Source organism: Sceloporus occidentalis, unplaced genomic scaffold (assembly GCF_023333645.1).
Source record: "Sceloporus occidentalis isolate IW3139 unplaced genomic scaffold, rSceOcc1.0.p SCAF_46, whole genome shotgun sequence".
Lineage (NCBI taxonomy): Eukaryota > Metazoa > Chordata > Lepidosauria > Squamata > Phrynosomatidae > Sceloporus > Sceloporus occidentalis.
In genome coordinates, this window is record NW_028317026.1 from 108,933 (window position 1) to 253,111 (window position 144,179).

Sequence of the window (144,179 nt, forward strand, 5' to 3'; positions counted from 1 at the left end):
AGTGGAACAAAACAGAGATCACATTATAACAATACCGTATTTGCTTGATTATAAGACGAGGTTTTTTTCAGAGCAAATGCTCTGAAAAATACCCCTCGTCTTGTAATCGGGGTCGTCTTCTAATCAGACCTCAAATGAGGCCTGACTATTAGACTAAGATCCAGATCCCCCGCATCGCTGCAGGGGACCTGGATCCTCCTGTATGGTAACCTCAGCTGCTGCTGGCGTCTATCACCGAGCGCCGGCGAAAGTGCCGGCAGCAGCCAAGGTTGCATACGCGCGTACCTTCCTGCTCCCGGGATAGCCCGCCCACTGCGGGGAAGCAGAGCCGGTTGGGGAGATTGCTGCAGGACCGGGACCCGGCGGCACTGTGCCGTCCCAAAGCAGATCGGGTAGACCTCTTCAATTTTCTGGAGGAGGCGGGGCCTAGCGGGGTCACACAGCGTCATGCTGAAATCCCGTGGGAGCTGCAGCAAGCGCCTGCTGAGGCATCGCGGTGAGTGAAGTGCCTGAGTATATTAGTGTCTGGGTAGGTAGGTAAGTGTCAGAGTGGGTAGGTAAGTGTAAGTGTCTGGGTGGGTATATTAGTGTCTGGGTATGTAAGTGTCCCCCTATATGCCACTCTGTCCCATGATATGCCTTTTAACCCCCTATATGCCAGAGTGGCATATAGGGGGTTAAAAGGCATAACATGGGGCAGAGTGGCATATAGGAGGGTATAAGGCATGCCTGGGGCAGATGTGCATAACTGGCGGCAGATGAGCATAACTGGGGCAGATGAGCATAACTGGGGGCAGGTTGGTAAATAAAAGGAAATTATAAAAAAAAAAAAAATAGACATGAATTATTATTTACTAATAAAACTTTTTTCCTATAGGGTCGTCTTATAATCAGACTTTTTCTTTTTTTCCTAAATTAATATTCAGATTTTGGGGGGTCGTCTTATAATCAGGGTCGTCTTATAATCGAGCAAATACGGTAATATACACTCACTGGCCACTTAATTAGGTACACCTTGCTAGTACCGGGTTGAACCCCCTTTTGCCTTCAGAACTGCCTTCATTCTCCGTGGCACGCTTTCTACAAGGTGCTGGAAACATTCCTCAGAGATTTTGGTCTATATGGACATGATGGCATCACGCAGTTGCTGCAGATTTGTCGGATGCACATCCTTGATGAGAATCTCCTGTTTCACCACATCCTGTTGGACTACAGAGAACTCATTGTCATGTTCAAGAAACAAGTTTGAGATGATGTGAGCTTTGTGATATGGTGCATTATCCTGCTGGAAGTAGCCATCAGAAGATGGATACCATGTGGTCATAAAGGGATGGACATGGTCAGCAACAATATTCGCGTTTAAATGATGCTCAAATGGTTCTAAGGGGCCCAGAAAATGTCCCCCACACCATTATACCACCACCACCAGCCTGAACCATTGATGCTTTCATGTTCCTTACTTCAATGTTTGACCCTGCCATCTGACTATCACAACTCATCAGACCAGGCAATGTTCTTTGAGTCTTCCATTGTCCAATTTTAGTGAGCCTGTGGGAATTGTAGCCTCAGTTTCCTGTTCTTAATTGACAGGAGTGGTACCCGGTGTGGTCTCCTGCCGCTTTAGCCCATCTGCTTTAAGGTTTGACCTGCTGTGTGTTCATATATTGTATCCTGCGTACCTTGGTTATAACGAGTGGTTATTTGAGTTACTGTTGCGTTTCTGTCATGTTGAATCAGTCTGCCAATTCTCATCTGACCTCTGACATCAACAAGGCATTTTCATCCACACAACTGCCTCTCACTGGATATTTTCCCTTTTTGGGACCATTCTCTGTAAACCCTAGGGAGGGTTGTGCGTGAAAATCCCAGTAGATCAGCAGTTTCTGAACTACTCAGACTAGCCCATCTGGCACCAACAACTATGCCATGTTCAAAGTCACTCAAATCCCCTTTCTTCCCCTTCTTCTGATGCTCTGTTTAACCCCTTGATGACAATTGCTGGTCCGGGCACGTCACGGAAATTCAAGTCGATAACGACAAATGACGTGCCAGGACCGGCACGTCATTAAACGGGTCCAGAAAGCGATCCATTTTCGCTTTCTGCACCGAAACGGCGTTGCTGTAATGCCTCGACCTCGAGGCATTCAGCAACACCATTATCGGCACAAAGGGGCCATCAACATCTGCCATACTTTGTATGGCGGCGGACGCCCGTTTTAAAAGCGTTTAGGAGGCGATCAACGATTGCCTCCTAAACTTAAATGGTGTCGCTGGAATGCCTCGATCAGGAGGCATCCAGCGATACCAAACACTTACCTGGGGATGGACTGTGACCGCTCCAGAGAGTGGCCGCAGCCGCAGCTGCCGGTGATCTTCGCCATCTGCAAGATGGCGGCAGTCCGGGAAAATTCAATTAAGAAAAACAATAAAGTCTAAAAAGTTCGCTAGACGGTCTCCAGACCCTCTAGAGAACTCTGGCTCCAATTGCAGGTTGAATATAGGTACTGCATTCAACCATGCAAGTCAATGGAGCTCAGCTTTCTAATCACAGTGTGATTAGAAAAAAGAAATTAAAAATAAAATAAAATTAATAATAATTAGAAAAAAAATAGTAAAAAAACAGTAAAATGTAAAAATAATTTCCCACTGATGTCACTATCAGGGGAACCTTCAAGTTGAAAAAAAATGTAAAAAAAATAAAAAAAAGGCAAAAAAAATAAAATATATATAAAAAATATATTTTTGTGAGCAAGTCCTAAAATTAGCATATTAGCTTAAAACAATTCTCGCATGGAAAGAGTTAAAATACTGGCATATTAAATGCCCATGGGGTGTCTACTTTTAAAAAATGTATGATTTGATGGGGTAAATTGAATTGGCCGGGTTCAACAAGGTCCCAATTAACACGGGGGGAAGGATGGCCACACATCTAATTTCCAATTAGAAAAATGCACACGTACCAAATGTGGCCTTTTAGTTCCTCCCAAAAATGACAAACCCATGCATGTGGGGTATCACTGTACTCAGGAGATGTTGCTGAACACATATTGGGGTGTCGTGTGACAGCGGCATATACCAGGAGCTGTAAATTCATACATAAAGTAGGTGTGTGTGGGAAAAATACACACACAAAAATACTACTGCAAACTTTGAAAAAATGCTGGTGGTAAAATGTGTGCATGCAAAAAGTTAAAATACCAGCATTTAAAATACCCTGGGGTGCCTAGTTTTCAAAAATATATGGTTTTGTTGGGCACACTGAAATGGCCCAGCTCAAAGATGTACCAAATAGGGCACGGGCAGTGGATCCCAAAATGCCAAAGTTCAACATTGAAAAATGTGCATGCCCCAAATGTGGCCCTTTTGCCCCCGAACAGCCAGGCAAAATCATTCATGTGAGGTATCGCTGTACTCAGGAGATGTTGCTAAACACATATTGGGGTGTTTTTTGATAGTGACATATACCAGAACCTGCTTATTTATACCTAAAGTAAAATTTGTGTGAAAAAACAAATGCAAAAAAATTACTACCATAAAGTTTGACAAAGGCTGATGGTAGAATAAGTGCTTGGAAAGGGTTAAAATACCAGCATTTGGAATACCCTGGGCTGTCTAGTTTTCAAAAATATATGACTTGATGAGGTAAATTGCATTGGCCGGCTTCAAAGATACCCGAAATGGCACATGGGGGGAAGAATTACCAGATTTGGAAAAAATGGCTTTGAAATAGCAAAACGCTACCTGTACTTATTGCTCCATAACGTGCAGAAAAAAGCAAAAAAACATAAAAACATTGGGTATTTCTAAACTCAGGACAAATAGAATCTATTTAGCAGGTTTTTTTATTACCTTTTATAGATGAGTAAAAGATTTTTCAACTAAAAGTTAGAAAGTCATTTTTTTCTAAATTTTTCACCATATTTTATACTTTTTTTAATAGTAAATAATATGATACAATCAAAACAATGTCATCTAAAGAAAGCCCTTCTTGTCCTGAAAAAAACAATATCTAATGTGTGTGGGTTCAGTAAACGGGAAAGAAGAAAATTACAACTAAACACGAGCAGCGCAGAAATGTTAAAACGGCCATTGTCACGAAGGGTACAAAAAGTAAAATCAGCCTTTGTCACGAAGGGGTTAAACTTCAGCAAGTTGTCTTTACCATGTCTATATGCCTAAATGCATTGAGTTGTTGCCATGTTATTGGCTGATTAGCTATTTGTGTTAGAAAGCAAGTGTACCTAATAAAGTGGCCAGTGAGTGTAGACTGATGTCATCACTTGTATGTATTTTTATGTATTTTGTTTGTGCACGTTTACCTCATATCCCCAATACTTGGCCTATTGGCCAAAGATGGATGTTTATTTTAGGCGGTATGGGGTTTTTCAAGACTTCTTGACCTACATATTGTATTGTTAGTAGCAGAGTGGAGGATTCAGAACACAAATAACTTTTCATTTACACAATTACATTCTCTGCTGTTTCTATAGAAAACTTTGATGCTTGTCTACAGGAGATACATCCTGGGAGGAAAAAAGGAACCAGATCAGGCCTAAGCAAATGTGTCCATACCTGGCCACAGGGTCGGTGACAAGGCTTGTGGAAGTCATTATTGCTTATAGGAGATTTAGTCAAAAATGTCTTTCACTAAGAATGTTGCTGCCAATCAATTACCCAGACCCAATCAGCCAGACCAAGGTAGCTAGAGTGTCTTCACATGGCCAAGAGTGTTAATGTCCATTGAGTAACATGTTCCCTAACATAGAGAGGGACTGTCCCATAGTGAGAAAAGAGGGGGAACAAAATATATATATATGTTTATCTCTCTCTCTATATATATATGTGTGTGTGTGTGTATGTGTGTGTGGTCTGTATAATAGAAAGTCTTCCCTTGGTCAGTAGTTTCTATTATAACACGTCCTTGCCTGGTACAGTATTACACCGCCAGCATTCCTCCTCACGGCCGCAGGGTGCTGCTCGCTCTTACCCAGCAAGCAATGGGTACCGTCGCTTGGAATGGGAGAGAAGGAGGAGCAGCGCTGTCAGGAGGAGGTCCGAAGAGGTCACTGGAGCGCTTGGCGCCTCCAGGAAGAAGAGTCCTTTCCATACTGCTCTTCTATTGAAGCTCGCGTCGCTACGAAGAAGCCATGGTGTTGGAGCAAGTAGCCCGTGTTATAAAAGTGCAGCTACCGGCTTACCTGAAGCGGCTGCCCATACCGGACAGCATCGCTGGCTTCATCAGACTGACAGGTAGGAAGCAGGCGTGTGGGTGGCACTGCCCAGGCCTGCAATATACTGCTTTACTGCTTTATTGCTTCTTTGCGTGTTCTCATGTTGTTCCGTGTGTAGTTTTCTGCGGCCGTGCAAGGAGGTATGTCCGGTGCCGTGTTACACAGACCGGGTTACATGTAGATATCTCCACCAGACATGTAACGGAAACATGGTAGCGATTGCCCTGGAAGACCTACATATTATCTCCATACGGTGGTGAGGGCCACAGGCTTCCTTCTTGGAACGTCAGCCCCTCTTTGGACACAGGTGGCCAATTCTCCTCCCGCCAGAACTGAAAATCTCACAGGTTCTGTAGCATTATATTAATATTCCCCTGTCCTGTCTCATCCCCCCTCAACAACCCAATAGATTGTAAATTTATATGATTAGGGCCTTATAGGATTAGTCTTTCTCTATCTATATGTCTCAATGGGTCTTGTTGCACATTATTTTTGTTACTTATTGTAACAGCGCTTCATAATCTGCAGGGGGCCATATAAATTAATGTAATTCGTTGGGTTTTAGTTTGTCAGTTAAACATTTTTGATAACAATAGGGACAGTTTACTGCCCTAATAATATTTATTAATTTAAATATGCAACATTGACATAATTTAATCTTTGGTAGGTACACTAAAACACAAAAAGAGGGATAACGGTTAAATGTTCGAGCTGGAGTCTTTATGGTGTAAAATGCCACATGTCATGAAGGGGTTAACTGCGATACCGTACAAAGTGGCACAGCAATAAATTGTGTGTTTTAGGTCGTATCGGCCCAATAAGCATCCTTTAACTGCAGGCTGCTGGAGTAAAATATCAGAATAAAAACATGACTGGGGAATAATAAAAAAAAAAAAAAAAAAAGCTCGCTCCTAAATCCAAAGCAAATTAGTCAACAGCATCTGTGTAGGACAGCAGTGACAGAATGTAAAATCTGCCTAAAGTGTGACTCTTCAAGTAAATGTCTGTGGAGATTTGATTTATGTACTGTTGTGTGTTTGCAGATTCCCTTATTATTAGGAAGCAGAGGACTTTTTGTAAATTGTGCATTTTCTAATTTCACGGGGAGGAATAATCATGCAGATCCTGAGAATGGGAAATTAGAACGGCAGCTCCCATGGTATACGCATAAGGTAGTTTGTAATCCGTATATAAGCGGACTGTCAAATGGAGAATTCGGGAAAGTGACAGATTCATATTTTCTCAAGCTTCAAATCTGTTAGGGCAAGGATGTCTTGTAGAAGGAAGTCACTTTTTGTGTCTAAATGTGACCCTACTCTGTGCAGCTGTATAGAGGGATGCGACCCCCTACTCTGTGCAGCTGTATAGAGGGATGCGACCCCCTACTCTGTGCAGCTGTATAGAGGGATGGGACCCCCTGCTCTGTGCAGCTGTTTGGAGGGATGCGACCCCCTGCTCTGTGCAGCTGTTTGGAGGGATGCGACCCCCTGCTCTGTGCAGCTGTATGGAGGGATGCGACCCCCTGCTCTGTGCAGCTGTATGGAGGGATGCGACCCCCTGCTCTGTGCAGCTGTTTGGAGGGATGCGACCCCCTGCTCTGTGCAGCTGTTTGGAGGGATGCGACCCCCTGCTCTGTGCAGCTGTTTGGAGGGATGCGACCCCCTGCTCTGTGCAGCTGTATAGAGGGATGCGACCCCCTGCTCTGTGCAGCTGTATGGAGGGATGCGACCCCCCTGCTCTGTGCAGCTGTTTGGAGGGATGCGACTCCCCCCTACTCTGTGCAGCTGTATAGAGCGACCTGCAATCCCCAGATGTGTGCATAAGGTCCCCTGCAGGTCAGTATTCTTCCTCTACTGACCCCTTGCCATGTCTCTTAACATTAAGAAAGTCATTACTCCAGAGGCTGGAGTCCTGAAAGTGTGGGGGGCCGTGTTATACCCAAGTTTAAAAAAAAAAAAAAAAAACGGAAATTTTTTACTTACCGTAAATTCCTTTTTCCTTAGTCCAGTGGCAGTACAAGTGGGTAGTAATCTTACTCGGGACAAGTAGAACCTAAAAGTGAATAAACAGTTAAAATATCCGAAGCCCCTCCTCCTTACCCATAAAAACCGGCACCTCTCCAAAGATGGCAGTTAGTAACAAGACACACAGAAATGGATGCAAAGTAAAGTTTATTCTCAACAAAGGGAGGGAAATCTGTACTGCCACTGGACTAAGGAAAAAGGAATTTACGGTAAGTAAAAAATTTCCGTTTTTCCTGTCATCCAGTGGCAGTACAAGTGGGATGTAACAAGATCCCGGAGAAGGGGGGGAAAAATGCCTAGGAGACAACAGCTCGAAGCACCTTGCGCCCGAAATCCGCCGCAGAGGAGGAAAAGACGTCTAGCCGGTAATGTTGTATAAACGTATTGAACGAGGACCAGGAAGCCGCCTTGCAGATCTCTTCAGGAGAAGCCGAAGCCTTTTCAGCCCAAGAAACAGACATGGCTCTAGTGGAGTGAGCCCTAACGGGACATTGAAGCAACTCGCCCTTGGCCTGGTAGGCCATACGAATGGTGTCAACAAGCCATCGAGAAATGGTAGCCTTTGAAGCCGCCTTACCAGCAGAATGACCAAAAAAATTGACAAAAAGGTGGTCGGTGGTGCGGAAGGATGAAGTACGCTTGAGATATATGTCCAAAGCCCTTTTAACATCCAAGGAGTGCCATTTACATTCTTCCGGGGAGGAAGGAGACGGAAAAAACGAGGGAAGAACCAACGGTTGATTGATACTCGCCCTGGAGATGACCTTTGGAAGAAACGAGGGTTTCAAATGCAACACGACCTTGTCCTGATGGAAAACAGTGAAATCCGCCTAAGACGAGAGGGCTTGAAGTTCCCCCACTCTCTTGGCTGAAGTAATTGCCACCAAAAAAATCGTCTTGAGGGAAAGGATCTTCAATGAAACTTCCTCCAATGGTTTGAAAGGAGCCGAACAAAGAGCCTGCAGGACGAGAGTAAGGTCCCAGGTAGGAAAAGGAGACCTTGACGGGGGACGCCGAATGGTCGCGGCTTTAAAGAAACGTCTTACTAGAAGGTGAGAGGCCAAGTCTGAAAGAAAAAAATGATTAAGTGCCGAGACCTGACCCTTTAAGGTAGAAACACTGAGACCTGAATCCAAACCATCTTGCAAGAACTGCAGAATAGAGCTGATATTCTGAGGGAAGACAGTCAAACCTCGAGCAGAGCACCACAGAAGAAATTTTTTCCAAATACGAAAATATATCCTGGATGTAGAGCGTCTCACAGAATTCAACAGAAGATCAGAAAGGTCACCGTCAACACCTTGGTTCCGCAGAATCATCCTTGCAAAAGCCAGGCCGTCAACCGAAACATCCGAAGGAGGTCTGGACGAAGCTCCCTGTTGTCCAACAAAGGTTCTGACGTCGGAAGTTCCCAGGATGCCAAGGTAAGTTGTATGAGAAGGGCAAACCAACTTCGACTTGGCCAGTAAGGTATGATGGCCAAGACCCTGGCCCTGTCTGAGCAAATCTTTTGGAGAATTCTCGGGATCAAGGCTACCGGAGGAAATATGTAGGCCAAACGGAAATTCCATTGAATTGAAAGGCCGTCCAGAACCTGAGGAGAATCCAGCCTGTTGAGGGACGCAAAAACCGGCACTTTCCTGTTTTTTCTGGTAGCCATCAAGTCTATCTCTGGGAGGCCGAATCTTGCCACCAAGATGGAGAAGGTCTGCGCGTTCAGGGACCACTCCGCCTGAGACCACTTTGCTCGGCTGAGGTCGTCCGCAATAAGATTGTAGCAGCCTCTGATGTGGGTTGCCGAGATGTCCTGCAGATGTTGTTGGGACCACTTCCTTAAAACAGAGCACAGAATCTGAAGCTTTCGTGTTCGCGTTCCTCCTTGCTTGTTTATGTAAGCCACTGTCGTAGCGTTGTCCGACTGGATTCTTACAAAACGACCCTCTACATGGGGCCTGAAAGCCATGAGGGCCAGAAGGACTGCCTTCAATTCCCTGTAATTTGAAGACTGATGAGAATCTTCCGGAGACCAAATTCCCTGCCTGAAGAGGCAACCTAAATGCGCCCCCCAGCCGATTCTGGAGGCATCCGTGGTTAGTTATCCAATGTCGGGGTTGGAACGAGAGACCCCCGGAAAGATGGGTTGATTTCTTCCACCAGTTCAGCTGAGATAGGACTTGGCGTGATATTGTGAAGATTGCGTCTAAGTCTTCTTCCCTTCTTGACCATTTGGAAAGGATCTGCCACTGTAAGGGACGCAGCTGAGACTTTGCCCAACGGACCGCAGGGATGGACGCTGTAAGAACACCCAGGACACTCATAGCCCTTCTGACAGAGCAGGTAGGATTCCTTTGAAGAAAGGAAATTTCCTGTCTTATCTTCCTGATCTTTGATTGCGGGAGGAAGATGCACTGGGAAACTGAGTCCACCATCAACCCCAGGAACTGGATCCTGGTGGAGGGAAGGAGATTGGATTTCTCCTTGTTGATGATCCAGCCATGTTGTTCTAGAAAATGAACCATGGTGTCCAAGTCTGCCAGAAGTTTTTTTGTAGAGTTGGCCTTGATGAGCCAGTCGTCCAAGTATGGTTTGATAGCGACACCCCGGAGTCTTAGGCTTGCCGTCAATGGGCACAGGATCTTGGTAAAAACTATTGGAGCCGACGAAAGACCGAATGGGAGGGCTGTGAATTGAAAGTGATAAATTATCTTGTTTACTCGAACCGAGAACCTGAGGAACTTTCTGGACGAGTCGGCCATAGGCACATGAAGATAGGCGTCTTTTAAATCCAGTGTAACCATAAAATCTCCTCTTTGCAGAATATGAGTGACAGATTGGAGGTTCTCCATACGGAAATGTTGATAGCGTACACAACTGTTGACCCTCTTAGATCCAAAACCGGACGGAATGAACCGTCCGGCTTTGGAACCAGAAAGAGACGAGAGTAGACACCCTGGAATCTGTGACGAACTGGGACCTTCTCTATGACTCCTTTCTGTAGCAGCGTGAGGCATGCTGAAAACAGGGCTTCATTTTTGCTTTCCGCAGGATATGAGGAGATGAGAAAGCGGCTCAAAGGAGGTCGAAAAAACTTGATTTTGTATCCCTCCGCAATGATCTTCCGAATCCAAATATTTTGAGTGGTCTGCTCCCAGGCGTCTCTGAACCATAGCAATCTTCCTCCTACTTTGTCAGAACTTCCTCTTTTCTTGCTTACCAGGACGTTCTTGGAATTTCCTATCTCCCGGTGCCACTGAGGACAATCCCATAGTTCTGGCCGATAATTTAAGAGATTCATGAGATGAATCCAACAAAAAACTATTGGAGAGCTTTAACCTGTTAAGGAGTCTGGAAATCTCAGAATCTGAGTCATCGGAGAGACATTCTCCCAAGGCGTGAATCCAAATATTCTGGGCTCTAGCCACCGCTGCGCTGGCCACCGTTGCCTTACACTGCGAACCTGCAGCTTGAAATATGCGCCTGCACGAAGTTTCTGCCCTTCTATCCATGGGGTCTTTAAGACCTGACACCCCTCCAATTGGAATGGTCGTCTTTTTGGAAAGTTGTGCAATTTGGAAGTCCACTTTAGGGGGATCATCCCATGTGTCTTCCCCTTGAAGTTTAAACAGTTGTCTGAACTGTTTTGAAATAAAGGCTCTTTTACCTGGGTGCTTCCATTCTCTTTCCATAAGTTCTGTTAATTTCGGAAGAACCGGAAAACCTTTAACCTTCTCTGAATCCTCCTCTAGTAACAGACGCGAAACCTCCTTAAAAAGCTTACGAAGCTCCTGAGGAGGGAAAAAAACCTCATCTTCTGAACTATTACTTGAAGTAGAAAGAGATGAGTGAGAGATTTCACTGGAGGAAAGGTCTGATCTAGATGGTGATCTGGACCTCTTGCGTTTATGCGAACTTTCCTTCCTTTTCTCCTGGGAATGAGCAGCAGAAAGTTGAAAAGCTTCAAAGGTCTGGGCCAAATTCTCCTGGAACCAACCCAGGAAGGAATGCAAATCTTTTTGCTTTTCAGTAGCAAGTTGTTCCACCGAGCATGATTACACATTTTCTTACGACAACTATCCGGGAGAGGAGTAGCACACTCTGAACAAGCCACATGCTTGGATTTAGAAGTAGCTTTTCTGGGAGCCGGTGGCCTTTTATCTTTCTCCGGAATTTCTATAGGAACCGGACTAGACATCTGCTAAAAGAAAACAGAGGTTAAAAAAAAAAAAAATTTTTTTTTTTTTTTTTATATATGAGGGCAGAGAAAGTATAGAGCCAAGATAAATAAAATCTTACCCTAAACTCCTCTGAACCGTGTGGGGGGGCTGGTGACACGGTAATCCTGTACTGGCAATGCTCCTGCAGTCAGACAGGAAAAAGCGCCTTTTATAGCATTCAAAAATGCCGCCCTCCGGAAGATCCGATTCGCGCATGCTCAGTAGCGCGATCGGATCTTCAGTGGAACGCAACGACACCCGGGCGTGCGTTCCACCGTAATGCGCATGCTCCCGCATCACAAATACAAAAGGATGCATAACAGTCATCTTCCGTAACGCGAACCGCTACGGAAGGAAAAGCCTCTCTCTGCTCACCACCCGGGGAGCAATCGGAGGAAGAGGAACCCCCAGGCAGCAACCCGTGCGCCTCACCAGCATCGTCCGGAACTGAAGATTCTACCGTCCGTCCCTGAAAGGGACAAGAAAAAAACTGCCATCTTTGGAGAGGTGCCGGTTTTTATGGGTAAGGAGGAGGGGCTTCGGATATTTTAACTGTTTATTCACTTTTAGGTTCTACTTGTCCCGAGTAAGATTACTACCCACTTGTACTGCCACTGGATGACAGGAAAAAAATGTACCCGACTGCAACACTTTCAGTGCTTCATTCCTCACGTCTGAGATTTTATGGTACGATATTCTATCTTTCACAAGACTCACCGAAAATACAAAAAAAAAAGTAATCATCGAGTCTTGGGGAGAAGTATTTTAAATTAATTAATCTGGAGGACCTCTACTGTTCTATGCATTTCTCCATTATGACAACCTGCCGGCGACGTTCTACTTTTCACTCGGACAAAACATTAATTGTTCTCTCTAGCATGCTAAGCTGATAGATATTAGCAGCTCCGGCTTTCACACATAGAAACAACACAAACGCTTTTTAAAAAGCTTTTTTTCCTGTTTCTGTGGCAACAACTTCTCCAATCTGTGACCATGTGACAAGCGTTCCTTGAAAGATTACAAATGAGGCAAACTTCGATGTGATCAGAGTATTCTTTACGGGGAGGGTTGGGCATTCAGCAGAACTAAGAACTATGTTTCTGGCGCTGTAGTTACACAATTTTTTTTATTATACAGCGCAAGGCCCAGACGTCTGCTCCAGAAGTTGCCCAACGCCTTTCTCGCATCTCCCATTTCTCCATTAGGTTGAGTCATCTACTGATAAACTTGGTCTGCCCTCGGAGTTCTGTCATCCTAGTCCGAGCAATCCCCCCACCTGCCATGGGCCCCCAAATAGATTGTATGTGTTTGTTTATTTTTGTCATTGCAATGTGTGTTGTGCCACAGAACTCACTAAAAATAATACGATTCTAGAAAATGTCTGTACATACTGATTGCATACTTTTGAACAATGTTTAGATGTTGATAAGAGAAGTGAAATTGGCATTGCTGATACACTGAATCCTAATTAAATCTTTTTCTTTTTTAAGTTTCAGAATGGTTGCGACTTTTGCCGTTCCTTGGTGTCATGGCACTGCTTGGATACCTTGCAATTCGACCGTTCCTGACAAAAAAGAAGAAACAAAAAGACAGCTTGATTAACCTGAAAATTCAAAAAGAGAACCCAAAGGTGGTGAATGAGATAAATATAGAGGATCTGCATCTTGCTAAAGCTGCCTACTGTCGATGCTGGCGATCTAAAACTGTAAGTAGTTTATAACCTTTGAAGCCAACATTCCCAGACACCAGCCAGCAATTAGTCGTTCAAAAGATCGACTGTCATTTGCAGTTAGGAGCTTGAGGGGAATGGAACAGATGACTAGTGACTGCCTGGCATGCATGGACTGACTTTGTAAATAACATTGACTTTGCTCTCAACCCCTTGACTTTGCTATACATTATGAAGGCACATGTTCAATAAGCCGTGGCTTTTGGGAAGAGCTTGGCTGACCCTGCACATGTATTATGAAGTTTTCAGTTATTCCCTTATGTCATGAATCTAAAATCATACAAATTTTTTCTTCTTCTTAAGTTCCCAGTTTGTGATGGCTCTCATAACAAGCACAACGAGGTTGTGGGGGACAACGTGGGACCATTGATTTTAAAGAAGAAAGAAGTCTAATACATCTCAAGTGGATTCATCTTAGAACCAGTTTTCCTGGCCATTGTGCAACACCAGGCTTGAATCAGTAGTGGTAGCACGTGTCCGGGCTTGGATGTTAATCACGAATACAGGTCCTTGGTACATGTAAATGGCCTATTGGTACAATGAAAATACATTGTTGCGAAAGTTTTTGTTTATCTCCAGTGTGACTCTATACCTGTGCCTTGATATGAGATGGTGGATCCCATCTTTGTTTGAATATTGCTGTCCCAGACCCCTAGTGTTATATGTTTTTGAATTTGTATTGCTAGACCCTCACAGCTTTTGCCATAGTAGTAATTCATCTTGAACTAAAAGATGCCTCCTTTTCTCGACTCTGTGATATATTGTTCCATACGATTGGAACTAAGAACTAGAGACTTTATCTTTTTTAACACCTGTGTGTATTTTATGTATGTTTGCCAGGATTTCATTGTCACAAAGACTTGCATATAAAGTGTGTTCATATTCTTGGTAAGAGATACAGGAACCAAATGATAAATGGACCAAGGACATTGGGGAACTTCTATATGGCAATGCTTTATAGGTTACTGTTTAAAAAGAATATAGTATACAAATTTGGAAATACTAAATAAAGCTTTTTGATCTAATTCCCAATTTCGTTTTTATTTTTATAAACATACACAGATTTAGCGATTACATATCAGCAAAACTGCTCTTTATACAAAAATACATACAAATAAAACTGTTCCCCGCAGGCTTCATAAAGTTTATAAAGAGAATGTACATTAAAGGTTTTACCTTTCCTTTTTGTTTACCAGCACATTTTATTCATAATTGCAAGTAATGTTAAGTAAACATGCCCACCTTCTGCATCATTAAGTCACCATAGGTTAGTGTTCCTGTGGATTTTGCATTTTTGATTTTTTTATGGGCCAGTATATAGTCCACTTTTATGTAGTATGATCAACCTGGAATAATTACACTATTGCTTATGTAAATAAAGTGTTTATAAAAAGTGTGTCTCACTTTATTGTTACCTTTTTATAATGCTGCTTTTTAATAAGTAAAATTAAAAATGGTGATTAAAATGATTAACTGGCTTAATTGGCTTTTTTCACATGGGGTTGTATTGGTGAAAAAAAATAAAAAAATATTTTGTCATTTTAGACAAAAAAACCCCACCAAGTAGACTTTGGAAGTGAGAGCTTCAAATTAGACAATGTTGCTGCCTGAATTATATATCAGGAATGAAATATAATGTCACCCCCTTCTCATGTCACGAAGTTTAAGCACTTAGATATTTTTGGATAGAGATTAGTGGTATTCGTAAGTAGACAGGAGGAAACTAAAACGGGTCTGTGTTTAAAGTTAATATTTTGTACTATGTAACAGAATGCCAGTTACCTAAATAAATATGCTGGAATCCCATAAAAGTTTGCCCTTTTATAAATAAAGCAAAAATGATCAATATACTGTACTAGCTAAATTGCTACAATTTGCAATCTGCTTGGCCATACTGTACAGCAGGGGCGTCCAACGTGCGGCCGGTCCTGCTCAGTCACGCGGTGGTCTGCCGCCCGGCTGCGAAGTTCAAAGCCGCCGTTGTGCGACTCAACTAATTGATAATGAAAATCGTTGACAGTCGTCTGGTCATAGGAGATCATGCTGTGGATTCAGGATTTCCTTTCTTCTACATTGCTTTCATTTTTAAAGCTTGTGTCACTAAAAGCCAAGGGTTAATAATGAATATTGCAATTCTCCCCTCCCCAGTAGTTGGTAGTGACATTCAGCAAGTATCCTGCCTTTGGGCAACTGTAAATTCTTAGCCTGTTAAATTTTTTTTAAATGATCTTATTGAAATTGTGGGACATGACATAACACATGGCAATAGAATCAAGTGAGCATGTTCAATGGTCAGTCGTGTTTTCTGTTTTTGTTTTGTTTTTTAGAACATGAATTTTTAGCCTTTGTTACAAAATGAAGTATAAAACTACAAACTTCTGATCCCACAAGCATATTTATCAACATGGAAGATATAACGGAGAGAATGATCAATGTGGGGTCTGTCCTACACATTAGTCAAATCGACCCCTTGAAAAGCTTGTTTTTCTCTGATTAAAGGTTGTTGGCAACACAATGTTTGGAAAAATACATTTTATATTTTAAAATCATAACTAGTCAAACTTATCTGTAAACATAAAAAAGCTCAAATGTAACTTACGCTTACATCAGGTGCCTGTGAAGAGTATAATTTATATAATCAGTAGAAGCTGTATTTTATGTTCTAGCAGAATGGGATAGAAAAAAGCCCAAATTGCTCCACTGCTTTACCAGAAAAAAAAAGATCTTCCCCTTCCACAAGGAATTTGTAGCCAGAGTAAAAATAAAATATGGTTTGGTTTTGTTAAAGACACTACATGCTGGGTAATAGGATCAAACAAGCAGAACATTGACTCAAATGCCATTTCTATTAAACTTATTTGTTTTGGTGAATACATAAGTTTGTGGGACTTACTAAAAATAACACAGAAACCATTTAGTTGTCAAAAATATTTAACCATATCACCACAGATAGGGAAAAGGGGCTGGATGTCATATAATATTACAGGTTTATGTGGTTTTATAACCTGCTTAATATTTCAAATGTTTTATAAATTTCAGTGTCTTTACTTGAAGTTGAAAAGGTTACATAAGCTTGCGGGACCTCGTTTAACTGGCCGACCAGCCCCCCAGACCTGCCACCCTAGGACTGGATACGTCACTTGTTGGCATTATATAAATAAGAGATAAATTATTTTTTTCTTTGTCGGATCAATAAATGTGCCAATACAATAAGGATCAATTAAATTATTGTAAATTGTAACACCATTACGTAGATTTATTTAGTTACGGTAAATGTTTGCTCTCATCCCAGTTCACAAATATAAAGTCAGTACTGCCTTCTAAACAATTAAATGCTTTAGTCTTTATCACCTAGGACTGTCTGTGCCATAAAGTGCTCAATGTCACATGGCTGCCTACAACAGCAGCCTCAAGACCTGCAGATAAAAGGAAGATCTATATAACTAAACAAAACAAAAGCACATTTTCTTCTGTGTTATTGTCATTCTACATCACTCAGTATTTTATATATATATATATATATATATATATATATATATATATATATATATATATATATTCGCATGGGAAATCCCCATTCAAAGTAAATCATTGTTCTATTTTGGCGCAGCAGACACAGAACTGGATTTTTCAATCACTAATCATTTCAGATTTAGGCGCAGAGACTTTTACGACATAGAACATTTTATCGTATTAACGGTTTAAACAGGCTGTGGGCCATAAGTATAAAGAGGGCTACATGTACCAGGAACACTTAATTGTAAAGTGACACAAATGCAGGCACTGATGGGTTGTCGCCAAAGAAACTAAAAAAAGCTTCTTAAGAATTATTGTTCTATTTTTATGTAATTAAACCCTTGCATTGTGTGTGTGTGTACATTAATTAGTGTTAGATCCATGACAAATGCTTCTTTAAATGGAAATATGATATCTCCCTTTGTCTAAAACCTTGTGGTGTCTACAAACAAACTTGTTACAATTGAATATAACTTTGTATTTTGTGGCCACGGATGATCTCTGTCGTTTAAACCAAATTCTTTCGTAAATATTCCTCAAAAGAGAAATTACAATATAGAAATGCATCTTTACAATGAAAATGTCTCTCTTCTATTAATATCCGTAATCTCCAATAACAGTGTATTATGAATATTATAAGAGAAACCCTCCACAGCCAGCATGGATAGACACTCTCACACTATGCCAGATTCTCCTTCTCTGGCTGCCTCTTCTCTGCTGCTCTCATTAGGTTTCTGGAGCATCTTGGGTCCTGTAAGGCCAATTATAACTGCGCCTATCGGAGCAGTGATTAGAATCGAGAGAAATGCTACGGTAAGCACGTCCATCCCATAGCCTTCATATTGTACATTTTGTTTGCTCCGTGCTGTGTCCAGGGCCACAGATCCTATAGCAGCCTGTTTAAAACAAAAAGACATTGATCACATACTCTTCTTAACTTGTTTTTAAAATCTTATATAGAAAATAATGTTTCCTTATTTAAACATATAAAGACGTGCCCTCATTTGGTCAGTGGGTAGCATGATGTGGTAGACAAGAAGAGGATGTACAGTCAGGAAATTCCTTACCATTAAAGAAAAGTAGGCAGCTGGAAACATAGTTTGCACAGAAAAAACAGTATGGCCGGCCATGAATACAGTAGTAAATCAAACTGATATCCATATCTGACCAGCGGGTCATTCCATGATTTCAAGTTTTGAGTAATGCTAATGGGAACTGCGTTTTCTCTCAGAGCGGTCTTAAAGGATTTAAGTGCTAGCTCATAACCGGCTACTTTAAAGAAAGTGAGATGGCATCACAGAATTATGCCAAGAAGGACTTGATGAATAGTAAATGCCATCATTCCTGCAGCCAAAGAACATTGGGATTGAGCACAGACATAACATGTCCCTGTTTTTATCAAGGAGAGTATGCACTTTTTTAACTTCTAAAGCCATGGTAGCCATGAACCTCTTTTAAAGCTCAAAGCTTTTTGGAAAAAGGTACATATATACACACTTACATTGGCGTGCTGATAATGTGTTCCAAAATGTTCAAAAGTTTTTTCATTCTCATTTCAAATCTAGCAAGCTTTATTACAGGTTTTTAAAGTACCTGGACAGTAGCTTTAGGGATCCAAGCCAGAGAGATAAATATTTTTTCTTTGAAATTAAAGCCAGCGCAGGACACCATCACGTACGTAGACAATATTCGAATTACTAAGGCAACTGCAAGCGTAGCGACACAGAGCCCTGGGACAAAAATAATTTGAATATGAAACGGAATCAGCATTTATTGAAACTAAACATAACAATTGAGTAAGGCTCCAGACCAATGACACCTTTTGCTAGTATTCGCCAAGTACACACTACTGAGATGTGGCAGACATGATACAAAATACACTAATGCAGTTACAGATAATTATTCACATTTCTGGGTTTCACAGCTCTACTAAAATCCCCAGTCTCTAAGAATAAAAATACATGAATATAATAAACATATAATAAATATATAGTGCATGGAGCAGTGCCCTACCTGTCTCCAAGCTAGGGATCAGCCTAACATGCCTGCTTTTCATACCTTCCCTAAAATAGCTGATGCTCCATACAGCAGCTTAGTGTAAATTATGGAAACTGAGTAAGGGAGATGTTAATGCCTCTGATCCACAGGCACCAAAAGAACACAGACTAAAATATAATTTGTAATATATATGAGTTTAACACTGGGGAGGGGGTTGTGTTGACAAAAGAGACAAAGCATGGTTTGCTCAGATTTAAAGGTTTTGGGCCACTTTTGATGTTTTCCTTGCAATTACTCATTATAGCCACAAGGGGTCTAGTATAATATGGCTTTTGAAACAGCATTACAATTATGACTGGATCCTTTCTCAGCATCTTCTCTATCCAGTTCCTTTTGGTGAATGAATGTCAGACAGTATTTCATAATGTATACTGTGTGTTGCCTGACAAATGTATTTTGGCCATACTGTTATTGTGCCTTCTGGCCAGGGGATGCACTCCCCATACAATGATGTGTTCACCAATGTTTGCCAGTACCCATGTAGATATGGGTATATGTATGTATGTATGAAATATATGTTTTGTAATGTATGTGGGTCCTTTAGGTACTAAACACATCTTTGTAAATATATATGATGTCTGTCTGAAAACACACACAGACAATTAGTATTTCACTGCTCAACACTTTGTTTTAGAATTATAATATAAATATATGTTATCATCCAATTTGTGGGGGGATGTGTTTACTAGATGTCGATCTATTTACCAGTAAAAAAAAGAAAAATGGGTCTGGTTTCTGACATGTGCATCCTGTTGCTGCTTAAGGTCTTGAATATGCCCATAGGAAATACAAACAATGGTAATCCCAGACACACCCCTGCCACAACTTACCAACTGTCTGCGGGTTTAGAGACGCAACATATATTTCAGAGCCAATCAAACCAAATAGTAGAGGCTGAAAGATATACCAGCCGACTGCAACTATACGTTCAACAGCTTCCTGTAAACAAAAGTAAATTATTAATGGGGCTACAAAGCCAAGTCTGATTAGTCAATCAAATCAGAAACATTTATTTTAATAAAACTGAAAAGACATTGAAATTAATTCATTGACTATTACTGTACTTTTGTGGTTTGAACTGAAGGTTTCAGATTGTCCAATTCCCCCTATGTTCTATATAATAGAAACAAACCACCAGTGAGATTTTACAATCACCTTCTCAGTAGACCATGCGATGCCCGCGAGAAACGCCGTAACCAATGTGCACAGGCCTCCTGACCCTGGGAAGCCAAAGGCCAGACTGCTGAAAACTGCAAATATGGACAGGGCTAAAAGCAGGTAGGATCTCTTCCAATTCACATATTTCTAGAGGAAGGAAAGAGAAAACATTAATGCAAAGTTACTCTAGAGGGAACAGAAAACTATGGGGTACTGGCACTCCCAATGCAACATATTGACTAGTGTAAACTTTATTCCATGTCAGGTGAAGAATCAAGCAGCAAAACATTACAGCGTAATGATGCAAAACACATTAGGCTTCAAGACCCTTTTAAGGAAACCTAAGGTCAAAATACTTTGCTTATGCTTTTATGGCAGAATCAATTGACTATTTTTTATGCTATTGTGTGGGACAATACAGGGATAATTAGGGGAACTGTATATGTGTCATGTGGTGAAGAGTCTCCCCCCCCCAAAGAATTACAATGCCTATAACGTTTGTCCCTTCTTCATTTCCAGGTTATTTAATAGGTTTTTTTAATTCATAAGTTACACTTTACCAGAATTGCCAGATTGCTTATAGTTTGATATTATTAAGCCCCTTCAGGACACAGGATACAATATCATACCTCCCAACAGTCCCGGACAGTCACATTTTTTTGGGCAATTCCCTGGGTAATCAAAGCATTGACCAGTCTCTGACTGGTCCAGGGAGATGCAAAAAGCAATATTTTGCCGCTCCCACATGCTCCACTGTGACACTAGTGCTGCACATAAGGCCTATTTTTGGGACCAGTCGTGCCCACTTGAGGGGCCAGTCCCACCCTCTTCCTCCCGATTTGATAATACTACATTGCGAAAGAACTTACCTTAAGAAAGTAGTGGCGCAGGGAGATATCCCTGCAGATACAAGAAAGATCCGGCTGCCTGATATTCTGGCATTCCTGCGAATGTTGTCAGCTGTGACAACATTAAACAGCAAAATAGAGACATTTTTAGAGTCTGTGCAAACCCTGCTGGAGTCTCTGATGATCCCTCTGCTACTGATCACACATGCTGTTATCAGGAAAGCAGGGCTGCAAAGCACACCATGAGATCACAGTAAGAAGAGGAAGATGATGCCGATCATAAACTAAATGTCACCGCCAACAAAAATACTTTTAGTGCCAACTATTTTTTCATTTTAGGTAGCATAATGTTCACAGAATTCATTTATCAACACCTATTTGTTCTTTGCCTTCTTGTTTTATCTAAACATTATTGTGACTCTTACTCCTGTAGAACACTGTGATACATTCATACCCAGAAAGCATTCCTAGAGGGACAACAGGGAAAGAAAATAAGGGCACTGGGATTTTGGTCCCAACAGCGCTCAAGGGCTTCCACCACTTTTGACCTATCACCTTAGGAAGAATATGACAGTGCCCTGCACCCACATAGTTAAAAATAAATAAATTTATTTATTTTTAAAGGGACCCAGTAATGACATCACCAGGAGGTACCCTTTAGTTGCAAGAGAGATTCAATGGATCTACAAAGACACAGTGGGGTCGACATATTTCCCTGAAAGAAAAAAGTAAAAGAAAGCAAACAAAAAAAAACCTGCTGCAGAAATGATAAAGAAACATGAAACACTAGAGGACACTATACTACACAATACAGCAATTACTATATAGTGCACAAAGTAAAGGACACATACTGTACTTATTAAATTACACTAAGAAGTCATCATTTTGAGAGAAAAAAAAAAATAGGGCCACTTTAAGGCGTGATGAAGGATGCACAGCACCCAGGCACCACAATGGCAGGTAATAGTATCAGGCTTCCCAAGCAGCTGCCTGGGGTGCCATAACCAGGGCCTCATGGATCTCCTTCTAACTGGCTCAAAATGAAAGCAGTACGAGGTCTGTGCCTTCAGACCTCTGCATCAGCGTTCCCTAGCACTGTGTGCACGCGATTAATGCCGAGCGCCAGGGTATGACATCATATTCCAGCACTCAGAACTGAAGCTGCACACAACGCAAGGGAGCACTGAAACAGACTGGCGGAAAAGAAGATGGATAAAGAAATAGGTGAGGGCCAATAATAAAGGGGAGAGAAAGTGTGTTTGTGTTTTGAAAGTGTGTGTATAAGTCCAAGCATGAATGTGCCTGTGTAAGTATATGTGTATACGCAGGCATTTGTAAGGACAATGTGTGTATTTTCTACTGTTATTTGGGCTTAAAGGGGTTAGAATGATTCACATGCTTTTTTTAATAACAAAAAACCCCAATAGTGTCCTTCAAGATGCTGTGCTGCCAGTGTATTTACCACATACCAATGATCTATGGTAGTATTGATGGGAATTGTTGATATAATCTGCACCATAACATGCTAATTATGTGGGTTAGGCAGAGTTTTTAAATGTTGGTACCTATGCATAAATTAATACTTTGGAGTTACTATTGCCATCTGAATCTCAAATGCAAACTCCCAACAGTAATTCTTTGCCACAAGTTCCTTTTATTACTAAAGTATCTAGGATTCACAATTGTAATAAAAAGCTTAATCTTCAACAAACTCATATTATATTACAAATGGAAGCAAATTGTGAAGAACATTGGAAAGTAAACCAAAATAATGGAGAGAAAAGTAGATTAAACTCTAGTAAATTATCGCTACTGGACATGTATGCAGAAAATATTTCCCCAAACGTATTAGTTTAAAATGTCTACTTGGTCCTATTTACAAACACATTTTTTAAATTCCAAATAGATGGGATCATCATGTGCCTTGGATTACTTTTAACATGTGAATAAAACGCTTAATGTTCAAAAGAATGTATAATTAAATATTTCAAGCTTTCCCACGTATGGGGAGGGGGTTTCAGTAAGGTGTTTAAAGGGACAAGCACGGCTAAAAGTGTTGATTACAACACACATTAAATATTCTGTATTCTCAGAACGTCAGAATATAATATTTGCGTTTGTTATGGCTTTTTTTGACAATAACAAGAAACCATATATTCTATCCAGGGGAAATAGCCACCCGGCTGGTATTTTACCAGCACAGCCAGTAATCAACGTTTTGGAGCCGCTGCTGGCATATGTAAAATACCAGCAGTGCACAGCCAGTATTTCTTTGCGGCAGAGGGTGGGGGCCCAGGGTGCACCAAACCAAGGTGCTCTGAAAAGTAAGGGGCGCATTGAGCACGGAGAACCGCACGATAGGTGAAGTCTGTTCTGGCTAAGTCTCCCTACCTTCTCCACCGACCACTTCCACATTCCCTTTCTCCATTCCCGCACGTCTGTTTCTTCTCTTGTCTCTTCTTGTTCTTCTGTCTTTTTTCTTTGTCCACTTCTTCCTGGTACCTGAATCACTTCCTCAAAAGGGCAAAGCGTCCATGTGGTGGATTGGGCTCAGCCCTTATATGGAAGCGCTACAGAAGGCCTGGTCAACGTAGGTGATATCAGGGAGAAGTGAACAAATAAAAAAGAAAGAAGAACAAGAAGAGGCAAGAGAAGAAGCAGAGCTGTGAGAATGGAGACAGAGATACGGAGGCAGTTGGCAGAGGAGGTAGGGAGACTACGTAGGGTCTGCTCAGTCCTTCTTGCAATAGAAACTTGACAAACTTCACCATGCCCCCCAACTGTCCCGATTTGGGTGGGACAGTCCCGATTTTGGGACTCTGTCCCACCTATCCCTACCTCTGTCCCACTTTACAGGGGCGGAGGAAGGGTGAGGAGAGAACAGCACTCACCTCGGGTGCAGCTGCGAGGGGGCGCACAGCTGCCTGATCAGCAGCTGCAGCCTGCAAGACTAGTTGGGAGATCACAGTCTCCATCTAGTTGGCTCAACATAATCACTATGCGCCGGCAATGACAGAGCCCGCGATCCCACCACAGGATGGAGGAAGAAGGATGAAAAAAGAAGGATGGAGGAAGAGGTAAGAGATGGGGAGAAAGGGGTGTAAGGGCAGTGCATGTGTATATGTGTGTGTAAAGGCAGGTGTGTGTAAGGGCAGTGTATGTGTATATGTGTGTGTAAAGGCAGGTGAGTGTAAGGGCAGTGTATATGTATTTGTGTGTGTAAAGGCAGGTGAGTGTAAGGACAGTGTACGTGTATATGTGTGTGTGTAAGGGCAGTGTACGTGTATATGTGTCTGTAAGGGCAGTGTATGTGTATATGTGTGTTTATGGGCAGGTGTGTGTAAAGGCATTGTGTATGGACAGGCGTGTGTAAGGGCAGCGTACGTGTATATGCACGTGTGTGTAAGGACAGTACACGTGTATATGAGTGTGTGTAAGGGCAGTGTATGTGTATGTGTGTGTAAGGGCAGTGTATATGTGTGTTTATGGACAGGTGTGTGTAAAGGCAGTGTGTAAGTGTCCTGGGAAGGAGGCTAACATTAGCCTTTTTTTAATTAAAGAAAAAGATCTCTGCTGCTGTTGACTACTCTTCCAATGATACTCAGCCAGCATTTTGGTGGACACCTGGCTGGCTGAGAATCATGGGACTTGTAGTTCACAGCTAGCATCTGCAGCTTTAATGTTGACTGCACTTCCCATGATACTCATCCAGAATCATAGGAGCAGTATGTCTGGCTGAGCCTCATGTGAACTGTAGTTACCAGCAGATGATGTGACAGGTGTTAGTTGTGAATTACAACTCCCACAATGCCTAGTCATTATGGACACCTGGCTGGTTGAGCATCATGGGAATTGTAATTCAGAGCTAACACCTGCAGCTTTATCTACTGTTAACTGCACTTCCCATGATGCTAAGTTCAATGTACTGGTTATTTTTAATATGCATGACGTTGCTGACAAAAATGAAGCGTGTTTTAAGTGGCGATGCAAGCGCAACATTGTAAAGTGCAATTTCTTGTATTGGTAAGTTCCGCAAGAGTGATTTAAAAAATAAAAGATGTGTCCCTCTTTCACATTTTGAAATGTTGGGAGGTATGCTTCACCTTTTTGTATGATCAAGTATGTCAGTTAAAAATACCAATTTCCAGCAAAATCTGTCTTAAGTGAACTGGTCCAGACTGGGGACGACAAGACAGCCCTGGTACTTTTACACCAGCAACCGACAATGACATAAGCATAGCCAACTGGTGTATGCGAGAAGCCCACACACTACATTTTTATGCTCACATAGTATCAGGCAAGGCATTTGCCTAGTGTGAAAGATCCAGGCTTGTTATTGCATTTCATATATTGATTTTTAGTACCATCATATTAAACACTAATATAATTTTCTTTCTGCTCCAAATAACATAATGATACAAGGCGATAACAAATTTTAAGGCCGAAAAGACCAATCGCTTTGGCCTTTAGTGATGTGACTCCTAAATGAATATTTAATATTGTTCCTTTTACATTCTGCTATCTCCTTTGGTGTCAACACATATAATTTAGTGCTAATGCCCACAGAATACTGGAGCAAAAACCCTGTTTTTTGCTTTCATTTTTGTTCTAAATAATTTTTGGCAATTTTGCAAAACACGATTTTGGATCCTGGTGTCACAAAACAAAGATAAACAAACAACTACAGTTAATAAAAAAAAGTAGAACAGGTTTTATTTCAACAGTTCAGTAATTATTGCTGTGGACAAATGTATTCATGACTGATTATCGATTTCCTTTGGGCTAAGGGAATTTGTAGTCCATAACAAACGGAACATCATTGAGTTTTCTCTGACTGATTGCTTTGGATGTCACATCAAATATATTATACCAATTCTCCCAAAAAAAATTGTGAACAAGCTTAATCTTCTTATTATAAATGTCGTTGTCTCAATAGGTTTGTAGTTTAGTTGTTTTTTTAAATCAAATCCAATAATATTTTGTGTCCTTTTTACAATTCCATTAGGGAAGGTAGCAATCTTTTCGTTATCTACAATGTGTTGATATATCTTAGAACTGTCTAAAGAGATAATTTTATTGTCTAAAGTACATAAAAAATTTATCTCTCCAGTGTCACAGGGAGCCCACCAAACAATGTAAATGTGCAGGGACTACTGATGTGTGTGTGTGTATGTGTATAAGGGTGCGATCAGAATATGAGACAAAAGGAAATTTACCTGATCTTTGCTCGGGAAATACCGAAGAAAAAATCCAAAAGCAAGCCCAGCTGCAATACCAACCACCACTTCCAACACTCCCCTGACAATACTGTTAATGGTGGAGCCTATAAAAAACATATTTACATTTAAGCTATGCAAACTTATGAAAATACATACACGTGCATTTTCACTCACAAATAATTACATTTAACTCGTATATACACTCATCTGCAGAAGAGTAAGGCTCATGGATTCATTAATCTATGAGTTGCCTGCAAATCGAAAATAAGTTCCAACATACATTTTTCACCTTGCATCCCCAGGGGTATATACTATGCATTACGCAGGGCAAGCTCAGCATGCAATCCCCCTACCCAAGTAGCATTAATAATGAAAACTTCAGAAATAAGAAAAAAAATACACTTAACAGTCCACAGTGGATTATTAGACACTGAACACAAGTGACGTCCCTTTTCAGTAGTTGCTCTCAAGATTGTATTCTATATGCCTAAATTTGCTTAGAGCAGTCAATTAGTGGTAGAAAGGAGCACCCATTGAACAGACCCCAGCCCACATCATTTGCTTAGCTGGTGCTGAAGCTGACTGGAGGCAAGTATATCATGTGCAAGGAACTGTGTTCAACCCAACACATCTTCTGAATTGGAAATAGCTATGGGTGGGCGAGGAAAGGCAAATGCATATGCAGAAGCCCCCTTGTATTTACATGGGAGTCACCATTAAAATGCATTGGGGCTATGCTGCTATCATGTGTATTAAAATGCCTATGATGGCTGGAGTGTCCTTTTAAATCATCCTGATTAAATATGTAATGTCTGTTGTCATTGGTATTTTTATAAACATGCAATTTGGAGGGAAATAGGAATTACATAAGCATAATAACAGTAATGTAAGATGCCTTCTCATAGCAGAATATGAACATTAATTTTAATACAACTCTTAGAGAACTATACCAGATCTATCCCACTGAAGAATTACCTGGCAAGGGGACTCTCTACCTCCACATTGCATATTTCTCCTATACTAGTTGTTGACCAACTCGGGTTGGCTTTTTTTCATGGGTAAATGGGAAAAGCCTTACAGATCAATCTAAGTGAGACACAGTGGGAATTTTTTTTTCCTCACACATAAATGCTCATGCAATAATAAAGCACAGGAGATATCATACAAGTTGCTCTCCCTTACGTCTTCACAGGATCTTTCCAGACCACCTAGAGACTTGCTGGAGATGTGGCGCCTCTCTAGGTTCCACACTTCATATCTGGTGGGACTGCCCTCTTGTAACCCTTTTTTGGTCTAAAACCCACTCCACGTTCCATATGTTTACAGATAATCCACTTGCTTTTCTTCCGACCCCCCCCCCGATATTCCTGCACCATACCACAATGCCAGTATCACAACAACATAAAAAGTCAGTTATTAACCCCTTAAGGACCGGGCTCATTTTTCGTTTTGTACCCTGTGGGACCGAGGCTGTTTTGACACTTTTGTGGTGCTTGTGTTCAGCTGTAATTTTCTCCTCACCCATTTAGTGTACCCACATAAGTTATATATTGTTCTTTTCAGGACAAGATGGGCATCATCTTATCATCTTATTTACTATAAAAAAAATAAAAAAAACATGGTGCAAAATTGAAAAAAAAACATTTTATGACTTTTATTTGAAAAATCTTTTACTCACCTAAAAAAGCAAGTAAAAAAACTAGCTAAATAGATTCTACTACTTGTCCTGAGTTTACAAATACCCAATGTTTTTATGTTTTTTTGCTGTTTTTTGTAAGTTATAGGGCAATAAGTACAAGCAGCGTTTTATGATTTCCAAATCTTTTTTAACAAATCTGGTCAGTCTGCCTCCATCTCCTCTTTGGAACATCTTTGAAGCCGGTTAACTCAATTTAACCCATTCAAACCATATATTTTTGAAAACTAGACACCCCAGGGTATTCCAAATGCTGTTATTTTAACCCTTTCCATGCACCAATTATACAACTACACTTTGTCAAACTTTGTAATAGTAATTTTTTTTATTTTTTTTTCCACACAAATTGTACTTTAGTTATAGATATACAGGTGCTGTTATATGTCACTGTCAAACAACACCCCAATATGTGTTCAGCAACATCTCCTGAGTACAGCGATACCCCGCATGCATGGGTTTGTCAGATTGTTTGGCTGGTAAAAGGCTACTTTTGGGGCATGCGTAATTCAGGTGGTCATTTGGTCATTGTGCCTCCCTCTCCTCTTTGGAATATCTTTGAAGCCGGTTAACTCAATTTAACCCATTCAAACCATATATTTTTGAAAACTAGACACCCCAGGGTATTCCAAATGCTGTTATTTTAACCCTTTCCATGCACCAATTATAGAACTACACTTTGTCAAACTTTGTAATAGTCATTTTTTTTTCACACAAATTGTACTTTAGTTAAAGATATACAGGTTCTGGTATATGCCACTGTCAAACAACACGCCAATGTGTGTTCAGGGACATCTCCTGAGTGCAGTGATACCCGACATGCATGGGTTTGTCGGGTTGTTTCAGATTTAAAATGCCACATTTGGGAAGTGCGCTTTTTTTCTCCATTTTGGTCAGTCTGTACCTATGCCCTATCTTTGAGCTAGGCCACTCCAATTTACCCCATCAGCCATTTTTTTTATATATTAGACACCCCTTGGGTATTTGAAGTGCTTTTATTTTAACTCTTTGTTGAGATTTTTGAGAAATTTTAGCACTTGCTCAAAATAATAAACTTTATTTTTTAATTTTATTTTATTTTTTTAATACTTTTTTTATATTTTTTTTTACACATTTTGCTGGTACTGGATGGTTCATCTAGTGACATCACTGCATAATTATTTTTAAATGTTAGCACATTTTTTTTACATTTTTTTTTCCATTTTTTATTTATTTTTATTTTTTTTGAATATTTTACTAATCACATAGTGATTAGAAAGCTGGGCTCCATTGACTTGCATGGTTGAATGCAGTACCTGTATTCAACCAGCAAGTGGAGCCAGTTCTCTAGAGGGTCTGGAGACCCTCTAGCGAACTTTTTCGTCTTTATTGTTTTATTTCCCGGGCCGCCGCCATCTTGCTTGATGGCGAAGATCACCGGCAGCGGCGGCTGTGACCGCTCTCCGGAGCGGTCACAGCCCACCCAGAGGTAAGTGTTTGATGTCGCTGGATGCCTCCTGATCGAGGCATTCCAGCGACACCATTTAAGTTTAGGAGGCGATCGTTGATCGCCTCCTAAACGCTTTTAAAACGGGCGTCCGCCGCCATACAATGTATGGCGGCTGTTGACGCCCCGGGGAGGGGCCAGACATGGCCCCCGATGCCGATCTCGGCCTTGCTGAATGCCTCGACATCGAGGCATTGCAGCAAGGCCGTTTAAGCGAAGAAAGTGATCCTTGATCACTTTCTAAGCTTATTTAATTTTTTGACGGTTCAGGACCGTCAAAGGTCATTTAGTGACCTTCTTGTTATGACGGTCCTGAACCGGCAAAGGTCGTGAAGGGGTTAAACACCAAAGCTATGGTAGTGATCCCCTTCATTGGGGAGACACATCGCCTCCATCCTTTTGAGAATTATTGCTGAGGGAGGAATCCACTCAAGTAATAGAAAAATTGTCTCTGAAAACAGAGGACCACATGGAGAGGTACAATAGAACCTGGTTCCACTGGCCTTAGTTTATTGCTTACCCCCAAATGCAATCTTTATTGACCGCTTAGTGAATGGAGCTATTCTGTTTCACAATACCTTCTTCTGGGATCATAACTCCTTGATTTCCTCTCAACCCATCCCTCCTCCCCTCCCACTTATAATCCCCCTCACTCCATACATACCTTTTGATGATCAGATAGTGATCTATTATGCTTAATTAGTTATATCTTGTTTTATTTGATTCATCTAAATGCTTATTGGGGGTTTTGATACATCATATACTGCTTAACCTATGCTGACAGTCTGTTGCATCAGACTTGACCCTATTTTGCCTTCTGTATCTTCACCCTCAATTTACTACTTTCACAAAAATCAATAAGTCTGTGTAAATAAAAAAATACTTAAAGAACTTACCTGTTGAAAAAGCCATTGCTAGACATGTATTGAATCCTGTTATTGCCAAGATATCATCGAAACTTCCAGCAGCCATTAGTAATGTGGGGATACCCTTCTCTACCCCAAATCCTTCCTTCTGCAAGATTAACATAGAAGGGACCACAACAGCAGGAGATACAGCACCTAAGACAAAACTGATCAAAGGCAACATAAGGATGTTTTTTTAACAGTGTACAAAACTCTCTTTTGCTCGTAATCTCAGGGTCATTGAGTGAAGTAGAGCGCTAAAATATGATGTCATATCCCAACATTCCACTTCTACAAGCAATACACAGAGGGCACAAATATGATGGACAGGGCCACCATCAGAAATTTTGTTTTTATAGAACAAAAGGTCTGCACCCCCCTCCCCAGATCAACACCACCAGGATTTTCTCTTCTACTTATCTTTTTGGGGGCAAAGATGCCACAGCCAGGCTGTTTGGGGGCACTGACAAGCTGTGAGGTGGCAAAGATGGCACAGGCAATCTGGGGGTATTGATAAACTGTTTGGGGACAAATATGGCACAGACAAAATGTGTGGGGCACAGATGGTATAGAGCTGTTTCTCAAATACTAGATTGTAGTTCCACAGGCTATGTAATGTTTAATAATATTCAATATGCTGGTGTCAAGTTGTAGCAAAGTATGTGACATTGTTTATGTTTGACTATTAATAGGAGGGAATTAAAAATGTGTTGCATTGAAAGGGTTAAATGGTTGTAACAAGAAATCATTAAAGAGATGTAAAGAATACAAAAAGGGTTAAACTTTCCATTGTTTTTGTAACAAGTAATGTTTTAAGCCACTTAAGGCACAGATAAACAGTTTGGGGGCACAGACAAGCTGTTTGGGGGTAAATATGGCACACAAACTTACATCATCAGGAGGACGCTGGCTTTAGAGTGCCATGGGTGCCCTATGATTGCCAGTCCGGCCATGCTGTATATATAGAATAAAGCTGGCCAACAGAGGCTGTGCCACAAATATTTCTTAATGTGGTGCCAGTTTAAGAAGAAAAGTAAGGTACACACAAAAAATGTAAATTACTGTTACAATTATTTTTATTTGAAGCAATCTTAAGTATACAGCAAATTGCTGCCACCTATGACAAAGAAGCTTGTCAAAGAACCTTTTCATGGCCCAACATTCACAAAGAAAGTAAGCTGCTTGAACCCAAAGGCAGTATGCGTATTCAACTTCCGGTGCCGGCACTTCCGCCGTGGGATGTCATATTCTGGCGCTCAGCATGAATTGCCGGCACCATGACCAAGGCAGAGGCCTCGCGGAGAAGAGTGAGAGGCGCCGAACGGTTGCTGAAAACTTATTCCTCAGCGACCACTCGGCGCCTCTCCTCCGAGTCTATTAGAAAAAAAAAAAAAGAGACGACGGCGTTTTAATTGGGGGGGCACACTGCTTACTAATTAATTAACTTCCACATGTCAATTCAGACAATACTGTAAACCTATGAATGGCCTTAGAGCAGCTCTCTAAATAAATAACAATTGTATCTATCAGGTTTGTTTCAGAGGAGGTCAATTACGGCCCATTTTGGGCTCAGAGGACAGAGTGTTATACTGTAACAGTTTTGATTTTAGAAGGGCTCACCGGGATACACAGCGTTTTAATACTTTATGACAGGGGTGTCCAAGTTTTTTCTGCAGTGGACCACTTGATCAGAATTGTATACGTGCGAGGGCCGCACTCATTTTTCACTGTGAGAAAATATAGCCTTTAATAAAATATGCAGATTAAAATAAACGAAACAAAACCTGGTTGGCTGGGCATGATAGGAGTGTGATTGCTGTCAACAATCATATAGAAATTAATGGTTATTGTATTTTTTTGGCCAATTTTAGTCCGTTAACCACACTTTTGTTAAAAGTAACACCACAATTGGACAAAAAACAAACAAACAATATGACTTGGCATGATAGGAGTGTGATTGCTAACAGCAAACACACTCTTTTTATACCAGGCGACCAGTAAATGCTGGAACCTAGGCATGATGGGACTGTGACTGCTGTTAGCAGATTGCTGTTAGCAATCACACTCCTATCATCCCAAATCAGCCAGTACATGGTGGCTGTAAGTGCAGACCCCATACTGCTGGCAGCATCAATACACAAGCAGCTAGCCAGGTTTCAGCATGTACTGGCTGACCTGGCATGATAGGAGTGTGATTGCTAACAGCAAACACACTCTTTTTATACCCAGACAACCAGTAAATGCTGGAACCAAGGCATGATGGGACTGTGACTGCAGTTAGCAGGTTCCTGTTAGCAATCACACTCCTATCATCCCAAGTCAGCCAGTACATGCTGGTACAGGGTGGCTGTAAGTGATGTGCAGACCCCATACTGCTGGCAGCATCAATAAACAAGGGGCCAGCTAGCCAGGTTTCAGCATGTACTGGCTGACTTGGCATGATAGGAGTGTGATTGCTAACAGCAATCACAGTCCCATCATGCCTAGATTCCAGCACTTACACATCCATGCTATCACACACACAAATTCATTCATTCACAGATTCATTCCCTCAATCAGGCATACTCATTCAAACAACCACCCCCACCCCCTTACCTGCACTACAGCTCTCGATGCCGCTCACAGACTTCAGCAGGGGGCGTGGCCTCCCGCTTCCTCTGTGCAGGACAATAAGACCTCCCACAAATAAGCAGCAGCAGGGCTCTTGTGATCCTGGCTGCCGATCTCACGCGGGCCGCATGTTGGACGCCCCTGCTTTATGATATGCATTGGTTACTTAAATGAACCAAATAAATAATAGCAAGTTCACGTACAGCAATGAGGTAGACCTATTACCTGAATCATCTCACATAGTACAAAAGTAAAGTAACTGGATAACAGTGAGCAATCTACAAAGACTTTCTAAACTATATTCTTGTTTTCAGATAGTTCGTCTGTTTTGTTTAATTGAGTGTACACTAGGTTTATGTCACATATTTTCCTCTTCCAAAATGCTAACAGAATGTATGTTCAAAAAAAAATTGAAAACTAAGGAAATATATATTACCCCAACATAAATCCCCATGTCAAGGGGAGTCCCATGAGGAAGTGAGAGAGAGCAGCAGCAGAACAACTCTCCATAGCACATGGTCCAAGGGACAGGCGTAGACACACAGCCTTCAGCTTCTTCAAAGCCTGAAATACAACATGGAAACACTGTATTGTTCCTTTGTATCAACATATTTTCAGCCCACTAAGGTCTGGACCTACAATAAAGAAAAACTATGTTCTATTTTTGTATGAAAAATATACTTTTATATTTTAGGATTTGAGATTTTATTCTAACAAGAGTAGGTAAGGTTAGAATACATTTACCGCATATGCACAGAAATGTAACACAACCTGGAGAAGCCCCTTATCATTTCTAAACAAATCTACCCAGAACATACTAAATTCATTCTATCCCTGATACAGTTCCAAAAAAATTACTTCTTACCGTAGGATCCAGGCCAAGCCCAGCTCGTGCCAAGATGATGGCTAAAGCAATATTCCTTAAAGAAGCAGACCACTTATGATCAATCCGAACTAGGTCGGTGACCCAAGGGATATTTCTTATCATAAAGCCAGCAATCAGCATGCCTGGAAAACATAAATATATTACCATAGTACATTAGAGTGTTAAAATCTGTTTACAACCAATGCAAATCAACAGTTTCTGGGTACACCTGACTTATATTAAATAAATTAAATAAGTAGTAAAACTAATAGGAGCAGAATCTAGCGCCACAGCAGTTTGATATATAACCGGGGAACTTGCAGCTCAAACAAATCAACATTTATGTTTTCTAACATAGAAGTCTAGAATCAATCAAGGTGGAAAAATACATTGGGGACTATATATCAAAAGTTATTTGAAAAACATTCATATCATAACAGTAACCATAATACTTATCATTTAACCATAATCACTTATCATTTCCCGTCTTGACTACTGCAACACTCTTCTGGTTGGCATTCCACTGTCTCGACTCTCTCCTCTGCAGTCTGCTCTAAATACCGCTGCTAGGCTTATCTTCCTTGCACGCCGCTTCTCTTCTGCTTCCCCCATCTGTGAAAACCTCCACTGGCTCCCAATTACCTTTAGAATTAAATTCAAAATCCTGGTACTAACATATAAGGCCCTCCATAACACTGCTCCTCCATACATTTCTGCCCTCATAGGCAAATACTCTCCTACTCGATCCTTACATTCTTCCCACGCGCTAAGGCTCTCCTCCTCACTTATCACCTTTTCCTTTTCCAATCTACAAGATTTCACGCGGGCTGCCCCATATCTCTGAAATCTACTTCCACCGAACCTTCAGCATTCACCCTCGCAACATTCAAGAAACATCTCAAAACCCACTTCTTCAGAGAAGCATACCATCTTAGCTGCTAGAACTTCCCTGTCACTGATACAACCACCATACTACCTCTCACCTTTTCTCTGTGCCTTATGTTTGTCCTCACCCCATTCCCTCAAGATTGTAAGCTTGTGAGCAGGGCTCTTTTCACCTAATGTACCGGTTTGTCTTATTGTCGTATTGCATTAAGCGCTGTGTAAACTGTTGGCGCTATATAAATAAAAGATAATTATAATAATATTCCATCTGATTCAACCCTTGTATCGGTTACTATGTTAATAAGATAACTTTTCGAAGGTATGCACCATAACCACTTTTTTTGTACGTAACCCCTAATGGGTAGTAATGTACAAGTAAAGGCACACACATTGCAATTCACTTAATGTTTCAGATGCTTGGATATTAAGAGTTTATACAGCATCACAGAATTATCAATTTATCAAACATGAGGCTAGATTAAAAGAGCCCTCTAAAACCAAAAACTTTGCTGAAAATGAAGATCACATTCTAAAATCTTAGTCCCAAGTAATTCAATGCCCAGGATAAAAGATCAAAAACATGATCACAGTAGTGGGTGCTGATCTGCATCACTGTGCATCTGATAACTTCCAGGTAAACGGAACCGATGACAGCGCAGGTTGTTGCCAGTTTACTTTTATTGTAGCCAATGTGGTACAGCCAGTAGCACGAGCACTTTTAGGTCTGCTGATGTGTCTCTTGATGACTCTGTACTGCTGTGTTAAATGATTGTATTTGTATTGCTTTTGCAGCTAATATTTATCAGACGATATAGTTAAGGTTTAAAATAAATTATATTTATGTGACAAATATTGGGATGGAAGTGAACAATTAAAATGTCAAAAAGCCACTCCTAATGAATATAGTGTGGCTCCGTATGTGTTTGTTAAAATATTAAATTGTCACTATTATTCTTTATGTTTCATAACTCCACTTGTCCAAGGTGTCCATTTCAGCTTCCTGTATTCATTTTTTTAGATGTGTCTAAACATTTTTGGTCTGGAATGTATTTTTGCCTGGAATTTATTGTGTCAAACCCTATTCCAATAAGTCATGCTAACACTTTGCACACCCACTGAACGCCATGGAGGCATGTTTTTTTATTGATTTAATTTTTGTGGTTCCAATCTGGATTCTGCAATAACATATTTCAATTTAGACAGAGAGTTGAATATCATACAACGCATTTGCAACCACCTTTAAAACGAATTAGGGATTAAAGGGATCACTGAATCACTTGAAACCATGCTTCAACTTTTTAGGTATTATTACAACCAATGGAAGGAATGAACAGATTGTGACGGAGCAATGCAATGTGTTTTACAGCATTACCGTTTTTAAAGCTGTCATTGTCTGATGTTGTCTATCTAGGTTGTTTGGAGTATTTTCTCTCACTCTTCTGTCTCTGTGTGGGTAATGAGCTTTGTCTTCATCTCTCACAATATCTATATATATATATATATATCGTATTTTCTGGATTATAAGACAAGATTTTTTTTCAGAGCAAATGCTCTGAAAAATACCCCTTGTTTTATATTCGAGGTCATCTTATAATCAGACCTCAAATAGAAGTCTGACTACAAGACTGAGATCCAGATCCCCCGCAACGCTGCAGGGAGCCTGGATCCTCCTCTTTGGCAGCCGGTGGACGTCTGAACGATGTGCACAGACAACCTCTACTGCTGCCGGCACTTCTGCCGGGGGCTTCTATGACGGAGCGCCGGCGTGACATAACCTTCCGGTGCTCCACCATAGAGCCCCCGGCGGAAGTACCGGCTGGCAGCAGCAGAGGCTGTCTGACGTTCAGCGGCTACCAGAGAGGAGGATCCCCCGCAGCGCTGCAGGAGACTTGGATCCTTCTCTCTGGCAGCCACTGAAGTCTGCCTGATGCATACTTCCGCTGCTGCCGGCACTTCCGCCGGGGCATTTAGTATTTGGTCCATTGCTTTCCTTTCTTGCCCTTTCGGTTCAGACAAAAGCCAGAGGTAATTTTCCATTCCGAAATGACATTCGTTGTCACTCATTCTCTCTCTTACACTCTTGTCCACTCTCATCCAATGTCTCTCTGCCCGGTCTCCTTTTCCACAGCTTCACTTCCTGTCCTGCCTCTTCTTGTTCTTCTGATTTCTTTCTTCTTTCGTTGTCCACTTCACCCCAGTATAAGCTCCGTTAAGCAGGCCTCCTGGGGCACTTTTGCAAAAGAGCTTCCGCGAACCTTGGGGAGAGGCTGTCTCCATGGGGCGTGCCGTGGCTTGCCCTTTTGCAGAAGTATTCCAAAAAGCCTGGTTAACAGAGCTGATACCAAGGTGAGGCGGACAAAGAGAAAAGGCAGAAGAACAAAGACAGAATAACAAGAAGAGGTAAGAGAAGAAACAAATCCGAGGAAAAGGAGACAGGGACACGGAGGCGGCTGGCGGAAAGATTGAGAGAGAGTGGGACAGAGAGCGAGAGTCTGTGACAGACTGTAAGTAAGAGTGGAAAAGCAATGAAATGCAAACGAAAATTCAATTCTCTCTGCTTTCTATTCGTTTATTTTGTTGGGGGTCCCTGCTTGTTTTAGGACCTTTAATTGGGAAAGTGAGAATTCTTACCTGGGAATTCCTTTTCCTTGTCCATTTCCAAGGTGGCACAGGAGAAGAGAAGGCTCTGCCTACCAGGTAGGGCAGGAAATACTATAAAAAAAGGAGACCTCCCCCTTCCTCCCCAGTGTGGTTAAAAAGAAAGACTCAGGCAAATAATAGACAAGCAAAAGTAAATTTAATGGGCGGGAGTAAAAGTGTGCCACCTTGGAAATGGACAAGGAAAAGGAATTCCCAGGTAAGAATTCTCACTTTCCTTGCCATTCCAGGTGGCACAGGAGAAGAATTAGCGAGATAGGGAGGGAAGGATTCCAGTCTGCAGGACACGACGACCAAATTGAGACTCGTCAGAGAGATGAAGATTCAACCTGTAGTGCCTTACGAACGTATGAATCGACCTCCAGGTCGCTGCCTTGCAAATGAGAGACGGATTCACCCCGGAAAGTTCAGCCCAGGAAGTCGAGACGGATTTGGTCGAGTGTGCCTTCAGGCCGGAGGGAGGTACTCTTCCCGTGGAGATGTAACATAAGGTGATTGCGTCCTTCAGCCAGCGGCTTATGGAAGCCCTGGATACTGCTCTGCCCTTGCGGGTCCCCGCAAAGGACAGGAAGAGAGTGTTGGATTTCTTCCAGGCAGACGTACGCGAGAGATAAGACAGGATACACCTCCGCAGGTCTAGCGAGTCGAGTTCCAGCTCTATGGGATTCTTGGGATCCGGAGATAAAGTAGGTAAGACAATCTCCTGATCCGAATGGAAAGGTGAGACTACTTTAGGGAGAAACTCTGGTGGTAAACGGAGGATAATGCAGAATCCTGAGAATCCTGAGAAAAGGTTCCACTCTGGAGAGAGCCTGGAGCTCACTCACCCTCCTAGCGGAAGTGAGGGCTACTAGAAGGACCACCTTGTAGGTGAGTAGCTTTAGAGAGGTATCCTGTAGAGGCTCAAAAGGAGACGTGGTGAGTTGGTGCAACATGAGGTTAAGGTCCCAAGGTGGAACCGACGGACGGAGCCTAGGGCGAAGTCTGCACATCCCCTTAGAAAATCTGGAGATCCAGGGATGGGAAGCCAGATTGGAGTCCAAGAAGTTGCTGAGAGCTGAGATCTGGACCTTGATAATAGCAGGTTGTAACCCCTTATCAAAGCGGACCTGTAAAAAGCGCAGCACCTTACGGATGGATGGAGAGGATACTTCGTGCCCATTACACCACGAGATGAACGTTTCCCAAACCTTCTGGTATTTAGCAGCCGTAGTCTTCTTGCGGCTGGAGAGAATCCCTGAAGTTAATCCCTTTGAGGTCAGGATCTCCCTTTCAGAAGCCATGCTGAGAGGTTGAACCGGGAGGAATCTGGGTGGAGAACAGGGCCTTGAACGAGAATATCCTTCACCTGAGGAAGAAGCATGGGCTCGTCTATGGCAAGGTTGGTAAGGTGCGAAAACCAGATTCTTCGAGGCCAGAAACGCACAACCAGGATGACTCTTTGAGGGTTTTCCCGAATCTTCCGGAGCACTCTGGAGATAAGGGGAAGCGGAGGAAAAACATATGCGAGATCGAAGTCCCAGGTCTGTGAGAGTGCTTCCAGGGCTCGGGGACGGCCGACTGGTGAGAGAGAAAAACTCCTTTACCTGTTTGTTTAGGTGTGTGGCCATCAGGTCTATCCGAGGAGTACCCCATTTCTGTGAGATGAAGGCGAAGACCCCTCTGTTTAAGGACCATTCTCCCGGAAGTACTGAGTTCCTGCTGAGGTAATCCGCCTCCTGATTCAGTGAACCCCTGAGATGAACCGCGGAGAGAGTGCAGTGACTGAACTCCGCCCATCAGCAGATCTGAGCGGTCAGGGTTTGCAGGCGCCTGCTTCTGGTGCCACCTTGTTTGGAAAGATAGGCCACAACGGTGACGTTGTCTGAAAGGATGCTGATGGACGCAGGATTGGAGACCAGAACCTTAGAGCCCTCCAGACCGCTAACATTTCTAGAAAATTGATGTGCCGGTCTGATTCCTGAGGAGGCCAAGTTCCCTGGGTAATATTGCTTCCCATAACAGCCCCCCAGCCTCTCAAACTGGCGTCGGTGGAAATTACCACCCAGTCTCTCGTCTGCCAAGAAAGTCCCTGTGAAAGATTCTTGGCTGTCAGCCACCATCAGAGTGACTCCCGAACGAAGGGAAAAAGTCAGACCTTCTTGCGAAAGGACATCCTGGAGCGATCCCAGTGATCCAGTAGGAACTGTTGAAGAGGTCTTGCGTGAGCAAGTGCCCAGGGAACCGCTGAGATGGAGGAGGTCATTAGACCGAGCAATGACATGATGGCTCTGATGGACACTGACTTGTTCTTTAGGACCGCGTGCGTGAATTCCCTCAATCTTAGGATCTTGTCCCGAGGGAGAAACGTCTTCTGTACGTGTGAGTCGAGGATCATTCCCAGAAAGGTACGACGTCTGTTTGGAAGCAACTGTGACTTCAGTATGTTTACTAGCCATCCTAGGTTGTGGAGGGTCCTGAGAGAAACCTCCAGCTGGGACTGGAGCAAAGTTGCTGAGGCCGCTACGAGGAGCCAATCCTCCAGATATGGGACCACCTTTATGCCTTTTTGCCTCAGGAAGGCCACGACCACCGTCATGAGCTCCGTGAAGATCCGAGGTGCTGAAGCAATTCCAAAAGGAAGAGCCCGAAACTGAAAATGTCGAATACCTTGAGGTAATGGAACGGCCAGACGGAGGAATCTTTGGTAGTCTCTTCTGATGGGAACATGTAAATAGGCATCCCGCAGGTCTATGGTGACCATGAAGTCCCCCAAAGAAATGATCTCTGTGGCGGACTTCAGGGATTCCATCCGGAACCTGTTGTATCTTATACAGGTGTTCACCTGATTATTTGATTTACTGATTTACTTGATTATTAGCCTGAATTTCCCGAATGGTTTTGGCACGACAAAGACGTGGGAGTAGGTTCCCTCTCCTATCTCCTGATGAGGGACCGGGACCAGAGCCCTTTCGTGAATTAGGTTGTTGAGAGTGGAGAAGAAGCCCGATCTTTTCCAAGTATCTGCGGGGGCATGGACAGCAGGAATTTCTGGGCAGGTAGGTGAGTAAGTTCCAGAGCATAGCCTTGCTCGATTATGCGAAGGACCCAGGGGTCTGAGGTGATCTCTTCCCAGGCATGAATGAAACTGGTCAACCTGCTCCCTACCCGAAGCCTGCTGGCGTCAGAACCTTCCTGCTTTACCGTCCCTGCCTCTTCCTCTCTGGAATTTTCCTCTTGCGTAGGGTTTACCCCGAAAGGACTGGTAGTCTTGATTGGAGGTTGAGGGCCTGTAGGATTCTCTGTCTCTTGGAGCTCTGTAATAATAACCAGTGCTTGTCCCCCGTGGTGGATTCTAGAATCGCGTCTAGATCGCTGCCGAAGAGGTGGCTCCCCTGGCACGGAATGCTGCACAGCTTGTGTTTAGAGGCATTATCTGCAGACCACGACTTAAGCCAGAGAGCTCGCCTAGAATCCGCTGAAAGCGCAGTGGCTTTAGCAGACGTACGGACTGATTCAATGGAGGCGTCGGAGATGAAATCAACTGCTAGGCAGGTGTCGGACAGGTTTCTTGCGACCTTCTCAGTCCCTGGAATAGCTGCAAGGTCTTCCACCACCTGTTGGAGCCAGATTTTAATGGCTCTAGAAGTTGACGCCATAGCAATAGCTGGACGAAAGGTCGCCGCTGCTGCTTCAAAAGACCTTTTGGCGGCATTCTCAGCCCTCCGGTCCATGGGGTCTTTGAAATGGGGCGTGTCCTCCAACGGAATGGCTGATTTTTTCGTGGCCTTGGCTACTGCAGTGTCGACTTTCGGGACCTCCCATGCCTCAGAATTCTTATTATCGAAGGGAAAAAGCTCCTGTCAGGATATTTCCACTGCTCCGTGATAATGGCAGAAAGTGAATCGTGGACTGGAAAGGTCTGCGGTTTTCTAGAGTGACCCTGAAAAGGATCTGGTTTTGCAACTGGTATGTCATCCTGTAGATTCAACGTAGATCTGACTGCAGAGATGAGTTTCCCTGTTTCTTCGACTGGAAAGAAAAAGGTTTCTTCTTTAATCTCCCCGTCCTCATCTGAAGACTGGTAGTCATATTCAGAAAAAGGAGCCGAATAATCTTCCGGGTTATCAGGGAGATAATTTGGTGGACCCTGCTGGTAAGGCTGTTGCTGGGGTACAGGCGCCTGAGAGGAGCTAGCCATGGCTCGAAAACAGTCAAAGGTAGACTGAAGTTCCCCCTTCAACCAGGAGGTAAATTCTGTCGTAGAAACTTCTTCAGGCTGAGAGCAGGAGCTGCACGTTTTGGCCGAAGGGTCATGCAGGGTCTTTTTGCAGGATGAGCAGGCTTTGTGTTTCGTCTTTCCCACAGATTTTCTATGTGGGGAGGCCTCAGGAGGGATATCCGGATTTTTGTCTGACATGACTGAGGAGAAAAAACACAAGATATAACCGCAGAAAAACAATGGCATTGGCAACGGAAACTCCTTCCAAGCCGAGAGGGAAACACCTACTTTAAATGGCAGTAAACAATCCTCAGGCACAGGCAGGCACAATAGTAGAGAAGTAGATACTACAGCACAGAAACGAGGAGCAAGGAAAGATCTTACCGATTCTGGCGTTTTATACAGAGGCATTTAGGTGCCCAGGACTGGAAACCTCACATCCGGAAATTCCCAGCCAATTGACCTCTCGTGACCCCGGGTCGCTACACCGGAAGTGATGCCGAATTTGAGAGTGAACAAACGAGTGCCGAGAAACCGGTTAGAGATCTCCTCCTGCCGTGCGGCACTCTGAGGATTCCCCGGGACGGAGTGAACTGGAGCCCGAGGATACACATCCCAGTGAGCCCCCTGGGCTGTGGGCAGAGCCGAACGAGGACTGAGCCTCGTGTGCGTGCCGCGATGAACGTGGAGTTACAGCCTCCGAGGCTGCCGCACGAACCCTGGATCCACACGGGACCGCTGCCGGGTATGAGAAAAGGACGCCCCCCCGGGGCTCCGAGAAAACAAAAAAAAAGGAAGGAAAGGTAAGCTTAAGCCTAACCGCTACCTGAGTAGGGCAGGAAACAACACTGGGGAGGAAGGGGGAGGTCTCCTTTTTTTATAGTATTTCCTGCCCTACCTGGTAGGCGGAGCCTTCTCTTCTCCTGTGCCACCTGGAATGGCAAGGAAATTTTGTTAAAATTAAAATTCATACAAGTCCAAGTCTAGAAAAAAGCTCTGTGGGTAACTAATAGTATCTGTGAGAATAGTAACTAATTGTGGACCATAGCAACCAATGGAATATCCATGAACATTTAGAAATTTGCCACAATGAATACGGAGCCAAAAAACATAGGGTACTGAAAATATAAATATGCTTCAGGGTAATTTAATAAGACTTGTCATTAACAGGGAATACAAACGCAAACCATGGTAAAACAATGTTTATCTCTACAAGGAAATTTACAAACCTTAAAGTATGGATTTCATATAACATATATTTTCCTATTCCACAGGATGTTTGTAATATGAATCATATGGTGTTATGGAGATTCCGTCCTGATGGTTTCAACTAGCTGTGACAGTGAGGGAATACCCAGTCATAAACAAAACACAAAGCAGCGAAAAGGAAAATATATGAAGAAGAAGAAAATAAACCGTTTGTTTGTTTGTTGGTTCGGCTGGGATTTTTAAAACTGTGAAAGGATACTACAGAATAAATACCTAACACCTTAACATTTATATTAAGTAATAATTTTTGCCCTCATAAACATTAGTACACATTAATTATTGCAACTATTACTATTAATATTACGAAGTATTTGCTACATGTAGAGAAACATATAAATCAGTTTTAGCAAAATATTCCATGTATATTGGCAAAGTTTCAACTTACCAAGGAGTGGAGGCAATGGAGGTAGAGTTGGTATCTTAATGAGACCTACAAGTTTGCCTCCGAAGATCGCACAGGAAAACAGGGCAATTATTCCAAACAGGTTTCCACCAGGAAGACACTCTGGACCAGTTATAGACCAGACAACTCCAAAAACTAGAACCCCCATGATGGCTGGTGAGAAAATAACATGACACGGAGGGTCAGTTCAGTGACAGAATTGTATAATGTGGACCATGACAGCTCATTACAGAGGGAGCACTGTCTTTCATTAAGGAGTACCCTGTAGCTAAAAGAGTAATGTTACACTGCTCTTAAAGTACTTTAAGGAAAGTAGGGATTCAAACTAATGAAAAGATGTTCTCTCCACCAAATTCCAGATAAAAGCATGAATGGTATAATGTCAGAATTAATAATACAACTTAGGTTTACCAAATCAAAGTTAAAGTTTTGCACTGTGGCATATAGTCATAATTACACAAGTGGAACTGTACCATGTGTGACAATCCGAGAGAGGAGTCCATTGGGAGGACAGGCACATAGGTTCTCCAGTTTCATGCAAGTAGTCGGTGAGGTACTAGCCTCTGTCAGCTGTGGTCCATTGCTTAACAGTGCACTTTCCTCTGTAGGGAAGCTTCCATCTTGCACTTTGGGAGCTGCTAAAGGACCCTCCTAAAGAATAAACTATATATTAATTTAATCATTAACAAAACTTGTCTATAATGAAGCAAGACTGAATTAATGGATCATATTAGCAAACTAGGTATGCAGGTCCAGGGCTCTATTTTTCAATAATATTCACAGGGCTCAGTCCAAAAACATTTCCTCCAATAGGGTATTATCTGATTCTGACTAACTCGTTCTTGCATGGTTATCATTTTAGCTAGAAAGGCACACCCTATAAAACAATTATACCAGTTCAGTGCATGGGTGGAAATATGCTTGGCTCCAATTCCTAGATATTGCTCTATATACCGTATTGGCTCGAATATAGGCCGCACTTTTTCCCCCCACTTTAAGTCTTTAAAGTGGGGGTGCGGCCTATATTCGGGGTCTAGCGCCCGACGCCCAGGACATGCAGTCCCGGGCGCCGGGCAGGCAGCGGGGTTAGGATACAGATCCCCTGCAGCGGTGCAGGGGACCTGCATTCTACTCCCCGATACCCTCAGACAGCCTCCCCTGCCAGCACTTCCCACGGGGGGGGGGGTGCCGGCACGGGAGGTTGTCTAAGCGCATCGTGCGGACCGTCCGCACGATGCGTTTTACCTCTGCCCCCCCCCCGACTTACCGGAGCAGACTCCCGGGTGTCTTGCGGGGCCAGCGGGGGACATCTACGCAATACGCGTATACAACTTCCGGTGCCGGCACATCCAGTGCCGGCACCGGAAGTTGTATATGCGTATTGCGTAGATGTCCCCCGCCGGCCCCGCAAGACACCCGGGAGTCTGCTCCGGTAAGTCGGGGGGGGGGAGGCAGAGGTGGACAGTGGCAGCATATTCCGGGGGGGGAGGAGGACAGTGGCAGCATATCTCGGGGAGGGAGGAGGACAGTGGCAGCATATCTCGGGGAGGGAGGAGGACAGTGGCAGCATACCTCGGGGGGGGGACAGTGGCAGCATATCTGGGGGGGGGACAGTGGCAGCATATCTCGGGGGGGGGCAGTGGCATCATATCTCGGGGGGGGAGGACAGTGGTAGCATATCTCGGGGAGGGAGGACAGTGGCAGCATATCTCGGGGGGGGGACAGAGTGGCAGCATGTTTTTTTGGTGCTTTTTGAAAGAAAAAAACTTTTTCTTTAAAAAAGCACCAAACTTTTAGGGTGCGGCCTATATACGGGGGCGGCCTATATCCGAGCCAATACGGTATATATACTATCAGTAAAGATAGTCTAAAGTAGTTAGCAGTACTATACCTTTTTAAGGGACCAAAATTCATACACAGAGATGTAGTCACTTAGTTTTCAAGACTTCAGATGTGTCTTCATACATGTGACTCTCCGTCTTACTCTATGAACATTGGTCCGCTAAAAAGGATCACAAATAGCATTTCACAATAAAGAGACAGCACAATGTTATCTTATTCCACTTAAATAAGTTGCTAGGTCTGTATATTGGCAAAAATGAGTTTTGCAGTTTATGGTAATACATTTTATTTGCTTTAACACCACTGGACTAAGTTCCTACACTCTTCTTTATCTCCTCAAGCCTAAATGTCCCCTTTTGAGCGTGGTAAGTTAATGCTTGTATGCTGGCTAATAATTTTTTATTCTTAGCTAAACAATACTAAAAGTGAGCTTTGCACAGTTGTTATCTTAAAAGATTCAATTTGGAAAACAAATCAAATTAACTTGCAGTATGCCTTCTCTCTGTCCATGGTGCCATGTGGACTAATTACAGGAACCAGCAAGGTTCTCAAAGAAATGTGGGAGCCTCACTGCTAGGAGTAAGGCTTAAAGACTATTCCATGGACCCTATTTACGGTATACAAGAAGGAAACAGAATGCTTGCAGATAAATGCTTTATTGTAGTGCTCCTCAACCCTCTCCTCAAGGCAAACTTTGACACCTTAGACAGACCTGAGTAATACCTAAATCCTGGACTGTTAGGTGTGCTTTGAGGAGGGGGTTGAGGAGCACAACAAAACTACAATTACCTTAACAATGTGTCCCGTGACATCTGCATCAGCCTGCATATGATCAGACTGCTGGCTTTCAGAGATATTGTCTTTGTCCTGCCCTGAATCATCTTTTCCATTACCTATTTCTTTGGTCTCCATTGTTGTTTATCTAAGAAAATAGGAAAAACAGTAAGTAGAAATATATATCCAGTGTAAACCTTAACTTCCAGTTACTTGAAAATTATCCAAATGTTAAAGATTAAGGGCAAATTTTTGAAAACAACTATATTAAGAAAATATACATATAACTTTGAAGGGGACAGTCAGTGGCAGGAAAGTGCTGATTGGAGGTGATTGTATAAGAAAGAGAGATGTGTTCAGCTGAATACATCTCTTGGAGAGCATATAGCAGGGATTTGGGGAAAAGAGCAAATTGCATTTGGGGGAACCTGCAGAATCCTCCCATGCATTTGCAAAATGGACCACATGAAAAAAGGGACCCAACATCATATGCATTCAAGTCCCTTTAAACATTGGACTCTTCAGATATGATTACGTGAAAGAATGGACTATACAAACTTAAAATAAATCATTAGGTACGCATCATAACTAAAGCGAAGCATATTTTAAATTATATATATACATATTTATTATTTTTTAAAACAAATTGTGATTTTTTCTTTTATCCAGAAGACCAACCAAAAAAAAAACCAGATCAATGCAATAAAATGACGGTATTATTCCCTTACTAAACTAGATGCTTGATCTGGTTGTTATCAGACCCATATACTGAGAAGTTTTTAAAGTCTTCAGGCAATTCATTTACCTCCCATATTGTTTCCCCCCTATATGGTGTATAAACAAGTTGCTTCGTCTAGATTTTCTGGGTAGGTTTGTACAGACATGTGGGGTTGTGTTACACCGCTCACTTATCCAATCAGTTTCGGTAAACATTACATGCAAATCCTTATCGGGTGTGAAAATACCACACCCTGGTTGCAGCACCTATACAGGGTAGTGTTTCTGTTGTATGCCTTTTTCTGAAATATAACCATGAATATGGGGAGAAAGAGAGAGGGCATTGCGCAGGACCACTAGGCCCTGGAACTAATATTCAGCATTCATTCCTCAACATGGAAGCTAAAACTTAAAAACAGCTTGAGAACGTAATATTTGCTACCTCTGGCTTCTCTGTTTGCTTATATATATATTATGGCCACAACTCATCTGATAAATACGTTGCTCAATCATCATGCGTTCATTATAGAAAAAAAATAAAATCATCAAAATTATTTTATTCTCCAAATGTGAAGCCTTTGGAGTTGTCATCAAACGCTGTGCTCCTACTCTCCTCGGATGAGTTGAAAATCACAGCAACTTGGAAGTTGGCCTCTGACTAAACTAACGCAGCTAAAGTTGGAGTAATGGAGGTATCAGAATTTGGTAAATGCTTCACATGGCAAAGATTCATTAGTGGGTTCTTGTCAAGTACCTGCTGACTTCTACCAATGGTTTGATTGAGCATTGCTCAATTTAACGTAGTAAATTAATACATTTGTAGATATGTACTGGTTTGTTAAAGGCAATGGTGCAATTGGCCTGTCATTTCCGTTCCATGTTGATTTACCCTCACAGTTTTTATACTGCTTATAATATAACAATCTATTATTCAATGCTAACAGCCATGGCTGCCAAAAAGTTTTAAGAATATTTGCCTGTACTTTGGTCGGTTGCTATCGTAGAATGTTATGATTTCATAACGTGCCTTTTTAACAAAAAACATATGCTGGGAACTTTCCAGATTGCATCATAAGTGACCACAACCAAATATGAAATGTCGTGAGCATATAATAACACATGTAACTATTAAATAAACTTGGAGGAGGTAGGAAGATTTGGGGTCTGCACTTCCTTTAAAGAGGAAGATCAGAGGAGGAAAGATGAATAAAGACATTCAAATTTCTGAAGAATACATGGATAACTGGATTTCTATTTAATCAAACAAAGAATGATGGCCATTTAAATACCGGACCTCAAGGCCCCATAAAATAAAAGCAAAACAAGTAACAATTTTGATGATTTGTGGCCAGCTCCAAGCATGCATGGATCATTCTCCTGAATGTGTGTTCTGTAATTGTAACAATGTTATATCACCTTACATCAGAATTATACAACTAAATCAGAAACTTGTTTTCTTTATCAAAGTGTAGCAAACATTTACACACACACAATGCGGTCTTTGTGAATAATATGATATATAATATATATATCTATCTGTATATAATATATACACACAATGCACAGTCTTTGTGAAAAATATATATAACTATATATATTTATAGATATTGTGACAGTGTAAACCCCTGGGAGATGCTTAGTGTGGCATTTGGGTATAGGTGCTATCCAGATCATAAATATGGGTCCCTGGGGTGGAGCAATTGGAGAGCAGGGTGGGCCAATGCTCGGTTTCCCCATGCTGTGGAAATTCCATGCCGGGTTTTCCAGGAGGCAAGAAATCTGCAGGATCCGGTCCGGGATTCCTATGGGGCCGGCATCAGGCACAGGTGCTGGACATTAAAAACCCCTGGAGCTTGATACTCAGAGAGACTGTTGTGGGAAGAGGAAGTTCCCTGTGCTCCCAGGGCAAGGAGAGGCCCTGAAGAAGACAATCCCTGAGCCAAGTGAGGCAATACCTGCCTGGACATTTTGTGTGCTGTCTGGGGGAGGTTTTCCAGAGCCTGGCATAGCTGGGTCTGGCTGGGAGGTTGAGTTAGTGGGTGATTAGGCTGGTCAGTCTGGACCAGCATAGTTCAGTTAGAGAGGGCTCCAATTGGGAGCTAGGTTTTCTTTTTATGATTTGTTTTTTTTGGGTTTCAGCAATTAAAAATAAAGATCTGTTTTGTTACAAGCTGGTGTTTCCGAGACTGATTGCCCTAGAGGACTGTGCTTAGGACCCCTAAAAGTGACATGTAGGGCCCTCCTGCTATAGGGTTTATCACAATATATATATACACCCAATGCACAGTCTTTGTGAATAATATATATAACTATATATATTTACACATATATATATACACACACAATGCACAGTCTTATTATAAATAATAATATAATAGATATAATATAATAATATAATAGAAAAAATAATGATATAATAGAAATAATATAAATATTATTGTGAATAACATGATGTAATATATATACCGGTATATAATATACACACAGAATGCTTCCGTCGTTTGTTTTAGTAAAACGAATATTGTTTCTTGTTTCTGCGTACATTACTGTAACGCCAGCAGATTAACAGTAATTTGCCAGACGCTGCCGTGGAAACGAAAGCATCTTAACTAAACACAAGAGCTACGGGCCCCACGGGCTATTCAATGTGCTCGCACCCCTTCCAGCCCGCTAGGTAATTTAGGAAGCGTCCGGCAGCTCACATGCGCTTACATGAGGTGACGAGATGAACCCCATCCGCGGCCTTAAATAGACGGGAGGCTGCCACCGTCGCACAGCACTGCTCCGTGACACACTTACCGTGCACACAACACCCGCTCGGGTTCGCGGCGGACGCTCAGAGCCTGAAATCCTCTCTCTGATATTTGCGGGAGATGTCTAGAGCTGCGCGTGTCCTCGGGAGGGTGACTCACACTCGGAGTGGCTGTCAATAATAGCCCGATGGAGAGCGAACATCATATTATTTGCATAGGGGGAGGGAGGGACCTACACCAGAATGTATGCTTCCATATGAGACAACCCCCCGCTTCTTGTGTGAAATAATGAGAACGGTGCCCCTTCTGTTTTTTTATGGCCGAGCATGAAGGAGGAGATGATCTAAGATGAAGGATGTTTCCAGTGTCCTGTGTGTGACTGGAAAGGGGTAGTTGCTACCGTCTGGCCTGCTGGGTAAATATAGCAACAGTGCTTTTGGCTAACCAATGTAATCCGAATTAACATAATGGATTTAGGTGGCAGGGAATAAAATGTTTGTATTTAGTAAAAAAAAGAAATATATATAGGAAAATACATAGTCTTTAGTTCCATCCTATACATTGCGTAGAGGTGCACATAAAGGTTACAGTCCTGGAGCCCTTATTATTGTAAACACCCAGTTGCTATATGTATATATATATATGTGGAAATGCATACCTTGAACGTGTCACTGGTCAGAAGTCCCTCTTTAGGAGCCAAATCCCTCTCTGTCTCTCTTTCCATCACTTATGTCCCTTTTTTTCTAGGAGCTGAAAGTGTTGGCGGGATATGAGGGTATCGCGGCATTCTACATCCACTAAAGTCACAGTAATGTTTCAACAAAGAAAATATAGCAGACGCAACCAGCTACCAACAGAAAATGTCTTGGTGGAGCCATGACCCCTGGCTAATTGAACAAACACCCATTGGGGCCGTAAACCCCATATCCTTGCATTATTACATATGATTCAGACAGAGGTCATCTCTGATTTACGAGCATGTACAATGTTGGTACCCTTACACTTGGCCTGTTGAGATACTATTAGGGCTTCCTTGACAAGTGCTGTAATTTTCATAGTTTAACTTTGGATAGTCAATTGGGTTCTCCACGTTGTTGCTGTATACTATTGCCTATAATCTAATTATAGATTATTGAATCTATAATTCAATAATCTTGAATTGAAGTTGACAGGTCACCTGCATATATGGCAGCTGTAAACATCACACCTAGGGTCCGTTCACTAAAGGGAGAGTTGCCATGAAAGTTGAGGTTTCAGTTTCTTCAATTTACTATTCATTAGTGCCATCCCTAGCAAATTTCTAAATAATTGATAATTCAGTGGGTGAGGGGACAAAGAATTCTCAGTGATTTAAGTACGTATTATACAGGTCACCCAAGTTATTTTTGCAGCAAATGTTTAGCTTTCATAATGCATAGTGAAGTAAATGAACTGAACCCACAACTCTCCCTTTAGCGAATAAACCCATCTAGTCCCAAGAATCTGGTTTCCTAAAGACAGCTGGTATCTAATGTGTAGTTGACACTCAGATGTTTAAAAATGGAGACGATGTGAAAAGCCTGCATGGGCAAAATCTATCCATGGCAGCCCCTCTGCAGCATAACATGGAGCCTCAGGCTCCCCGCAATCGCCACTACTCAAGTGGCCCAACTGGCCCATTAACACTATGGAGAGCTGTGCCGAGTCAACACAGTCCTCCATAATCGCTTCTGCTCTTTGCTTCAATTTAAAAGTGGAGCGGCGATGCCTAGTAGTAAGGACAGTGGCACGCAGGGGACGCGGACCAGGGTTAGGCCTAGAGCAGCACCAACGGTAAATGCACCTTTGTCTCACATCCCTTTCACCCACAGCCTACAGTCCTAATATTTATTTAACGCTTTGTTCCATTCAATTGATAAGGTTTCACACTCAGCTTGGCCTTTGGCGAGTACTAAACAATTTAAAGTTTAAAAATTAAAATTCTTCTAATGTGCTTGTCAGCTTTTGTATAACCAATCATATTTAACAAAAGCAAATATATTTATTTTACAGAAACTATTTAATCTATAGATCTGTAAATAAATATACCTTGTTGCTCTACTGGCACAATTAGCATTTTTTGTGCTTATGTAAAAACACACATGGTCACTTTAAATAGGATGTCCCATGGAAAAAGTTTTCTTTGTGTATTTCATTGACACAGTAATGTAGTTTAGTCCAATCTTTACTAGACACAATATTTTTGTTGACTTGTTAATGTGATATTTGTTATGGTAACATGTTCTCTCTCTGGATTTAACCCTTTAAGAGAAGCCATCACAATTTTCATATTTTTCGGAACACATTAAGCAATTCATAGATACCTAGTTTAGGACAAACTGGGTCTCATAAAATAATATGTTGTGATAACCTCCCCTCCCCAAATAGGTATGGAAATGTAAGTTCGAGCACATATCACTAATTACTAGGACATGCTGGCAGATTCCACTCTTCTGGGAAGGCTTTCTACAAGATGTTGGGAGTGTTTCTGTGGGAATTTGCCCATTCATCCAGTAGAGCATTTGTAAGGTCAGGCACTGATCTCCGTTCAGTTCATCCCAAAGGTGTTCGATGGGGTTGACGTCAGGCCTCTGTGTGGGCCAGTCAAGTTCTTCCACACCAAACTCATCCAGCCATGTCTTTATGGACCCTGCTTTGTGCACTGGGGCACGGTTGTGCTGGAATAGAAAAGGGCCTTCCCCAAACTGTTCCTACAAAGTTGGAAGCATAGCATTGTTCAAAATGTCTCCGTATGCTGAAGGGTGTAATGGCCAGGTGTCCTAATACTTTTGTCCATATGGTTGAAGCAAATATATATATTCAAAAGGGATATTTGTTCATACAATATGGTCTATGCACTAGTAACGTGCCCTTATCAATTGTAATGATCATTGTAAATTGGGTTATTTTGCCCATAACTTTTGATTGCAGCAGCAAAACTGGATGACATTTTGGAATTAAGTATAGATTCACAATGTCTTTCACTCCCCAGTACTGCATGTAGATCAGAGAACAGCCACAGTATTGCCATTAGCCAAACTCATGAGTTACATTCAAAATATTGAATACCTATTGATGGCAGCCATCCCCCTGCAGCATATATACAGTCATACTTGACACAATCTGCCAGGTTGGATCCCCAGAGATAGACAGAGGCATGCTCCGGGAGTAGGGATAAAGAGGTAAGTCCCAACACCTGGACTTACTTATCTCCCAATCTTCCAGGAGGAGGTGGTGTCATGCAGCGTTGTGTTGCATGACCCCGCAGGTCAAGCTGCATCAAACACATGCCAAGGCTTTGCAAGGTCTCTGCCTACATGTCATTTCTGACATCCTAAGATTTGAATTCACTTTTGGGTACCCACAGAAGATTTAAAGTGATCAGTATCTCACACAGTATCATCATAACACAGTTTATTTGCCTATATTCCATATGACCCTGAGAAATCGACTTTTATTATTTTCTGTTAGTATCCTATTAAAAGTTGGTACAGATTAAAAATCAAGTGGAAATCATTAACATACAGCCTTCCAAATTTAAGAAAACTGTTGGGAATGAATAAAGATGTTCTTTATTGATGTTTATGTGTTTTGTTGGCAGGAATCCATCACAGGTTGAACAGTACAGCACGATCTCTGCAAAGACATATTTGGTTCCAGTGCTTCAGCTCATCTGGAGGTCTATGCTGGGTCAGAAATCAGCATCAATTCTAGGTGTAATTTATAGACTCCAGCCTCCATCAATGATGTGTTCATTACCTGTGATATATGCTGACTGGAGAAAAAAAAAAGATGCATTCACTGTACACTTCATCCAATACATTTTAATTATTTTTTTTCTGTTAGTCCATTACTTTTTAACACTTCTAATCTTACATTGTTTCTATGCAGAAAAAGTTTCACTAGTAGAAACTATAATGTGTACACGGACATATGCAGTTATCTCACTGGCACAAACAAAAATTGCATATATGTTTACCTTTTCTCTATAAATTTATCAGAAACGTAACCAGCACAATATAAAGGTAACATTTTCACACTGAACTAAAACAGACCATGTCACCCACTCTAAAACGTAGCGGTAGATCAAAATCTCCCTAACATGTCACTTTAAGTCCAAATTTGTGACTGTGAAAGCAACCTCACTTATCCTGTTTTCCAATTCCAGTGCTTACACATTATATGTTGCAGTGGGGAAGGGAAGAGGAAGAGACAAGCCAGCCCAGAGTCTCTCCCTCCCAACAAATTTGCCCTTTTAAGTGAGCACGTTGGGGAGGCAGACTCAGAGGTAGGCTTTCCGGAAAAAGCTGTTCTCTCTAACAGCCGGGAGAGCAGCTCATCCAATGTGCAGGGGATCCGAAAGGAAGGAAAGCCCTGGCAGGTTGTGGTGGTAGGGGATTCAATAATCAGGAAAACAGACAGGGTAATCTGTAGCTCTGATCGCAGCAACCGAATGGTTTGCTGTCTCCCGGGTTCGGCATGTTGCGGACAGAGTGGATAGATTATTGGGAGGGGCTGGTGAGGATCCAGCTGTCTTGGTGCACATTGGCACCAATGACATAGTAAGAGGAAGATGGAGTGTCCTAAAAGGTAATTTTAGGGACTTAGGTAGTAAGATTAAGAAAAGGACCTCCAAGGTAGTATTCTCAGAGATACTACCTGTGCCATGCGCTACACCAGAAAGGCAGCGGGAGATTAGGCAGCTAAATGCATGGCTGAAGTCTTGGTGTAAGAAGGAGGGCTTTGGGTTTTTAGAGCACTGGGCTGATTTTGCTTTGGGGTACAATCTCTATAGTCGTGATGGATTGCACCTAAATGCAAGAGGGTCCAATGTGCTTGGGGAGAGAATGGCTAGACGGTTGGAGGAGATTTTAAACTAGTAATGGGTGGGGGGATAAATACTGGGCTAGACAGTATAGAAAGGGAAGGCGATTTACTTAGTAACCAGGTGGATCTGGGGGCTTGGTCTATACAGATAATAGGGAGAAGCATATATTTTGCCCCCCAAAGCAAGGACAGAAAGCGAATTGCAGCATCGGTGTTAAATGACAAGCTAAAGGTCATGTCTACAAATGCTCACAGTTTAGGGAATAAGATCCATGAACTTGTAACAGTTGTGGCAACTGAGAATGTTGATATAGTGGCTGTTACTGAGACATGGTATAATGAGAAAAATGACTGGGACATATCAATACCGGGGTACTCTTTATATAGAAAAGACAGAAAGGGCAAGAAAGGGGGAGAGGTGGCCCTATATGTGAAAAATAACATAAAATCTAACTTAATACAAGTTGGTGAGGAGAATTTAGAGTCGGTTTGGGTTACAGTACAATTTGGCAAAAGTAAAGTAACTCGCATAGGTGTGATTTATAGACCCCCATGACAAGTAGAAAAACTAGATAATCTACTATTGGAGGAAATAGCTAGAATGACAGTGAAAGGGGATGTTATAATCATGGGTGACTTTAATCTCCCTGATGTAAACTGGAAAACGAAAGTAGCTGGTTGTACCCGGAGTGCGGATATTCTAAACTCCTTACTGGGATTATCTTTAAAACAGGTAGTTGAGGAACCAACTCGTAAGGAGGCCATATTGGATTTAGTGTTCACAAATGGAGATTTGTTAACAGATATTTCTGTAGGTGAAAGTTTGGGATCTAGTGATCATCAGTCTGTGTGGTTTAAAATACGAACCGTGACACACCACACAAAAACAAAAGTTTTAGCTTTTAGAAAAGCTGACTTTTCTAAAATGAGAAAATGTATAGAGGAGTCATTATCAGACTGGCACAATTTAAATTGCGTTCAGGAGAAATAGGATTTTGTAAAAGCTGTTTTATTGAAGATAACAGAAAATTGTATTAGGCTGGTCAGTAAGAGTAAAAAATTAAGGAAACCGCTGTGGTACTCTGCAGAAGTGGCCAAAATCGTGAAAGACAAGAAGTTAGCCTTTAGTAGATACAAAAATACCCAAAGTGAGGAAGATAGACAGATCTATAAAATTAGGCAGAAAGAGGCAAAGAAAGTTATAAGATCTGCCAAATCACATGCAGAAGAACAAATTGCCCTCTCAGTAACAAATGGAGATAAAACATTTTTTAGATATATAAATGAGAAAAGGAAAGTTAAACAAGGATTAGTTAGACTAAAAACAAAAGGAATATATGTAGAAGAGGATAAAGGTTTAGCTGACTGCCTCAATGAATATTTCTGTTCAGTTTTTACAGATGAAAATGATGGAATGGGACCTTTGCTCGGAAAAAAGACTGAATCATTTGAAATATGTGAGTTTATCGAGGCGGAGGTTCTACTTCAGTTGCCTAAGGTAAAGACAAATAAGTCGATGGGGCCTGATGGGATACACCCCAAGTTATTAAAAGAGCTTGGGGATGTACTAGCAAAACCGTTAACTGATATATATAACGAATCATTGGTAACGGGAGTTGTCACTGGCGATTGGAAAGTAGCGAATGTTGTGCCCATTCACAAAAAAGGCAGTAGGGAGGAGTCGGGCAACTACAGGCCAGTTAGTCTTACATCTGTAGTGGGGAAATTAATGGAAACAATGTTAAAGGAAAGGATTGTTGAACATCTGAAGTTACATGGGTTTCAAGATCAAAAACAACATGGGTTTTCCTCAGGAAGATCTTGCCAAACAAATCTTATTGATTTTTTTGATTAGGTGACTAAAGTAATTGATCAAGGTGGTGCAGTAGACATTGCGTATCTGGATTTCAGTAAGGCCTTTGACACTGTCCCACATAGAAGACTTATAAATAAACTGCAATCTCTGGGTTTAGATCCCAATGTTGTTGACTGGATTAAGGAGTGGCTGAGTGACAGACAACAGAGGGTTGTAGTGAATGGCGTATATTCAGAACAAGGTCTTGTTACCAGTGGAATACCTCAGGGATCTGTACTTGGACCCATTCTATCTAATATTTTTATTAGTGATATTGCAGATGGACTTGATGGAAAGGTATGTTTATTTACTGACGACACAAAAATTTGCAACAGGGTTGATGTTCCTGGAGGAAGAAGCAAAATGGCAAACGATCTAGGAAAACTGGAAAAATGGTCAGAGCTGTGGCAATTGGCATTTAATGTAGATAAATGCAAAGTAATGCACCTGGGGCATAAAAACCCAAGGGCAGAGTATAGAATATTTGGTACTGTCCTAACCTCAACGTGTGATGAAAGGGATTTAGAGGTAATTATTTCTGAGGATTTAAAGGTAGGCAGACAATGCAGTAGAGCAGCAGGTAATGCTAGAAGAATGCTTGGTTGTATAGCGAGAGGTATTATCAGTAGAAAGAGGGAAGTGCTCATGCCGTTGTACAGATCACTGGTGAGACCTCACTTGGAGTATTGTGTACAGTACTGGAGACCATATCTCCAGAAGGATATAGAAATGTTGGAGAAGGTGCAGAGAAGGGCTACTAAAATGGTATATGGATTACAAGATAAACCTTACCAGGACAGGTTAAAGGATCTTAACCTATATAGCCTGGAAAAAAGACGGGACAGGGGGGATATGATAGAAACATTTAAATACTTAAAGGGAATCAACAAGGTAAAGGAAGAGAGTTTATTTAAAAGGAGAAATACTACCACAACAAGAGGACACAAGCATAAACTAGAGGGCCAAAGGTTTAATTGTAACATCAGAAAATATTACTTTACGTAAAGGGTAGTGGACGCATGGAATAGCCTCCCAGCAGAAGTGGTAGATGTTAATACAGTAAAGTCATTTAAGCAAGCATGGGATAGGTATAAGGCCAAGCTAGATATAGGATAAGGGCAAGTACTAAAGGAAAGTACTCAGAGGTTGGGCAGACTGGATGGGCCTACTGGTTCTTATCTGCCGTCACTTTCTATGTTTCTATATCCGATCACAAGTTATGCAAATTAAACAAATTAAGGAACTAATCTTGTAATTGGAATCATATAATAACTTCCATGACCGTAATTCCATAGCTGTGTATTCCCAACTTTTCCCATGAACTCCATAAAATACATATCTAACTTTACTAAAGTAAGATAACATACTCATTGGAAGAAACATGTCAGGATTCCTCTCTTAACCCCTTAAGGACAATACTGTTTCTTACTCGTAGTAAGTATTGTGGGACAATGGCTCTTTTAACATTTTTCAGTGTTGCTGTTTAGCTGTGATTTTCTTCTCTCATTTCGTGCTCCCACACATATAATATATTGTTTTTTTCAGGAGAAACAGGGCTTTCTTTAGATACCATTAATTTTATCATATCATCTAATTTACTAATAAAAAAAATGATAAAATATGGGGAGTTTTTGTAAAAAAATAACTTTTTCTCACTTTTTAAACAAAAAACTTTTACTCATCTGCAAAAACTAATGAAAAAACCTGCTAAATAGATTCTACTATTTGTCCTGAGTTTAGAAATCAAAAGATCGCGGCGGCGGCAATTTTTCTTCCGTGGAGGACTTTCCTCCCCGGATCCACGGTCAGTCTCACTTGTGAGGCTTCCGTGGATGCTGAGAAGCCGCCGATCGCGGCCAATGAAATTTTTAAAAACTAGACACCCCAAGGTATTTCAAATTCTGGTATTTTAACCATTTCCATGCACTAGTTCTACCATCAGAGAGGTGTGCATTTGAGAGGTGTGCATTTTTCAAATTGGAATTTTGACATGTCAAAAAGTCTGCCCACATATCCTATTTCGGGTATCTTTAAAGCCGGCCAATACAATTTACCCCATCAAACCAAATATTTTTGAAAACTAGACACCCCAAGGTATTTGAAATGCTGATATTTTAACCCTTTCCATGCACTAATTTTACTACCAGCCTTTGTCAAACTTTATGGTAGTAAATTTTTTTGTATTTTTTTCACACATGTTGTACTTCAGGTATAAATTTACCGCTCCTGCTATATGTCCGTGTCAAACAACACCCCAATATGTGTTCAGTAACATCTCCTGAGGGCAGTGATACCCCACATGCATGGGTTTGTTGGGTTATTTGGAAGGTAAAAGGCCACCTTTGTGAGGTGTGTATTTTTTTGCAATTTAGATATCTGATCCTACTGCCCCCATGTCCCATATTTGGGACATCTTTGAACCCGGCCAATTCAATTTACCCTATCAAATCATACATTTTTTTAAAACTAGACGCCCTATGGGCATTTATAATGCCAATATTTTAACTCTTTCCATGCGGGAATTTTTGTGAAGATAAAGAATTGTAGAACTTGCTCATTAAAAACTTTTTTTTTTTTGGTGACAGTGGGGATTTTTACATGTTACCATATTTTTTTTGAACATTTTTGAACATTCATTTTTTATTTTTTTTATTGTTTAAAGTTTTTTTTTTAATTATTATTTTTTTACTACTCACACTGATTAGTGAGCTGGGCTCCATTGACCTTGCATGGTTGGATGCAGTACCTGCATTCAACCTGCAGGAGGAGCTCGAGAGTTCTCAAGAGGATCTGGATAGACCCTCTGTCAACTCATTCAGTTTTTTATTGTTAATGCCATCTTGTGAATGACGGCAACGTAATTTACATGATGGCACTTGTGGTTGCTCTTCAGAGCAATCAGAAGGCTATCGGGGTTGTGTTGCTACATGCCATTTTCTTCCGGGGAGGGCTTTCCTCCCCGGATCCACGGTCAGCCTCACTTGTGAGGCTTCTGTGGATGCTGCAAAGCCGCTGATCGCGGCGAAAATGCAGCTGTTTAACGGCAGCCCGTACATGTAACAGAGTTTAATACATACATCACATAAACTACTTACTTCATCAGATGCCAGGTAGACACAGAGGTAGGCTACTTCTTCTGCTGTAGCCATTCTACCAGTCTTTTGTCTTGCCAAAAAGTCCTTTATAGCCTATTGATATCACAGGTTAAAGACACAATGCAAACATCTATATACAGAAAGACAACAAATGAACACATTTATTTTATTCTTCCTTTCCTACCTGTTCTGGGTTTGGCCTGGCTTGGATCCTTTCTCTTAACGATGGTGTATCCACAGTGCCTGCACAGAAGTTTTATTTCAATGTCCATATATAAATGCCATTTATACAGTGTTAATACACAAACAAGCTGCGACTTGATAGGAAGGCCAAATAAAAATCTCTAAATTTTATCCTTTCTGCTCCTTTGTGATTCACCAAGGGCTGATTATCATTCCAAGATATGTGTGCTCAGGTAACCCAGGATGTATTCATGATGAGCGCTGCCTTAGCCCTGACCAAGTGCAGTGTTCCCAATCGTGCCCTCCACAGCTGCCATTATTATTGCCTTATTATTGCCTAGTGCTGGAAACTTAAGTCATATTTTGGCACTCTGACTTTTGAAGGCACCAGGTAAAGGTCTAAGGAGGTTGTGCTCGATCAGCACAGTCCTACATGGTCCAAATGGGCTGGTAGGGAAGATCAGAGATCTCCCCTGTAACCAGTCCACTGAGTTTTCGCAGAAGGGCTGCCGCTTTTGCTCCAAGACCTGTTGCCCGTGGAGAGAACACAACCACCCCTAGTCTCTGTAATATAAATATTACAAAATATAGCACTTTTGCATTTATGAATGTATCTAACTGGTGCCCACAATCAACGAAACTAAGTGCAGGCATACTCTATCCCAGGGGTGTCCAAGTTTTTTCTGCAGTGGGCCACATCAGAATTGTATACGTGCGCGGGCCGCACTCATTTTTCACTGTGACAAAAAATATGGCCTTTTATAAAATATGCAGATTAAAATGAAGTAAAATGACACAAAACCTTTACTCTTCCTCTCACTGATTTCTGGGCCTTGAAAGTTTTGCGACTACAAATTCAGGATTCCCTAGATTTATTCTAGGGATGAACTAAAATGAAAATTCTGGACCAAAACATTCAGGGTTCACTTAGCCAAAACCGAAAATGACCCCCACCTTTAAAAATAATAATAAAAACTCATGTTTAATAAAAGTAGGTAACACACAATTGGACAAAATTAGCAATATGACTTGGCATGATAGGAGTGTGATTGCTAACAGCAATCACACTCCTATCATACCCAGGCAACCAGTAAATGCTGGTACCCAGGCATGATGGGACTGTGCTCGCTGTGATTGCTGTTAGCAATCACACTCCTATCATGCCAAGTCAGCCAGTACATGCTGGTACAGGGTGGCTGTAAGTGATGTGCAGACCCCTTACTGCTGGCAGCATCACTACACAAGGGGGGCAGCTAGCTAGGTTTCAGCATGTACTGGCTGACTTGTCATGATAGGAGTGTGATTGCTAACAGCAATCACAGTCCCATCATGCCTAGGTTCCAGCACTTACACATCCATGCTATCACACACACACACACACACACTCATTTATTCATATAATCATTCATCCCTCTAGATTGTAAGCTTGCGAGCAGGGCTCTCTCCACCAAATGTATCGGTTTGTCTTAGTCTGTCAATTCTTGTCTTGTCATATCCCTTGAATTTATGTATTGTATTAAGCGCTGCGTAAACTGTTGGCGCTATATAAATAAAAGATAATAATAATAATAATTCACAGATTCATTCCCTCAATCACACACACTCATTCAAACACCCTCCCCACCCCAGGGCACTGCAGCTCCTCGATGCCGCTCAGACTTCAGCAGGGGGCGTGGCCTCCCTCTGCTAAAGCACAGAGGAAGTAGGATGTCACGTGAACTCCGCTTCCTCTGTGCAGTCCAGAAGACCCTCCCACAAGTAAGTAGCAGGGCTTGAGGTGCGGCTCGCGTAAGATCGGTTGCCCTGGCTGCATTTGGCCCGCGGGCCGCATGTTGGACGCCCCTGCTCTATCCTATAGCTAACAAAGGGGGGCAATTACAGAATACAGAATTACAGAATAGATTCATCTAGAGCTGCAGTGTTTCAAATGGAGGAGCAAAATCGTAGAGAAACGAACAAACTCCAAGTGGTTTCCATCACATTCTAAATTTCTTAAAGCAGTTCAGCTATCGAGTTAGTAATCTGGTCCTTATACATACTCACCAGGACATATACAGTTGCAGCGTATACCTTGTTCAATAAAGTCTGCAGCAACAGATTTGGTCAAACCAATCACTGCAGCCTTGGATGTGCTGTACACACATCTGTTCACAACTCCTGCAATGAAACACATACTTTTAAAGATAAGGGGAAAATTGCATACTTTGACAAGGTTGACAAATGACAAGGTTTGCTAATCTAATCACAAATGACATCATATATTACAATTGTCACATGCAGTGCAGGCACCCGCTTCTCTGTAATTAACAATCACTCCAGGAAATAATAGAAGTTATCAGAGAGACCAAGACATATTTCTTAACGACACTGTTACATACATTTACTTTTTCTTATTGAAGCGCAAATACATTGATCGGTCCATGCCGACTTTCTGCTTATTTAGATGAAGTTGTTTGAAAGCACCTTTAGAAACTGTAACTGAGTCTGTACATCTGTTTGCTCCACAGAGGTATATGGTGGGTACACATTTTAAAGACTTGCAACTTCATGTTGTATTCCAACACTTATACACTATAATGCCTTTTTTATTTAAAGCCATAAAAAACTAAAAAGGGTACTCCGTTGTTTTATGGATGAGGCAAAGTATCCGTGGTATCCATATGGCTTGAAGATGTCACTGGGACCATTGGGACATTTACTAAAATGTTTACATTAAAGCTTGTTGCTGAGCATAATGCTGTAGGCTGATTTCCTGATTACAAAGTTTTTCTTGTGTCTGATTGACATTGATGCCAGTCTGCCTATACCATTTAATAAATGTGTTTTGCCTACCTAAGACTATAATTCTAGATTTACTGATGGTCTGGAGACCAATACATTCCCTTAGTACTGGAGTCTGTACCTAAATCTTCAATATCACACTATAACAAAATATGTTTTTGACTAGAGCAGGAGGAGTCAAAAAGAAACTCAGTTTATATCCATCATGTTTATGTATGCTTTATCAGTTCCTTCCATCAACAAAAAGATAACTATGTTGTCACTTCACTTAGCAGTTCTACCTTTAATGCTAGACGCCACAGAAGACATATTGATGATGTTTCCAGATTTTTGGGCAAGCATCTGTAAAACATAAGAACCAAAAGTGATTAATAGTGTATTAGGCAAACCTGCTTTTCTTCATGGCAAGAACATCTTCCGTACCTGAAAGCTTTCAAACTGTGCACAAGCATGTCACCCGCAGCATCCATACATGGCGTTAAATCCCCCACTTATGGAGGCTGCCACCAGACCCTTAGAAAATGAGACTTTATTATTTTTTCACTCACCAAATAATCAAAGCACTACCTTTTTATAATACAGGGCAATCATGTGTATAAAATATAGCATTGTATACTAAAATTTACTGGTTCTACGACTTCACACTACAGGCCGTTTGTTTGATATATTGACTGTGAACCTATGTCTTGTAAAGTCGCATCCATATCAGGCAGACTTGTTTAAAAGAGACGCTTATAAATCCCACAGACACCCTCCAAAATCTTGTGGAAAGTCTTCCCAGAAGTGTGGAATCTGTTATAGCTGCAAAGGGGGAACCAAATAAATACTAATGCCCATGTGTTTAGAATGTGATCTCTGAATCATAGCACCTGTTGGTGTAATGGTCAGGTGTCCCAATACTTTTGTCCATATAACGTAAGTCAAAATTATCTGTATAGGGAAAATGTGAGGTACTGCAGAAATACTGTTGCAATAAAGCCAAATAAATTCCGTAACCATGAATTTCAATAAAAATTACCTTAGGCAGGAAAGTTTTGATCATGAGATACATGCTACGAACATTAAGATTCATGGTGAAGTCCCAATCTTTTTCTTCACAATCCAAGATAGTCCCGTGATGGACAAATCTACAATATTAAATATATTGTATTAAGTATTTGCATTTTCCTTACCGTTATGTCCCGAATTTAAACCAAGTCAAAATAATTTGTATAAGATATATATTTTCACATATATTTTAAGTTTAGCTCATCAAGCTTTGTGAACAAGATGCTCAACAGATAAGTAAATATAAGTGCAGAATTCTAAATCTCCAAATCTGTTCTACACCGAGGTCATAGTTTGCTAAAACAAATATAAAACAAAGCTTTGGTGAACGAAGACAGGAATTCAAGTTATAAGATTTTTTGTATGTTTTCTATCATACAGAAAACAAACACACACCTGTAGTGGGAAACCTGGTATTAAGCCCTGTAGTACTGGATGCTATAATAAACAAAAACAAGATCATAACTGTGTGCTTTGGAGATTTTGTAGAAAAGAGTATGTGATGGTCAGTCTAATATTGTATAGACAGTCTACTCACCCAGCTACATTAAATAAGACATCAATTCGATCAATCTCTTGGCACAACTTTTCAATCTGTTCTTTCTTGGTGACATCCAACACCCTTGTCCGTATACCTAGACCACATAAACAAAAGTGTAGGTGGCACGGAGATACTCTTCTGTTCCCTGGACAGAGACACTATATTCTGCCTGTGTCCCACCCTTAGACAAATCTTGCCGCCACGTATGGCGCTCATGAAATGTGGGTGGTAAAACTGATATTCTGGTGTGTAGCCAGTTTCATATATTGAGATACCAAGTCAATGCATGAGTAGATCATGGATAATCCTTTGCAGCCTAGGATTTAGTAAGCGATAGTAAATGTATTTGTTTGTCCTGGCGGTTAATAAAAAAATGTGATAGAGAGAGTAAGGGAACTATTCAGTTGTTTCCCAGTTGAAAAGAACTAAAATTGCCTTCCAGAACTACAATGTAGAATCAATATAGAGAGACAATTAAGATACACAAACCTGTTGTACCAGTAACATTTCTTTATACAACCTGAAAGAGTACTGGATGTAGTAAAAACAATTGGGTGTGTTAAAAGAAAGTGACAGTAGATGGCATCAAAGATCCATTAAAAATAAAAGCAGAACCAACTATTGGTTTGACCACTAATAGTGAGTATAGTAGGAAGGTTACTAGAAACTCGCTGCATAGACTGTACCACCTGAGAAGATGCTCACCATGCTAAAGTGGTTAACCAGCGTCTTATCAGACTTTCTCCTTCGTAGACCACTTTCAAAAACTACCCTCAAATCGGGGAAGAGTACAACCTTTCTTCCTAACGCTCAGCCAACATCCTAATCAAGCTATCTGAATGACCAACAACCTCTACAGATCATCCTGACTCGACCAACTCATCCCCATCCAAGCAGTCCTCTCTGTTTCAACTCCCCTCAACCACAGACTAGACTGTAAACTCGCAAGAATTTCAATGTATTTCTTTGATTGTAACAGTGCTACATAATCTGCTGGTGCTATATAAATAAATGTATAGCAGTGATAAAACAAAAACGTTAACAAATTAAGAAAAATAAAAAAAAACAATGTATGCAAGAGGTGTGTTGGGGCATGAAAAGGATATATCTGTACAGATAGGGAAACCAGAAAGGTGACGCAGGATATAACCCAATAGTCTTGCTGATGGAACTCACGATGGAAAGTACCTTGGTATGATTCCAGTTCCTTCAGTTTCACGTCATTGGTATCTGTTGCAATGACCTGCGCTCCTTCCTTAGCAAAGGCCTGAAGAAGCAAAACATATTTATCAGCCATTTACAGTGTTATATACCGAATGCTTTCCATTATAACCATATATGCAGAGCAAAAGGAGTGGCTGCTCTGGGTAGAGACAGCTGTGGGAGGATCTTTGCTCCTCCCACAGCTGTCTCTACTGAAAGTAGACAGCATACCCCCAAATGCTTCTTGCACATGCTCAGTAACACTCCAGTTCTAATCAGTTGGATCTGAGCTCCCGATTAAAGCGGAAACAGCCAGTCACACTATCTGAACACTGATGTTTTGCTAGCATACATGCAATTGGCTGCTGCTTTGATGACCTCAGTGGGAGCGCTACTGAGCATGTGCAGAAAACATAGCTCTAAAATGGTTTCATTGTAGTTTGTAGGTAATAAATATGGCATTCACATGTCACATTAATGAAATTAATTGAACATATGGATATTACAAAAGTCTGATGGTTTTCAAGGCAACTTCAAGTATTACTGCAGATGTGGAGATTCCTTCACGGGTATTCCAAAAGCTCAAACAATCTTGCATGATGCTCAGCCCACCTAGTTCCATGTAAATTATATATATGAGATAGTATGTGTTATCCAAGCTTGCTTATAACTGGTTCTTACTCTTTACGAGAGGCATAAAAGTAGTTTTAGAAATATATAATAAAACAGTAAACTATTTTTCATTCATACAATAGCAGCAGCTCGTCCGATTCCCTGAGCAGCAGCAGACAGCAAAATGACTTTTCCATCTAGTCGCCCCATGTTAAACCTATAAAAAAACATTAAGAATATGTTAATTTGTATCTAACGGGTACCATGCTCCATTTGTCAAATCCACTTCATAAGGTTACCTGCTATAGTAAGAAAGATTACCGAGCCTTATGGAACTCCCAGCAACCAGATAAATCTCTGATACTACATTAATAAAATGACATTTCTCATTAGGTCTCGCATGAGTCATATCAGGGGATTATAATTATATATATATAAAATGTAGCTCTGATGCCAAGTTTCAACCAATAAAATGTTCCAATCAGAATGGTTTATTAAAGTGATCACATTTTATCCATACCCCCCCCCCCCCCACTGACAATGCTTCTATATTCTATATTGAAACAATGGGAGAGCTGGAGCATGCAGCCAAATTCTAAACATTGCTTATTAATGCCTAACATTTTGTTTTATGGATGGCATAAAAACGACATGCTTTACAAATCTGAGCTAGCGGAACTTCAGTTAATGCTGCGATGTGCAAAGGTTAACAGGATTAAGCATTTTCGTAGCAAGTCCTCTGGTTTTTATACCCACTCAGGACTGTGTTTAAGGCGAGCCAAAACGGCAGCTGTCTTGGACTCGGGTTTATTGTAGGGGCCCACTTGACAGCTTTAGTGAATCCTTTAGTGAATCCTTCTCCTTTAGTGAATAAATCTCTCTGTGTTGCAGTTTGCACATTGTTCCTGACTGTGATTAACCGCAATATCCTTCAGGCTGTCAGCTTCTTACAGCCAAAAAAAGGCCAAGGAGGTTTATTTATTAAACCAGGGGTTTTCAGAGATTAAGAATGTTCTCTCACGCATTTATCGATGCACTATGAGACCCACTCTGCTAAGTATCCACTGTAAAGTTTTTTTGCTTGCTTAAAATTAACTCTTTTGATAACTTTAGGAGTAGAACAAGTCCGTAGCAACATCAACAACACAAAAATGACATTTGCACCTCAGAAGTACCCCAAAAAGTAGCAATTTATCTCAATCATACCGATAGTACAACCTGGACCTTATGTTTTACTCCCCAAAACTTTAACGCACTTGTCAGAAAATATTCAGAATTAATCAATTCCACGAACATTTTAGAATCAATCTAATTATGGCATTATGACAGCTGAGTAATCATTTAGGGATGGCGAATAAAGTGTGCATACAATACTCCCTGCGGAGTTGTCCAGAAAGCAAAACCTGTTTTCAGCCTCTGTTTGCAGTCTATAAGATGTAAAGCTTTTCTCTTAGGTCCCTTCATTCCCATGAAAGTTATGTGCAGCTTTGGTAATTTTGTAGATTTTGCAAGCGAGAACCCATACATACCTACAGCAGATTGTAGCAACTCAAGATACGCTTCTACTTGCTGATCTTTGTGCAATCAGGAGTCATGTGACCAAAATCAAGGAAGTGTGAGCTCTGGTAGAGCTAGAAGCCTCACCAGTTCAGTTAGGGAACTTCATACTGCCACCTAGCGCCTGACTGATCCCTGCAAGCCAATACTCAAAGAAGAGCTTTTAGCGTCACTGAACATCCCACAGAGGTATCTTTCGTACTTTAAGACAAACTTGTGGAGGCATCTCCTAAAACCTGCTAACTTGTGCACAGGGCTGTGTACACGTAAAATATTCATCCATGAGTACGTCCTATGCAAAAATGGTTTACAGCGGCCAATTATTAAATACATATATATATGTTATGGTGGGTAAAGGTGATGAAAAACCCTTCCACTAAAATTAAGGGGGTAGTAGAAGCATTATTAAACACTCATCTACAGACAGACAAGCCAGGCTGCTTGGTTTTCCCCTAGAAATCTCATGGTGCTACCGCAACCACAAGGGATTCTGGGTAGGCACATGGAAATAAGGTTAACAGTTATCAAAGGTGATGTCTGGTGTCTGTAGATGAGCATAGAATGCTTCTACTACCGTATATATACATACACACAGTTTTTATGAAAAGGTATATAATATTGGTATTAGTAGAAGCTCATCCAGACTTACCCCACATCATCTGGGGGCCAAAAGCAGAGGGTTTTTTATCACCCCCACTGTGTCAATGTAGGGAAAAATAAACCAAGTCTCAACCTTAATGTTCCTTCCCCTGAGATCATCATGAAGTACCCCATCTTTTGTTTACACCTGGCAGAGACGCTTCTCTGCCTTTTGGCTAAGATCAAGTGTAGTACCCTATGGGAAGAGGGGTAAACACTTGATCCTCTGGCCTCGGAGCTGGGATAGCAAGGAGCCCGAGGTGCTGATTTGCCCCTGGCTAAATGCTGGAGTCACGAAATGCACAGCCTGCGTGCCACTGTGCAACGTGAGCGCCTGATCTCACTTAAGGTTTTTCTTTGCAATGCACCCCGAGCCCATAAGGGGGTTAAGCAAATTTTTTTTGATTCGGGCAGGCCAGGAATGGCTTGCCCTTATTTATTACCCACTCACCTTTTGCACGAGTGTCTATTAATTTGGACTGATGCACCTTTATCGAACCTTTGGATTATGATTTTGGCACTATGTTTTTTGGTCACTGTTTTCATAGTGAAGCTTGCTTCAGTTGGAGGAGGTGTAGGGAGCCTTATGGCCCTTCCCTCCATCCAAAAAAGGGGTCATTCCTCTCGGGGATTGACCCGAAGTACAAAGGAGTCTTACCCTTCAGGGTGTGACTTGAAGATCCGCCCCTCCCATGGGGGAGGGAAGGAAATTTGTCTGGGTTTTCCCTTCGGGGAAGCCCAGAATAGTTTTCAGGCAGAGACGCTTGCTAGAAAAGGGAAGGCTCTGGGGCATTGTTATTAATTTAATGAACACGTCTATTACCACAGTTTCATTATTTTAAACATGAAAATATTGTGCTCTGGAAAATGTATGTAGAAAGCTGGGTATAGGTAAAGTGCTCCGTGTATACCACCAAGCCCTTTGGCTGCAAAAGCTGCTACAGTAAACTTTGGGGAAAAGTCGACTTGCAGGTGAAGAATTTGCAAAAATCAATATTCATAAAATAACCATTACTGTAATTTATACAAATATGCCAGAAGCGGAGACCAACACATCAATGAAACAAAATCCAAAATGACCTTGTGATGGATCTGAATGTTACTGCTAATTTTTCAGAGATATTTAACCAAAATTATCCTCTCAAGAAATCAGAATGTACATAAAGCTAAAATGTGTATTTTTTGTTTTTGTTTTTTTTTTAGATAGGAGAATAATTATTTTTTTTGCGTCATCACAACCCTTATTCACCTAACACTACAGTGGTGAATATGGTGTTGGATTCAGCAAACAGAGCCCCGTAGTCATAGAGTTAAGTAAAAGGCAGTGAGTGGGCACATGGTTAATGGTGATCGTCTGTATGAGGACAAAATGTTATAAAATAGAAAAAAAAGGATTTACAGAAGCAGACATTTCAATACACAGCACAGAAATCCAATAACAAATTGCAAAAACCATTAATATTTATGAAAATGGCCTATTACAGTAATTGATACAAATATACTAAAAGTCAATACATATTACCAAAAATACCAATAAAATAACTCCCAATTACCTTGGAATGGAATCAAATGTTACCAATTTCTCTGAACTAAAACTATTAAACTGAAATTATCCCCTCAAAGACATCTCAGTAACATTTAAAATACAAATCAAACAACCCCGAAAGAACAATGATATAGCGTCATTCCCCTGTATTGTTTAGCTCCAGGAATGCAGAGCTAAATTGATGTGAGGATGTGTTAATCAGGAATAAGACATAAAATTAGCTTTAAAACCAAGATCTGGCTAAATTACTTTGTAATTAGCAAATCCTTAACCTAACTAAAAAGATGCTAGACTTTCAGCAGTGGGTGGCTAATCCCCCTGTACTACATTTTATTCTATGGAACCACGAAAGGTCTTGATGTGTGTTGTTGGATCACTTTTTGAACTGACCGCGTAAGCAGCCGGTTTCAAAAATCGATAATAATCGATAATGAAAATCGTTGCCAACGAATTTCATTATCGATTAGTTGAATCGATTTTTTCTGAAAAATCCCCCTCATTATATAATCCGTTTCAGTGACTCACAGCAGCACTTCCTACTTACCAGTCCCTCCCAGGGGAGGGCTGGCAGCCTAAGGCCTGGGGGGCAAGTCTAGTCAAGTGGCCCATTGCGCCACCAAAGCGGCTGCGAGCGACATTGAAAGCAACCGTCGTGCTCCACCGGCGCTTAATGAAATTAAAGCGGCCGGCGTGCACGAACCGCGCCGCCCAATAGCCGTGCCTCAGCTCTTTATCCCACCCCTTTTAAGACGTGGGACGAAGAGCTGAGGAATGGCCATTGGGCCTGACTGCCGCACGACGCAAGGGCGTACCTAGAGTATTTGGCACCTGTGGCAGATCCTGTATGTGGCCCCCCGACCCACACACACACACACACACACACACACACACACTTTAAAACTGCATAGTTTCTATGGTTAGGCAAACAATGACAGGGGTACAGCAAAATTGTTATTATATACTGAGACACACATTGACGGTGGTACAGCATAACTGTTATCATTATATACTTAGGGATTACGCTGTACCACCGTCAATGTGTGCCTATACTTTGAGCCAGACACTGACAGTACTGCAGTACAACCCCTATCACTATATACTAAGCCAAACATTGATGTGGTGTAGGCCTAACACCTCAGTGACTGGCTTAGTACATAGTAGGGATGCGCCGAAATGAAAATTCTGGACCGAAACTGAAAATTCTGCATTCATTTGGCCAAAAACACTTTATTAAAAGTAACACACCAAAATTAGAAAACAAAAAAAAATCAATAACAATATATATATACATATATATATATACATATACATATATATACATAATGTAAAAGGGTGAAGCCGTATTAGTCCAGTAGACACGATGTCAAAAAATAGAGTATTGCAGAGTATGCGGTGATACCTTTTTTATTGGACTAACATAATATTAAAAAGACAAGCTTTCGAGAGTTATCCTCCCTTCATCAGGTCTGAAGCAATACTAATCAACGTGATAGAGGTTACAACTTAAAACAAGTGATGGTATAAGAGGGGGGGTTGAGTGGGGTGTCGTAAATAATAGGTCTGGAGGTGAGAAATGCAGAGAGGTAGAGAGATAACCCAGGGACAGAACAAATAAACTTAGGGAACCAATAACCACAGTAAAACATCAAAGATAACAGCAATTAGACATTGGATGACTAGATGAAGTTCATATGAAGTTCTGGTAGTGTGTAAGGAAACCAGAATCTACATTAAGTCCGTTGATTAGTATTGCTTCAGACCTGATGAAGGGAGGATAACTCTCGAAACCTTGTCTTTTTAATATTATGTTAGTCCAATAAAAAAGGTATCACCGCATACTCTGCAATACTCTATTTTTTGACATCGTATATATATATATACCGTATTGGCTCGGACAAAGGCCGCACCCTAAAAGTTTGGTGCTTTTTTCTTTAAAAAAGCACCAAAAAAACATGCTGCCACTCTGTCTCCCCCCCCCCCCCCGAGATATCCTGCCACTGTCCTCCTCCTCCCCCCTCGAGATATGCTGCCACTCTGCCCCCCCCGACTTACCAGAGGAGACTCCCGGGTGTCTTGAGGGGCCGGCGGAGGACATCTACGCAATACGCGTACACAACTTCCGGTGCCGGCACTCAGCTGATGTGCCGGCACCGGAAGTTGTATACGCGTATTGCGTAGATGTCCCCCGCCGGCCCCGCAAGACACCCGGGAGTCTCCTCTGGTAAGTCTTGGGGGCAGAGGTAAAACGCATCGTGCGGACAGTCACCGGCTGCGGCGATGCGGGTAAACAACCTCCGCAGCCGGTGACCATCCACACGATGCGCTTAGACAACCTCCCGTGCCGGCACCCCCCCCGTGGAAAGTGCTGCCAGGGGAGGCTGTCTAAGCGTATCGGGGGATCTGTATCCTAACCCTGCCCGGCGCCCGGGACTGCATGTCCCGGACGTCGGGCGCTAGACCCCGAATATAGGCCGCACCCCCACTTTAACCCCTTCGTGACAAAGGCTGATTTTACTTTTTGTACCCTTCGTGACAATGGCCATTTTAACATTTCTGCGCTGCTTGTGTTTAGCTGTAATTTTCTTCTTTCCCGTTTACTGAACCCACACACATTAGATATTGTTTTTTTCAGGACAAGAAGGGCTTTCTTTAGATGACATTGTTTTGATTGTATCATATTATTTACTACTAAAAAAAGTATAAAATATGGTGAAAAATTTTGAAAAAAATGACTGTTTCTAACTTTTAGTTGAAAAATCTTTTACTCATCTATAAAAGGTAATGAAAAAACCTGCTAAATGGATTCTACTATTTGTCCTGAGTTTAGAAATACCCAATGTTTTTATGTTTTTTTGCTTTTTTCTACCCATTATGGGGCAATAAGTACAGGTAGCGTTTTGCTATTTCAAAGCCATTTTTTCCAAATCTGGTAATTCTTCCCCCCATGTGCCATTTCGGGTATCTTTGAACCCGGCCAATGCAATTTACCCCATCAAATCATATATTTTTGAAAACTAGACAGCCCAGGGTATTCCAAATGCTAGTATTTTAACTCTTTCCATGCACCATATCTACCACCAGTTTTTGTCAAACTTTGTGGTAGTCATTTTTTTGCATTTGTTTTGTCACACACATTTTACTTCAGGTATGAATTAAAAGGTTCACGTATATGTCACTATCACAAAACACCCCAATATGTGTTCAGCAACATCTCCTGAGTACAGCGATACCTCACATGAATGATTTTGCCTGGCTGTTTGGGGGCAAAAGGGCCACATTTGGGGCATGCGCATTTTTCAATGTTGAACTTTGGCATTTGGGGATTCACTGCCCATGCCCTATTTGGTACAACTTTGAGCCGGGCCATTTCAGTGTGGCCAACAAAACCATATATTTTTCAAAACTAGACACCACAGGGTATTTTAAATGCTGGTATTTTAACTCTTTGCATGCACACATTTTACCACCAGCATGTTTTCAAAGTTTGCAGTAGTATTTTTGTGTGTGTATTTTTCCCACACACACCTACTTTATGTATGAATATACAGCTCCTGGTATATGCCGCTGTCACACGACACCCCATAATGTGTTCAGCAACATCTCCTGAGTGCAGTGATACCCCACATGCATGGGTTTGTCATTTTTGTGGGAACTAAAAGGCCACATTTGGTACGTGTGCATTTTTCTAATTGGAAATTAGGTGTGTGGCCATCCTTCCCCCGGTGTTAATTGGGACGTTGTTGAACCTGGCCAATTCAATTTACCCCATCAAATCATACCTTTTTTAAAAGTAGACACCCCACGGGCATTTAATATGCCAGTATTTTAACTCTTTCCATGAGAGAATTGTTTTAAGCTAATATGCTAATTTTAGGACTTGCTCACAAAAATATATTTTTTATATATATATTTTTTTTTTTGTCTTTTTAAAAAAAAAAATTAACATTTTTTTTCAACTTGGAGGTTCCCCTGATAGTGACATCAGTGGGAAATGATTTTTACATTTTACTAGTTTTTTACTAATTTTTTTCTAATTATTATTAATATTTTATTTTTTAATTTATTTTTACTAATCACACTGTGATTAGAAAGCTGGGTTCCATTGACTTGCATGGTGAATGCAGTACCTGTATTCAACCTGCAAGTGGAGCCAAAGTTCTCTAGATGGTCTGGACCATCTAGCGAACTTTTAAAATTTGTTGGTTCCTGTTACAGGGCAGCGGCCATCTTGCTTGATGGCAAAGATCACTGGCAGCTGCGGCTGTGGCCGCTCTCCGGAGCGGTCACAGCCCATCGAAAGGTAAGTGTTTGGTGTCGCTGGATGCCTCCTGATCGAGGCATTCCAGCGACACCATTTAAGTTTAGGAGGCGATCGTCGATCGCCTCCTAAACGCTTTTAAAACGGGCGTCCGCCGCCATACAAAGTATGGCGGATGTTGACGCCCCGTGGAGGGGCCAGAGATGGCCCCTTAGTTCCGATCGCGGCGTTGCTGAATGCCTCGAGGTCGAGGCATTCAGCAACGTTTTTTGGGAGCAGAAAGCGAAAACAGATCGCTTTCTGCACCCGTTTAAAGACGTGCCGGTCCTGGCACGTCAATTGTCGTAAAGCACATGCTTTTCCGTGTCGTGCCAGGACCGGCAATTGTCGTTAAGGGGTTAAAGACTTAAAGTGGGGGGAAAAAGTGCGGCCTATATTCGAGCCAATACGGTATATATATATATATATATATATCTATATATACACATATATATAATTAACAGCAATCACAATCCTATCATGCCCAGGTTCTAGAATGTACTGGCTGACTTAGCATGATAGGCGTGCGATTGCTGTTTGCAATCATATATATCTATTAATACTGTTATTGAATTTTTCTGTCAAATTTTGGTATGTAATTTACTTTTAATAAAAGTGTTAACACACCACAGTTGGACAAAAAAAAAAAATAATTGATAACAGCAATCACACTCCTATCATGCCTAGACAGCCTCCCTATGCCATGCTATCCCCCCCACACTTCCATGCAATCTCAAACATTCATCATAAACTATAGCATAACACCCATCACTCTCACACACTTACTAATATTTTCCTACCTTTCCTCTGGCACTGTCACTATTCCTCCTCCTCTTCTTCTTCCTCCTCTGTGTCCCGTCCTTCCGGTGCAGAGAACGCGGAAGACGGTGGGCGTGGCTTCAGTGTTGTGCGCCAGTATTTCACATCAAGTCCCGACGCACAGCCACAGTTGCCGCGCGCGTCGTTTTTGGAGGCGTGCCGGCACCCCTCAGTGAGCGGCACTCCAGGCGAACCACCCCCCGCCAGGTACGCTACCGGCACGGCGGACAGTCCCGGTGGCAGCCGCTTAGTTTTTAACTTTGCGGCTGCCATGAATGTTCGTCTGCCGGCCACCCGGCCAGCCCGGATTCAGGGCGGCCTGGGGGGCAATTGCCCCCCTGCTCAGCACGCCCCTGGTCCCTCCCTGTAATCACTGACAACTGGCCCCGCCCCTTCCTTCTCCAGAACCACATGGCTGTGACACTCATCTAAGTATAGAATTAATATTTGGGCTGCTGAAAGTTAGGGGAGGTGGGGGTTAATTTATGGGAAGTTGTGGTTAATGGGGTGTTTAGGGTTAATTTAGGGGCAGCTATGGTTAATGGGGTGTTTGTGGTTAATTTGAGGCAGTTGTGGTTAATGATGTGTTGGGTTACTTTAGGGGCTGTTGTGGTTGATAGGGTCTTTAGGGTTAATTTAGGGGATGCTGTGGTTGATGGGGTGTTTAGGGTTAATTTAGGAGCAGCTATGGTTAATGGGGTGTTTGTGGTTAATTTGAGGCAGTTGTGGTTAATGATGTGTTGGGTTACTTTAGGGGCTGTTGTGGTTGATAGGGTCTTTAGGGTTAATTTAGGGGATGCTGTGGTTGATGGGGTGTTTAGGGTTAATTTAGGGGTAGTTATGGTTAATGGGGTGTTTAGGGTTAATTTAATGATGAGGACTGAGGGTTAATTTAATTAATTTAATAAAGTTAACTTAAGGTGCAGTTAGAGGTAAAGGGGGGGGGGCAAACTAAGGGGAATCTAAATCCTGGGGGCAGTGAAGATTAACCCAGTACTTATTTATAAAAGTATGGTGTCAGTGTGATGCAAACTATAGAGGGGACTATGAGATATCTGGGGGGACGGAGAGACATATCTGGGGGTATAAGGCATATACGGTATATAAGGCATATGTGGGGAGGGCAGCGTGACATGTCTGGGAGGCAGTGTGGCATGTCTGGGGAGGACAGAGTGGTGTATCAGGGTGTATAAGGCATATCTGGGGCTACAGTGGAATATCTGGAGGGTAGAGTGGAGTGGCATGTCTGGGGAGGATGGAGTGGTGTATCAGGGGGTATAAGGCGTATCGGGCACAGTGGCATATGTGGGAGGCAGCGTGGAGTGGCATATGTGGGAGGCAGTGTGGAGTGGTATATGTGGGAGGCAGCGTGGAGTGGTATAAGTGGGAGGCAGTGTGGAGTGGCATATGTGGGAGGCAGCGTGGCAAGCCTGGGCTCAAATGTGCATAAATTGGGGGGGGGGGTGGTTGGGTAATAAAGACAAGAAATGCATTTTATCAGTTTTTTTTTTTATTCTGCTGTTTGTATTTAACATCATTTGTTTATTAAATTATTTTAAATAAATGAAAAAAAATTTACATTCTTTTTTTGATCCGATTAAAATAAATTGGCCAACTAATTATGAAAATAATCGTTAGTTGCAGCCCTAAATGGTTATACCCCATCCCAAGAAAAACCTGCATAGAAAGAGTATTTGGTTAATATTTATCCCAAAAGATAGGCTTAAATCTGCACTTAATTGACAGGGCTGCTTTAATAGTTAAAACAAAAACATGTTTGATGAAGACAATTACCAATTTTGAAATACAGACACTCATATATGATGACCAAGCGTCCGCTTTAATGTTTTCTCTACCTTGTAAATGTATGGGTGGATTCAGCAGAATCCTCTTATGCATTTGCATCATTCTCCATCCCTCTCAGCTTCTTGGCTTGCAAGATTAGTTTATCGGTTCCCATGTGCCTGCTCTATCTATGAGCTCTAGGAGGTCCGAGACTCCTGGCATGCACAGAAAGAGCTCCCATAGATTTCAATGAACACACTGTTGCTACTTATGTCGAAGACAGCATTAGACACATCTCAAAAAAAAAAAAAAAAAAGATAAAAAAAACATTGCATCAATCTCATCACCACCATATAAGAAATAATTAGCTGGACGCAAATCAAAAGGCATATTGCACTTTATTAACAAAGACAGACATAAAAACATGTTAACATAATCCATGTGCACTGGTGTCATAGTGATCTTATGTTTCTTGAGTAATAAATAAAATTAAATTCTAGTTTTTAGTATACCATTTCTTATTTCCAAAATGCAGTGATTTTGCTGTGCTAAAGAGAAAAAACATAAAAACATTCAGAAACTATAAAAACATATATAACTTTGGAGATTTACAAGGAGTAAAGCAAAAGGGTTTTAATAGAAATATTTAGGAAGTTTTACATTCATTGGTTGTGGGTTTTTTCGGCGCGAACCACCATTCATCATTCTGACTTGTTGGAGCTGCAGCTTCGCTGTTTAAATCTGCAAAGAAACAGCAACAATTTATATGAAACTTTCTATAAAAAAAAACAAACAAAAAAAACCACAAAATTTGAAATGTTTAAGAACCAACATGTGTTGACAGCACTCCAGTTAACAGAGCAGCCTCGGAAATTGCCAGGAGACTGGTAAATTTACTGCGTACGTAGCTATGCGTCTCAAGAGAAAGGTGGGACGGAGTTTAAAATCAGCAACAGATGGGAGAAAGGAAAAAAATTAAGCTATAGGGAAAAAGATCACAAACACAGATCATATTCAACATCTGGAACACAAGAGAACATTCACTCACAGAAGCGGTTATGAGGAACCAACATAAATGTATTACTTCTGCTCCATACTTCCATTGTGGAATAACCTTTTCTGCATAGGCTCAATGTAATCATTGGCACGCAGCTTTAGGTTACTTTATTGCACAACCAAATATGGAAGCTTCTGATGCAAACACTCAGATTGAAGACTTTAAACAGGATATTTTTCCAGCGTAATATTGAAAAGGCCAGTTTGAGTGAAAACTTAGAAGTTCAGAGCTAAAAAAGTCATGACTTTTCAACACAGGCCTTTAAATCCTTCCCCAGCTGCCTCTACTTCCATTGTAACCAGAGGGAGCTTAGCACCCATTAAAACCAACGGCAACACCAGCAGCCGATCACGTGTATACGGTCCATGCAGATATTTTGCTAGCATACGTTAAATTGGTTGCTGCTACTCCCAGAGCTCACATGGACTGTCTGTGTGTGCAAGACGTTTACATACTAATGTTTTCAAACCACCACTGATCTCATTTTCCCTCTCTCCTATTTTACATTCATGGGAGGGCTAGAACCTTCTGGCCTGGGGCAGGTATGGCTAAGCGCCCCCACTGCTCCAGTAACTAGCTTGCCTACACACTAAAAACAAGCATACTCAATAACACCTCACACGCCTTACATCAGCCAGAGCCTTTTTAGATGTCCTTGCACACTGTGCTTTTACCACGCAGGATCCAGTAATGTAGTTATGTGACCTCATTGCTCACCTGCCTCAGAATGTTGGCTGGCCCAACTCACACCAGCCCTGTCCGAAGCGCTATGCCCTTGAAGCCAATCCACTCTTGGTCTCCTGATCTGGTTTGCATTTGTAAAGCCTTATATACCTTCATGAAGCATGTCTAAAGGCTTGCACACTATACTGATTTAAAGGGGAACTGTTGTCATAACCGTTTTTAGTATAAATTAAACTAGCTAGAACTTGTGTTTGTTTGTCAGTCAACACAATTGTTTGGGAAAAGGGTGACCATATGTCGCAGGACCGACATGACGACAGGTAAAGGAACGACACACAAAGGACAACTGATGTAGACTGACAGGGGAATAAGAAACTGAAACCTGTCTCCATAGTATACGAAGGCAGGCAGGAGAAGCTCACTGGGGCTGGTGCATTAGAAATCACGGTAGACTTCTGGATTAGTGAACGCACCACCAGCCATTTAGTGCAAGTTTGTGAGCCCCAGTAGTCTTCACATCTTATGTCTGATTAACAAGCAACATGCATGAAAACATCTATCCCTTACATAAAATGAGCCCAGCTCCATGATGTGAGGCCTATATTTGTTGGTCTTAACCTTCAGAACCATTAAACATTAATCATTTAAAAGAAACACAGATCAAAATTAGCCAACTTACCTGGAAAATCACCTAGCTTGGAATTGTCGAAAAACTGTGTTGGACAATATGGTAGTGACTTGGACCTCACATCGAAAAATTTACTTTTAGGGGAATCTAAAGTTTGTTGCAAGTTCTGCTTTTTGGATGGCGATACAGTCAAATTGCTGAGTAATGGGCCATCAAGCTTAACCGGGGACTTTCTACGTACGGCAGACTTCTTTGGAGAAACCGTGGGCATACTGAGCCTTTCAGCCTTGCACGGGGATAGCGTAACAGGTTTCATTTTCTGCGCCTTGCATGGAGACCCTCCTCGCTTTTTGCTCAGTCCGGTTTTGCCCGGAGACGTCACATAGAAGTGAAGATTCTCAGACTTGGTTGGAGAAACTGGAGGGGGCCTTTGTGCCTCAGCCACACTGGATGATGATGACGACGACATTCCTAATGACTGATGTGAAATACTTGATCGGGACACTGCTGCTTCAGATACTTTGCCTTTTTGTTTATCTTCATGATCTGATGTGTTTCTTTAAAAAGGACAAAAAAAATGCATTTAATTATAAGGAAAGGAATAAAAAACAAAAAAAACAAACATCTGACATTTCAGCCTTACCTTGACATTTGAAGATATTTTTTCTTATACTGCGCAAGCTCCTTTTCCAGTGCCGCCTTTTCAGAGCGAAGAACCAGCAAGGCAGTGCTCTGGACTATGCCACTTCCACCACCACACGTTACTGGAAACTGGGAGGAACTGGGGGGGAGTTTCTCAATACAAACTATTTGGAAACAAAAACAAAAACAAAAAAAAAACAAAAACAAAAAACAAAAAACAAAAAAAAAGGAAAGCTACGGGTGATCTCAGTTTATGAAACATTTTATTCAGCATATCAGGTTTACAAACGATAAGGTCATATATTCCCTTTTAGGAGTTTTACGCTTTTAACCTACCTGTAGCATCGCCTTCATTTTGCATTCTTCTTAATTTTTCCTTTAATTTCCGCAAACATTCTTCTTTATCTTCAACGCAAGCCTTTAATGATGCAATTCTACAATACACACAAGGACTAATTGTGATGACTGTTGGAGTGATTAACCACATGGGATTTATACAAGGTGTTCACAGGAGCCCTGCTCTTTCAGCTCTGACACTTTAGTTTTTTTTTCACTAAGAATGGCTGGCCCTGCATAATAAAACTGGTCATGGTGTCACCGATATAACCATGTACTCTATAGGGCCAATCAAGCCTTTCTTTGCAAGATAAGCTCGTTGGGGTTGATTTTTTTGTAATATTTACCGTGGGGGGGGGGGGGGGGCGGTAGATTACAACTCTCCTGTAAATTACTGCTATGTTGAAGAAATGACCAAATGCACCCATATACACATTTAAAAGTCGGTTAAGGGGGTCAAAACTAACAAAACACCCCACCACTACTAGTCTTACTAGATGTATATTGCTAATACAGCTCACGGAAGGCAATGGCATCTAAGGAGAAAGCCAAAAATTTAGCCGCTAGCACACGGCAACAAACATTAGCCTTTAGTCAATATTAATTTGGAAGCGGTCGTCACTGGACATGAGCGATCAAGGCAATGGCGGCTCCATTACCGACGATTTCACCAACGCCTGTTCTTTTTAGTGATGGGTTTGCACTTACTCTTTGTCCATTGATTTTGTCAGTTTCATTTTTTCCATCTCTATCTTCACAACTTGTGTTTTGAGGTCATCTATTTCCTCTTGGTATGGTTTTGCACCTTTGGAAACTTTATCCTAAAGAAAAGAAAAAAAAAACAAAAAAAAAAAAAAAAACATCATAACCATAACCTCACTGGAAAATGCATCAATGTGAATTACTCCAGGTTTACTACCATGGGAAATATTCATTTGCGCCCATAGTTAAACACACACAATAAATTGAAGGCTTTATAAACACATACTTGTAGATTTTTGATCTCTTTTATTGCGGCCTGAAGATTATTTTCTTGTTCAGCCATCTTCGCCTGCATCGTTGACAGTTCTGCTTCAGCTGGGTGCGATAACAGTTTGCTCTGCAGCAAGGATGCAGTTTCTCCTTTTTGTTTGGCATACACTTTGGCCGAGTCCAGCTCACCTTCCAGTGCTTGTATTCTGGACTGCATTTTCTACGAGGCATTGAGAGAGAAAAAAAAAGTTATACGAAAGAAAAATGCAAGTTGCCAAGCAGTTAACAATACAGTAACCACATGCACAAAAATACAAAAAGGAACTTCATTGTGCTTTATGGAGCAGGAAACAAATGGTGTATCATGAATCCAGGCTACACATTTTTAGTTTCAAAATGGACAAAAAAGACCAGATGTGGCGTGCAAGTAATTCTAGTGTAAGTTGCAGCACTATGCCATACTTTGCCACGGTGTAAAAAAGTCTTCTAAAAACTTTGCACCATTATCACTTCTTACTCACAATCTCCTATGCATCTCAGAAATTAAATACACTAGCTGTTAATTAGTAGCTAATTTTCAATTTCAGATATAAGATTAAAGATTCCCCAGTGACAACACTAAAAGAATTTAAAGATATAATAACCAATAAACCACTATCAACGTTTAAAATTTGCTTCAAAGCACCTGCTCTGGCATACTAGGAATTGTCACCCGCAATAGAAAGGCTTGGCAAAATTAATTTCCTATGCAAAAAGTGGAGTAGGCATGCCAGGGTTCAACCATACCTGCACGATGAAGTTGCTTAACTCTCTACCATTAAACAAATAGGAATTACCTTTAACTGAGCATGTACACTCTTCAATTGTTCTTGAAGCCTTGCATTTTCTTCGTCTATAGCATTCATATTTGCACTGGGAGACAGTTGCTGTACTCTTTTCAGCAGCTCTGTATTCTTATCTTTTGTTTCTTGGATTTCTTTTTCAAATTGTTTAATGTATAACTTAACCTCACGGTTTATCTTTGACTGAACAACAGCCTGTAATGCAAGAAAATAAAGCAGTTATATGCAGGTTTTCATTCCAGCAAAGTGCGTGTGCTATTTTTTTTTTTTATTTCCATATGCAAATTCTGCTATCTCAACTAAAGAATAGCACAGATCAGAGCTCTAAAAAGTAGGCAATTGTACCAAATAATACAGCAGATAATGGCTAATCTAGGCCTTCCATGCGCACATAGCAAATGTCCTCTGGCTCACAAGAGGTTTAAATGGCCATCGACTGAAAAATGCGCATAAAAGAAAAATTACACTTTACCTTAAGCTTCTTCGTCATTAGTTGCAGAAGTCCGGAAAGTCTCCTATTTTCCTGTTGAACACCATCATTTAGTTTTTGTGGGTCGAAGTGCAGGCCCTTGAACTCATCTAGCCAGTGATGGAAATCCTTCTTAGATTTCACTTCTTCTTGAAGTTTCTCTCCCACACTTGTTAGAATAGTCCGAACCTCTGATAAATCATCTTCAACAAGCTGTACAAAACCAATGAAATTTATTATATGTATATATATAGATATATTTTTTTTTTTTTAAAGCATAGAAACACAAACTTCAGTAATCACTCGACTCAAAAGTAAACCTCTCGTCTAACTATCAACAGGAGAATCTGGTGGAGTTAAGAACTCCAAAGGAAATCTTAAAAGACAAGGGGAAATGAGGCTTATGACATTTGCTCATGATTAATACCTTTGTGAGGTTGCACTTCCTGTCAATTTGCTTCTTTAAGAATTCAAGTTGACAGAACTTAAATTTCTCTGCTGCGGATTCTGACCATTTTGTGCCATTTTGCTCCAGGCTCTGGATCTGAAGTTGGAGTTCATCATTTCTCTTCTGCTCTGCAATCAACTCATTCTCATAGACCTTTATTAAGCTGTACTGCTCTTCTTTGACCGCGGCATTTCTGTATATAATCTGCAAAGGAAAGCCCCAAAAGCGATTAGTGCCCTATTACACCACCACTGTATTGTTTATACCACGTACACAGGCCATACATACCTGAAACTTGTTAAGTAGAGTTATCAGCTGAATGTTCAGTTTCTGATGCTCAGTCTGTAAATTCCCAAATGACCTGGACTGTGCTGATGATAGAACTTCCTTTACTTGACACATCATCTGTTTGTACAACTCTGTCTCAGTTTGAAGCTCACTAGAGAGGTTGGTGAGCAAACCGTGATGATCACTATATCCACTGGAGATTTTCACCATGAGATCCTGTTTGTGAAGAAAAACAAACACTTATAAATCTAGGACATTCTGTTAGAGCAGTGCTGTTCTTCACTTAGTCTTCCTGTTGGGTGGGGGTGGGGGGACATGGTCTATCCCAAGTAGGGCTGCTTTTGACCTCAATAACAGCAGTATAGGTCTGATGTGATTGAAAGTGTGCAGCCAATGTACTACAGTAGACATCAGGGTTGGCTAACCCACACCATGGGATATCAGGAAAGATTCTGATGTAGATGGATTGAAATAGTTCTGAAAGGGTATTGGGCGTGTTTCAAAATACCACTACTTAACCATTTTTAAATGATTACATTGGCAAGGGTTATGTAAGAAAACCACAGCTCGTCACAAGTCAGCATATACTTTCAGAGCAGTAATACCATTAATTTTTCATTCTGGTTTTCCAAGGTGTTTGTGCATTCAGCAACTTCATCTTCTTCTTGCAAAGGTTCACTGGGCTTTAAATTCAAAAGTAAAATCTCTTCCTTCTTCTGATCAAGCTCCTCACAAAGCTGAACATTCCTCAGTTTTTCATTTTTGACCTCCTAAAAATACATGCATACACAAAGAAGAAAATTAAATCATGTGCAGCAAGTCAGACTACACAAAACTAAATTGTTTAAAAACACATTTTCATTATAAAATACAAAAACATTATCTCCTCTATACTAATGGGGTTGGCAGTCTTATGACAATGATAACAAGAATTAGGCAACCTGAGTTCTATATCAAAATACACAACCAAGTGGACATAAAATGTCAAAATAACACCCCCCCCCCCCCCCCAAGGACCAATGAAGCTTTCAAAGATTGCCACTCTATGGATAATTATAATACAGTGTTACTCAATTGCAATTCATTAACAATTTCTTACAAATACAAAAGATGCACAAATAAAACTATTAAAATTATATTAATAAATCTAACAAACACACAGCAAGACTGATAATTTGATGTAAAGCCATATAAAACAAAAGCGATGTAATGTTTTCTCCTATCAAAGAACCACAAACATACCTCCTCTAGCTCCAGAGTCTTTAGCTCTAAAGTGGACACCTGCAGTAACAGCTGTTCGATCTTATTTGCTTTTGCTCCAAGAGTCTGGTTAATCTCGTCATTGTTTTGCTTGATAGTCTGAAGTTCCATCTTACATTTGCTCAACTCCTCCAGCAGCTGTGCAGACTAATGAAAAGTTCCAGGTGACTCTCAGAAGCTATACAGTGCGAACAAACAGTTTACGGATTGTTAAAATACTTACTTCAGTCTCCTGGGCCTGAAGATCATAATAAATATTTTCCTTTTCACTTCTCACTCTCTGAAGAAGTTGTTGGAACTGCTCCTGGTCCTGATAGAGAGAGGAGATTTTCAGCTCTTGTTCCAGTACAGTCTTTTGGAGCTGATTTTTTTCGTCCTCCATGTTCTGAACTGTAGCGTCTCTACTCTCCATCTTCTCCTTCAGTTGGTCTATTTCAGTAACCAGTTCTTCCAAGCGGCTGCTTTCTTTGTTTTGCTGCACTTGGAGGACATCATGTTGATTTTTCAGTGTCTCTAGATCGATTCTTAACTTCTCGGCCTGTATAAGAACAGAACCCAAAACAACAATAATCAGACATCTAATTGTTAGTATTTCTTTTCTGGAGTGCAATAGCAGTCAAGATGAAAGCACACATTCAGATCCAAAATAGTGCACCATGAAGACAATACTCCTTATTAAACAGGCCTAATACGGCTTTTGGCGCATGCAATACTATGACTTCTACAGAATTTACACAATTGAGTGAAATATTAAGAACATTATTTCAAAGAATATTAATATTTCTATACGGCTTTCATTCGCATACTGACCACTACTTCTCAGATATAGCCGGACATATCCTAGAGGAATGCACTCCACAAAGACCCCGTTGATATGACCTAACTCAGAAGTGTGGAACACTTCAACTCCCTGTATTTGCATTAAGTAATGCCACTCACTGAGCTTCTCCTGCAAGGTGGTATGAGCTGAATATAAACTATGAAGGACAAGCACACTGGGGCCGGCCATTCCTCACATAACAGCATCACAGTGTTGAAATAGTTTGGCTGTTCTGTAAAATCACAGGCTGTTGTATATATGCCTGAATTGTTCAGTACACACAATCACAACATTGCCAACTGGAAAGTACCTCTTCTTGTAAAGTTTCCTTTGAAAGCAGCAGCTGATCCCTCTCCTCTGTGACGGTTTGAATGTCTTCTGTAAGATCTCGAGCTTTCTTGGAAGCTTCTTCTTTCTCCTGTTTCGCATGCTCCAGCTCCAGTTCTTTGCACCGTAGAGTTTGGTTAAGCTGCTCCACGTTGGAAGTCAGTCGTTCTAGCGACTCATTAAGGACCTCTCTGTCGCCAAGACCTTCACTCATAATGGTTTCATGGTCGCGTAGTTCCTTTTCTAGAGAAGAAATCTTTGAAGATACACACAGACAAAAATCAATAAACATAAAAAACAAGTTCACAAATGCAGTAGGTACACACTAAGGTATTCTATTACATACATTTTCTTGTAATGAAGAAATCTGATTTGTCAGCTGCTCTTCTCTTTTCTTCTGTTGTTGTAATTCTTCTTGAGCTCTTCTGAGGTCATCCTGGGTCTCTACAGACTATAGAAAAATAATCACAATAGGGTATGTTAGAGCTTTTCTAAGGTTCTATATTAACAATGCACATTCTATAAACAAGATGCTATCAAAATAAAGTATGTAAAACATTCAAAAACATGTGGAAAGCTCAAGAAAAACCAAACTCTGGATAATCGTAAGCTAGGCGTTGGTGAATAAAATGGTTGACCCAAATCATGGGAACCATGGTTGGTGGGACTGGAAACTCTGTTGGCTACCCCATGTATAAAACATTACTCTGCGTTCCACAATATGTAGGAGTATGCGGTGTGTAATGCATTCCCTGATACAATCCAGCTGCGATTTCCTACCCTGACTCCCTATTAGTTGTCCTTGACATTCGAACTGGTAAAAAAAATCTAACTTGCGCGAAAGATTATTAATTTATCAGTCTGTGCAGAAACGAAAGCACTACGCGACTCAGCGGTTTTGTTTGGTGCACAGAACCGTGTTAGGTCACCTTGACTTTGTGGATAGGAATAAATGAAAGCCCAAAACTTGAAAGTTGCATGAACAATAGTCGGCACAACTATTTTAGTCGGTGATGCTGCAAATTGTGAATTCCAACTGTACAAAGTATAGCATACACCCCATTGAGACAGCGAAAGGAGGGAAATGACGGAAAGCTATACTTTGTTTTGTTTGTTTTTCTGCAATGTCAGACAAGAAATTAAAATTGCCTTTTGTTTTCTGAAGGCCTATTCAAGATTCTTACCATATCGATGTTCTCTTTCAGGTCTTCTTTCAGCTGGTCCCTCTCTGATATTAATTTCTCCTGTGTTATTTTCAGCTCATTTCTCTGGTTAGAAAGAGTTTCAATTAGTTGCTGAAGATCATGAAGTTTTTGCTCCGTCTCTGCTTTTTCCTGCTGCAGAGTCTGTAATGAAGCCCCTGTGTCATTCAAACTCTCTGTTAGTTGTTCTATTTCATCTTTAAGTCGCTGCTGGGATTGCTCAAGCTGCTGCTTCTCATGAACCATTTGCTGCTTTTCGGCAGCCTTTTTCTCTAGTTCATGTTTAAATTGCATAACCTGCAAAAAAAGGTACGTTTTGAACAAGATCATGGAACCTAATAGGGGGTAATGTGTGAGTCATGGTTATACCACCACTTCAACTTTATACAAATCAACCAATGCATTTGAGTTAGACAAATCAAATCAGCTGAAAGGGACTTCTGAAGTTTTCAAATGCATATGTGACTCTACATCTAAAAAAACTCTATGAATGCTTATTCACTAATATGCAGGACAGACCTCTTTGGGGTTGTGTTAGCTAGTATCGGTGGTACAGAAAATATGGCTGCTTTGGAGGCTGAAAATACATATGCCAGCCAGCACATGCAGAACTAGTAATTGGTTCTGGTGTTAATTTTCTTCAAATTTCTCACCATCTCTACATTCTCTTTTAGTATTTCTTTCAGCTGGTCCCTCTCAGATTTAAAGTTCTCCTGAGTTATCTTCAGTTCATTACTCTCTTGAACCAGAATTTCCATTTTCATTTCGAGATCAGCGAGCTTTTGCAGTGCCCCGGCTTTCTCTTGCTGCAGAGACAGTAATGTGGCTTCTGTATCCTTCATACTACCCGTTAGTCGTTCCACTTCAGCCTTGAATTTGTGGGCATGTTGGATATCCCCATTCTCCTGCTGCACAAAAGGTTATTAATTATATAAACAAAATATTATATTGAACAGCAGATGCTATAAAGAGGAAAAAAATTATCCAGATTATGTTTTTGCATTTGCGTTAACGAATATGGCAAAATAAAATTTAGAACTCTTACCATCTCATTTTGCTCTTTTAGGCTTTCTTTCAGTTGATCCCTCTCCAAGAGCAAGTTCTCCTGTGCAATTTTCAGGTCCTCCCTCTCCTGATAGAGGGCATCTGTCTGCTGCTGAAGATCCAAGAGTTTTTGCTCTGTCTGAACTTTTTCCTGTTGGAGAGTCTGTAATGTGAGCTCTGCGTTCTTTAAACCCTCCATTACTTGCTCCATTTCCTCTTTATGTCTCTCCTGTGATCCCTTAAGCTCCTGCTTCTCTCTGAATATGTGCTGCTCTTCAGCAATCTTCTTCTGCAGTTCATCTTTCATTTGCATAATCTAAAATACATAATAGAAAACAAACATAATGGAATATCTTATTTACACTTGGTAAACAAATAAAATTAGTGTGATCGTGTGCTAAATGAAAACTCTATTCCAACTTATTTAACGCTTTGAAGTCTTAGCAAGGTCAAGACATTTTCTACAATTTCTACATCCTTCTGTTTAAAAGCTCGCTTTAACAATGGAAAAGTTTAGCTTTTCATTGGTCACTGGCTTGAGATGAACTGTAACGGTTCAACATGTATTTCAAAATTACTATTTTAACCATAATTGTTACCGTTTCAATGTTCTCTTGCAGTTGCTCCTTCAGCTGGTCTCTCTCCGATTCCAGACCAAACAGTGTGATTTTCAGGTCATCTTTCTCCTGAGTAGCAGCTTCCATTTGCTGTTGTAAACTTTGGAGTTCTCTTTGGGCTTCATGCTTTTCTCTTTCTAGAGACTCAAGAGCAGACTGTGTGTCATGCAGAGTCTTGGAAAGGGTCTCCATTTCACCTTGTAACAGAGTCTGAGCTTCCACAAGCGCCTCCTTCTCGCAAACCAGCTGTAGCTGTGCTGTTGTCTTTTCCTCCAATTCTACCACTAAACAGTCAACCTACAATACATTTAAACACGTTACAAAGCATGCCGCTGGGGACCAGCTAAATGACAAGTCTCCAATAATGTCCACATTGATTTGGATGCACTAAAAATATGGCAAATGGACCCAACATGCATAAAAAAATAAATAAAAGGTCCATTCCATTCAGCCGCTCAAAATCCAAAGTGTAATAAGGACAAATTAAAAACTGCTCACCAACCATCACCTGAAATATAGATTCACTAAAGCCGTAGGATGCACGGAGAGAATTACCGGTAGCCATTTACCTTGTCATCTGTGGACCCCTCAGAATTAGTTGCAGCTTCAATTTGGTGTGTTGTAGATGAATTGTGAACGGTCTCCCTCCTCAGATCATCAAACACTTGCTTTCGGTCTAACTCTTCACAAGATAAAGATTCAACATTTTCTACTTCAGAACCCTGTCAAAAATAAGAAAGCATTGGGGATAAGTGTGATAAATATACATAACTACATGTAACGAACTCTGCAAAACGGCTCAAGTACAATAGACCATGTCTATTAACAACTGCAATAGTAAGGCAAGCTATAGCAAGAGTCAAAATGTTCTACTTACACACTTAGTAATGTGTTTCATGCTTTCTCTTAGATTAACATTTTCACTCAATAGACTTTCCAGCTTGCTCTGTATTTCTTCTTTGTGTAATTTGACATCTTCCAGCTCATGGTGAAGAAGGCTCAGTTTGCTTAGAAGTTCCCGCTTCTCTTGTTCCGCAGATTCCAATAACGCCTGGCTACACTGAAGACTCTCCTCCAGAAGTCTGATTTCAGAGGCCGCGCTTTCGTTGTGCTCCCCATCACGAGAGCTTCGCCGAGCAAGAACAGGCTTTTCACCACCGTATTCAAACGCAGAGGCGTCTTTCTCCTTCAGTTCCTGTAAAATCACATTCAACAGTTTTTAGAGATTCAGTTTCATGTAAAGCCTTACGGTAACTGTGGCCTTGGTCCATATATACATATATACACACACACACATATATACATATATATATACATATATATATATATATATATATACACACACACACACACACACACACACACTTGTGCTTAAAAGTTTGCATAGCCTTGTGAAATGTTGGCATAGTTTTTGAACATATGACTGATCATACAAATTAATTAGCCTTATTTAAGGCTAGTGATCATATGAAGCCACTTATCTGTTATGACGTAGGAGCCAAACTATGAGATATCACCCAAATGGTAAATTAGTTTACATACCCTTGAATGTTTGGCCTTGTTACAGACAAGGTGACACTAACAGGATAAAATGACAAAGGGTTTTTTGCCACATCTGTGCCTTTTTAAATTGCAATTAGTGTCTGTGTATAAACACTCAATGAGTTTGCTGTCTCTCATGTGGATGCACTGAACAGGCTAGATACTGAGCCATGGGGAGGAGAAAAGGACTGTCAAAAAACCTGCGTAACAAGGTAATGGAACTTTATAAAGATGGAAAAGAATATAAAAAGATATCCAAAGCCTTTAAAATGCCAGTCAGTCCTGTCTAATCACTTAAGAAGTGGGAAATTCAGGGGTCTTGATACCAAGTCAAGGTCAGGAAGACCAAGAGATTTCAGTCACAACTGCCAGAAGAATTGTTAGGGATACAAAGAAACCCACAGGTAACCTCAGGAGAAATACAGACATTGTGGTTGTTTCAAGGAGCACAATAAGACAATATTTGAACAACAATGAGCTGCATTGTCGAGTGGCCAGAAAGGAGCCTTTACTGCGCCAAAGCCACACAAAAAGTCTGGTTACAATATGCCCCGACAATACCCTGACACGCCTCACAGCTTCTGGCACACTAATTCGGAGTGACGAGATCAAAATAGAGCTTTATGGTCACAACCATAAGCACTATGTTTGGAGAGGGGTCCACAAGGCCTATATCGCAAAGAATACCCTGCTCGCTATGAAGCATGATGGTGGCTCACTGATGTTTTGGGGTGGGGGTGGGGGGAATCTTGTGAAAATTGATGGCAAGATGAATGCAGCATGTTATCGGAAAATACTGGCAGACAAGTCTTCCACATGAAAGCTGGGCATGGGACGCTCTTGGACTTCCCAGCATGACAATGACTGTAAGCACAAGGCCAAGTTGAACCTCCAGTGGTTAAGAAGGTGAAGGTTCTGGAGTGGCCATCACAGTCTCCTGACCTTAATATCATCGAGCCACTCTGGGGAGATCTCAAACGTGCGGTTCATGCAAAACGACCAAAGACTTCTCATGACCTGGAGGCATTTTGCCATTACGAATGGGCAGCTATACCACCTGCATGAATTTGGAGCCTCAGACAGCATGTCGTCATTGATGCTAAAGGGGGCAATACAGAGTATAAAGAACTAAGGGTATGCAGACTTTAGAACAGGGGTCATTTCATTTTGCTGAAGTTCACAGGAGGTTACTTCTGTTAAAAAGGCACATCCTCTGTACACACGCTCTCCTCCGGAGGGAAATTATATGGCCGGAGGTCATGTCCTTGTCCCATTGTCCAAGAAGCAGTGGACAAAGACAAAAAAGAGAGAAGACAGAACAGGAAGATGCAAAAGAAGCAGAACTGCGTGGCACGGAGACAGGGACACTGAAGTAGAGAAGGTAAGGAGACATTCAGAGAAAACGTGAGTGAAAACAAATTGTTTCCAAATGTAAAAAGCCCCTCGATTTATGTCCGAAACAAATGGGCCAGAAAACAAAATCAACTAATTCATATAAGATTGAGTTATAGAAAAAGCACCACAATACAACAAATAATCCATCATGCTTCTTACATGCTCATTTTCCTCTAGGTCCATCATCTTCCGATTTAGCTCTGTGTTAAGATCATCAGTAACCTTTTGAAGGTCTTCTTTTTCTTGGGAAAGTAAACACAACTGGTCCTTGAGCTGATCAAGTTTTTCATTAAGAAGATCGCGCTCAGCTTGAGTCTCCTCTAGGCTTTTCTTTATATCCCACATGCTTTCTTCGGTTTCTTGAGCGTATTTTCCCTCTGTCTGCAGCTCCTGATCTTTTGCCTACAGAAATAATCACGTTAGCCCCACAAAAGCAGCGCTCTAGAATACACACGAAAACAAAAGTCACCACGCACTATACTGGTTACCTGTCTGCACGACACGGGTCCTTTGCCAAGAGTTCCATTAATTGTCAAAGAATCCAAAGTAAAAAGCAGCTGGTCCCGCTCTTCGGTCACCTGTTCAAGTTTCTCAGATATCTTTTCATATTTGGATTCTGGAAATAAAGCAAAACAATCTTTAAGACGTCAAATCCCACCATCTCCTTCGCTAAAACCAAGCTTCACTGATCTCTAAAATGAATATAAACGTTTGAGGCCACTTACCAGTTTCCTTGAGCGTTTCAAAAATGCTATCCAGTTTAAGTTTTTGTTCTTCAACCTTTTTATGTTTTTCTTCCACTTGACACTTAAGATGGTTTCGCTCAGCCTTCTCAACCTCGAGTAGCGCAATCAGCTCTTCCTATAAAAATAAAATTACAGGAAAAAAAAAAAAAAGTTATGTACAAGTGTCGGTTCACAATATTACTACAATACTTTGGTACAAAAAAGCTAGATGCCTGTCAGTAGCAACAATGTTATCATATACAAACGCGAGAGGGTATACATTACAGTATTAAAAGAAACAAGTACTGTTCTGCCTACTACTATAATGAAATGGAGCATTAAAACATCCTTTCCCAGATATATCAAATGTCACCTCATTCACGATTTCTCAGGGAATGCTTCTTAAGTTTGTGTTTTTAACAAGATTAAACTTTCAGAGGGAAATAGTTATCCGGTAAAAGGTTATTTGACTAACATGCTAGGCAGCTGAACAACAAAATAAAAAAAAAAATAGTCATACTTGTTTTTCACTCCAGAGGAAGGAAAAGATTGGTAACACCAAATATTGATTTGACTTAAGATTTTGCTTCTGTTCACTTAATTCGCATTTTGTTAAATGGTAAAAATGTGTCCATTTCTAAAAGCATTCTTATTTTATAGCATTTTTTCACACATGCCCAAAATATTTGCATAGTACTGTACCTGGAACACTGATGAATGTAACCAGAGGCACGGGGAGCAGCTCAGGATCTGGAGAACTCCCATAATTGTGAATACAAATCCTACTTTACAATCTCTATAGTAGTAGCACTTGAGTTCTAATTAAAAATAAAAAACACACCAAACCAACCTGTGCCGCTCTCCTTTCCTCTTCCGTCTGCGTGTCCTTTTCTTCTTGCATTCCCTTTATTGTACGTTCCTCACAAAACACAGATGTCGGGGGTCCCTCGAGGGAGGACATTTTCTGCTCAGCCTCTTGTTGTGCCTGTACCAGAGCCAGCTCTGTTGTGGCCATGCGTTGATGAAGCAGCTCCATCTTGTTTATTAGACTCTGATGTGCGGTTTCGAGGGCACATTTTTCATCATGAAGTTCCTGATACTTGGCTTCTGTTTCCTGAAGCTTTTCAGTTAACGCTGGCACCTGCAAACACAGACGTAGATATGGATTTCCACAATTACAGTGGGATATATACCGCAATATTAAAAATAAAAACTTATAATTTATATGTGCAGCTATATAATATAGATGTGTGCATGTGTGATTTTATATAGGATAGACATTCTCTTTCATTTCATGTCAAGTTGTAATTAAGTTCTTTAGTGTCGGAAACAATTAATCTGCTACACCTTCTGAATGCTAAAAGGGAATACAAAACACACTGTTTCATGAACTCGATTTGAATTGACTACTGGGATGATTTTTTCCCCTCCCCTAGCAAAAATTTGAGTTTGAGTCTATCCTATGCAAACTGTCCCAGGGTCTGTGGACTTCACTTCCAGAAAGCTAACCTCGAAAGGCCCTTAGAGAAAGTATTAAAAAAGTTTCTCCATCAGTCATATTACTGGGAATCCAAAGCCTGCTCTAGAAAAAGCCATCAGCTTTTCTAGAGCACAGATCTTTTCTTCTATGCACATTGAGTTTCTATCGTAATGAGTACTAGATTCCAAACTCACCTGAAGGCTTTCTGCACTTTTCTCTTGAACATCTTGCTCTGCTGTAAGTCTAGAAACAAGCTCTTCCAGCTCTGTTTTGTTCTGAAGCTCAACTAAAAGGGAGTTTCTATCACAAGTCAGGGCATTCATTTTTTCCTGCAAATCAAAGGCCTTTTAAAAGGAAGACATAATTACTCCACGTAAACAATTTACAACATCAAACTGATTAAAGCAGTGCTTTCTTCTTGCCACGTCATGCCCAGCGCACAAACTTACTCTAAGCTCCAGGTCCCTCTGAGGATTTCTAAAATGGTCATCAGAGACCATATTTTGTTCGTTTGCTTGATGCTTCAAGTCATCCAACATCTGTTTTTTATTTTTCAGCTCCTCTAGAGCACCTCTTAATTCCTCCTGTGTTTCAATGGACTAAAACAAAAATAAATTACAATTAAAGACTAAAACTAATGAGCATGCTATCAAGAGATATTTTTGGGTTGACAAAAAGCCTACCATTTCAATGCTTTCCTGAAGATCAAGTTTTAGTTGGTCCCGTTCCGCTCTTACAGTCTTCAGTATTTCCTGTAATTCCTCCCTGTCATGAGTGGTTGCCAGTAACTGCTCTTGAAGTTCCTGGATTTTAACATCTTCACACTGGTGCTCGGTCTGTCAAGGTAGATAATGCATAAAATAAAAACCTTGCCAATATCAATAGGCACAAAAGTGAGGTATTAAGTGGATACCCATTCAGCCCACATAATATTTTATAAATTGCGAGTATGTTCCTCACAGAAATTGGCTAATGTGGTTCCACAAACTATATGTTTTGCCGGTAACAATTGTCATTTGACAAACTCATGCGCTAACTGGTTATTGCCATATAAACTGAAAAAAAGGTTTAAGTGCATACCATGCTTTTAAACAAAATATCCAAAAAAAATGACAAAAATTGTATAGTTTGTCTGCTAAACATACTGGAGCGAGCAATTAATGTTTTGTCCAAGTGGAACTGCGCCTGTTGTGTGGAAACCGGAGAGGCAAGAAGCTGCAATATCAACCCATGGGAGCAAGATTGCATCCTAAAGTTATATCTCCTCTCTCAACAAAAGACCACCATTGTATTACTCTCTAGTTCACACAGCATGAGCCGCTATCCCTGCAAACTCATGTTTCAGGTTTACCTCATTTCTCTCAGAGGAGATGGATATCAGTTGCTCCTCAAGGGTGAAGACCTTTTGTCCAGCCACAGCAGCCTCTTGCTGCGCCTCTGCCAGAGCTTGCTCAGCTGTGGCCATACGCTCCTGGAGAAGCTCCATCTCACAGACCAGATCCTGATGGGCTTTTTCAAACACAAGCTTTTCATCATAAAGTTCCTGGAACTTCAATTCATTTTCATTCAGCTTTGTTGTTAAGGCTGAAATCTGGAAGAAGCAGATGTCCAAGCGTTTTGAGAGTGCAAGAGTTGCAGACAAAAGCAACGTAACTTTTAAGGGGTCTTCATTTAATCTGAACAGCTGCAATTACAGCTCTAAAAACTACCAATTGCAGAAAGAAAAACTACATTTGCAAATGTGATGTCCATTGTGCCCATACTATATGCCGTGTATCCTATAATCCTTATTTCTTAAATTATTATTATTAGTATTGGAAGTCATCCCGTTCTTCATAAGTCAGCTTTGTTTTCAAAGCAAGTTTTACCGTGTTGAACAGCCGAGACAGTATAAAAAGTAATAATTTTATTCGGTACAGCGGGGTTCCACAAACCCTGGGTGCATGGTCACCATGGCAACTAGAAACCACTTCCTGGCACCCAGGGTATTACAGGACAAGGGGGTAAAACGTGCCTACCATGAACGAGGCACTCTATGCTTTCCTGTGGGGACGCAGTGAAGAGGGCCGTGAGGCGCCCAGAATGGTTACATTACGGATTCGCAACGGCAGAAGATAGAGACCTGCCACACTGCTTGCTACTAGGCGAGGGGGTGATGTATGTGTATACTGTAGTGTCAGTCAGTGTGTACATGTATAGTGCTGGAGTCAGTCTGAGTGTGTCTACGTGCTTTATCTATAGTGCTAGAGTCAGTATGTCTACAGTATTGTAGTGCTAGAGTCAGTGTGTATGTGTCCATAGTGTTCATATATGCATAGTGTTAGTCAGTGTGTGTGTATATGTTGTTGGATAGTGTGCACATGTGTATAAGAATGTAGTGTTTTTGTGTTGTCTTGTTTATGTTACAGTATGGCGTTAGCATGAGTGTGCATTAGTGTATGGCGTTAGCATGTGTGTAGAATCCTTTAACTGCAGATCAGGGGGTGATATGAAAACAAAAATATGATTGGGGAAGAAAAAAAAAAAAAGTTTGCTCCTAAATTCTTTGGCTGGCTCCAATCCAAATTTGTTGACCCATGCAGTCAAGTCACGAGAGAATCACAAAGGAGAAAGAGCACAGATCATTTTATTTGCCCTAGCAAGCGTCGTATATACTCAGGCCTCCTATGAACACTGAGAAACACCAACGCACCAAATTCAATTAGAGAATACAGCCACAAGATGAAAGGCAATAAGAAGACTCAATGAGTTAATTATACAATATATTGTTGTAGAACCACTTTTAAAAGAAAAATAAAAAATTCAGATATAAATGACAAGTGAGCCTGAATAAATCTTTACCTCTTCTTCCATGTTGGATTCGAGACCTTGCAGTGGAATACTATTGGCAGTGGCTTCTATTTGCTTTCTTAATTCATTCACAAGCTGTTTCTGTTGTTTTAGTTCTTCCTGGGTGGACCTTAACTCGTCCTGTGTTTCAATGGACTGATATGTGAAAATATAGAAAAATTAGGCAAATATAATTATATTGTGGAAGTAAAATATTTCTGTATTAGTCTACTTTAGACTGCAGAGATAAAAAGGGCTGTAAAAAAAACAAACCGTTTCAAATGACAAAAGATGTTACCATTTAACAAACATGGCTAACATGACAAGTCATAAGACTCAAGAATATTAGAACAGGCAGGGCAAATTCAAGGGTTTTGATATATATAAAAACAAACACCACAACACCTAATAGGTAGCTTGATATTTACCAGTTCAATATTTTCATTTAGATCTTGTTTAAGGTCATCTCTCTCTGCTTTAAGTTCTCTTAATGTGACTTGAAGATCATGCCTTTGCTGGACACCAATTTCCAATTCCTTCTGAATACTTTGGAGTTGTTCAGAAATTTCAAACTTCTCTGCTTGTACGGCATTCAGGGATGCTTGAGCGTCCTTTAAACTGTTCTGGAGCTGTTCAATCTCAGAAAACAATTTAGTTTGATGTTCTTCAAATTCTTGTTTTTCTCTATTAAACTCCGACTGTTTATTAGCTTGCTCTTGGAGAAGGTCAGCAAGTGATGACAACTTAAACAAAACAAACAAACCGATGTTATGACTCAAATACCATTATTTCAAAGTTACTAAAACCAAAAGAGCTTTCAATTATAATAAAATAAAGTATACTTGTCCAGTAAAAAGTAGATTAACAAACACACCGGAGCATTAGGAAGAGCACATGTTCATAAAAGACAGACATCTCTTGTAACATTTCAATCTATAGTATAGAATACTACTTTACCTTATATATCATTACATCATAGTGAGCCTGGTCTGCCTTCAAGACAACATATTGACCAAACTCCAAAATATATACTTACTTGCTCTTTATAACGGTCCCTCTCTGTTTCTATAGCCCTTTGGATCTCATCCTTTTCCTTTATAAGGCCTGTGACTTCATCCAAACTCAGAAGTGGAAAGATGACTTCACTACCCTTTTCTTCTTTGGTTGGCTGGGTGCTCTTCAGCTGCTCATCTCTGAGAACAGCCTGCTTAGCTTCAGAAAGCTCCTGAAGAAGATGTTCTTTTTCACCGACGGTTCGGCCAAGTTCTTCATTAGCGGAAGACAACTAGAAGGGCGTGAACAGAAATATATATCTACTTCTCTATACACACATATACAAATAAACACACACAGAAACACATGTACATACCTTTCCTTCCACAGCAGTGACTGTGCATTTGAGTTGCTCCACTTCTTTAAGTAAACATTCAGCTTCACTTTGCTTACGTCCAATTTCCTCAGCTGCAAGCAGGGATTTTTCTTCAAGCTCCTGGTGCAGTTTTTTCAGCTCAAAGTACTGCTCTTCAGCTTGATGAAACTTTGATTGTTCAAGAGTCACTTCATCAGTCAATTTATTAATCTGCTCCATTTGCTCTTGCAGCTTTGTCTCCTGGTCGCGGACTGTACTTGCAGATTGTTCTTGCTCATTCTTTAATAATTGTAACTCTTCTGAGGTCTGGCATAACTAATAAAAGGCAACGGATTAGATAAATGGATCTACCTTTCCATCAAATCAAGTGCAACAGAAACAACGTAAAGAATTAACATTTTGGAACTCTTATTTTTTTTTAAACCCTAAATGTATTAAACTTTATAATTAAAGCTGGTCATTTAAAAGTACACTTAAAGGAGTACCTCTTGTTTCAGACGTTCAATCTCACTTGGTAAAGATTTGTAAACGGACAAGCATTCTACTTCCTTCTCTAAAATACTTTTTTCTTCTTGTAGTTTGTTCAGTTGTTTGGAGTAGTTAGCAACCTCCTTCTCCAATTCCACACGAGAAAGCAGGTCTGGAAATAGAATAATAATACTAATCTAATTAATGCAGTATTAGGAGCAACAATTTCAAAAGAGGGAAAAACACACCATTGAAAGGTTCAGATTAAGATATTCTAAGTCTTTACACATGGAAAACTTTATGCAACCAGATAAAGCCACATCAAAATGCCAAACCTTTAGGTACTCTTCCGGCCATTAGACCATTTAGTTGGTTAATTTCACTATATGCACACTGCAGCTCTTTTTGCAAATCTCCTTGCATTTGTTTGTATTTTGTTTTTTCTGCTTCCAACTGCTTCTCGTACATAGAAGCATCCCTTTCCCTTTGCTCAGAACGACTTGACACCTGCTCCTGTTTATAAGTAAAAAAAAAAAAAAAAAAAATACAATTATGAGGTTTGGGATCCTAGGAAGGAGAATGAAAGCTATTCCTAGAGAGGTGGATATGGACATTACACTAAATCTTATATTTGAATGTAGACTATAGATTAGACTATTCATAAAAGCGAAATAAGAACCCGATGTACAATTAACTCTCTTCTAGCTCATCACAAGCATTTAACATGTACCTTTCAACTTTTGGCACACCTCAGGGATTTGTTTATGGCATTAACTGTTTATGCGCTTACATCTCCTGGATAGGCAAACTAGACCGCTATTTGTCAACGCTACAGTATTTTCCCCAAGGTAACCGCATTTAAAGTTACACAGTAGTGGTAAAACTTAAACAAATATTTCATAAAGATAGTGTATACAAACCATTTTCTCCTTTAGCTCTAAATTTTCACTTCTAAGGAAGGCATATTCTTTCTGTGCATCACGGGTTACGGCTTCAGCATCAGAAAGGGTTTGCTTCAACTGGAACACTTCTTCGCACAGCTTCTCGCCGTCACCCTGAAAATTAGAAGCACGTTTACTTTACCTGGAGATGTCCTAGAGGGCACTATAAAGTGCAATTGATGTTGATGGGGGTCACACTGCATGTCTTTAGGGAGCATATTAAGATATCTCGGACTAATGAGGTGTTCCAGTAGACCTTACCACAGAGGCAATTAAATCTAGGTTCCGGACTTTGTTCTGCAGGTTATCAGCATGTTCCCTTAATTCAAGCAGTTGCAGCTCTTTATCTTCTAAAAGTTTTGACTTACTCGCCAATTCAGTCTGCAATGTTTAACACAAATGCCACTATTACTTTTTTTTTTTTTTTTTTTTTTAAACATTAAGGGCCATGCATCATATGTTGTTCAATGATTGAAATACTTAAATCCTTTAACTGAAAACATACATTTAAAAACTTTTTAAAAACCATGGGTTGGACATACAAGGCTAGATCTACAGATATGATGCCGATATATTTTCAAACAGCAAGTAATGTGCAAACTGATAAATGTGACAAACCAGATTATACATAGCATTTAGAATGAAATTCTGGTATGGCCACACCATAAATAAGGATCATATTAATCAATGTTACATATACATTACATTATTATATACATTAAATACATTATATTTCTCAGAATATAAACCAAGGCAGACAATACACATCTACTCTTTAATATTAAAAGATAAAAGTATCAGATAGGTTTCCAGCACATATTTTAAACTCCTTTTAGAGCATGTTACTTCTCATGTTATGAGAACATCACCAGACACCGAAGACTCTCACCTCAAGCTGTTGGTTGACCACTTCTACATTCTTTTTCCTCTCAACTACCTCCTTTAAGCAGTTAATTTCGTGGATTAAGTTTGCCTGGAACGCAATTAAGCAATAGTGCAGGGGAGAATTAGCAAGCATTTATAGTGATTAAAAAGCCATCACCAAAAGGAACCTCCAAAACAAAGATAAAAGAATTAGCGTTGGTGCGATTAGGAGCCATCCAATTAAAACGTGCCTCATTCTTGTACACACGCGTGCACGGTCGCAGATAATAAAACTGGTGTATTTGATAAGTATCTATATATTGTGATTTTAAGAAGGGTGAATTACAGCCCAACTTCAGGTTAATAAGTAGGATTATCGAACAGAAAAGTAATGAACCGTTTCAGAGCACAATCCATTAAAAGACAGACACAGTTAAACAACCCAAAGCAGAATTTTAAATGCAAGCATTTAAAGGGAAAACCAGACAGCCATATTGAAAAACCATCATGCTCTTAGCAGATCACAGTAGTCGAGCGTCGGTCAATTAAATCGAACCCGAATAAATATGGTGTGCAAGGTACATACTTTTGTGCACTCTAACACCATACAGTAACAGACACACTATCATTCTATGCCCATGTACACACAGGCTAACACCATGCTGTAACAAACACCTTACATGCTAACACACACACACATACACACTGACTGAACCTGGCGCTACAATACAGTAGATATTTATATATGGAACTATATATGTAGCACAAACACACTAATACAGTATACACACACTCAAGCACTATAAACACAGACACTATAGTACACACACACCTCCCTCTTTCACCTGCCACGCCTCTTACACACAACCATCATTTACGTAGTTTTTCAGCCTGCAACACGTTTAGCATCTGATGTCAATGTACTATGTGAATTGTTCTTACCTCGTGCTCTTTCTGGATTTCCTTTTCTAAACTTTCAAACTCATTTGTTTCATTCTTTTCCTTAAGCTGCTGCTCCAACTCTTTAATCTCCCTTTTTAGGCCTTCATTATTCAGTACAAGGGCATCAAGGTTATTGCGCATGATAGCCAGTTCCTCAAGAGCATCTCCCTGCGGAAAGTCAGCGTAAGCATCAAACTTACACAACAACAACAAGCCAAAACAACAACAAGCCAAAACAACTTGCTTGTTGCTTACCTTCTCATTCATGAGAGCTTCACAAAGCTGAACACTCTCTAAGAAGTCTTGTGCATGAGCCTGAAAAAGAAATAAGGTAGAGCTTTATCAAACCAATGAACAGTGCACTGGAGTTGCCAAACCTGCCCCCTAAAAAGCCCCCCCCCACTATATATTTGCCTTAGGTGAGACAATGAACTTGGTGTTTTATGTACGCTCACTGTATTTACAATTAACAGCAGCCAAACCCTGGCATGTTTCTTATGTAAAAGGGGCGAGCAGCCCGTTAGGAAAAGGATGGTTAAGATTAATAGCTTCATCAGCCCTCACCCGTTTGGTGGACAAAAAGCTAGGTAATCAAGCACATGTGCAACTCAAAATCTGAAATGTCAACAACACTTAGATGTCTCTGCAGTACACAACAACCATTACCCCCTTAAAGATTCAGCTCTGTATGGCGAGGCCAAGTATTCTCACGACTTTACTGAAAGACTACCAGAGAGGCTGCGCTAATAATGGAGTAGATACCTCTGGTTTAATCAAAACAGTCTTAGCAGTTGGACGTCAGGGCCGGACTGGCCCACCGGGATACGGGGAAATTTCCCGGTGGGCCGGCAGATTTGTAGGCCGGGCGGCTGCCCGAAAGCTAATCTAAACGGCCGGCGCTACTTCAATTCTTTTTTTTATTAAAGTATTAAAGCAGCGCCGGCCGGCGGCATCAGCACTCAGTGGCCGTGTGCGATGGCCGCCTACTGATGGGAGCAGCGTGAGGGGTGAAAGCCCCGCCCCCTCGCACGGACCTTTCACCCCTCATGTTGCTCCCATCACTACGCGGCCATCAGATTAATGGAAATTTAATCGAAACGGCCGATGCGTGCTGACACCGCCGGCCGGAGCTACTTTAATACTTTTTTTATTTTACTTTATATGGCAAGCCGACCCGGCATATTCAATAAAAAAAAAAAAAAAAAAAAAAAAAAAAAAGAATTAAAGTAGCTCCGGCCGGCGGTGTCAACACGCATCGGCCGTTTCGATTAAATTTCCATTAATCTGATGGCCGCATAGTGATGGGTGAAAGCTCCGCCCCCTCACGCTCAGACTGCTGGAGCACCGGATGTCCTGTCACTGACATCCTGTCACCATAGAAAACGGCGGCCTGCAGCTACCAGAGGACGGAGGCCAGGATGAAAAAGCCCCAAAGTGGAAGAAGTAGAAGGTAAATAAACAAATTTATTTTTTTTAACAAACTGTATAATATTTTTTTATATAAAAGCCTTATGCCCCCCATATGCCACTCTGCCTCCCTGATATGCCTTATGCCCCTTATATGCCACTCTTCCATGATATGCCTTTTAACCCCCTAAATGCCAGAGTGGCATATAGGGGCTACAAGGCATTTCTGGAGGCAAAGTGGCATATAGGAGGTTAAAATGCATATCATGGGGCAGAGTGGCATATAGGAGGGTATAAGGCTTTTCTGGAGTGCCCCATGGCATGCCTTTTAACCCCCTATATGCCACTCTGCCTCTATAAATGCCTTTAACCCCCTATATGCCACTCTGCCTCTATAAATGCCTTTTAACCCCCTATATGGCAGAGTGGCATATAGGGGGTATAAGGCATTTCTGGAGGCAGAGGGGCATATAGGGAGTTAAAAGGGGGCAGAGTGGCAAGCCTGGGGCAGATGTCTGGCACTCCACCAGAATTGATCTGTGTTTATTTTCTGGATGTACCCTGCAATACGAAAAGACATCAGATTCTACTAACTTAATCAGGTTCTATTAACTTAAGTAATTGAAAGCTCCTTGACATGGGGCTCTGTGCAAAAGAAAATAAAAAGAAATAAAAAACAAAAAATGTCTCAATCTAAAAATGTTTGCAGTAGTAAATGTTTTGATTCCATTATGTGTAATATATTTCATATATTAGGGCCTTTTAACAGTTTTGCTTTCTGGTATTTTAATACAAATAATATGATAAAAAGAATGTTTTATAGTTATTTGTACGGCAAATAGTGTGACTCGGGTATGTATAAGGGGTGCGTGTGGGTATAAGAGCTCAATCGCGAGAAACTATATGGGGCTGCTCTCCAAATGTTTCCAGGGCTGCTTTTCAGTCCCAGTCCGGCCCTGTTGGCCGTTGTTGAGAACCATGGTAAAGAGGGACAGAAGAAAAAAAAGTTTGTAAGTTACTGTGATGGGGTGTCTCCATAGAGCGTGTGCACGTATTTTTAGTGTAAAATGTTAGGTTTACTTACATTTTTTTCGTCTTGCTGTTTGCTTTGAGTCTTAAGGTGTTCAATTATTTCTTCTAAATCTAATACTTTTTGCTCTAGCATCAGCATTTGCTCCTGACAGACACTATGATCAGCGTTTGGAGGTTTTTCGAGATTTACTTGTACTTCAAAGTTGTTTTGAGGTGCGTGATCTGGCTCTATTTTTTGAATGTCATTCCTAGCATATCCCATTGCCTCAGTGTCATCCAAACCTTCACCCTGTTTCTTAATGGACTCGGCATTTTCACTCCTGGACTTAAGTTGGTCTTCCAAACTCATAATTTTGAGTTCAAAGCCCGCAACAAGTTTGATTTTTTCATCTTCATTTGATTGCAGGAGCTGCTGCAGCTTTGAATTCTCATCTCTTAACAACTCTCTCTCTTTAGTATCGGACTCATGTTCTTCATTAATTTTTTTCAACTGGCTCTGCAGGTCTGCAATTTTCTGCTCCATCTCTTTAGATTTCTGAAGTGAAGACCCCTTACATTGGTCACTGTATCAAAGGGGGGTTTGATAAATATCAGGTTACTAGCAAAATTGAAAGAAGTTACATATATGACAGTGATTTATCACAGAGTAGAAAAGCAAGTTATTATTTGTCTATGTCTAATCTATATTATAACAGGAGCCAGCTTTTTGTAATTTCCTAATCATGTTTTTATTTTCCTGGTGCCCAAGGTTTGTGGAGTTTTGCCATACCCCAACATACATTTACACACTCTAACACCATACAGTAACAGACACACTAACAAGTTATGCTTACATATACTACAGTAACACATACAGTAATATTTTATGCTCATGTACACACATGCACTAATACAATATGGAATTAGCGTGTGTGTGTGTGTGTGTAACAAACACCACTATACATGCATGCACACTGGCTAACACTATACATATATAAAATTTACACATGGACACTATACTTATACACACTGACTCCAGCACTATTCATATACACACACCAAGTCCAACACTATGGTATACATAAATAGACACACTACTAACCCCCCCCAGCCTCACAGAGACTAGCCATGCCGCTGCGTATCTTCTGCCATCATAAATCCGGTACGCTATGTTTCCCTGCAGGGGTGCGGCGAGACGAGCACCTTCTATACCATGACCCCTAAGGAAAGCATAGAGTATATGATCCATGATGGCAGCCATGCAAAACCCTGGGCACCAGGAAGTGGTTTCTCTTTGCCATGGTGCGATATATATATATATATATATATATATATAATCTCATTGTAACGAGGATCCTCAAAATTAGTCAGTCCTTGAATCAATGGAAGACTAAGGGATCTTAATATGTATAGCTTGGAGAAGAGAACAGAGAGGGGATGCAATAGAAACATTTAATACTTCAAGGGAGTTTATTTGCACAGAACTAAAAAAGTTAGAACAAAATCCCAACGTAAGAAAGTTTTACTTTCCTGAAAGGGTGGCAGATGAATGGAACAGCCAATACAGTGAAGGAATTTAAACATGCATGGTATAGGCATAAATCTATCCTGAATCTAAGATGCGACCAAGGACTGATTCGTCTTAGCCTATACACCAGAAAACAGGCAGATTAGATGGGCCAACTGGTTCTTATCTGCCGTCAAATTCTATATTTTGTGCGCACAGGGTTCAAAACATAAAAATGTAGAAAGCTATTAATACTATTTTAATAATGTCGTAGCGAGGTGATGACGATCTATACCTGCCAGGACTTTGCCTATCAGAACCAAAATCGATCATAGAATGACAGTGTGCGGGCTTCTCTCGCCAAGTGACTTTGCTTGTAAAATTCCAGTCTGTCTCTGGTCCTAATTCATCAAGTGCTCGGATTGGATCATCAAAATCCGAAAACTCAGTACAAACAGCTGGGAAAAGAGGAAATAGAATAGTAGGTTATTACCGTTTATATGATGTACGTAACAGAAAAATAAGACACTCCAACAAAGTTGGACCAATTTTAAATATTTCTTGCTGTCAAAGCCAACTCCAGCTTTAGAAAAAACAGTTGAGCAACATACATAATGTACAAATTTTACCATACTTGAACAGTTAATTACCAGAGGTACATAAAGCCTATCCCTTTCCACTGTTTTCAGAGACTATCACTTGATTGTGAACTTTCCTGAAGTGTAGCACCACAAACTTTCAAACACAAAAGCGCTCTAGATAGGCATGTTGCTATGTATGCAGTGCACTGCAGCTTTGCCCATTTGGTGGACTATGTTCCACAAAGACGTTGGTATTCCCAGGAGTATGCAGGTTTTGCCAGTACGTGCCAAAGAAATCAGGAATATGGTTTAGACAGCGTAGATGGAAGAATGGTTTACATTTGATTTTAAAATACCGGTACTTACAATCATCTATCTCTGTAAGTAACGTCAAGTCTGAAAACTTTGCTCTCTTGTTAGAAGTAGTGGTCATCTTTGATGGAATCTCAAAATTGGGAAAGTTGCTAGAACTAAAACTATTTATGGTTTTTCCAGGAGCCCATGTGACACGTCTTTTCCGTTTTGCCTAGATTGAATTGGTAAGAAAGGATGTGAAAGTAAAGTAGTAAAAATTTAAAAGAAACATTTTATTAATAAAAAAAAAAAAAAAAGGTGCCTGAAATTACTCCAGCTAATAACTACAAATTCCATTAATACAAGAAGCAAAGTTTACCCGTAGTTCTTGCTCAGATTCTTGGGAAGAAGCAACAACAATGTTTGTCAGGTTCCATATTCGATTTTCGCTCTCTTTTTGAAGTAGTTTAATTTCATCCAGAAGTTGAGAACGTTCTTCTTTTGCCATCGCTTGGGCTCGTGACTCAGATGATGCCTAAATAAAACAAATTTATCATACAAAGTATATTCAAAATAACATGAATACTTTCTGGAAATATACAGAGAAAAGGTTTCCACACGTTCACATAATTCACTTCATATTTTGGTATTCAGCATACCATAAAGGACATTTCATTTAATATTCCATCATATTTTTTTTAGGAACAAAAATGTTTGTATAAACATACAAAATTCTTTATCATGTCCCAAGTCACATGTTTGAGCCAGTAAAATATAGATTAATTTACTGCCTCCTTATATTGCTGGGCTATATCGTTCAATGAAAATGATAGATTTGTTTACCTCTAAATCTTCAAGTTGTTTTTTTAAATCCATAATCTCCTTTCTATATCGCTTCAGTAGCGCCTGGTCATCCAAAACCTCATTGACATGCGGAGTATTCCTCACATGCTTTGCAGTACTTGCAAACTGAAGAAGCAAAGGACATCAGTTAGAGCACAAGGATATTTCTACAGTAGTAATTGCATACTTTTCATGTTACCATACATTTAGTCAATTGAGATGTATGTATATATATATATATATATATATATATATATATATATATATTATACTATACATATACATATATACATACACACACACACACAGTTTACAACTTCACTATATCAGAATTCCAACGGGCCAAAAGTTTACGTGCACCAAGCTGACCGTCTTTAAATAGTCAGGAAGATTCCAGAAATTGGTGTAATGACTTTTTAGATTGTGGATCCCCCTTAGTCTTTTTTCAACCTTATGAACTATGTTACTATGTTAGAAGCCATTTCCAAACAACTGCAGGTACCACAATATACTAACACCTTTATGCAAATATAAAAAGCATGGGACCACACAGAGTTCATCACTCAGGAACTTTGGTCTGAGAGGTTCAACTTAACCCAAAGACAGCAAAGGAGCTGGTAAATTAAATCAACCATTAAGAGAGTCCTGCATCGTGAGGTTCACAGGTTATCACAGTACAAAAACCTAGACTTTTGGAGGATGTTCTCTGGTGAGATGAAACAAATATTAAACTGTTCGGCCATTATGATCAGCGATATGTATAATGGACATAGAGTAAGGCAGAGAACACCTCCTAAACGTGAAACTTACCTGTAGAGTGCTCAGAGTTTCATCAAACGAAACTGGTGTAACTGTGCAAATTATCAATGTCCTTGCATTTCCACCCAATGAATTCTGAAGAATTCGAGTCAATTTGCTGTCTCTATAGTTTATAAACCCACTGCAAACATTAAAAAAAAAACAAAACAAAACAAAAAACCTGGTTAGTGCTTTCTGAACACCTCCTCACCAACACACATAAAAGGTCACATTATTAAAACATTAGCTGGGTTATGAAGAGCAATTTTGTTACACATCCACGTCTACCGCATTGCACTACGAGGAATACCGTATATTCCGGCATATGAGACGACTTTTTAACCCCAGAAAATCTTCTCAAAAGTCGGGGGTCCTCTTATACGCCGGGTACTAACCGAGTACCGGGTACTTACCGAGCCGGAGATTCCCACGAAGCCACGAATCTCTAGGGGAGGGGCGAGCAGAGAAGCCGCCTCCCCTGGGCCGGTCTTCAGGGCCGCGCTGAGGTAGGTGCAAGATCGTGATCTCCCCAACTAGCCCTGATCAGCGGGCGCCCGATGAGCAGGGCTGGTTGGGGAGATCACGACCTCCCTCTAACTAGCCCAGCATTAGGGAGCTCGAGGTCTGGCACTTCAGACCTAGGCTTCCCTGCTCTGTAATCACTACGCGCGGTGCTCGGCAATTGCCGGCGCGTAGTGATGAGGGAGCAGTAAAGCAGAGGTCTGAAATGACAGACCTCGCGCTCCCACAACTGGATGGAAGATAGAAGATGAGAAAGGTAAGAGATGGGGAGAAAGGGGTGTGAGTGCAGTGTATGTTGGTGTGAGATGGTCAGTGTATGTGTATGGTCAGGTGTGTATGTGTGTGTTGAGGGCAGTGTATAAATGTGTATGTATGGACAGGCGTATGTGTAGATATATATATGTGTGTGTGTGTAAGGGCTGTGTATGTATGTATGTATGTATGTATGTATATGTCTGTATAACAACCAGCCAATCACCGGTAAGGTACATCGCTTGTCGGGATTGGCTGGTTGTTGTTTGCTGGGTAGAGGGGTAGTCTTATACGGCGAGTATAGCCCAAACTATATTTGAACTGGAAAAGTTGGGGGGTCGTCTTATACGCCGGAATATACGGTAACTTATTGGCTGACATGGTAAGAATCAATTTGCACCTTGTATTAACACCCCAGTATTTATATACAAATTAACGATGACATTTTAAATATTGCCTCCAGATATAGTAAATCTGTACAACCATAAAAAAATCTTACATTTCCAAAACTCTAACATGAGTAAACAAGATGGGCTCATCAATGTCTTTAAAACCGAAAACCACAGAGAATGCAGCATTTAAAATGTGCGTTTCATACACACAGAAAAGTAAATACTGTTTTATATAGTAATAAAGTATTGTAATGGAAAACTGAGTTTTGCTTTACATTGTTCCAATAAAATTTGCCTGGAACTGTGAACACCTTCAATTTTTTAAGATTATTCTACCGTGAATCATGTCTCAAGAATGTATACCGTGTGATATGCATAAAAGTTATATTAATAATTTTAAATCTGATGCATATTCATATGTTTGCGTGAAGAGGAAGTGTATAGATATAGTTGTTTAATTCAAGTGTTTGCATGTTTTTGGCTAAGCCTTTACTCCTGAAGATGCAAAGATTTGTTGCAGTGTATGGAACTATATTTTGCAAAACCATATAAACTCAGAAAACACCACTACACTCACCCAGCTTGCCCGTCACTGAGTTTCTTAATGACTTGGCCAAGAATAAACAAGCTACGGTTGATGTTGCACCCTTCTTTTAACCTTACGCCTGAAAGGAAAAAAAATAGAATATGAGCTTCACTATGAGAATACAGTCACAATTTGTTTGCTTAGAAGTCAAACTACAAAAACCTGTTACCTTCAGCACCAGTCTGGCTTGCTCTTTCACTGCCTGCCAGGTCGACCAGATTCTGCCAACAGAGAATCAGGTGAGATTAAAATACATTAACAAAAGGTTAGCAAATTCTCCAATAGAAGGGAATCTGTAAAGGTCGGTGTTAATAATCCATCACATCTCAGATTTTGTGCCTCAAGCAGCACTTTTATCTATACTTCCTATTCACCATAGCACATTCAGTTTAGAATTGAACCAGCAAAAAAAAATGCAGAATTAGGATTACTACCATGCACAGCTAGCCACCGACACTATACATACACTCACACTGACTATGGCATTATACATATGCACACAGTGACTAACACTACACGATAATACACAAACGCTATACATGTATTCACAAACACACCAACCCTGGTGCTAGAGCACACACACTAACCCTTCTACCCCTCTTACTGTTTCTCGGTGTAGGGTGCTATGCACAAAACCCTTCCCAAAATGATTGGGAATTGATTGGGAATTATTATCACTTAAAAGTTTTCCTCAATCTGACAAACCCCCTTAGAAATTAAAAAAACAAAACTCTTAAAGGCTTGTGTGTTTTATGTAATTAAACCTTTGGAATAAATAAAAAAATAATAAAAAAAAAGATCTGCTTAGCTAACATACTAAAGTGTGCATTTAAAGCTTTGTCTAAGCGAAAGTTCATCAAACTAGTACAACTGTATAAAACCAGCAAATCTAAAAATAGATTATAAAAACTATAAAAATACTACAAGTTAATTACCAGGTGAGACACCATAACAGCTCCTTCACAGTTCTCTGAATTTCCAGGATCATTTCTTTCTCTGCTTTCAATAATCTTTACATAAAAAAAGAAAAAAAATTATTTAAGCATCGGATGTCAAAAAAGGACTTTAAAATGAAAAAGCTCTTCAATTCTTACCATCCGGAAAATAGTATGAGAACGACTGCTGTGCTCATTCATTTTGGTCACACCATAATGGCGATTCTCTGTAGAGGAAAAGAATAATGTTGTGACTTTCGTTGTGGAGCTGCTTTTTGCATAAATTAACAATCTAAAAGGAAATTCATTGAGGAGTCAGGGATACTGACAGTTAAGACTTAGAGGGAAGAAAAAAAATCCTTACTTTCTCCCTTTTTTATCCATTGGATCACATGATCAGGAATAGTCACAAGTTCCTCTGTCAGGTCAGCAACATATACAGTCCTCTGGAAAAAATACAAGTAGCAATCAAAACCGGTTAAACCTTTTCATCTACAACAACGTCCTCTGAAGAGTTGTCATGTGACAATATGTCGCTGCTACAGAAACAATTATATCAGCGTTGCTTTTATGTGAATAAACCTTCAAAGAGAGAATGTATCTTTTTGTCGAAACAGCACCTTGTGTGGATGCAGGTCAAACACAAGCTCTGCAAAACAAGTTAGTAATTGCAATATTTGCCACAATAAGCCCTTTTTAATGACACCACCAAGCGACAAGCTTGGAGCTTTTCATCCCTTCCTATACCAAAAAACCCAAGAGCTTTGTACATTGAACAATTCATTTTTCATGCATCCTCATGAAATCATACATCGTTATTTCAAGGACAGATAGGCTTTTAATACCACATTTAGTATGAATATTATATTAATAAAAAAAAAAAAAAAAAAAAAAAAGACTAATGTGTGTATGATTTTGCTATAATTGTCACTAAAGAAGTTGGGTGGAACAAAATCCATTACTAAAGAATGTCCAGAGTTTGGAAATGCCCGGGGTATTTCACTAGAAGCAATCAGACTTTTGCCATGCAGCCATTTGGCCACCAATCTTTGCCAAAGTTCACAATTATTAATTTGTGTTTTCCTCCTGCAACTCCATCAAGTTTTGTTGACTTACATTGATGTCTTCTCGAACTTCTAAGGGTTTCTTTTTTCTGTCATCGCACAAGAGGTCCGTAACAGTTTCATTATAAATTTCCATATAGGAAACACGCAATAGAAACTCTCTAGTTGGTATCTGCGGGGACAACATACAAACAATGAGCCAATGTGAGAAGCACACGAAGGGGGGGAATATAACCCATTCACTGTTAAAAGGAACACATTACATGCATTATGTCAGATATTTTGGGAACAAATACAGATATCTTGAATCTAGATATTCCAAAGTGACCAAGATCTAAATAGTCATAAAATTAGACACTTTTTTGCAATTTAATACCCACCTCCTGGATTATTTGAAAAACATCCTGGACTGCCTGCGGAATTACTCCTAAAGAACTTGGCGTACCCATCATAGTGTACGTCTTCCCGGAGGATGTCTGCCCATAGGCGAATATCGTTCCTTAAAATTAAACAAATAAAAAAATTTGAAATGGTACTCTTGGCATGTGAACTAGCAAATATTCCTATGGCTTTGTAACGTAAAAGACATGGTAATTAATCAAAAAATGAAAAAGTCTAACAGCAGAAACACGTGAATACATACCATTGTAGCCCTGTAAGACCGATCGGATAATAGGGACTGCAGTTTCCTGGTAAACTTGACTAGTTGTTTCATTAGAATGAAACACACGATCTAGTAGAGAGAAGTTCAGTTATTTATTATTATTAATTGTATTATATAGCACCATCGAACCCCGTAGCACTGTCCAACGGGTGTATTCGTGTGTAGTTATACATTTATAAACGGCATTTTCAACATCTTAGTATACAATAATTCTGAGGTATAGCGTCTTTTGAGCATTGCTTTAAGTAGTGTAGGGTACTTTAACAATTGATGGGTATTGTAGGTGAAATAAAAACTTAAACGGCACTGAAAAATGAAGCATATACAAAAAAAACCAAAAAAACAAACACTGCAAAATGCAAACTGGTAACAATATTTGATCTATACATTTGAGTACAAACCTTTACCACCCTTATCTGCGTACTATCAGGATAAATGTACAATACATGTATATGCTGGCAAATGGATTGGCAAGTTTCTCTACCCTGGCTCATAAAATGTATTCCCGGTATGTACGCATCGCATTGTGGCTGCACATCTACGTTACATTACATTTATAGAGATTACGCACAGCAATTACAATGGCAGGCCAGCGAATATTAATTATTAACAGCAAAGAATACGGCAATAAGATTAACAAGCATACTGGTACAGAAGGATGAGGGGAGTACTTCTCTTCCAGGCTTACAATATATACCTGGCTAAATGGAGGTAAGAAAAGGGGTAATAACATCAAAACTTTTCAAGCAGTACTGCCAAGACAATGGACACCAAAATGATACCCTATTACCCGGAGCTACCTTGGCAAATGGGAGGAAACATACAGAGTGCTTTATCGATTATATTCCACCCCACTGGCTATCATTCTATTTTATTTGTTGACCTTATTTGCATGTACCTACCCAGAATCCCTTGTGGTTGTGACAGCACCATGAGATTACTTAGAGAAAAACAAGCCTTCTGGCTTTTCTGGTGTCTGTAGATAAGTATTTAATAACGCTTTTACTACCCCCTTCAATTTTAGTGGAAGGGTTTTCTATCACCTCTACCCACCGTAACTTTTGTGATTGGTATTCCTTGATAATTCATATAGACAGATATTGCTAACGCTGTGAATGTATGCCACATTCATTTTATGGGAGATTATTTATACTCGGAGGCCAATAATGTACATGCAGAAGGCGCATGATGTCATGATACAACTATTGTAACTTTTACAGTTAATACTCACCGCCCACCTATTGTAATAGCATTACAGAGCCCACCGGCGCACACACCTCGAAGAACTTACTTTGGGCTTCATTCACATACACTCAAGCAATCCATAACCCATCACCATTAAGGGCAGGCTGCGAAAGTTAAACCGAGGGGTAATACTAGTCAAAAAAAAAAGACTAGTTATGGAGTGGCTCAAACACATACTTAGTAGGCACAGGTTACAACCACACCATGGATTATTTTACATCGTAATCGCGGTTCTCAGACTGTCATTAGAAAGTGCCTTCCAGACACTTATAGATCACAAATATAGGATGAAAGCTTTGGCGGCCGGCATATTACTCCATAGGTAGGCCTGATGATTTGGCTTGCAGATATACAGGTTATTTCCCTCCTAAAAGCACCCCCAGTGCCATTTTCTCCTGTCAGGTGCACGTTAAATAGTATATTTTTTCCCTTCCATTACTTAATGCAGAACTGGTTACATTTTGTGAGTCTGTTAAGAACGAGAGACTGGTTACACAGACTAAATACTACTCACCAAAATTGAAAGATTTTGCCCCATCAACTTGAGAAATAGTGGATTTCCCAGACTTCCACAGCAGATTCACTTGGTCCCCTTGCTCCCTGTTTTAACGGAAAACGGAGTAAATTTCAACAATTCGCCTTTTGCCATTACCGACCCCATCATCCGCTACAATAACAATGTTCAGCCGCCTCAGATAAGCCAACAACAGGACACTAATAGCATTTAGCTAACATATTTTGTTACCTCTGTATAAGGGGTCGGATCCTCACACACACTTTAACTGCGTCTCCCTCCGACATTTTCGGGCTGGTGGTGGCGGCGGTGGCAGTCACCGTCCCCCAAACACACTTCCCTCAATAGGTCCGGGCGGCGACAGCCTGTCCCTTTCACTAGATTTGAATTTCCCTCACAGTGTCCGTTCATTGGTTCGTGAGGCATTAACGTCACAGCTCCTGTCGGACGCATCCATTAATAAGTTAAACTACTGCGTTTCATTGTGTAGAAAACAACTGGATAGTTGCAGTGGCGCACTGAAGTATTTTTTTTATTTTTCCACATTAAACTATTATCAACAAAAAATATCCTTGCCCAAATGCTTGGCTAAATCAGTCTCCCTCCGAACACCAATATAGTGAACTCGTCCACGGAGGACAGCTACAGGCCGCTAGACGGAACAAACTGGTCGAGCGCGCTTTTTGTTAGCCTGTCAGTTCTTGTTTATTTATTGATTGATTCTATACGTTCCCATTTAACCTCTTCAGCGCCGGTGGTTTTAGTGCGCTAAATACCGTACAGGTTTTGGTTTTTTTTGCCATGTGGATTTAAATAAGATTCCCTTTTTCAGTGTTTCATGAAGTGTTCGGGCAATGGAATGTTAGGGTTTTTTTAATAATTACTTTTATTTATTTATTTCTGCACTACTAGTGAAATATGGATAGAGATTAGGGGTCTTTGGTACTTTATGTACATGTTATGACAGCATTGAGCACACTGTATTGTTTATATATTTTTTATTTCTTATTTTTATTTATATTTTAGTAGAAGCAACCCTTTTTTTTTAAACTTTTTGCCCTTTGTGGGAAGAGAGAGAAATGTTTCTCACTCTCTTCCCTCAGATCCCCCGTGCCCTGATCTCACTGTGATCAGCAAGCAAAGCTTCATAGTCTTGCATTGCTGATTGGAATGTGTGCAATCGACCAGCAGGGGGAGCAACCAAAATCAAGACAGACCCTGATGGGCACTTCGTGTCTTCCAGTGCATTTCTTATGTAAGGTGCACCAAACTCTGTTACAACCAATTGGTCTGCAGGAAGCCAGCAATGGCCTTTACTTAAATGTTCTCTTTTAATTAAAAAAAATATACTATCGCGCAGTGGTAAATTTGTACCGACTAGGTAATAACATATCAGTGAGATAAAAACCCTGCGGGAACGCACCACCACTTGAAAAGGATCCAAGAGATACATTATGGTGCTTGCTTTTTATCAACTCTGCTTCCTCATCTTCTTTTATTAATTTTAATAACCAAGCAAAGCAGATTTTCCTCAGTGTTAGTTACTATCAATTGGCATCTATTCCCGAGTAGTACAATATTTCCTGAGATTCTTTGTATTAGATATGTGTATATGTAAGCATATTCTTTGTTAATATTGCTAACACAAAATTGTGTACAGGTGATAAATTCTGTGTAAAAACTGGTACAAAAGAAATTAAAGTACCATATTTGCTTGAATATAAGAAAAGACCCCTTGTTTTATAATCGAGGTTGTCTTATCAGGGCCGGCCCGACAATGGAGCCGAGTGGGGCCCTTTTTTTTTTTAAAGCGAAAGAGGGAGAAGGGCGCTGAGTGGTTTTCGCTTACCAAGCTGTCAGTACCCGCTCTGCGCCCCTCTCTCTCTCCTCTGCGGTGAGTCTCCCTGTTCGGTCTCGGTGCCGGCTTGTAATGCTGAGTGCCGGAAGATTACCTCATTTCCGGCGCTCAGCATTACAAGCCGGCACAGAGACCGAACAGGGAGACTCGCCGCAGGACCGCTGAAAGGTAAGTACAGGGGGGGGGGGTAAGGGTAGATAATAGGGAGGGAGAGGAAGGGTAGATAATGGGGGGGGGGCAGCATTTTAAAATTCGCCCCAGGCGGCATTTTGCCTTGTGTGGTTCACCATAGAAGCCCCAGCGTAAGTACCGTCCAGCAGCAGTGGAGGTTGCCAGACAGGAGGATCCCCCGCAGCGCTGCAGGGGACCTGGAGCCTCCTTTCTGGAAGCCGAGGGGCGTCTGTGCAATGCTCGCAGACCATCTCCGCTGCTACCCAACCCTTCCGCAGGGGCTTCTATGACGGTAAGTTGGGGGGGCAAATAGGGGTATAAGGCATATCAGGGAGGCAGGGTGGCAAATAGGGGGCTATAAGGCATATCAGGGAGGCAGAATGGCAAATAGGGGGGTATTCGGCATATCTGAGGTCAGAGTGGCATAGGGGGTATAAGGCATATCTGGGAAGCAGAGTTGCAAATAGGGGGTGTCATGGCACTGTTGGGCTTGGCACTGAATGGGTTAAGGGATTTGACTGTAACCAAATACACCCCTACCCGCCCTCCTCTCACGACCTGCGGCTTTCTTCTACTGTTGTTACCTCCTCCCACTCCCGTATTCAGGATTTCACCCGCGCCGCTCCCCTCCTGTGGAATTCCCTTTCCCGTTCCGTCAGACTTTCTGCCTCGTACGCAACTTTCAAAACCTCTCTGAAAAGCCACTTGTTCAGGGAAGCGTCCAACATTCCTTTACAGTGCTCCCAACCGTCATCCTAATCAAAGCCATTGGAACAAACCGTCAGGGCCGGCCCGACAATGGAGCCGAGTGGGGCAACCGCTCCAGGCGGCACTTTTGAAGGGGCTGCACTTTGCTGCCCCAAGTCCTTATTTTTTTTTTTAAGCCAAAAAGACAGAGAGAGCGCTGAGTGGTTTTATTTTACCAAGTTGTCAGTACCCGCTCGGCGCCCCTCTCTCTCCGTCATTTCCGGCGCTCAGCATTACAAGCCGGCACCGAGACCGAGCAGAGAGACTCACCGCATGACTGCTGAAAGGTAAGTACGGGGGGGGGAGAGGAAGGGTAGATAATGGGGGGCGGCAGGGAAAGGAAGGGTAGATAATGGGGGGGGGCGGCATTTTAAACTTCGCCCCAGGCGACATTTTGTCTTGGGCCGGCCCTGCAAACAGCTTCAACACATCATCACAACTAGATCAACTCATCCCCATCCAAGCAGTCTTCTTCTATTGTCTCACTCCCCTCAACCACCGACTAGATTGTAAGGTTGCAAGAGCAGGGCCCTTTGCACCAGTTTGGTATTGTATGTGTTATTGTATGTGCCGACGCTTTATAAATAAATGTAATGTAATGGGGCTAGATCCATTAACATTTGTTCACACCTTTCCCTTTGGAGCCAGAAGCCAATATAAAAAGTGATTACCCCATGCTAGGTATTGCCACCTTTGACAGGAAGGGATTGTTGTGGAAGAGTGAAGAGCCAGGCATGCTGGGTACATCTCCCTGAGATGTTCAAACTGGACCAGTATGACTTGGTCTGGCCCTCCCGCAAGCAGCTAGGAGGAGAGGCTCTAAGTAAGGTAAGTGTGTTAGAGTCACTGTGTGTGTGGTAGAGGGAGTGTTTGCATTAGTGTGTGTGTTATTGTGTACGTGTAAGTGTACACAAATGTTGCGATTTTTGCGCTATGTCGGTTCAGCGAATATTCTCTTTTCCTGTGAATAGTGTACCCATGTAAACTATATATTGTTTTTTCAAGGAGATAGAGCTTTCTTTTGATACCATAGTTAGATGATTAGCTGAAAATTTAGAATGAGAAATTTAGTAAAAACTAGCGAAAATTAGGGAAAAAAACACCTAATTTTTTATACATTTTTCCTCTGAATCCTCACAAAATTAGGTAAAGTGCTGGAAAATCACCTCCAAGTAATACCTTATTTTATATAGATTTTCCATACTTTTCCAACACTAATAGGGAACATACTATAAGGTGTACATTATTCGTAGAATTTTTATGCTTATGGCTTAACAGGTTTGGGGGTTGTGAACAGGGGCAGGAGGGTTATACTGGGTAGATGTTAGGGCAATGGGATATAAGGTTTTTTCTTATTTTTTTAATAATTATATATACTTTTAATTTTTTTATTTTATTTTGTATTTTTTATATATATATATTTTTTTAAAATGGTTAGAGGTCCTTTTAGGGATCTCTTGCACATGTTATTAATGCCAGTGATATCACAATGACATCACTTAGCTCACTTTATTGTTTTTTTTTAATTATTATTTATTGTATTATTTTAGTGATTCTCACTAACCTTTTTTTTTTCTCCTTTTCGTTTTTCAGCATGGGAGGAGGGTGAGAAACATGGTTTCTCACTCTCCTCCCCGCGATCCCCCTGCACCGATCACACTGTGATCTCTATGCAGGTCCCCACAGACTTGCATAGAGATCAGAGCGTCTGTGCCTCATCCTGTCCTCCGATAACCTTCCGGGTGAAACCCGGCTGTGACAGAATGTCCTGTCATGCAAGGCCCCCAGGTAGTCAGAGATGGCTCCAGCCTGGCTGTTAAACACACATAGCACGGGTAGGAACTCCATTGTGTAAACTAATCCCATTAACAGGAATAGTGCCAGGGGGAGATTCAGAAGCTAAAGGCGATTAAAGGTTGGGTTGTCTACATGTACCTGTTTATCAATGTTATTTTATGTTAATGAAGTTCTGTGGATATATGAGTCTATATTTTACAACAATAAACTGTTCATTCCTGCTGTACTCAATTCAAGGTAGTTGTGTCTACTTATTGGGTACACATAGCAGGGTTCCAAGGTCTGCATGCTGACTGGTGCTGGAAGTGATTTCGAGGACAACAGGAGGATACATGTGGGTGATCTCTGGGAGTTACTACAGCCCGTTACACCGGCAATGCTGGCTTTTGCTGACAGCCTGATCTCCTGTGTAGGGCAGGATGTACCGGTACGTCCATAGGGGATTCTTGGGATGCGTTTTTTCGACATACCGGTACGTCCATAGGGGACTGAAGGGGTTAAAATGAGTGTCTTTTAGTTGTGTGCTGTGGGGAAACTCAGCTTAACTTGTACCTTGGGCCAGACAGTGCCAGGCCTTTTCTGACTTGCTGGTTCCTAGATGTTAAAATAATTGTCACTTTAATAGATATATAAAAGGGTAGAGACATATAACTATGTAGACAAGTAAATCAATCTACATATAGAATTGAATTTGTAGTACAAAAATCTGTATCGCTACTTTTCAGTGCTCTGTGGATGCATATTGGAGTTTTCTGCTTGAACTTCAAAATGATCTGTATTTCCTTTGAAATTCGAAATATCAAAGAGAGGGGCGCATGAACATGTGGAGAAAAATAAACAAAATACAATAGTGTAATAAGTTCAAATTAATATTAGTGATAATTAATGTATTGCACTCACAAAGGTAATTTGTAAAAGAGGCCCATCAGATAAAAGCTGTTCTTCTTAAAATCTCGTTTTTTTGGGGATTTACTAATACATTTCCAATTCAACATTTATTGCTAGGTCTTCTTTTTGCTTCCCTTCTAGTGGTATTCCTTTAATGGTATTCTTTTTCCTAGTGATTTTCCTTTATTGAATACATCTTCGGGGGAGACAGAGATCGGTGCGGACGACGGGAATGATGCGGACGTAATCACGACCACATCAGATGCAGCCGTGAGGACGCCACCGAGACCCCTTTAAAAGCCGTAATTTGAAGACGTGGACTTACAGATTATATTTTTATTATATCTATTTGGATTTTACTTACTCTTTTCTCCTGAAGAAGCCAACGAAGCTTGGCGAAACGCGTTGAGACCGAGTTTTTATGCTATTTGGATATTCTTTATCCGTTGGACGTTTTGTTCTGATACTGCGCTTTTGCATAACATTTCGGTTATGCCAACTTATTTGTGAGTTTATGAGCTCTTTTTTCTATTAAATATAAGTTTCACAATACTGCACCATTTGTGGTTTCCTCATTTGCATTCCAGATTTTAAGAACAGCTTTTATCTGATGGGCCTCTTTTACAAATTACCTTTGTGAGTGCAATACATTAATTATCACTAATATTAATTTGAACTTATTACACTATTGTATTTTGTTTATTTTTCTCCACATGTTCATGCGCCCCTCTCTTTGATATTTCGTTGTTGTACACTTGTGAGGAGTGTTGTTTTTGGGAGCTGCAGAACCTGTAGGGGTATTTATATATATTATTATTATTATTATTATCTTATTTTCACGTGAAGGTCTTTTTTCTGCTTCATTTCCTTTGAAATTCACCTTCTCTGAGAGACTTCCTTCATGTCATAAGGATTCCCCATAGACTTGCTGACAATCTGAATCTTCCATCCTGACAATTAGTATACTAGCTGGCCACTGCTCCTATAATTAGGGACAATGTAAGATCTCTAGTATCAGATGTACCAACATTTGAAGTGTTATTTTAAATGCTGTTAGGAGCTATACTGGAGTTGGATTGGGGGTGGGCATTATACCTACCAGAAAGTTTAATTTTAAGTATTTACTATCTGTTTAGTTTGTTACCCCAGAATGCAGACACACCTTTTCTTGCTATGTACAGTTCCCCTGATATGGTGCAAAATAGTGATTTCAACTTTTTTTTTTTTTTTGCTGTTGCTGATTCAGGCAAAATAGGGGATCCTTACACATTTTTACAGCTAATTTAACCTTATTCAATCTAATTGTTCAATTACTTTTATTTAAATTGGCTGCCCAGAGGTTTGATTAGTCGTGCTGTGATTCTTAAAACAGCGGTTGCTGCGTTGAGTTATGTTTTCTATGTGTGAGTTTAATCTGTTATTGTTCAGCACTGGGGGATATGCTCTGTGAGTTTAACCACTTGCATTTCTTTCTTAAAACTCTCATTTAGGACAGCTCATTGAATTGTAGACTTGTGCATTGTAAGCAACATCGATTTAGCCGAAAATTTTATTTTTGTACTGCGACAACGAATTTCGTTTGCTGCCTGTCCAGTTTGGATGAAAGTTGAGGCCTTTTTTGATTTGTAAAGAAATTCAGGTGGATGGGGGCATTTCAAAAGGGAGAGATCTTCTGGACTCACCTTTCCCTTACAGCATCTCTAGGCAGTGGCGACTCTAGAAACAATATATAGGGGGGCACACAAGATACCACAGTCAAACTGGGGGGACATTCATAATTTCCACCATTAAATCATACCACTGAGAAAATATATATATATATTGCCAAAAGTAATGTGCTATGGAATGATACCTTTGTTATTGGACTAACATAATACTCGGTCATTCAACATGGGAAGCCTGAAGCCACAATTTAGTACGACTAACCCTTGAAATAAATATTATAGCATAAATAACACAATACCTTAACTTTTCCACTAAATGATTTCAGGGCCTTGAATCTTTTGTCCCCTGAAGTCACTACAACTTCAGGAGGGCATTTTATCCCTGGATAAGTATAAATTCAATAATTCCAACTGCCAGGAAACAGATAACCAAACACACACACCAACACGGGCTCTGTCACACCGACACCCAGACACACACACCAGGACAGGCTCTGTCACACCGACACCCAGACACACACACCAGGACAGGCTCACACCAGGACAGCCTCTGCCAAACCAATACCCAAACACACACCAGGACAGGCTCTGCCACACCGACACCCAAACACACACACAGGACAGGCTATGCCATACGGACACCCAAACACACACACACCAAGACAGGCTGTGCCGCACCAACACCTATACGCACACATACCCCAGGACAGGCTCTGGTACACTGATAACCAAAAACACACAAACAGCAGGGCACAATCTATGTCACTGACATCTACATCAGGATGAATTTTTCACACTGCATTGTTTATATCCCCTTAGTTTTTTTGACCCTTGTCTATTGATGCGCCAGCCAGCACCCTTTTAGTATGGATTAATGTGGTGCCCCCACACCCTTGTATAATCGCCTCCAGCCACCACTATTTGTATTAATGCTCCCAGCAAGCCCCTCCTTTTATTATTGATTTATGTGATGGCCCATCACATATACGCATTAGACATGCATTTTTATCTACATAATGAGTACTTATCTGCCTTTTTTACTTACCATTATATGCCTTTTGACCCCCTATCTGCCACTCTGCCTCCAGACATGCCTTATAACCCTATATGCCACTCTGGCATTTAGGGGGTTAAAAGGCATGTTATGGGGCTGAGTGGCATAAAGGGAGGTATTAGGCATTTCAGGAGGCAGAGTGGCGTATAGAGGGTTAAAAGGCATTTCTGGAGGCAGAGTGGCATTAAGGGGGTTAAAGGCATTTCATAGAGCACTCTGCCTACAGAAATGCCTTATGCCCCCCATTTAACCCCCCCCCCCAAAAAACCAAAAAACTTACCGGTGCTTCTGACTTCCGGTGTGTTGTCCGCGCAGCGTGTAGACTTCTGCTGCAGCCGGAAGGAGGTGCGGCTAGCAGGGGGGGTTGTCTGCGTCCATCGCGCAGACCTTCCCCCGCTGTCAGAGAGAATTCCCCGGTGAGTGCCATCTTTGCCCTTCCACAATTACACATCTATGATACACACATACTCATTAACTCATGGTCTCCCTCATTCAGACTATTCATCCACATATTAACTCATGCTCTCCCTCATTCAGACTATTCATCCACATATTAACTCATACTCTCCCTCATTCAGACAATTCATCCACATATTAACGCATGCTCTCCCTCATTCAGACAATTCATTCACACATTAATGCATACTCTCACGCATTCACACAATGCATCCACACATTAATTCATACTCACTCATTAACATGTACCCCCTCTCCCTCCCTTATCACTTTCTACCCCTTCTGCCTCCCTTATCACATTCTACCCCTTCTCCCTCCCTTATCACTTTCTACCCCTTCTCCCTCCCTTATCACTTTCTAACCCCTCTCCCTCCTCTTTCCCTACTCACCCCCTTTGTATTTCACTCACCTTTAAAGTCCTGCGGCGGGAGAACGAGGCTTCTGTCTTCACTCCTGAGCGCCGGATATGATGTCATATACCGGCGCTCAGTATGAAACGCCAGCACTGCGGCGGAGGTAGAGGCCTCGTGGAGGAGAGTGAGGGGTGCCGAGCGGTTGCTAGGCGCCCCTCTCTCTCCTCCGCGTCAAAAAAAAAAAAAAAGCGTTTCAGGCAATCCGCTGGATGGTTCCAAATTCGGCGGGGGGGCAACAGGGGAGGCAAGGAATAACCTAGGGCGGGCAATTGCCCCCCCTTGCCCCCCTGTAGCGACGCCACTGTCTCTAGGTAGAGATCCAGATTCGATTTTGCATTGCAGGACCTCCACCAACAGCAACAGCTGCACTACAACAATGAATACACACATTCAGCTGCATGCTACAGGACTAAATGTCTCCCAAATTGGACCATTTTGATGAAATACATGGTACATACAGACAATGACAGACTGACACATCCAGCCATATGGTACAAACTGAACTTATTAGACATAAACAAGAAGAACTGACAAGTTTAGAATAAGGAAAGAGATAGATGAGCAGCAGTAAGCCATGTGACCAGGTGTTGGTAGATAGCGACATACAGCCTCTTGGTGCAGAACGGAATATTAGAAAGAATAACAATTGATCCCAGAGCAAGACATGACATCGAGCTGGTGCAGAAACAGAGGTAGGGCAGGCAAGGGCAGACAGACACATCCAGCTACTTGGTGCGGGATGGAATTTCTCCAATATTCAAAAAATTAAAATAATTCATCCCTCTTCTTTTGGATCAACAGCAATTAACAGATATGGGAAAGGCTGAACTTGATGGACACATGTCTTTTTTCAGCCTATGTAACTATGTAACAGTAAGGAGATTGAGCTACAGAGTCATAGCAGGGCACATGCCAAGCATAAGCAGAAAGACACATTTAATTTCCCTAATATTAGAAAAAATTAAAGAAAGAGGAAAGTAAGGAAAGGGACAGACTAGCAGAAGCAGTAGTAGCAGTAAAGCATGTGGCCTCTACAGACACAAATAGGCACATGCAGCCCCTTGATGCAGGACTGAATTTCCTCAATTTAAAAAAAAATAAAGGAATTGATCACCTCAGATTTACTGCCTGATTGGCCCCTGAAGCAAGGATTGGTTCATACCAGAACTGGTAAAATGTCCTAAAACCGTACCCAGGCTCAATTCCTTATGACACAATTTGCACCTTGCAGTTTGCCCATCTCCCACACTCTCAAACTAATCCCACAGTTCACTAAGGCACTGTACACCAGATGAGGTAGTAGTGGTACTTTGATGGGGTTGTTGGTAGTGGTGCCAGTGCATATAGTGGAACCAGTAGTATAGCTATGCTGCTTCTGTATATCTAACAAATTAATTACTAGAAGATGTGTCGCTTGACTCCTCTGCCTATGGCTCATAATCTAGTCGATGACCATATCCTTTTCCACTTGTGCGCAAAGTGGAGTAAGACCCACTTCTGCTGCAAGGGTTGACGTTCCCTTATCTTTCTTTCTTTTGGTCCAAACGTATATCTGCTGCTACTATCTGACAGTGCCTGCCCAACTTTACTCTGGGGAGGTAGAAACATGCCAGTGATTGCACCAGACCGCTTGGATACTGACAAGCAATCTTCGCCTTTTTTCTGACCAAGGCACCAGAACATGAGTCTTTGGTAGTGATTAAGATTGCACCCAGCGTTAGTAGGTTGGGTGGAGAATATTTTACCACTACCACAGCCAGGATGCTCGCTAGTACTGCTGCTCCTGCTGCTAGTAGTATTTCTGTCTCCAGGCTACTTTTTTCATACATGCCTGCCGCTGTCTCGCAGATATCTTCAAAGCGATTGTAGCTGGTGCTAAATATGGATAAAAGTCCCCTACCCTTCCTAATTTTCCACCAATATTTTCTGATTTATTATCAGTGCTGTCCAAAATTAAGAAGATTTGCATGTAGTGTAAATGTGCAACTTAAGCCCAATTCAGGAACAATATTTCAAGAACTGAAACATACTGTGTGCATGCACAGCCCCCTACCCTGCCTTACCGAAATTTACCAATGTTAATGATTTATTGTATTGTTCTTCGAAAATTAGAGGTTTTGCTGGTAGTGTAAATGTGAAACAGTTTTAAACCCAATTCAGAAACAGTATTTAACTAAAACACACTGCCTGAATGCACAGTCCCATGCTCTGTCTAATTTGTCAACAATATTAATAATTTGTTGTTTTGTATTCTCCAGAAATAAAAGGTTTTGCTGGTAGTAAGGCGTTCAACTACAACTGTCTCTTGACTTGATCTTTACTAGGTAATGCTCCCTGTTACATATCTTCTTTCCCACTCTCCCCCATTGCCTCATAACTTATTTTACAACTTCTGTACTCCTTCCTTTTTAATACGTTATTTATAAAACGAATTGAATAAATGCTACCTATTCTTGATTTTGAATATTTTCCAGAATATCAATGAAACTCCTGAACACTGGTCATTTACCAATCTTCAAATTTGTACAATTTCAAATTGAAACTAGCACTTTTTTACTGTTGCACTTTATGAGCATAGAAACCTTGATTTACCATGCATCAGAACTATACCATATTTGCTCGATTATAAGACGACCCGCCAAAATCTGAATAATAATTTATGAAAAATAGAAAAAGCCTGAATATAAGACGACCCTATAGGAAAAAAGTTTTACCAGTAAATGTTAATTCATATAAACTATGTGAACAATTGTTTGTTAATAAAAGCTACGATTGAGAAAAGTATTTTGTTATTTCCTTTTTTTTTCAACCTGCCCCTCCCAGTTATGCACATCTGCCCCAGAAATGCCTTATACCCCATATATGCCACTGTGCCCCATGATATGCCTTTTAACCCTCTAAATGCCACTGTGCCCCATGATACACCTTTTAACCCTCTATATGCCACTGTGCCCCATGATATGCCTTTTGACCTCCTATGTGCCACTCTGCCTCCAGAAATGCCTTATACCCCTATATGCCACTCTGGCATTTAGGGGGTTAAAAGGCATATTATGGGGCAGAGTGGCATATAGGGAGGTATAGGACATTTCAGGAGGCAGAGTGGCGTATAGAGGGTTAAAAGGCATTTCTGGCGGCAGAGTGGCATTAAGGGGGTTAAAAGGCATTTCACAGAGCACTCTGCCTCCAGAAATGCCTTATGCCCCCCATTTAACACTCCCTCCCCCTCCCTCCTCCAAACTTACCGGTGCTTCTGAGTCCCCCGGTGCTTAGTCCAGGCAGCGTCTAGAGCTCTTCGCGATTCGCGTAGACAGCTTCCGCTGTACGCGAATCGCGTAAAGCTCTACACGCTGCCCAGACTAAGCACCGGGGACTCAGAAGCACCGGTAAGTTGGGGGGGGGGTATAACACAGGATGATCCAGGTCCCTTGCATCTGAGTCCCTGGTGCTTAGTCCGGGCAACATGTAGAGCTCTACGCGAACCGGTACTTCTGAGTCCCCGGTGCTTAGTCCGGGCAGCGTGTAGAGCTCTACACGATTCGCATACACAACTTCCTCTGCAGCCGGGAGGAGGTGCATTTAGCAGCGGGGGTTGTCTGCGATCAGAGATCAGAGTTCTCTGACAGCCAGGGAAGGTCTGCGCGATGGACGCAGTCAACCCGCGCTGCTTACCGCACCTCCACCCGGCTGCAGTGGAAGTTGTCTACGCGAATCTCGTAGAGCTCTACACGCTGCCCGGGGACTCAGAAGCTCCGGTAATTTGGGAGGGAGTGTTACATGGGGGGCATAAGGCATTTCTGGAGGCAGAGTGCTCTGTGAAATGCCTTTTAACCCCCTTAATGCCACTCTGCCTCCAGAAATGCCTTTTAACCCTCTATACTCCACTCTGCCTCCTGAAATGCCTTATACTTCCTTATATGCCACTCTGCCCCATAATATGCCTTTTAACCCCCTAAATGCCAGAATGGCATATAGGGCTATAAGGGAATTCTGGAGGCAGAGTGGCACATAGGGGGTCAAAAGGCATATCATGGGACACAGTGGCATTTAGAGGGTTAAAGGGCATATCATGGGGCACAGTGGCATATAGGGGGTATAAGGCATTTCTGGGGCTGAGTGGCAAGCCAGGGGGCAGATGTGCATAACTGGGGGGGCAGGTTGAAAAAAAAGGAAATAAAAACAAAATATTTTTCTCAATCATAGCTTTTATTAAAAAAAATTGGTCACATGAATTAACATTTACTGGTAAAACTTTTTTCCTATAGGGTCGTCTTATATTCAGGCTTTTTCTTTTTTTCATAAATTAATATTCATATTTTGGGGGGTCGTCTTATAATCAGGGTCAATTTTTTCAATCTTGTATTGTACCTCTTATGTGGCCTCACTTATAGTAACTCCTCTTTATTGTAAAGTGCTATGTATATCTGTTATAAATATATACATAGATACATGTATGTAATCTGACGAGAACTACCTTATGTCAGCAAGCTAGTTCAGATCTCAAAATAACATAACACCTACAGTCTGGGAAAGATTTATCAGCCTCAGCCAACATCCACGATCGAGAGTACGCTCACACACAATAAACGGGCACGATGACGTAGTCCCACGTTCCAGTAGAGCTTTAAAAACTGCGTAACAGATCTTTTATTTCACATTATTGTATAACATGCCTGATGAAGGGACCTGAGAGGTCTTGAAAGCTTGCAATCTATATCTACTCAGTTAGCCAATAAAGGTATCATTCAAACTCCACTTGTCTCCTGCTACTCTGAACAGGGCAGTCATGGCACAACAATATTCTAATTGGAAAATAGACCAAGGTCCACAAGCTCTATACATGATTTAGCACTATTCGATCTGTGTGCAGCTAAGAACAATAGCATATGTTAGCATATGTGCGGTTATAGGACAGTACCAGGCTGAAGTGCAAGGAGGAAGCCAAAAAGATAAGGCAGAACAGAACAGCAAAAAGAGAAAAAGAATAGCTGCGTGAGTACTAAGGAGCCATTAAAAAACAATTCCAATCACTATGTACTGCATGCATGGATAGATATATATCTAGTATATTAAGTATATATTGTCTTTTTCATTCAGCTCTGACATGGAGATAACTAGAACACAGAAATGAAAATATATTTTCCCCATAACCACAGTATGGAGACATTTCTGCAGAACTATCCACTGTGACCTCTGATATATGCTGCAGGATTACAAGTGTGTGTTCCCATCTGCAGAGGGCAGCATATCATTTAAATTTATTTTTATTACATTCCCTATATTACCAACATCTTTCTAAGAACCTGTGAAGTAACCCACAGTCATTTCTATTTTATTAACCCTGAACAAGTTTAATTTAAAATAAATGTCAATGTTTCCCCACTAATGTAAAACGAGTCTTTGCTGGGATTTTATCTCTAAGACTATTTAACATACCTACAGGGGTGGCACAGTAAGCCAGAGCTAGAGAACTCATGCTTCCTGCTATTTTAGACCGAACCCCATAACACCACCAGCTAATTCATGATATGATGGGAATTATAATTACCAAACAATTGCTTTCTCATAAGGTTATCCTGCGTAACATAACTATAAAGTATATACCCAGTGGTTTGTGGTATAGGTGAACATTTCAGCTCCGTAATATCACTGTGAATTATGAAGAGCATACTTTAAGTTCACAGGAGTTGTCTCTTTACTATGAAGCTGACATTTTTAAATCTCCTGCAGACTCCCAGGTTAGTGGATATGCCCTTACCAGCTGTAGCCTATCTATCGGGGGTGTCAAGCAGTGAGGCTGCACCAGGGGGCACGTAGCTGGAGCCAGAGCCGGACTAGCCAACTGGGAGATTTCCTGTTAGGCTCTGTCCCCCGATGAGCAGCGCCGGTAGGGGAGATCAAAATCTCCCTCTAACCAGCCCAACAAGGGAGCGCAATTGATGGCACTTTAGGCCCAATAGAGTATCACACATATACTACCTTTATAAATTCCTTACACAGTTGCCCCAACATACAAACACTTTCCAAACACACTCTCTCCTGTTTCTAAAAATCTCTCTCTTTTCTTATGATCACTCCCCTTTCTCATTAGTTCTCCTCTTTCTGCCAATCTCTCCTCTTTCTCTTTATCTCTCTCCTTTTTTTCTCCACCACTCCCTTTTATTTTCCCCCTGAAACAAGTGTCTTTTATATTTTTGTTGGAAACGGTGAAGGCGGGAGGAGTAGTAATTGGTCATGTCTTAGCGGGTCATGTGACTAGTTCTTACATATTACACCAAGGAGCAACAGTGTTCTGTCATACGATTTTCATGGGCAGAAGGTGAGCCAGGAGCACAAATTCATCTTTGCATGTGTGCTCAGTATGGAGGAAAAGTTCTCTCATAGAGTCATCTATAAGTGGATTGAAAAGTTTGAAAATGGCCATACCGGTGTGATGGACGCAGAGCGCTCTTGACGTTCAGCTACAGCCACGACCACGAGGAAGGAAGAAAGAACCCTGGAACTGTTAAAAAGGTTGCAGGAAAGCCGAATGTGATTGGATCTGCCTATGCCCTGATGAGAGAGAGAGACAGAGAGAGGGAGATACCTTTTCTAGGCTACTACTACATTTTATAAAAAGTATGTGGATTCCGGCAGATAATTTAAAAAAGTACCCAAGGCAATATTCAAGGAAACCTTGGCAGGAATGAAATCTTATTTTTTGTCCAACTCTGCTGGGGAAAATTACCTCTCACAGAAACAAAATGCAGAGAAATGAAGAAATTTAAAACTGAAATAATATCAGACAAACCATAGCAGTTACAAAAAAATGACAATAATGAAGCAATCCATGGAACAAAACAAGGTAATATACAGAGGTTGGATTGAAATAAAATATTACCGTCTATCAAAAGCTAAAAAAAAAAGGTTATATTAAAAGCTATTAAAATATAGTCCTTTTCCCCACCCTAAATTATTTGCTGTAACTTGTTCAACTGAGCACATATCTAACCAGTCGCAGTACAAGAAGTACAATGAATAACAATAACAGCTGATCAGGCTACTGTAACTGGTTGGTGGGTGGTCTTGTGAGGCTAAATAAGTACCGTATGTGACGGGACCGACCTGTACCCCGACTGGGTACTCCCGCCAAACGTTGCTTCCTTCTGACGGGACACCAACAAGTAACCCCTTCAGCGCCGGGCAGAACCAGCGTTGTAGATAGAAGGGGGGACGTCGCTGCACCGTAGCTGCATTGGCACTGTGGCTATCCGAAGCTTAGCTACACAGTGAGGCTACAGCCCACCCCAAACATCAGGCAACACTCATGTTGAGGTCGTAGACGTGGAATGACGATAGACATATAATTGGCTTAAGACAGACAATGGCCAGGACACAGGGATAACAGGAGCTCACAGGATTAACAGCTACCTGTTATGTAATTGATAATTAGGTATGCAGCAGTGACACCTAGTCATACCTACAGGGGGTCTTAAGACAAGGGCTAACTCACACAATTACCCGGGGAAACACTTCACACCTATACAATTAACAATGCACAGACAATCAGCCTTCCTACCACAGGATGTCCAGCTGACATTACAGTTTTGAGACACTGAGTGTTAAAACATGGGGAACATCAGCAGAAACTGAACCCCTGTATCCACACACAGAAGTCTCTACAAGGCCTGGGCCCATAGTCGCTAGGGAGGAGGCTGGCTCTCAGGCCTCTCCAGGGACCCCAGTGATGGAGGGTTCTGTCACACTGTATTTGGCCGAATATAGGCAGCACCCCCCCACACTTTAAAGACTTAAAGTGGGGGGGGAAAGTGCGGCCTATATTCGGGGTTTAGCGCAGGAATGCGCAATTCATATCGCCCGACGCTCGAGTAATGCAGTTCCGGACGCCGGACAGGCAGCACGGTTAGGATACAGATCCCCGCAGCGGTGCAGGGGACCTGCATCCTACTCTCCGATAGGCTGAGACAGCTTCCCCTGCTAGCACTTCCCACGGGGGAACTGCCTGCACAGGAGATTGTCTAAGCGCATTGCGCAGACGTTCACCGGTAGCGGCGATGCGCGTAAACAACCTCCGCTGCCGGCACATCTGCTCGGTGTGCTTTAACAATCTCCCTTGCCGGGAATTCCCATGGGGGGAGTCCCGGCAAGGGAGATTGTTAAAGCACATCGTGCAGACGTGCCGGCAGCAGAGGTTGTTTACACTCGCCGGTGAACGTCTGCGCGGTAAGCTTTAACAATCCTCATTACCAGTGCGGAGTCCCGGGTGACATCTATTCTACGCAGAGCGAGACTTCCGGTGCCGGCACTTCCGGCACCGGAAGTTGTATACCGCTCTGCGTAGAATAGATGTACCCCGCCGGCCCCGCAAGACACCGGGGACTCCGGGAGTCTGCACTGGTAAGTCTAGGGGAGGGGGGGCACATCTCGGGGGGGACACAGAGTGGCAGCATATCTCGGGGGGGGGGACAGAGTGGCAGCATATCTCGGGGGGGGGAAGAGTGGCAGCATATCTCGGGGGGGCACACAGAGTGGCAGCATGTCTCATTGGGACACACAGAGTGGCAGCATGTCTCGTTGGGACACACAGAGTGGCGGCATATCTATTACACTTTAAATTACATTTTTTCTTTAAAAAAGCACCTAACTTTTAGGGTGCGGCCTATACTCGGGTGTGGCCTATACTCAAGCCAATACAGTAATACTAAACCAGTGGATGCTGAAATTAACGTATTTGCTCATTTATAAGACGACCCCCCAAAATCTGAATATTAATTTAGGAAAAATGAAAAAGCCTGAATATAAGACTACCCTATAGGAAAAAAAGTTTTACTAGTAAATATTAATTCACAAATAAACTATTTTTTTTATTATTAATACTATGATTGAGAAAAATTATTTTTTTCCTTTTATTTGCCACTGTGCCCCAGTTATGCACATCTGCCCCCAGATATGCCTTATAACCCCTTAAATGCCCTTATAAGCATCTGCTCTGAAAAAAAAACTTGTTTTATAATCTGAGGGATCTTAATCTAATATAAGCAATCACAGAATGTAAACCAGAGCTAGTTGGGTTTTATAGGGTGCACACAGATACATGAGTAGACACAATTGGAAACAGTTATGGCACTTGGTGGCCAAATCCAGGCAAATAGTGAATGATATAGCAGCAGCAAAAAAAAAGGATAATGCACTCCATGAACATCAACTAGCCTTCCCCAATTTACTGTACATTCACTAAAAGAGAATGTAGAGGAGACCATTGACAGGGTCACAGAAATACAGCCAGGCAGCTATTTTAACTCTAACAAGGGAGAGCTGTCAATATCTATTCAAGTTAGCACCATCCTTTCCTCTCCAAAGGTAACCCTGGCTACCTTGCCAGCACTCCCTGCACCTTTATGTTACACGACTAATAATGTTGTTAATGTATGCTGTAAATTGAAAATATCACAATAATTTATATGTAAGAAAACTTTTTTTTATAATTTTTAGATGACTTTTCTCTAAGAGAGATAGAGAGAATTGTATTAAGTTTTCAAAAGTAGCCACCAAAGGTTCTTATAAGTTTGTGAATCACAGGTGCACTCTTAGACATGTATGCCATGTTAATTTTCCTGATTGCAAATACATTAACCATTTTTTCTGCCAAGGGCTGTTTGGATATTTAGAACATCATTCTTGAGTCAGCCCCATATTCTTTTCACAAAGACGAACACGAAGATGAAGTGAAGATGAACACGAAGACTTGCCCGGCGTAGTAGTAGCTACTATTGGCCACGGTGCGGCTGATTATAGGCTCTCTAGAGAAAGACAGTATGTGAGGCATATAGGGCACTTACTGATAATTTCTTCTATTTCCTTTCCCATTCCAGGCCAAAGCAAAATATTTTGTTTGCATTTTTCAATGCCTAGGTGGATGCATGCATGACAGTATTTCAGGACGAAGGTTTGAGGGAATGACAATTTTAAAAATTATTCCATGTAGGTTCTAGATTTTGAAGATGTTTTGGTGGCATTTATTTCTGTCATCATGCCATTTTGTGTAATATCCTTTAATGTTTGAAGTCCCTTTCAGTCTGAGCTTTCATTTCTTCTGTCTTTGAGTCACTGACAGGACGACTGCTATATACAGTGTGCAGTTGTATGTCCATACCTTTACTAAGGCTTGAGCCTTGGTCAGAAAATCACTTGTCTGCAATTTTAATGTCTTTGCCTGGTTGGTCCATGATAATGAAGTTATACCTCTGGAGCCATAGAAAGATTCTTTGTAGCTTTGAAGGGCAGCATGTAATTGGTTTGTGCATAATGGACTCTAAGGCTTTATGGCTGCTTTCCACGAGAATATGGTGGTCATAGATATACAGTATTGATGAAAACGCTTACACCCAAACAGTATGGCAAAAAGCTCTTTTTCGATTTTCTATGTAGTGATTTTGATGCATACATGATGTAACAATATCCATCTTGTAACAATATCGCTGCAAAGTCGATACATGGAAGCATCAGCCTGTAGTTTTAGTTCTTTTGGAGGATCAAAAAATGCTAATACTGGTGCTGGCCCACACGTGAGCAGCTCTTTTAATTTGGCGAAAGCGATCGTCTTGCTCTGTCTCCCAAACAAATTTCCATGATTCATGTAGAAGCTGTTGTAACCATGAGGTGACATCAGAGAGGTTGGGTGCAAATTTTGAGAGGTAGTTGATCATGCCTAGTATCGACTCAAGTTCACCTTTGTCTTTCGGTGGCTCCATGATTCTCACAGCAGTGAATTTGGCGGTTTTATTCTGTCAGTTGTGAGGAGAGGCCCAAAGTAACTGACTTCTGTGGTGTAAATGATTATTTTTTTTTTGGTTCAGCTTGACACCCCTTCCTCTGGAACGTTGTAACATAACGGCAAGGTTTTGATCATACTCTGCCTTGGTTTTCCCATAGATGAGGATGTCATCAACTATAGCTGTTACACCATCTAAACCTTCATAAGTTTCATCTATTTTCCACTGGAATTCATCTTCAGCAGATATGATCCCGAAAGGAAGACATTTGAATCTGTATCGCCTAAAGGCTGTGTTGAAAGTAGTGAGTTTAGAGGATGGAGATCTCTTGGGTCTAGACATATCCGTAGTTTGTCTGTACGTGGCTTAACTATGGAGTTAACCCAGTAGGCTCTGTAACTTTAATGATGACATCTTGAGTTCTTCTTTAACCCCTTAAGGACAATGGGCGGTTCCTAAACCCATTGAAAACAATGTATTTTGAGCGGGCTTTGTCATAAAGGGGTTAAGATGGCAGCGTAATGCTAGAGGGATGCGTCTCCGCAGGTGTACTACAGGGAATGCCCGTGGGTTTAAATGTATGGTACACTCACTTGGGAATAAACTGATTCCTTTGAAGACGTCTGCAAATTTCTCCACGGTTGACAAATTACTTGGACGACTTGTGACAGAGAGTACCAGTTTGATGAGGCCAAAATGTATGCTTCTTTTTAGGCCCATAACTGGAAGTGACCTTGTGTCAACGATGTAGAATATTTGGAACATCTGAGTGTCTTTGTACTGGCATTTGTCTTTAAAGCCTGAGGCTCAACCATACGTTGATTCCCTTCAGGTAAATAACTCTTGTGCCCTGTTCTGTTGGTTGGTTACCCTGTGCTGCCTTTTTACTGTGGTTCCTCACCCCATCATTACATACAGGTGGTGAGGATTTTCAGCTTACTGTATTTGTATAGAGGAATTACATTAGCTGAGGTTCCAGTGTCATCTTTGTTTACAGTGTGGACATTTTCTTTGCAGCTGAAACAGCAAATTGATAGGGGCGACATGTGGTTTATTTCCACAGTAGTCACACTTTGAGAACTACGAGTTTGTAAAGCTTGTCCATACTTTTGTATGCGAGGGGCACCATGTTGCCTCCAGTTCGCGCCATTGCTGTGGGTAGAGACCTCGTGAATGATGTCATCACGTGTAGTGCCTGAGTCTTGACCTCTGGAGATGGACATTAGCCGTGCCTGACCCAATTCATGTGATCTGGCGATTGCTTTTTCTAGCGTTAACACAGACCAGACATTTTACAATTTCTCCCTTAGCTAGTCTATGACAAATGGATCTTTTCATTATATAATTTGAGTCACTGCTATCTGATTGGTTGGAACATACATATGCAAATATTGCAGGTGTGGATGGGGTAAATCTTGTTTTGGTTTTGTTTTAATTTTTTGGATTGCCCCTTAGCCTGGGCTGTAGATGAGGACATTGTGAACCTCACAGGTTGCTCCCTTTAACCCCCCATCTCATTGGGAATGAGATGGAGCCACAGGATGGAGTCTGTAACTCTGATATTATTATCATTATTAAAAATTAACCTCCCCATCCTTCTGATCAGGGAATGGGTTGGAGGGAGGTATAAATGAAGACTACATCCATAAGGCTTATTTTATTACCCTATCACACATGTTAATAAGGTGGCTCCTTTGTATGCAGGGGGGATCCAAAGTGAAATTAGCAACTCGCAACTAAATTCCAAATCGTGATCGTCATTGATAAATGAGTTGAGAGTGAGTTTTTGCAAGAGCACAAGCAAGTGAGACGCACACTTTTTTTGTTAGATTATTAGTACTCAATGTTAAGTGAATAGATCCATTTGTGTTAAAACTAACAGTAATACTTACATTTAGATCTGTGTACGTTTTTCATTACAGCATTGAGACTTTGTATGTACATTCATAAACTATTCTTCATATTATATTGAAATAACATATTATAATATTATTATGTCATTGATTACATTTACTATTGTTTTTTGCTCTTTAATCTACGGTGGTTCTGTTGATGACTAATTTCTAGCTAAATAAATGAAGAGCATGTTTCCATTTTGGGTTTTTCCAGAATGCAGAGAAGCTAATAAATATACAGATTAAACAATTGGAACTGGAGCTGGAATGAGAACCCTTTTATCTGTGATTCTCAGCGTGTATGCTATTAAGAGCTCAGGAAGTAGCTTACCTATCCACATGAGACCCAGCGTGATCATGATTATACAAAATGTAGTCAAGCATCTTCTCACCAAGAAATATGACTTTGTAAAAAAGAATGCATTCCTATCCAGAGTAAAGCTTGCACAGGCTTTGAGCTACACACTATTGTCTTTTAGGATGCATCTATTAGTCAGTCAACCTCTATCTGTTTTAAGCCCTAATACATTGCAAAAATAACAAAATGCATCTGTATTTGCAGCAATATCCTAGCTCCTTAGTTTTTAAAGGCCAGCTTGGAAAGATGACTCACATCTGTAGCGAACACTGGGAAAAGGAATTTATTGCTTCATGTTAAAATCTTTCTCCAATTTCGTTACTGTTCTTCTTTCACAAAAGTATTTTCACAAATTGAGAGTATATATCTCTAAAAATGCACAAGCTATAGTTAGTCAATAATTCTAAATATTGAATAAATTATCCAGCTAATATTATTCTAATGTATTCTACTTACTTCTCTCTTGTACACCAATATATTTGGATCCTTCTGCATAATTAAAATGGAACTACAGCTGTCAGTTTTTAGTAAGTACCGGTATATTCATTTATTTGAACTATCTGTTGCTTTTTTTTTTGCCAGTTACCGTAAATATTCTGGAGATATTTGGTGCAAAAGTTCACCTTATAGAAGATGAGACCAGCCTTTTTTTAATATTGGTTTTTCCTCACTCGCTCTTCAAAGGCTACCTGAACCAATAATCAGCCACATAACAATAAGGAAATGTTAAATTAACAGGGAGTAATAATTACCGTATTTCCCCATGTATAAGACGCACTTTTTTAGAAAAATTTGGGGTCTAAAAATTGGGTGCGTCTTATACAGTTGTGGTAGATTTTTTTTACAGTTTTTTTACTAGAAAAGGTACCGGAAAGGGGACCTGCTGCTTACCTGTTTTGCTCAGCAGCGTCTCTTGATCCATTGCCGCGAAACAGGAACCCAGTGGAGTCACGTGAATGCACATCACATGACTCCGCCCAGTTCCTGTTCCTGCTCGAGCAACGCAGAGGGAAACAGCGCCCACGCGGAAGTCTGCGAGCGGCACCAGAAGATCTACAGTTCAGGTAATGTGCGGGAGTAAATGAATGAATGTGTGTGTGTGATAGCATAGATCCATGTGTAGGGGGCACAGGGAGGGGACACAGGGAGGCTGAAACTGATGTGCATGTACTGGCTGCCTGAGCATGATAGGAGTGCCATTGCTAACAATTGCTAGCAGCCAACATCAATCACACGCATATCATGCCCAGGCAGCCAGTACAATAACATTATGTAATATATTTTAAAAAAAAATTTGGCCCCCAAAATTAAGGTGTGTCTTATACAAGGGAGCGTCTTATACTTGGGGAAATATGGGTATGTAGATCCTGAGAAAAAATGTAAGCTATCTTTTCTAATTAAATACATACAAAGTATTTTTTCATATATTGATTATGTTATGTAAACACCATTAGATATTGCATATGTATTTAGTGTATTGAGCTGTACAATGTAGGATTTCCGAGAACAGGGAGATCCTCTTTTACACCGAGACATTTTATTGTTGTCCAAAGACCTATAATATCACTATAGACAGTATCATAAGACCTTAGTACGTTTATGTCGTAGATTGGGCTAAGAATACAGTGACAAACAAATGCACATAAGTAATGTGCAGCTGTCACAATTGTATTATTTGAGAGCTAAAATAATTTGAAATGGGAAATGGCATAATATGTTAAAAGGTTATCTTAAGATGAAAACACTAATAAAAAAATAACTGGGGTTCCACAAATAATTGCCTGTTATGCCTGGAATGTAGGATACTGCATCTCACTGTCCCTCTCACTTTAACTAGTGGCTCCGCCTCTGTAATGCCTCACAGGTCAGAGAGCACAGTGGCCATTTTGTAAGCTAGGGAGTGTTAAGCAGTGATGCAGTATGGTATGATACTCATATATTTGTGTCAGCATTAATATCCTGATTATTCACTAATGTTCAGCAATAAAGCAAGGTTGTATTAAACTACTGGTGTTATATCTGGAGCACTTAGGATTACAACATTGCCTATAACATATAACTGTTTTAACAGTCCACCACATTTAAGGTATTTGCAATAGTGGGAATGCATTTATAATTTCTGTGATCTTGTGAATAGGAAATGATGATGAAACCTAAAAACCCCAAACTAGTCTAACCTAAGAATTGGGAATGAGTTCATATGAGAGCATTATATACATAAAAAGCCAATTTTTTTAAATACGGAATAAAACAATGTTGTTATTATAATATTAATACAACATGAAAATAGCATTTTATTCTGCATTAATGTTAATTTCAGGTTACCAAACTACTTTAGTTCATCAAGTGAATTAGGTTTTATCTTTGTATCGCATGAGGACTCATATTTCTAATTATTACAGCGATTAGAACAATATTCTCATTTCCCGCAGAGTTTCTAAGAATTACAGATCATTTAAATATTATTGAATCATATGCTTTATGCATAATGCAAGAATGAACAGCGCCTTCCTAATTACATACCAGCAGATATGAGGACATCAGTTATGTTCATGTCACATTTTTTTGGTAAAGATTTTTTTTTAAATTCAGATTGCAATGTCAAAGTGCAGCCATTGTACTGGAATTAAAATTAAGTATTGCAGATTCACCTGAATTTACATGCATTTGAGGTATGATGCCTCTAAATCCACATAGGCTTCAAAATGGATGACAATTGTTCCTTTTATAATTATTTTGGCTCTTTGTGGAACACGAAAGTATTCATCAGGCAGTAGATGATTACTGTATTAGTAAATTCGATAACCACACAAAGGAATTAAATATGTATGTGTTATTTATTATTATGATGGTAATTTAATCTTTTTTGATTTGACAGGATACAATACAGACTTCCAAGACAGATGGAAGTTGACAGCTTGCCATTTGAAAGGGCCCTCTGTGCACGCCCAATTTCCTCTAACATACAAACCCTTTTGCTAATTGTTTTCATACTAAAGCACAAAATTAGCTTAATTAATAGGCACAAAGTATACGGATACAAAAGGTTAAACAAATATGCTTTTAGATATTTATTATAAAATTTAGAAATACATTATTATCACAACATCTCTGAGATAGGAAATGACGGTAGCAGCTGCTGTAAAATGTCACCATCTGTATATCTTCTATGGTAAACTGGAAGCACCATGGCAGCTGATTCTCCAGAGCTCTGCTCTTCTGACCTGTATGCTCCAAAGCTCTTAAAAGAGGCCAGTTTCCTTTAATGCTTGCTACTTGCTTTCAAGAATTCGTTTTACAATACATATTTTACTTTCATTGATGTAATCAATTTCATATAATTTTCCAGATCATGGTAATTTTAGTGAATAGTTTTTCCTTGAGAATGCTACCATTATAGAATCATTGTGTAGTCATCCCAGGCCCATGGCTACTAAGGCTTCTGGTCAAGTGTTGTACCCTGTTAGGACCACAGCTCACTTACACATCTATCAGACTCACTGTAATACATACTCACTCTATTAGAGAAATGTAGTAGAAGGAAAATATAAAGAGGACAAGAGAGAGAAAGAGCGAAAGGAAAGGTGAAGGAAAGAGGGTAGAGGAAGAGGGAAGGAAGTTGGAAGAAAAAAGCACGCATTACTTATTACCTGCATCTATGTCTCTGCATCTGTTCTGCAGATTAAGGACTTCAATAAAATGTTACAAGAGTTAGTTGACTATCTGGGTTTAACCCTGCCAGCCTGGACTATGCGATAATTATACATTGTTGTGTCTACCTGCAATCACTAGTGGTCACCCTTCCCTTTCAAGAGCACCCATTTCTAATTACTTGGGACAGATGAGCCACATTACCTTAGTATAGCCCTGCTCTTATATGCCTGCTCTGCCCTTCTGTCTGGGTATTTGCATTGATGTGTATTCAGCTTGGCTGTTTCTCTGCTTCCTGGTCTTGCTCTGTTCCTAGCTGTTGGATACCTATTTTGATGCAGCTTGTCCTGACCTTGATCTTGGCTTCTAATTTGGCTTTTGTGATCTAATGGTGCTTGTGACTGAACTCTCCATCACTGGGACCACTGGAGAGGCCTGACTGCCAGCCTCCTCTCTATTGACAATTTTTTTGTAAAGACTTCTGTGGCTTCCCCAAGCAGTATGTCATATCACCACTGGCTAAGGGGATTATATTTAGCAGACAGCCAGGATCTGCAAGCAGGGAGGGACCGCCATTGATTTAATTTAATATCAGACCCCTCCATCCCATGGTGCATTATTATGTTGCCCCCCAAGTTCCACTACTACAGACATTTACCCCGGCCATCCCTGGAACTGGTTTTGGCCAGCAATAGATAGTGGAGGTTGGGACCCTATTGTATTGTTAATCCCGTTACTGCCCTTGTTGTCTCTGGGAGGCAGATTAAGGGGGCGGTTTGTATCCCAATATCTTGTTTTATGTTAATGTGTGTTTTGCTAGATATATCCAGCCCTGTGTGTGAGAAATAAATCAGTCTTTGTTTGGTTTTACCCTACACTGAGTCTCGGCTGGTAACTGGGGAACCGGGGAAAGTGTGTGGTGTCCCAGGCTAAGGGAGCACAAGTCAGCGGAGGTAGTCGGTCGGACTAGCCAGATCCGTGACAGTGCTGACCTGGCTTGTCCTGACCTTGCTCTCGGCTTCAAATTTGGCTTTTGCTCCTGTGATCGCCTGGTATTGACCTGGCTTGCCTGACTACATGTGCCCTGCCTGACGGCTTTCTGACGTGTTCCTTACCGTGAGTCCAGTGACCTGTTTGTGGTCTTCCAGCCGTGTTCCAGCCTTGTGCTCTGCCAGAGAACCAAGTCCGCTCCGTGGTCCCCTATCTGAAGTCCGTATCCTGCCATGGTGCATCTGCCTTATCCCTAGTCCTTTTTCTCTTGTTCTGCCAGCACACTCCACTGTTATTTGTATATACATACCTACAGCCTCTTGTGTTTTTTTTTACCTGTCTGTACCTACCTACCAGTTATGATGCAACGTGTGATGCAGACAGAGCCCTTGGTATCCCCTGCAACTGGGCTCCTACCCGACCTGCTTGCCCAGGTCCTGGCATTTACTGTTGGATGACATCCAAGAAAATGTGGGGCAGGTTCCAAGTAAAAGCAAGGAATTAATTAATGTAGGTAAGGATATTATAAAGAGAGAACAAGAAAGAGAGAGATAGATGGGAGGGAGGAAGAGAGAAGGAAGGGAGGAAAATAAAGAGTGGAGGGAGAAATACAGAAGGAGAAGTAAGAGAAAAAGGTGATGGAGAAAGAGAATAAGGGGAGGGAGAAAGTGAACAGGGAGAAGAGACGGGGAGGTGAGAACAGAGATATGGGCACATATGCTAGTAGAGAAGACATTCTTCCCATTAATTTATCATGCTGACCCTCTATCCTACCCGAACGTTTTCTTTCAAGCAACAATTTTATCAAACTGCAAACATTTTTCTGTGAACTGAAAGTTAATTAAACGAATCCTTGGATGAGCCTTGTATTAGCCACCAGTTTGATTGAAATTTAAAACCATTAAACTTACTTGCTTCCTAATTTATGAGAAAATACCCAAGGATATATTTAGCTTGTAGCCAGCTGAAACAAATATGCATGCCTAGGCAAAAATATGCTCTTGTATGGGACAAAAATCCTCTTTATAATAGTTATTCTAGGTTATACTAAATTAACTTATAGTGCTCATACACAATTATTTCCGACTTTATAAAAACAAGTCTATTACAGCTTCAAATTTATAACACCCCATTGTAGCAGCTTAACACGCTTACAGTTCAAGTTAAACATGAACAAATCTACTTAAATTGGAAGACGTGTCTCCTGCATGCTTTTTACGCATTGTGACTATATAATCTGATTTGACAGGATTAAAGAAAGACATAAAACAAAAACTTCAGCAGGCATGCCAGATGATTATAAATATTTTGCACTTGTTCACTGATATAGCACATTTCTTCATGTTGATAGTATGTAAAAAAATCTATCACAACAGTGATGCACATTGTTCCCTCTTACCTACATATGTTAGTCAGTTTTCTGAACTGTTTTTATTTTTAATTTAAACATAAAATACTATAAATCAGTGGACCAATATTTGGTACCCACCTGAAAAAAATCTAAGAAAGCCTTAATACTTTATAATAACATTTTTGTAAACAGGATCTTGTGATATTTCCTTTATATCTTGACTAAAATTATGCACAGTAGTGTATTCATATAAGACAATGCACTAGGCATGTCCATGGGCAGTACCCCTGTACCTACCTCCACATCTGCCTTGTACTGATTTTAATTCTAAGAATGTCATATCCTGGCAATAGATGCAGATCCAATCTAATTCCACCATGACCTTTGAACCCACTGAGACTACTCTGTTGTTTGTGTAAATAGCTTGGTTAGGGAGACCTGACACCCCGTAGGCCGCAGACCATTATCGACAGATCATAGTACGCCACTGATATTTAGGCCGTATCAGTTTTTAAGTTGGTATACATTTGAGCTTTTCGAAAGGACCTTTCTGCTACTGAAATCAGACTGCCTTATAAGTGTATTAGCATTATAGAATTTCATTTTACAAATAATACAAAGTTTAGGCATTCTGTTTTCTAATTTGTCACAGGTAAACTAAAGTTAGGGTGCCTAAAAAAATCCTGTGTTTTCACCTAGGTACCCCAACTATATTCCTAAATGAGAAAAACATAGGGTCGACCCACAATCAGCCTTTTTGTTGCAAGACAACATGCATGTTCTCCTTTTGTCACAGCTGGAGCTTTGACTCTTCGAAGCAATTCTTTTTCAAACCTATATTCATAAACTCACCAATCCGGTCAATACTATTGCAATTTCTTAAATCTAAATTAAAACCCTGGTATACTCATAGAAGCAAAGATGAAATAACATAACACTGTATAAAGGGAGTGGAATAAGCTCATATTTAATTGGTTAGGGGATAGAATAACCCAGGAACCAGAGTACCACTGTGCACATTGTTGAATACTTTTGTTGTATGTTAGCTTTTTTGTTTATTTTTAGGACACTTATCTGATGAAATAATACAGTAATTAGATAATAGATCTGGTATTTTGTACTAACCAACCAGTTTCACTGCTGTTCCATTCAACGCACTGGTAATAAAAAGCTGCTACAGATGCCAAAGGAACACTCTTGGCAAGAGATGGAGATAAATGTGCCCTCTACCTGGTTTTCATAAAACCTTTTCTTATTGGTTTCATTTATTTAATGTTTTATTCTGTTCATACTGTGAATACTCAGTGCATTTTTAGCTACAGTGTACTAAGCATATTATGCTAACGACATGCAAATTACAGTTAAAGCATCTTCTGATGCTAATGTGGTTATGAAAGCTTCATGCCATTTGAAGGTCCAAGTAATTCTAATGTGTAAAATGGCTTCTTAGTAATGTCTTATATCTTTCATTTAATTAAAGTACATTATACTGCAGAAGCCACTAAACCACTACGACAATTGTTCATAAAACAGTATTAAGTGATTTCAAAATAAGCAGAATGTTATTTACAATGTTATAGTGAAGTACCAGTAGGGTGATGGTGTGTCATACCTCTGCCCCTTGTACAACCCCCTTACAGACCTCACCAATCTCACAACGGCAGGGGCAACCACCTACAGCTTTTACGAGGAGTAAAAGTCCACAACTCATCCACCACCTCCTGGAGATGGGTATAACTGGTAAAACCACACTACTCATCCCCCAGGGTATGTACATGGCTGTCCAGGAGTGTGACCTCCCACAGTTGTCCGGCATCACCACAGCAATAACTAAACATCCTGCCCTTCCTCTAATTGTCATTTAACAACCTATATAAACCCACTCCTGCTCAAAGTCAGTGCTTGCTGATTGTGAAGCTGCCAGTGTGTTAAGTGTGTTGCATGTGTGGGTAAGAAGGCTAGGGGGTGAAAGGGTGAAAGAAAGGATAAGAGAAGGAGGCAGGGAGTGACAGAGACATAGAAAGTGAGAGAGTATGTATGCCTGCATGAATGTGTATGTGTTGGCATGAGTATGTGTGTGTTATGGGTGTCTGTTTTAGCAGGAATATGTATGTATAAATCTGTGTCTTAGAAAGAGTCTGTATAAGTACATTTCAGTGTATTAGCATAGGTGTCTATGTATAAGTGTGTGTGTTAGCATGATTGTATGTGTAAATATGTGTTGGCATCAAGTGCATGTTAGCATTAGTGTTATGTGTAAATGTTAGATGTTAGTGTGTGTATGTATTGACATGAGTGTGTAAATGTGTGTTAGTTTACCCATGTTTGTAGAGTGAGTGTGTAAAATGTGTGTATTACTGAGGAGGGCACTTGGCTTTGCCTGCTCCCAGGCCAAAAGGTGCCAGCCCTCACCTGCACTCTGACTGATCCAGCAAGTAGGAAGTGACATCATATCCACTTCTTGCATGTCTGCGCACAGCACGGATGGAGACACACACCACTTCTGTGGTATGGGCATGGGCACACATAGGCTGTGTTGGGTGGGTAATTATGGCACAGACAAGCTGTCTGGGGGCACTGACCAGTTGTTTGGGTCCACGATGGAGTAGACAAGCTGTTTGTGGGCACTGCCAAGCTGTTTGTTGACAAAGGTGAGACAGAAATCTGTTTAGGGGTACTGACAAGCTGTTTAGGGACACAGGTGGCACTGACAAGCTATTGGGGACAAGGGTGGCTCAGACAAGTGGTTTGGGTGCTAAGTTGGCATCAATAAGCTGGGGGCAAAGGTAGCATTCATAAGATATTTGGGAGCAAAACTGCACAGTGGGACATACTGCTTGGTGAAGTTGGGGGGCTCCGAGGACCAGGAGTGAGTGAAACAAGACTACAAGAAAAAGTGGCTTGTAAGACATACATTACAGGAATATATGGCCCTAAATAATGTCTGTTTACTTATTTTTCACAATGTATTCAGCCATTAATGTCTCTGAGGCTTATTGCTCTTTGAAGATAATATTGTAAGTTTTATGGATAGTCTACAAGAAGTTATACCATAAAACCGATGTCTATTAATTGCATCCCTTGAGTACCTGTTAACATATTTTTGTATTACAAATAAGCTTGAAATCATTCAGCTTTTACAGAAATAATAGTGATTTTTATGGAAGGCAGATAGTATGACAAAATGTTTCTATAATAGTGAATGATCTATTATATCTGTCAATGCAGAAAAATTACTGGAGCTAAACAATGTCAGACATGCATCGGTAAATATTTGTTCTAAATAAGTGGGCTTGTAGACAAAAAGTGAATAATGTTGCTTTGTATGTTTTGTTTCCTACCATTCTTCCATAATTTATATCTACCTGTATCATCAGTTAAATTGGTGCTCCAAAGGTCCATTTTAACAACAAAAATGAACATACCGTATTTGCTCGATTATAAG

General features: G+C 40.9%; 4 protein-coding genes across 4 annotated transcripts; 1 reads left to right on the forward strand and 3 right to left on the reverse strand.

The window, feature by feature from the left end:
* Positions 1 to 5,147: 5,147 nt before the first annotated feature.
* LOC149289296 (CDGSH iron-sulfur domain-containing protein 2A) lies at positions 5,148 to 13,591 on the forward strand. The gene is made up of 3 exons (XM_089490706.1): positions 5,148 to 5,250; positions 12,960 to 13,174; positions 13,502 to 13,591. Exons 1-3 carry the CDS (start codon positions 5,148 to 5,150, stop codon positions 13,589 to 13,591), a joined length of 408 nt encoding a protein of 135 aa, XP_089346832.1.
* Positions 13,592 to 17,388: 3,797 nt separating this feature from the next.
* Positions 17,389 to 45,726, reverse strand: LOC149289297 (sodium/hydrogen exchanger 9B2-like). The gene is made up of 11 exons (XM_089490711.1): positions 45,604 to 45,726; positions 43,446 to 43,623; positions 42,955 to 43,125; positions 33,557 to 33,699; positions 33,128 to 33,255; positions 30,073 to 30,248; positions 25,995 to 26,101; positions 19,928 to 20,077; positions 19,603 to 19,711; positions 18,308 to 18,444; positions 17,389 to 17,610 (listed from the first exon to the last, which is right to left on the reverse strand). The coding sequence occupies exons 1-11, from the start codon at positions 45,724 to 45,726 to the stop codon at positions 17,389 to 17,391; spliced, it is 1,644 nt and encodes a 547-aa protein (XP_089346837.1).
* Positions 45,727 to 52,797: 7,071 nt separating this feature from the next.
* On the reverse strand, positions 52,798 to 65,430 carry LOC149289298 (dehydrogenase/reductase SDR family member 6). Its single transcript, XM_089490788.1, has 9 exons — positions 65,359 to 65,430; positions 64,594 to 64,672; positions 63,403 to 63,499; positions 62,836 to 62,944; positions 62,099 to 62,159; positions 61,080 to 61,193; positions 59,038 to 59,096; positions 58,854 to 58,946; positions 52,798 to 52,851 (listed from the first exon to the last, which is right to left on the reverse strand). Exons 1-9 carry the CDS (start codon positions 65,428 to 65,430, stop codon positions 52,798 to 52,800), a joined length of 738 nt encoding a protein of 245 aa, XP_089346914.1.
* Positions 65,431 to 76,060: 10,630 nt separating this feature from the next.
* Positions 76,061 to 112,956, reverse strand: LOC149289299 (uncharacterized). The gene is made up of 57 exons (XM_089490712.1): positions 112,901 to 112,956; positions 112,670 to 112,755; positions 110,890 to 110,979; positions 110,627 to 110,745; positions 110,299 to 110,418; positions 109,547 to 109,628; positions 109,342 to 109,409; positions 109,183 to 109,257; positions 108,417 to 108,468; positions 108,239 to 108,326; positions 106,508 to 106,637; positions 105,698 to 105,823; positions 105,234 to 105,389; positions 104,927 to 105,086; positions 104,275 to 104,437; positions 102,546 to 103,056; positions 100,310 to 100,369; positions 100,055 to 100,222; positions 99,138 to 99,221; positions 98,510 to 98,629; positions 98,228 to 98,362; positions 97,643 to 97,820; positions 97,325 to 97,479; positions 96,840 to 97,154; positions 96,507 to 96,755; positions 95,899 to 96,213; positions 95,483 to 95,626; positions 93,993 to 94,232; positions 93,325 to 93,477; positions 93,091 to 93,240; positions 92,836 to 92,985; positions 92,012 to 92,302; positions 91,162 to 91,297; positions 90,925 to 91,052; positions 90,596 to 90,838; positions 88,377 to 88,694; positions 88,069 to 88,221; positions 87,482 to 87,796; positions 86,884 to 87,198; positions 86,492 to 86,746; positions 85,821 to 86,135; positions 84,983 to 85,087; positions 84,620 to 84,892; positions 83,713 to 84,027; positions 83,472 to 83,627; positions 82,835 to 82,999; positions 82,230 to 82,445; positions 81,921 to 82,145; positions 81,497 to 81,706; positions 81,019 to 81,219; positions 80,199 to 80,402; positions 79,919 to 80,031; positions 79,211 to 79,308; positions 78,876 to 79,038; positions 78,284 to 78,789; positions 76,524 to 76,604; positions 76,061 to 76,158 (listed from the first exon to the last, which is right to left on the reverse strand). Exons 1-57 carry the CDS (start codon positions 112,954 to 112,956, stop codon positions 76,061 to 76,063), a joined length of 10,296 nt encoding a protein of 3,431 aa, XP_089346838.1.
* Between the last annotated feature and the right edge of the window lie 31,223 nt (positions 112,957 to 144,179).

Bases quoted from the DNA above. Each gene is read 5' to 3' on its own strand.
- LOC149289296 (XM_089490706.1), top strand. From the start codon at position 5,148: ATGGTGTTGGAGCAAGTAGCCCGTGTTATAAAAGTGCAGCTACCGGCT. The intron at 5,251-12,959 runs GTAGGAAGCAGG...TTCTTTTTTAAG, and splicing joins TGGCTTCATCAGACTGACAG to TTTCAGAATGGTTGCGACTT. The intron at 13,175-13,501 runs GTAAGTAGTTTA...CTTCTTCTTAAG, and splicing joins GATGCTGGCGATCTAAAACT to TTCCCAGTTTGTGATGGCTC.
- LOC149289297 (XM_089490711.1), bottom strand. From the start codon at position 45,726: ATGGAGACCAAAGAAATAGGTAATGGAAAAGATGATTCAGGGCAGGAC. The intron at 20,078-25,994 runs GTAAATTTCCTT...TCCTTCCTCTAG, and splicing joins ATTTCCCGAGCAAAGATCAG to AAATATGTGAATTGGAAGAG. The intron at 18,445-19,602 runs GTAAGTTGTGGC...TTTTTGTCCCAG, and splicing joins TCTAAACCCGCAGACAGTTG to GGCTCTGTGTCGCTACGCTT.
- LOC149289298 (XM_089490788.1), bottom strand. From the start codon at position 65,430: ATGGGGCGACTAGATGGAAAAGTCATTTTGCTGTCTGCTGCTGCTCAG. The intron at 61,194-62,098 runs GTAGAACTGCTA...GTTTCATTGCAG, and splicing joins TGTGGCGTCTAGCATTAAAG to GAGTTGTGAACAGATGTGTG. The intron at 52,852-58,853 runs GTAAGTAGTTTA...TTTTTTCTCCAG, and splicing joins TCTACCTGGCATCTGATGAA to TCAGCATATATCACAGGTAA.
- LOC149289299 (XM_089490712.1), bottom strand. From the start codon at position 112,956: ATGTCGGAGGGAGACGCAGTTAAAGTGTGTGTGAGGATCCGACCCCTT. The intron at 110,980-112,669 runs GTGAGTAGTATT...TCTCTCTACTAG, and splicing joins GGCAAAATCTTTCAATTTTG to ATCGTGTGTTTCATTCTAAT. The intron at 110,746-110,889 runs GTATGTATTCAC...TTTAATTTTAAG, and splicing joins GGTCTTACAGGGCTACAATG to GAACGATATTCGCCTATGGG.